Source organism: Mustelus asterias, chromosome 25 (genome assembly GCF_964213995.1).
Source record: "Mustelus asterias chromosome 25, sMusAst1.hap1.1, whole genome shotgun sequence".
In the NCBI taxonomy this organism is placed as follows: domain Eukaryota; kingdom Metazoa; phylum Chordata; class Chondrichthyes; order Carcharhiniformes; family Triakidae; genus Mustelus; species Mustelus asterias.
In genome coordinates this window covers 18,081,446-18,191,410 of record NC_135825.1, presented here as the reverse complement: position 1 = coordinate 18,191,410, position 109,965 = coordinate 18,081,446, and the positions used below count along the sequence as shown (strand labels likewise).

Sequence of the window (109,965 nt, the reverse complement as noted above, 5' to 3'; positions counted from 1 at the left end):
CAAAGTTCGGACATTAAGTTAGTATACAGTGAAATTTAGAATCAGTGCGTTACGTGTTTTTATTGTCACAGCACTGCCAGAGAAAAATGCTCTGATTCTCAAAAGGCAATATATAGATGTAATACTTCCTCTATTTCAATCCTTACCTGTGATGTAGATTTACCAACACAGAAGAGCCTCAACAAGCATACGTCAACTCCATTGTCGCCTTTCTGCGGAAGCACAATTTTGACGGTTTAGACCTGAACTGGACTTTTGCTGCCTTTCGGCGCAGTTTACCAGGCGATATAGAACGCTTCACATCCTTCATCAAGGTAAAAGGTTTAAGGCCATATAATCATTGATGTAACATCCTTTTGATTTGATTTGATTTATTATTGTCACATGTATTAAAGTTTTTAAAGTTTATTTATTAGTCACAAGTAGGCTTACATTCAGACTGCAATGAAGTTACTGTGAAAGTCCCCTAGTTACCTATTTGGGTACACTGAAGGAGAATTTTAGCATGGCCAATGCACCTAACCCACGTCTTTCAGACTGTGGGAAGAAACCAGAGCACCCAGAGGAAACCCACACAGAAATGGGGAGAAAGAGCAAACTCCACACAGACAGTGACCCAAGCCGGGAATCGAACGTGGGTCCCTGGCGCTGTGAGGCAGCAGTGCTAACCACTGTGCCACTGTGCCACCCTGTTATTAGTATACAGTGAGAAGTATTGCATGCTACACAGACAAAGCATACTGTACATATAAAGGGAGAGAGTGCAGAGTGTAGTGTTACAGTGATCGCTAGGGTGTAGAGAAAGATCAGCTCCACATGAGGAAGGTCCATTCAAAAGTCTGATGGCAGCAGGGAAGAAGCTGTTCTTGAGTTGGTTGGTATGTGACCTCAGACTTTTGTATCTTTTTCCAGATGGAAGAAGGTGGAAGATAGTTTGCCTGGGGAGTGTGGGGTTCCGAATTATGGTGGCTGCTTTTGCAAGGCAGCGGGAAGTGTAGACAGTGTCAGTGGGTGGGAGGCTGGTTTGAGTGATGGACTAGGCTTCGTTCATGGGATGATCTAAGACAACTAATACATCACCACTATCAGTGAAGGCCACACCTTCATGAAAATGAAAGCTGGACAAACACTGGAAATAACTCAAACATGTTTTGTTTAAACAGGATCTTAAGGGAAGCACAGTGTCAGATACTATGGGTGGAATTTTACAGTCTCGCTCATCCCAAAACTGTAAAATCCACCCGAGGTCAATGGATCTTTCCATGGTCCTTCCCTTGCCTGCACCGATTCTGATGGCAGGCAGGGCGGTAAAATTCCGGCTAATGAGTGGAATTTTCAATTTTTCAGATTAAATGTGGAGGATGGTGGGATATGTTTTAAGTTTAAAGTTTATTTATTAGTATCACAAGTAGGCTTACATTAACACTACAATGAAGTTGCTGTGAAAATCCTCTGTGGCGCCTATCCGACTGTGTGAACAGGTGGGCTATTGTGCCGGATTTTTATTGTGCTTGGAAACTCATTAATTATGCATCGGGGAGGGCCTCTCTAAATCACATGGCAGGGCGGGTAGGCACTGATTCTTCTGCCCCACTGTCACCTAATGGGGTCAAAGGTACTGGCACCATTTTAAAACATCAGGCGAAAACACACATTCACTCTTGGCAGACCGGCTGTGTTGACCACTGACCCTGAGATAGTGCCCAGGACAAAGTTGAGTATAGTTCCAAGGATTTTTTGCTATTTCTCCCTGGAGGCTTTCATAAGAGGTGTCTGCCAAAACCAAGCAATCCTTCACCTGAGGACTGTTTCCAGTGGTCGTAGTGACTGATTAAAAACCTACCGATCTTAGTCTTGAAAATGTTCAAGGACACGGCCTTCCTGGGGTAAAGAATTCCAAAGGTTTGGAATGTAAATGGGCCGGCTTTAACTGAGGCTAGTAAAGCAGGCAAATCCACATGGTGCCTCCCCCCACTTCTCTCTGGATACTGATGCGCTATCAATTAGGCAAAAGACTATTTGTGTGCCAATACAACTGTAGGCTTTTATTCATTACAGAACTAGGAGCACATCCCAACAGATAACCGACCCGAACTGAACAAAGGGGGAGGAAACAGCCACCTTTATACCAGGTGACAAGGGGAGGAGCCGGCGGGGGTGTGTCCAGGCATGACAAACACACAACGGTGGTCCAGGCAGGACAAAGGCACAACTGAAGTCCACCACATTCACCCCTCCTTTAAAAAAAACACGGGGTGAAGCGGAAACAATGTCACGAGTTCAGACGATCTGGTGGCTTGATCCGCCGTCGCGATCGTCGTAGTGCAGGTTGCAGAGCCGCCCGAGCAGGGAGCAGTGTCAGCCCAGGCTCCAGGCAGTGAGCGTCGAGAGGAGGCGCCATGTGGTGTGAGGCGGACCCATCCGTCGTCCCGTCCAGTAGTCGGGTACTGCGTGGCGACGGCACCGGCAACTCAAGCCAGCTGTACATAGGGGTGAGAGAAGTGAGCAGTGGCCCTGGTGGTGTATGGAGAACAGGGGGAACTGGGGCTGGGGAGTGGAGGGACGTAGTGGGCTCCGGGCGCACAATATAGGAGACTGGGACTGAAGGGGGGAGGGGCATAGCGGTCTCTGGGCGCACAACACAAGGGACTGGGACAGTGGGGCGGAGGGTCGTGGTGGCCTCAGGGGCACCTGCGGATGCCAAGTCACGGACAGAGACTGTGTCCTCCCGCCCATCATGGTATGCTACATCAGCGTATTGAGGATTAGCATGTAGCAATTGGACCTTCGTGATCAAGGGGTCTGCCTTATGGGTCTGGACATGCTTCCGAAGCAGAACGGGCCCAGGGGACATCAGCCAAGCTGGGACCGAGGAGGACTTTCTGGCGAAAGTGTACATCCGCTCGTGAGGGGTCGTATTGGTCATTGTACACAAGAGTGAACCTAATTGAATGGAGTGCGTCTGGGAGGACGTCTTGCCAACGGCTGACTGGAAGGCCCCTAGACTGTAGCGTGAATAGAATAGCCTTCCAGACAGTTGCATTCTCCCGCTCTACTTGACCATTACCCCTGGGGTTATAGCTAGTGGTGCGGCTGGAGGCAATGCCTTTGGCGAGCAGGTTCTGCCTCCGCTCGTCGCTCATGAATGAGGACCCACGGTCGCTATGAACATAGGATGGAAAACCGAACAGGGTGAAGAGCGTGTTCAGGGTTCGAATCACCGTGGCCGAGATCATGTCCGGGCAGGGGAAGGCAAAAGGGAAACACGAATATTCATCGATGACATTCAGAAAATAAATATTGCGCTTAGAGGAAGGGAGGGGGCCTTTAAAATCAATGCTGAGGCACTCAAACGTGCGAGTGGCCTTTATAAGATGCGCCCCACCTGGCCGATAGAACTGCGGCTTGCACTCTGCGCAGACCCTGCATTGCCTGGTAACCGACCGGACTTCCTCGAGGGAGTAGGGCAGGTTACGGGCTTTGACAAAGTGGAAAAATCTGGTGACACCCGGGTGGTAGAGATTGTTATGGAGGGGCTGTAGCTGAACCAGTTGGGCGCTGGCACATGTTCCACGGGACAGGGCGTCTGGGGGCTCATTGAGCTTCCCAGGCCGGTACATGATGTCATATCTATAGCTGGAGAGCTCAATCCTCCACCGCAAGATCTTGTCATTTTTGATCTTGCCCCTCTGCCTGGTGTTGAACAGAAAGGCAACGGACCGCTGGTCCGTAATTAAAGTGAACCGCTGGCCCACAAGGTAATGGCGCCAGTGCCAGACGGCTTCCACGATGGCCTGGGCCTCCTTCTCAACCGAGGAGTGTCGAATCTCAGGGCCTTGTAGGGTCCGGGAAAACAAGGCCACCAGACGGCCCCTTTGGTTAAGGGTGGGGGCTAGGGCAAAATCAGACGCATCACTTTCCACTTGGAATGGGATGGATTCATCCACAGCATGCATCATGGCCTTCGCGATGTCCACTTTGATCTCGTCGAAGGCCAGACGGGCCTCCTCCGCCAGGGGAAAAGAGGTCGATTTGAGAAGCGGACGGGCTTTATCCGCGTAACGGGGAACCCACTGGGCATAGTAGGAGAAGAAGCCCAGGCATCTCCTCAGTGCTTTGAGAGTAGTAGGGAGGGGAAGCTGCATAAGGGGACACATACGGGCTGGATCGGGACCAAGGACACCATTTTCCACCACGTACCCAAGGATAGCGAGACGGCGTGTCCGAAAGACACACTTCGCCTTGTTATATGTCAAATTCAGGAGAGTGGCAGTACGGAGGAATTTTTGCAGGTTGGCATCATGGTCCTTCAGGTCATGGCCGCAGATGGTGACATTATCCAGATACGGGAAAGTGGCCCGTAGCCCGTGCTGGTCCACCATTTGATCCATGGCCCGCTGGAAAATTGAGACCCCATTGGTGACACCAAAAGGGACTCGGAGGAACTGGTAGAGGCGACCATCCGCCTCAAAGGCAGTAGATGGGCAATCCTCCGAGCGGATAGGGAGCTAGTGGTAGACCGATTTAAAATCAATTGTAGAGAAAACCCTATAGTGCGCGATGCAGTTGACTATGTCCGAGATGCGGGGAAGAGGGTACGCATCTAGTTGCGTATACCTGTTTATGGTCTGGCTATAGTCAATCACCATGCGGTGTTTCTCCCCCGATTTAACTACGACCACCTAAATAGAAGATACATCTTCGGTATATCCTTGGTCATGTCCATCACCACTGTGGGATGGGTCTGACCATGTCAGGCTCTGTGTGTTAATGGAGCTTGCGTTGGTTATGCACATCAGACTCGCACACCTCATAAAGCTGTGTTCGACAGTGCCGGGCCTTTCTTCTCCTCTTCAATCTGAGCTCTTGCACCAAGAAGGTAGCACTGAGCTGAGGATTATGTTAATCCTCCTTCTTCATGTGGACAGACATATCCAAGAGGAGAATGTAGAATGGCCAACTGTAGTTGACCTTCCACGTGCAGCCAGAAAGCGCATGTCATGTCCCAGTGCTGCATTTGTGCTACTCGCTTTTCCCTGTTCCAATCTTGTAGCCAGGACGTTCCCTCACAGATCATAGTTGCCTAAGAAGCCAGCCCAACAACGTGACATCTTAATGCCATGAAGGATAGAAGGGACTATGGTCACCTTCATTAAATATGCTTAGAATGACTGGATACGTTTTAGCCCATAATCCATACCAATTGGACAATGCACTTTACAGGGTTTCATTGAGCATCTTGCAGATGTCCACCAGATGCTAGCTTGATGCATCTTTCTGATAAATCTTCCAAATAGATGCTCAATCAGACTATCTGATTGGCATGGTGGTACAGTGGTTAGCACTGTTGTCTTATAGCGCCAGGGATCCGGGTTCGATTCCCAGCTTGGGTCTGTGCGGAGTCTGCAATTCTTTTCGTGTCTGCGTGGATTTCCTCCAGGTGCTCCAGTTTCCTTCCACAGTCCGAAAGACGTGCTGGTTAGGTGCATTGGCCATGCTAAATCCTTACTCAAGGTACCCGAACAGGTACCGGAGTGTGGCAACTAAGGGATTTTCACAGTAACTTCATTGCAGTGTTAATATAAGCCTATTTGTGAAACTAATACATAAACTATAAACACCTCTACGTTGACCATATTGAATATCGCAGTCTTGTAAGTAGAGTGTAAGTTAATGGTTCCAACTCTCACTTCTCGATAAATTTCTAATGAGTTCTATAAGGTGAGCCTTCATATCCATGTTGAAATTCTGATAAGTATGAGATCCTGAACGGGACCCTGGAGTCCAGCCATGGCTCCTCTCAAGCTGCCTCAGACCCCTCCCTTGGAGATTTTATTCCAGTTTCATTTTTAAACAGCATCATTGATTCAGGGTCTTCAGAAGGTGTGCTTTATTTCAAAACCATCTTTGACCCACCTCCCATCACCACTCACATTCTTGTGATCATCCTGGAACCCCAGCATGTGCAGGTAGACCTCCCTCTGGTCACTCTCCAGCTCCGCCAGTAACCCGGGAGCCCATAGCTATTGTCATGGGCATTCCTGCCCTCTCCCGAGCCAATCCGAGTGAATGTTCCCATGCCCCCTGTGAGCCTCACCCCCACCACCGCTCCCTATATTGAGGCTGACTGCATGGTGACATGCAGAGATGACACCCCCCACCCCACCCCCGCACCACATTAGAACATCAAGCATCTCCCTCCCCCCTTTTATTGTGTTTTCCCCATTTACAGGCTGTGGAGTTCTCCCCTGACCGTGACCATCCTGTCTGCAGCCCCAAGTCCTCCACCCCCAGTGTGAGAGAATGACCATGCCTTGCACATCAAGCTGCATTTGACCCTCATTGAGCTCATGGGTCTTGTCCCTATCTGGCATGGGACCACAATGTGTATGCCATGCATCGCCCCATAGTATGACCTGCAGAGTCCCAGGACTGCATTTAATCTCTCATCCAAACCCTTTGGTCTCAGTCCCAGGACCATTTGTTGTTCCGCGTCCCCTGGTTCTTTCAGGACTGGCCACAACACCATTTCCCATGCCCCATCATGTATTCAGGAGGAAGAATGTGATTCTGGCAGCTAAATGTTTTAATGAATACGTGTGACATGTTAATGCATGCAAATTCAATTCCCAACATGGATCGTTGGAAACACCGACCCACCATTGGATGGCCATGAAAATGCCAAGTGAAAGATTCCGTCATATTTTCCAACCAGCGGAGATCTGTCATGTGGTCTCACTCCAAATTTCCAGATCCCATCCACCACAGCCCCTGCCAGATTCTGTCCAGTACATCCCATGCATATGCAATGTTAGCTCTTTAAGGGAGGTGGATCACATCCATTAATTTATCAGATCAATTGGAGCTGTGACTACAAGGGTTATATATTCTTTATTCATTTGTGGGACATGGGCATCGCTGGCTGACCAGCATTTATCGCCCATCCCGAGTTGCCCTTGGACAGAGTGGCTTGCTGGACCATTTCAGAGGACAGTTAAGAGTCAACCACTGGGTCTGGAGTCACATGTAGGCCAGACCAGATAAGGACGGCAGATTTCCTTCTCTAAAGGACATTAGTGAACCAGATGGGTTTTCCCGACAATCGACAATGGTTTCATGGTCATTGTAGATTCTTAATTCCAGCTTTGAAGAATGTTTATCACCATTAACTATTGTTCATCCTTTGTAGAAATTGCGAGAGGCCTTTGACACAGAGGCAAGGGTGACTGGGAAGGACAGACTCTTGCTTACAGCTCTACTGGGTGCTTTTGAATTGCAAATCGATACCAGATATAATGTAGCTACGATTTCACAGTGAGTACCACATATTGAATGATTGAAACTTATGTAAGTAGTTGAGCATAAGAGTCCCTTTTGGACTTACATATAGGTTCAGAGCTGTAATGCGGATGTTAATGTGAATGAATGAATATCACAAGACTTGGCTGGAATTCTACCACTCACCCACCATGGGAATTAGAGCAGGCAAGGGAGGGACAATGGAAATGTCCATTGACTTTCGGGTCAATGATTTCTCAGGTCAAGCGAGGCAGTAAAATCCTGCCCATTGTGTGAAAGCAACAGTTTTCTTGAATATTTAATTATAATTAAAAAACAGTTACATGACAATTAATAAAGTAAAGACCTAAAGAAAAATAAAAAGAAATTTCATTTAAAGGAGAATGCACTTTATATATAGAATCTCTACAGTACAGAAAGAGGCCATTCGGCCCATCAAGTCTGTACTAACCATAATCCCACCCAGGTCCTATTCCCATAACCCCACGCATTTACCCTGCTAATCCCCCTGAAACTAGGATCAATTTAGCATGGCCCATCAACTAACCTGCACATCTTTGGACTGCGGGAGGAAACCACAACACATGGAGGAAACCCTCGCAGACATGGGGGAGAATGTGTAAACGGTACACAGTCACCCGAGGCCAGAATTGAACCTGGGACCCTGGCGCTGTGAGGCAGCAGTGCTAACCACTGTGCCACCATGCCATCCAACCACTGTGCTACCATGTTGCTCAGAGAAAAGAAAGAAAGACAGACATTTTGGGATCTGCGCAGTCCTTTCCAAAACCAAGTCTCAGTTCTTCCCAATTTTCCTCATACACAATGCAATGCCATGCAGACTTCACAATCTCCAAGTTGTTCACACATCTTTTGCTGGTGTCTCTCCATCTGCCATTCTTCAAGCGTTATGTCCATCCATAAAATTCTACCTTCTGATGCCTCACACTAAGTGACCACCCCATATTAGGTTACTCATAATTCTGGCCTCGAGTCCAAGGGTCATTGAATGCAGGGAGAAAAAGAACTTCTGATGAACAAAAGACAACTTATTTCAGTATTCTAGTTTGAAAAATGCAGAACAAAATTGTTGTCTAAATACCAGCTGTGCATGGCCAGTATGAAAAGAAAAACTAGCGTGGGAAAACCTGTCACTACTGATTGCTATTAATTATTTAATCAAAGGACAATCAATGCCAACCAATCAAGATTTAATACAAAATTACTTTAAATATTCACTATGGGCAAAATCATACCAAAAAATGGCAGAGTGTTGGTTTGACAAGAAAACCAATGTCTTTCCTTCTAGCGAAACTGGCCAGTTTTCTCTTACGACACTCTGCCAAAAATAATTCACGTGTAATTCACGCTGTCATAGAGGGGATCAGTTCCTAGACATGCCGGCAAAACCCAGCTGCACAGAGATCAGTGTGCCCTATTTAAAGGGCATCCCGATCAGACCTGATGCAGGCGCATCGCACCGGCTCGTTACTGAGCCAGAACCTGCAGTGGCAGATGACATCTGGCAGCTTGTTTTAGGACATGTCCTGAAAAGCTGGGTACTCCATTTCCTCTGTGCCCTGCTCCCCTCCACCCCCTCAGGCCAATGGGTGCCCACCTTCTGACCATGATTGGCGGCCCCCTGGCCTCAGCTGGCCCTGCAGCGTCTTCTGTATCGTCTTCTCAACAAATACAAATGAACCTAACAACAAATACAAAGTAATCAGGCTCTGATTAGTCCCTAACGACACTGGCCATCGCACGGCCCCCTCCATTCTTCAGGTTCTTGCATGGACAGCAATCCCACCCAGGCCCTATCATCGCATTCCCATGCATTTACCCTGATAATCCCCCTGACAGAACAGTCAATTTAACATGGCCAATCAACCTAACCCACACATCTTTGGAGTGCGGGAGGAAACTGGAGCACCCAGAGGAAACCCACGCAGACATGAGGAGAATGTGCAAACTACACACAGATAGTCACCCAAGGCCGGAATTGAACCCGGGCTCGGTGTGTTTCATTGTAAATCCACCTCTGACCCCACAGTCCCTCTGGTCCACTGTACTTCCTAGCATCCTACCATTCATTATATATTCCCTTGGCTTGTTAGTCATGCCAAAATGCATCACCTCACATGTTCAGGTTTAAATTCCATTTAATACTGTTCTGCCCATCTGACCAGCCCATCTATATCATCCTGTAATCTGAGGCTTTCCTCCTCACTGTTTACCACATCACCAATTTTTGTGACTTAGCAGATAGGATACAAACCTGGAGCTCTGACTGGGAATCAGGGTGGCACAGTGACTAGCACTGCTGCCTCACAGCACCAGGGACCAAGGTTCAATTCCGGCCTCAGGTGACTGTCTGTGTGGAGTTTGCACATTCTCCTCATGTCTGCGTGGGTTTCCTCTGGGTGCTCCGGTTTCCTCCCACATTCCAAAGATGTGTGGGTTACATTAATTGGCCATGCTACATTGACTGTTCTGTCAGAGGGATTATCGGGGTAAATGCATGGGGTTGCGGTGATAGGGCCTGAGTGGGATTGCTGTCCATGCAGCCTCGATGGGCCGAATGGCCTCCTTCTGCACTGCAAGGATTCTGTGAATTAGTGTTCAATGTTGGCAACCAATGACTTAGCAAAACAATAAACAATGGTTTTTAAAATAATTTTGAATGGTAATGGTTCATGTAAATTTTGTTAACAGATTGCTGGACTTGATCTCTGTGATGACATATCATTTTCATGGTGTGTGGCGTAATCATGCTTTACACCATAGTCCCCTGTCTCATGGCTCACCCAAGCACGATACTGGTATCTATAATGTTGTAAGTATTAAAAAAATGACGGGGGCGTTTCCTCCCCCCCCAAAAAAACAAGCGCCCAACAGGTGGGAAAACGGGAGATTCTCATCCCAGTGGAGAGGCCGGAATCAGTGTGCTGAGCGGGCCACTGCACATGCAGCAATCCATCAGTGGTGAGATTGGTGCATGTGCACTGGCTCCCCCATCGCCAGCCTCCCGATCACCAGCCTCCCAATTTCTTTCCAGGCCCCCTCTCCTGATCACCAGCCTATCCAACCCCCCCAAAACCTGATTGTCGGCCTAACTGATAACCCCCCCAAGTATGAGCCCCAAATGCCAGCCCCTCATGGCCAGTCCCGTCCCCCCGATGTGCAGCCTCGATCTCCTTCCAGCCATATGCAGCCCCGGTCCCGCCCCATTGTGCAGCTCCGATTCCCCCTTGCCCCCTCCCTCTCCCCTCCCCATGGATCACATTACAGAATGTGCAGCAGGTCCCCCACCACCACCACTGATAGGTACCCCCAGTAGGCCCCCGCCCCAGTAGGCCCTGCCCCCCTCTGGCCCCATCCCCTTGACACTGCCTGGTGCCCAGTGGACAGTACCAGGGTGCCCAGTGAGTGCTGCCAGGGTTCCAGGCTGGCCGTGCCAGGTTAGCATTGCCCAAGGGGCACCCCAACTGCCCCTGAGCTCCCATGGGGGCCTCAAAGTCCTCTTCCCCACCAGTGGGGTGATCACCTCTGGTCCCCGTTGATGTGGACCAGCTTTAATCCCCGCTGGTGGGAGCAGCTCCCAGCGGGAGACGTGGGGGAAGCACTAGCGAGATCAGAGATTACCATCTTGGGCTCGCTAATCATGTGGAAAAACCTCCATATGGTAATCAGCATTGCGCCTGTTTGCGGTGTTAATCTGATTACATCGAAAAACACTGCCTGGGAGACTCACGATCGGCCGGATACCAGTCGCGAGTCCTGCTACCCGAGTAGCACAGTGGACCGGGAGACTCACCTTCGACCTCTGCATTTTGCTACATTCATTGTCAATGTGATATTTTACCCCTATATAAGAAAATATTTGCAGCTTGTAAAACCTCAGTACAAATATGAAGCTAAATTACCTTGCAGGAATATTACATGAAGCAGTGGACGAGGAGAGGCGCCCCTGCAGAGAAACTACTTGTTGGAATGCCGGCATTCGGAAATAGCTACACCCTTAAAAACTCCGAATCAGCAGGTCTTGAGGCCCCGGTTTCTGGAGGTGGTTCACCTGGTCAGGACACCCACCTACCTGGATTCTTGGCGTACCAGGAGGTAATGAAGCTGCAAATGTTATTCGCATAATAGCATTCTCACATGTGGGGTCAGAAATAGAATGTGATCAGGAGTAAACTGTTTCCTCGATAGTTCAGTTAAGAGATGGGCTTCGTAAAGATATTTTTGTTTTACAACGATTCTTTCCTTTCCAATAACAATTTGACTTACCTCTTCTGTTGCAGTTTTTAAAAAAAATCAATTAATGGTACGGTTTGACTAAATACTGAGTATAAATGGGACTGGAACTATGGGAGAACAGGTCTCATTTCACCAACAATCTGTCCTGGTCCCCCGTGCCGACACTATAGTTAAGAAAGCCCACCAATACCTCTACTTTCTCAGAAGATTAAGGAAATTTGGCATGTCAGCTACGACTCTCATCAACTTTTACAGATGCACCATAGAAAGCATTCTTTCTGGTTGTATCACAGGTTGGCTCGTGCTCTGCCCAAGACCGCAAGAAACTACAAAAGGTCATGAATGTAGCCCAGTCCATCACGCAAACCAGCCTCCCATCCATTGACTCTGTCTACAATTCCCGCTGCCTCGGCAAAGCAGCCAGCATAATTAGGGATCCCACACACCCCGGACATTCTCTCCATCTTCTTCCGTCGGGAAAAAGATACAAAAGTCTGAGGTCACGTACCAACCGACTCAAGAACAGCTTCTTCCCTGCTGCCATCAGACCTTTGAATGGACCTACCTTCCATTAAGTTGATCTTTCTCTACACCCTAGCTATGACTGCAACACTACATTCTGCACTCTCTCATTTCCTTCTCGATGAACAGTATGCTCTCTGTATAGCGCGCGAGAATGAATACTTTTCACTGTATACTAATACATGTGACAATAATATCAAATCAAATCAAATCTAATCAATTGTCTGACGTGTTAACAGTATTTATTGGTGCTGATTGACAGATCTGTCAATTTTGGAAACACGCCAAAATTTATTTTGACGAAGACCAGAGCATCGTTTACATAGTCAAGGGTGATCAATGGGTCGGATTTGATGATCGGAACAACTTTATGAAGAAAGTAAGAACTTTGTTTTTTTCATAATTTCATATAGATACCAGAAGTATTCATAGAATCATAGAATCCCTACAGTGCAGAAGAGGCCATTGAGTCTGCACCAACTCTCTGACAGAGTATCTTATCCAGGCCCTCTCCCCTGCCCTATCTCTGCAACTCCACACATTTACTATGGCTAATTCCATCTAACCTAGACATCCTTGGACACTAAGGGAGAATTTAGCATGGGCAATCCACCTAACCTGAACATCTTTTGGACTGTTGGAGGAAACCGGAGCACCCAGAGGAAACCCACGCAGATACGGGGAGAATGTGCAAACTCCACACAGACAGTCACCCGAGGCCGGAATTGAACCTGGGTCCCTGGAGTTGTGAAGCAGCAGTGTTAACCACTGTGCCACCATGCCTCCCAGTTTAGTTTACAGTTCATTAATAGCAGGGGTCAACACATGTCATCATCAGAATTTTATTGATTGAAACAAACCAATGGAGCTTTTAGCAATCATCAGTGTAGAGACTAGTAGTAGTTACTTAAGAAAAACAGTACGGGTTGTATCATATTAGTTACGTCCTGCAGAATTAAGTGCAATGCTAATATTCCTCTGTTTTGATTGTGTGAAGAAATTGTGTCTTCTCTTGTCGTTATCCACATTCATTTCATGTTGTATGATCTATTCCACACTCCATGTGATGTGATAGGCCGATTCCATATTTAATCTTCTGTGAGAAATCTATTCCATATTGTGGATTGGATACAAAAGTGGATCTTGCGGAGCATTATTGTAACAGGCTGTGGTCGGGGTGACAGATGCAAACACTTGTAACAGCTCAAGAATGTGTAAAGCTGACTCTGGAATTGAGATGAAATAAAATATAATGGAATTGAAGCTTTTTAAGCTTTCCTGAATCTTCTACCTATCTTCTCAGAGCCTCTCCTTTCTGAGGGGTGGCAGATGTGAGGGCCGAACAGCCATCATTCTCAGTACAAACAAGGTAGGAGGTGATCAGCACCCCCCCCCCACCCCGCCCCCCCCCCCCCCCCCCCCCTCCTCACCCCACACACATTTCCATGGTGTTACAATGCTGCATTCAATGTTTCTCTTCCCAAGGAAATGCCTTAACGCAGGGCAATATAAAAATGCCATCGGTCTCCTTTCTGTTACCTTTCTACATGCTTATGAACTGAGCTTTGAAAGAGGAATATCAGAGCCAATATACTTAACATTTTATTTTGTGAAGGGCATCACACCAAATCTTCAATAAATCACTAATTTTATTTAACACACTTTCAAAACATTGAATGTATTCAAGAGGCAGCTAGATATAGCACTTGGGGTGAATGGGATCAAAGGTTATGGGGAGAAAGCAGGATTAGGATATTGAGTTGGACGATCAGCCATGATCATGATGAATGGCGGAGCAGGCTCACAGGGCCAAATGGCCTCCTCCTGCTCCTATCTTCTATGTTCCTATGTATCTATGTTTCATTGTACTTCAGTATATTTTTTACTTATAGGCTCGGTGGCTGCAGAATAACAACTTTGGAGGTGCTACGTTATGGGCTTTGAATTTTGATGATTACAGTGCGACTCAATGCAATCAAGGAAGTTATCCTTTGACCAATACATTGAAGACCATCCTTAACATTAATGCTGCTGGTAAATTATGATGTGTGATCCAACTGAATATGAACTGCATCCTATCGTTGTTGTGTATAATGGGCTTTGATCTCCCCAGCATCTGATTTGGGAGATATCCCAAAGATGCGCTGGTGAATTCCTCCCAGAATTTTACTGGGAAAGGTTTACACGGCAATTGCCAGAAGTACTAACATCCTCTAGCTAATTGCGCTGTGCTGGGAACAATCCAAAAATGTGATTTCAATTGTTAACTTCAGATGGTTCTGCCAGGATTATACCAATAATTAGTCCAAAAATGTTAGAAGAATTAAATCCTCTTTTAACTTCTGAGTAACCATTGTGAAGACCCAGACTGATCATCCCATGGGAAACCTCCATACACCCAACCCTCCGCAGGACCATCCCCACTTACCCAACAACGCCACCCCCCCCCCCCCCCCCCCCCCCAGTGGAACTCCCACCACACACACCTGGTTATCTTCCCCAGGGTTTTCCCATTATTCGACCCCCAAGTATTGCACCCCCACCCGACCCGACCCGAGCACTGATCAGCAGGTTTGACATAACCACATAACCCTTACTCAGACCCAACCCCCACCTGATCCTGATCTGACCTGACCAACACCATAACATCTTCCCCCAAAGCGCCCCCCCCACACCCCCATGATCTCACCCTCTCTGACATCCCACACTCTCCGACGGATCGGACCTCTGATCCACCACCCCCATGACCTCTAACCCCTACCCCCACTCCGACTTCAAATCACTACCCTGACCTCTGACACCAACCCCTGTAACCCCATGACCTTGACCCATTCTTCCTCTATAATCCCCTGTTGTTGAAAGTTTGAAGTTTATTTATTAGAGTCACAAATAGGCTTACATTAACTCTTCAATGAAGTCAATGAAAATCCCTTCATGGCCTATGTGCCAACAGACATGCTGTTCTCTACCAGGTCTGGTTGCTATTTTGTCCCCAAACTCCACTCACTCAACAAAAGCAAAGCCTTCAACTGTCCTGGCCAAACACAGTTCATTTTAGTCCCCCAAAAGAGCCTCTTGAAATCTTTTCTCAATGTCCATGGCTTCAGTCACCTCCCCAGTTTTGCCCCAATTCCTGTTTAATATGCATTTCTGGCTTTGTGTGGTGTTTTTTGAGTTCAAGGTACGAATTGTGAAGGAGAACTTCTTGATATCAGGTCTAAATTTGTATTTTCACACATTTTCCCAATTGTTCTGTCATTCAAATGTTTTTTTATTTTATTTATTAGTATCACAAGTAGGTTTACATTCACACTGTAATGAAGTTATTGTGAAAATCCCCTAGTCGCCACAATCCAATGCCTGTTTGGGTACACTGAGGGAGAATTTAGCATGGCCAATGCACCTAACCTGCACAACTTTGGATTGTGGGAGGAAACCAGTGCACCCGGAGGAAACCCATGCAGGCACAGGGAGAATGTGCAAACTCCACACAGACAGTGACCCAAGCTGGGAATTGAACCTGGGTCCTTGGCGCTGTGACGCAGCAGTGCTAACCACTGTGCCACCCGACAAGGTAATTATCTGTGGAGGCAAATCATGGAATCCCTGCAATATAGAAGGAGGCCATTTGGCCCATCCTGCGCTGACAACAATCCCACCTAGGCCTTATCCCTGTAACCCCACGTATTTACCTTGCTTATTTCCCTGACACTAAGGGGCAATTTAATATGGCCAATCAACCTAACCCATATATCTTTGGAGTGTGGGAGGAAGGTGGAGAACCCAGAGGAAACCCACGCAGTCATGGGGAAGAATGTGCACCCCCATGTGCCTGACAAGCCAATGGAAATCTTTACCAAGATAATGAAATCCAAATCATTAAAGTATTTTTACATTTTTTACAGAACGTGCGGCATAAGACTGATGTCACTGTCATTTATAACATTGCCAAAGGAGGTTGAAATTGGTGCTACGACAAGCTGAAGAGGTTCCAAGTGATCCTCATAAGTTATACAACTACGGCCGTGGAGAAACCAAGATTATGATTTGTCCTGGTGAATTGCTCGATGATGATAATTGTTGCCACTAATGGGACAATAATAAATAGATCAGATTGCAAATATTGCATTGACAATTTAAAGCATGCAAAATGAAAATGAAGTTGATAATGAGCTAGGTTGTCATTGTATTGGCAGAATGCAAGGCAGTCGCTATGTATGATTGCTTAGGAATTAACCACGGATGCATTTTAAATTTGATCAACTGATTGGAATAAAAATGACTTATTACAAGTAAATGTGATTCATAATTAAAATATACAAAGCACAGACTTGCACAAAGAGAATAGACAGTCTTAATGGAAATAGGGGAGGTGATGGGTATTATTGCTAGACTATTAAATCAGCAACTCGGGGGCTGCACAATGGTTAGCACTGCTGCCTCACAGCATTAGGGACCCAGGTTCGATTCCTGACTTGGTCTGAGTGGAGTTTGCACGTTCTCTCCGTGTCTGTGTGGGTTTCCTCCGGATGCTCCGGTTTCCTCCCACAGTCAGAAAGATGTGCTGGTTAGATGCACTAACCATGCTAAATTCTCCCTCAGTGTACTGAACAGGTGCTGGAGTGTGGCGACTAGGGGATTTTCACAGTAACTTCATTGTGGTGTTAATGTAAGCTACTTGTGATACTAATAAATACATTTTAATGTTCTAGGGACCCAGGTTTGAATCCCACCACAGCAGATGGTGGAATTTGAATTCAATGAAAAATATCAGGAATTAAGAATCTACTGATGACCATGAAACCATTGTCGATTGTCAGAAAAATTCATCTGGTTCCTTTTCGGGAGGAAATCTGCCATCCTTACCTGGTCTGGCCTATTTGTGACTCCAGAGCCATAGCAATGTGGTTGACTTTCTACTGCCCTCTGAACAAGGGCAACTAGGGATGGGCAATAAATGCTGCCCAGCCAGCAACACCCATGTGCCACAAATGAATAAAGAGAAACAAGTGTAATGGCGTCAATAATGCATGATAGCTTTGTAATTTTAGAATCAGCCTCTGGACACATTGAACAATGACCTTGCTTGATCTATTAAAGCTGTGTTATTTTCCATGTGTTCCTTCATTCTCCCTTTATGGTTTTTTCTTATTAAGCACAAAAATTATTATCAAATGACAATGTCAGTAAAAAGATCTTGGATGGAACATTTGCCGCTCTTTTGTTTTGGATTTTTTGTCTCCTATTTAGTCGCCCCCACACAGAAAAGTCTAAATACTAGGGTGGATAAATATACAGATGCAATACTCTATTGCGTGGGCTTATATCCTACCCAGACAAGTGGAAAGAACTTTAAAGTAAAACCACTTCACTGGCTGCCAACGTGGAAATAAAATCCAAACCTCTCTCCTTGACCCCTCCCCAGATCAACACATCCAATACCGGTGTCCCAGACAACGGAATATCCCACAATAAAAATGATTAGTCTCATTTTTCTATTGTGGAAATAGGGAGTAGAATTTTATGTGAAAGTGGTGGCCCCACATCCCATGAAGGTTAAGGAAAAGATTAAGGGATTAGTGGGGTAAATATGTGGGGTTATGGGTGGCCAGCCTGGGTTAGATGCTCTTTTGGAGAGTTGGTGCAGACCTGATGGGCCAAGTGGCCTCCCTCTGCTCTGTAGGCATTCTATGATTCCAGCTTTGTTTCTCCGGGTGAGATTTTCCGGCCGCACACTTGCAGCCTCTCTCTGCATCTGCCAAGATCCTAGAGGTAAAAGCCACAGATTGCTCCATTCAATCGCCTATCTTGTGTACAGCACTGCCGTCCTCCTCTCCCCCCACCCCACCAAACGGCAATACAATACATGTTAATACAATCTCTTTTTTCGGGTCAAAATGTACCAACAAGTCTGAAAATTGGATGGAAATTTTAGCTTTTTTCATGGCCTCTGGCAGTCGTTCCAATACCATTGTTGATAGACAGGGACAGACTGCTGCCAGGAGTTTTTTTCTCTTCTGAGGTCAAACAGTGACAGAAGATAAGGTCCAAAAGCTGTATCATTAAAATAGTTCAAACATCTCAAGTTGTGTGAAAGGGTGGTATCAGGTTGCTATTCGGCTGGTTGAAACCCGTTGGGAAGAACTTTCCCATCCGGGTGAGGGGGGGGGGTGGACTATGCAAAGGTCCATTGACCTTGGACAAGATTTTTTGGTCTTTAGGCAGGCGTGGCTGGAAAATCCCACCCATTGTGTTTTGTAGCAGGTAACATTGGGATGTTTTTGGAGCAAGTAACACAATCAATAGCATCATCTTGGAGAGTAGGAATTACAAACAGCTGCCTTTGTCCATAGCTGGCTGGGTCAGACAGTCTAATAATCCATTATTTGGCTTGGTTAGAATGTTTATATGATATAAGGAGCATTCCATTGCAGAGCATTTAATTTGTTAGCTTTTGTTAGCTTTCAAACTGCTCAAAAAATGCCAGAGGTCAGCACGGGACCAGCTACAGCCATTAACTCATACCAACAATTGTCCATTTTGAAGAACAGAGAGAGAGAAATATTCTCAAGTAGCCAGGTTGGCAAGGGTGTATATAAACTTTTCTTCCTGTCTCCTGACCAGGCGTATCTTTCCCCTTGGAGTTCTTTTAATTGAATTCCATGGGCAGCATGGTGGCACAGTGGTTAGCACTGCTGCCTCACAACTCCAGGGATCTGGGTTCGATTCCCAGCTTGGGTCACTGTCTGTGTGGAGTCTGCACGTTCTCCCCGTGTCTGTGTGAGTTTCCCCGGGCACTCCGGTTTCCTCCCACAGTCCAAAGATGTGCGGGTTAGGTGGATTGGCCATGCTAAATTGCCCCTTAGTGTCCCAGGATTTGAAGGTTAGAGGGATTAGTCGGGGAAATATGTGGGCTTACAAGGATAAGGCCTAGGTGGGATTGTTGTTGATGCAGATGTGATGGGCCGAATGGCCTCCTTTTGCACTGTAGGATTTCTATGATTCTATTTTTTTTAATGTAACCTGAGGGAACAAAGAATAGGAAGTGCAAAAGTATCCAGGGGTTCTTTCATTCATGCTGGCACATCGAACACTCAGATAACAAGGCAAGTGGCAGGTCCCTGTGACATTTTGCTCCTTGGATTTGGAATCTTTATGTGGGACTTGTGAGAATGTGAAGTTCATCTGCCTGGGGAAGTTTAAAGTTTATTTATTAGTATCACAAGTCGGCTTACTTACACTGAAATGAAGTTATTATGAAAATACCCCAGTCGGGTACACTGTGTACCCAGCGTTTGGGTACACCGAGGGAGAATTTAGCATGGCCAATGTACCTAACCAGCACATCTTTTGGACTGTGTGAGGAAACCAGAGCACCCGGAGGAAACCCACGCAGACACAGGGAGAACGTGCAGACTCTGCACAGACAGTGACCCAAGCTGGGAATCGTACCCAGGTGCCTGGCGCTGTGGGACGGCATTGCTAATCACTGTGCCACCATGCTGAAGTCTATTCACCGCAAAATTTCTGACTTCACTTCCCTCTGTCGGGATCCCCAACCTCCTGATTAACTATCTTTAAAGGGTCCGGGTCTTTTACAGAGTGGTTAGCACTCAGAGCGGGGGAGGGGGAGGTGGCAGAGCGATGGTCAATCTGCTCTGGGCCTGGGGAAAACACAGGGGAATGCTGGATGAACTGATGCAAAAACTGTATTATTAAAGGAGTTCAGATACTCAAGTCTCAATCATGCGACCGGTTTGTTTCAGATTGTTATTCAGCTAATGAGGTCCCTGGGCTGAAATCATGCGGGAATTGGCACCATATTGGAGGTTAGGAATTGCAAACAGCTACCTTTTCACCATAGCTGTTCAGGGGAAGACGGCTTGTCTGCTAATCCATTGTGTTTGCTTGGCTGGAGTGTTACATTCTCGTATTAGCCTTTGTTCATCTTTCAACTGCTCAGACACATCTAGGTGTCAGCATGTGACCAGTTGCAGCCACTTATTCAGCCAGTGGTTGTCCATTTTGAAAAAACAGAGAGCAAAAATGTATATATATAAATTTGCTAGGTTGACAGGGATATATTAGCAGGGATAATGGTGTTTTATTTATTGAGGGATAAAGCTCTAAGTCTAAGCTAAAATACAAATTTTATTCAACACTTTAAAATTGAATTCTAACACCTTTTTAACCTGTAGGCTCAGTGGCTGAAGGATGACAGCTTTGGAGGTGCCATAGCTTGTGCCTTGAATCTGGATGATTACACTGGAACTCACTGCAACCAAGGAGCTTACCCTTTGATCAATGCATTGAAGTTTGCCCTTAATATTTCTAATGCTGGTAAATTATAGTATGTGACCGGACTGAACTTGACCTGCATCCTCTTGAAATAGTGTATAATATTTTAACAAATAATTTTGTTCGATAATATTTTATAAATAATAATATAATTATTATAATCACTCTATGAAAGAAAGGATATTATTATCCTTTCTATAATAGGATAGAGAAAGAGATCAGAAAAGATTTACTCAGATGCTCATGGGACTTGATGGTTTGAGTTATAAGGAGAGTCTGGATAGACTGGGACTTCTTTCCCTGGATCATAGGAGGCTTAGGGGTGATCTTATAGAAGTCTATAAGATAATGAGGGGCATAGATCAGCTAGATAGTCAACATCTTTTCTCAAAGTTAGGGGAGTTTAAAACTAGAGGGCACAGGTTGAGAGTGGAGAGATACAAAAGGGTCCAGAGGGACAATTTTTTCAGAGGGTGGTGTGTACCTGGAACAAGCTGCAGAGGCAGTAGTAGAGGCGCGTACAATTTTGTCTTTTAAAAAGCATTAGACAGTTACATGGATAAGTTGGGTCACCTCCCCAATTGTTCTCCTGATGTTGCTTAACGTTGGTTTTCACCTCTGTGGGGTGCTTTTTTGACCTCTAGGTGCTCTGTCAGTGCAATTATTTGTGAAGCAGAACTCCCTGATATCAGGTCCAAATTTGTATTTTCATACATTTACCCATTTGAAATGTAATTACATTTTGAGTCAACTGTGTCTGACCATGATAATGAAAATCTGTCTACACCTCCCGCTACCTCGGCAAAGCAGCCAGCATAATTAAGGACCCCACGCACCCCACAAAAGTCTGAGATCATGCACCAACAGACCCAAGAACAGCTTCTTCCCTGCTGCCGTCAGACCTTTGAAGGGATCTACCTTGCATCATGTTGATCTTTCTCTACATCCTAGCTATGGCTGTAACACTGCATTCTGCACTCGTTTTCTTCTCTATGAATGGTATGGTTTGTCTGTATAGCGCGCAAGAAACAATACTTTTCACTGTATGCTAGTACATGTGACAATAATAAATCAAATCAAATCAAAATCAAATCAAATATTGAATCCAAATAATTAAATTACCTTATACAGTTTGTTATACAGGATGTGTCGTTACCATCAAAGGAAGTTGACCACGGAAATTGATGCTATGACCAACCTGATGGGTTCCATCCTTTTCCAAGTGATCCGATAAATTTTTCAATTGTGACTGGGAAGAAACCAGTATTATGAGTTGACCTGGTGATTTGCGCTTTGATGATAATTGTCACTGTTGCAACTATTAATAAATGCAACAATGATAAATACATTAGATTGCAAATATTGGATGAAGAAATGAAATGAATTTGATAATGAGCTAGCTTGGCATGGTATTGTCAGATTTCAATGCATGATCGCTTCGTAGGGACCCGTGGCTATATTTTTTAACTGATTGTTCTAATCAAGGACTTATTTATGAGGAAATATGATTAAAGTATAAATAGCAGAGAATTATGAAAAAGAGAATAGTTTGACATGTGCGAATGATGTGGAGATGCTGGCATTGGACTGGGATGGACACAGTAAGAAGTCTCACAACACCAGGTTAAAGTCCAACGGGTTTATTTGGTAGCATGAGCTTTCGGAATGCTACTCCTTGATGAATGTATGGGGTTACAGGGATAGGATGGAGTTGTGGGTCTGGGTAAGATGCTCTGCCGGAGAGTCGATGCAGACTTGGTGGGTCAAATTGTCTCCTTTTACACTGTAGGGATTCTATGATTTGCCACCGCCCTCCTATCCCTCCAAATCCCAAATTCCACTATAGCAATGATTTGTATATTTTTTTTAATTGTGGAAATTGGCAGTGTGGTTTTATGTAGAGGTGGTGGCTCCACTTCCTGTAGCGTAAATGTCAGGGGCGATTCTGTTTCCATTTGGCCAGAGCCCCAAGCCGATTTTAAGGCTATTGGGTCATTAGTTGACTCAGGTCAAGAATTCTCTGCCTATCTTGGACGAACTCTTGCCTCTGAGAGCTGCCAATTAATCAAATAGCTGGCAGCTCTCCAGTCCCTGCAGCGCCAACAGGAGCAGTGGCCACTTCTAGGACTGCAAGCAGTCTCTAAAGCTGATTGCCATTGGAGATGAAAGAGAAGGCGAATGGTGTTTTCAGCTCGGGGCTGTCCAGCAGGCCATGGAGCGAGAGGGAGGGGATGAGAAGCCAGGATTGGGAGGGAGGACACACTCGTGTATTTAATTCTGAAGTGGAAGGTCTCCAATGGGCACACGTTCTCAAAAAGCAGGGAAGGCCTCCTGATCCTGCAATGGGCTACCAGGTGAGCTCGTGGCGCAGCTGGTGGAGAGCTTTCTCTTAAGTGAGCATTCAAGCAATGAGATTCCCAACTTCCAATCCGGCTGATATCAGAGTGCTATGATTTTAGTCTGAAATGCATGCTTCTATTAGAATTTGCTTTGTGTCAAGTCCCCCATCTGTTATGTTCTTGGTGAAGACTGATAATATTTATATCATTTTTTTGTTTGGAAATCTGAAAATCTAAAAGAATGAAGCCACAAAGTTCATGGTTTAAAACTGAAGAATTTTACTATAAAATATCCAAAGAACACTGTAAGCGGGGTCTTCCGACGAGGTGGCAATTATACTCGGGAAACCAATGTCACAGTATAACGGTAAAGGTTTTATTAAAAAAACCAGTGATCAAAAGGAAAAGTTATATCAATGGTCTCAGATACAGAATACTCGGAGTGCTCGAATAAGTTCTAATGTTATCAGTAAAAACAAGACAGTTATACATTTCCTTAATCTGATTCTCTGCCTTTCATTAGATTAAAAGTAATTTCATTTAATGCCCATACATCAATGTAAATCTTTGTCAGCTACTTCAACCAATTACTTAATACTTCCCAGCATAATGGTTTCTCATTTGTCCATTACTAACTGGATGTTACACCCCTCTTGGCTAAAATTACTTCCCCGTTGCCTGGATATGGTAAGCACCACCGCAAAAGTTAAAATTGAGGTTCCCACCGGCTCACCGCCAAGTTGAGTAGACGTGTGTTGGTGCATCCAGGGTCACGCCTAATCTAAGTCTGGGCTGCGAACCAACTATTCATAAAATTTCAAAATATGTACCCTTATGATAATCTCCCAGATATGAGTCTGCTAACTAAGGATTCTGATACCTTTGGCTCTAAACTATTGAACTTTCCCGTTATGCCTTTCAGTACCTTGCATTGACTGAAATGTTTAACCACAATAAAATACTTTGAAATGCATTTAAAATATCAACTTATATGTCTTAAAATCATATAATTACTTGGTTTAATGCTCTTACTGCATTCACATGTGGGTAAGTTATCATTTCTCTTCCTACTGTTAGCTTTGTCAGTGTCTGTATTCTGTCTAAAACAAGAGAAATCTAAAATAATCGCTTTCAAATACAAATAAGTACACTCAGTCTTAAATAGCCCATTACATTTAATGAACACAGTTACTTAAGCACTAAGCCAAATCTCTTCATGCAACTTCCCTTCTACATCCATTTGACCTCATCCCCAAAAGTTCAAACCGGGTACTGATTAGAAATTGGCAGACTAGTCATTTGATCCAAGTATTGTTTACAGGATTTGTATAAGGGTTGAGATTCCTTGGGACACCCAAATACTTCCGTCAAGATTTTCCCTTCAAATCTCCTCCAACCATCCCCTGGTTGTAGACTTTCCATTCAGCATGGGGGCCATTGGCATCTTAAGCATAGTCACCTCAAGTCAGAGCTCTCTAGATTCCAATGTTTTTTAACTCTGGAGAATTGTATCTAGAACAGTAGACCAGCCAGTAATAGCTGTGATGTTGTATGTTGTCTAATGAAGAGGTTGAGTGGATTGTACATTAGAACAGTAGCCAGACTTGGCCAGACTGGATCCAGACTAGAAATGTTGGCTCTGTTCTCTCTCCACAGACGCTGTAAGACCTGCTGAGATTATATTTTGCATCTTATATTTTGTGGGTGGAATTTTACGGCCTTTCTTGACCTGAGACCAGAAAATCCCACCCAAGATCAGCCGACCTTCCCGTTGTCCGCCCTTCGCCTGCTCCAATTCCCATGGTGGGTGGGGCCGTAGAATTCCAGTGTGTGTCTTTAATACAGACGTCAGTAGCATTTTGTAGTTGTGTCAAGTGTTGGATGTGGTAGATTTTGTTGAGGGCGAAGCCTGTTTCTGCTTTTAGGCTTGCTCTCTGTCTTGGATGTCCTGGTAATCCAGGGTTACCAACTTTGGTATTATTCTCTTTGGTTGGATTAGTGGTTGTGTGGAGTCTTCTGCCCATCAGAGTTCAGATGGGGCTAGATTGCTTTTCAATGGATGTGTAAGTTAACAGTTCTGTGTGAAAATCTTCATTCATTTTTAAGAGGGTCTTTATAATATGGCCACCCTTTTGGCCACCCTGTTTGACCGTATGTATCTTGGGGAGCTGGTACAGTGGTGAAAATAGGATGAGATGGTGAATTGAGCAAAATCCTAATTTGAAAAGTGTGGGCGGTTATTGGGCACAATCATATAAGTTAAAGTTTATTTATTTATTAGTCACAAGTAAGGCATACATTAACATTGCAATGAAGTTGCTGTGAAATTCCCCTAGTCGCCACATTCCGGCATCTGTTCGGGTCAATGCACCTAACCAGTACGTCTTTCAGACTGTGGGAAGAAACCGGAGCACCCGGAGGAAACCCAAGCAGACATGGGCAAATTTCACACAGACAGTGACCCAAGTCGGAAATCAAACCCAGGTCCCTGGCACTGTGAGGCAGCAGTGCTAACCACTGTGCCACCAGGATCCCATGGCTCATGGACATCTTCTTCAGTGTTTTAACTACTGCCTCTGTAGTAGTTGTGTACAGTTATTTCACTTCAATCAATCTAGAAAACAGATCCACCAAGGAACAACTTGCAGTTGATGACAAATAGATCAATGCCCTGCCCTTCCCATAACCTGTGACCTGCTCGGGAACTGTGTGGGTATGAGGGGCTCCCATTGGTCCTGCTTATGCAGCATACACACCTGACAATTCACTCTTATGTCAATTGCCCGAGCAATGCCTGGCCACAAGATGGCAGGTTGAGCCCGTGCCCTGCACTCAGTGAAGCCCAGGTGACTCTGGTGTTTCTGGAGGATCTCCGACCGAAGGGAAATTGGGATGATCAGCCACTCATTGTAGACCAGGAGATCGTCAATCACAGTGTTCTTGATGTTTGAACCAAGCTTGGTCCCTGTTGTGCCTGCCCTTGTTGGCAGTAATAGCGGATGGTGCACACTCCTCATCTCACATTTGTTTCTGGTGAATTAAATGAACTTTACTTGCAGTCTCCAGCAGGTTTCTCCTTATCAATTGGGAGTATGCTTGAAGTTCCTTTGACATTCTATTCTGTTGGAAAGTTCACTGTGGCTTGTGGAAGGTGTGTCTGCTGTAGTTTGTTTTTTGTCCTGGTCTTGTAGGCAAACATCATGAGGGTAGGATGCTGGAAGACACCTTTGCTAGCTCCTTCTTGCCTTGCAATGAGACCAATGGCTTATGGTCTGATTTTTGGCCATTTTCTTGCATGCCCATGTGGCTGCAAGGGCTTCTTTTTGATGATGATTGGCAGCATGGTGGCACAGTGGTTAGAACTGCTGCCTCACAGTGCCAAGGTCACAGATTCAATTCCGACCTCGGGTCACTGTCTGTGTGGAGTTTGCACGTTCTCCCCATGTCTGCGTGGGTTTCCTCCGGGTGCTCCGGTTTCCTCCCACAGTCCAAAGATTGTCCAACCTAAGTTTAGGTTGATTGACCATGCTAAATTGCCCCTTAATGTCAGGGGGATTAGCAGGGTAAATGTGTGGGATTGCGGGAATAGGGCCTAGGTGGGCCTGTGGTCAGTGAAGACTCGATTGGGCGAATGGCCTCCTTCTTTACTGTAGGCATTCTATGATTCTATGGTAGTCTTAGTTCAGCAATAGTTTTTGACTGCTAGAACTATATACTTCTGTATATTAAAGGGTCCAAACTCAGAGTTGTCTCCATTCTTACTTCTACACATGTCTCGGACTACATAAACCTCTAGATGTGGTTATGTGTTATATCACTGTGTGGGCGGAACTATTCTCAGCCCCACGTCAACCCTTTGTTGGAAAGGGTTGACGTGGAGCTTGGGCTCATGCTTGTGGACTGAATGTCAGTGTTCAGCAGGGCAGTTACCCAGTCTGCATTTGGCCTCCCCCATGAAGAGGAGATCACATTATGAACAGTGAATATTGTATACTAAATTGAATAAAGTACAAACAATCACTGTTTCATTTGGAGGGATTGTTCGGAATCTTGGATGGAGGGAAGGGGGGAGGTAAAATTGCAGGTGTCACATCTCCTAAGCTTGCCTGGAAAGGTATTTCAGGAATTTTTTAAATAGTTTATTTATTAGTCACAAGTCAGCTTGCATTAACACTGCAATGAAGTTACTGTGAAAATCCCCTAGTCACCACACTCCGGCACCTGTTTGGGTACAATGAGGGAGAATTTAGCATTGCCAATCCACCTAACCAGCACGTCTTTCAGACTGTGGGAGGAAACCGGAACACCCGGAGGCAACGCACACAGACATGGGGAGAACGGGCAAACCCTGCACAAACAGTGACCCAAACCAGGAATTGAACCCAGGTCCCTGGCGTTATGAGGCAGCAGTGCTAACTACTGTGCCACCATGCTGCCATGGTGTTGGGGAGTGACTGAAGACTGAACAAAGGAAACGGTCTCTTTGGAACACTGAAAGGAGAGAGAAAGATGCGTTCCATGGGAGCATTACACTGGAGGTGGGAGAAATGGGAGAATATGGAGGCTGGTTGCCGAGACAAGGGGAATACTATTGTTCTGGGATGGATAAAAGCAGAAATGTACGAAATGGAATGGATGCAGTTGAGGACTCTTATAAATGGATTGATGTGGTTCAGGTTGTTTGCAATATCTCCCCAGTGGAGATCAAATCAGGTTCTACAAGACTTTACCATCTGGCAGCAATAAACACTTTAAATGGTGAATTCAGAAAGTTCATTAACTATTTAAAAGTGAAAATATAATAAACCAAAAAGATAAAAAGCAAAGTATCAATTGACAGAATGAGGAGACAGCTTAACTTTAACAATTGATCAGACTTCCCACAACTCTCCTTGGTTGATCAGGCCAAGACGTGAAGGGGTAATTCTGAAAATGTGGATAACATGTTAACAAAGGCAGCTTTGTAAGGCCTTTATTTTATACCTTAAAGATGTTGTAAACTCAATTTAGCCAAGTTGTTGGAAATAACTAATCATTTATAATCTGTCAATAATGAAGTAAGAGCTAGCTCATTGGTCTTTGCGAATTACTCCTTGACCTTAAGACAATGAAAATAACAAAGAACAAAGAAAATTACAACACAGGAACAGGCCCTTCGGCCCTCCAAGCCTACACCGACCATGCTGCCCGACTGAATTAAAACCCCCTACCCTTCCGGGGACTGTATCCTGTATGACTTCTCTTATCTTGAATGAACCAAAGTGGAAAACTGTAACAGAGTTGTGTTAATTCAGAATTGTGACAGTCTGAATGAAGCCCCATTCCATTCATTCAGTCAAGGCCAAAAAGGTCTCAAACTCCATGTTATCTTTCCAGAAGGGTACTGAAAGAAATGTCAGAGGTAATAGCGGATGCGTTAGTGGTTATTTATCAAAATTCGTTGGATTCTGGGGTAGTGCCGGTGGATTGGAAAACGGCTAATGTTATGCCGCTGTTTAAAAAAGGAAATAGACAAAAGGCGGGTAACTACTGGCCGGTTAGCTTAACGTCTGTAGTTGGGAAAATGCTGGAATCCATCATTAAAGAAGAAATAGCAGGCCATCTGGATAAGAATGATTCGATTAAGCAGACGCAGCATGGATTCATGAGGGAAAAGTCGTGCTTGACGAACTTGTTGGATTTTTATGAAGATGTGACTAGTGGGGTTGACAGAGGGGAACCGGTGGATGCGGTGTTTTTGGATTTCCAAAAGGCGTTTGATAAGGTGCCTCACAAAAGGTTGCTGAAGAAGATTGGGTCTCACGGAGTTGGGGGTAGGGTATTTGCGTGGATTGGGGATTGGCTGTCTGACAGGAAGCAGAGAGTCGGAATAAATGGGTGCTTTTCTAGTTGGCAGATGGTAACTAGTGGCGTGCCGCAGGGATCGGTACTGGGGCCTCAACTATTTACCATTTATATAGACGATCTGGAGGAGGGGACTGAGTGTAGGGTAACAAAGTTTGCAGACGACACAAAGATAAGTGGAAAAGTGAATCGTGTGGAGGGCGTAGAAGGTCTGCAGAGAGATTTGGACAGGCTGAGTGAGTGGGCGAGGATCTGGCAGATGGAGTATAACGTTAACAAATGCGAGGTTATTCACTTTGGAAGAAATAATAGCAAATTGGATTATTATCTAAATGGAAAGAAATTACAACATGCTGCTGTGCAGAGGGACCTGGGGGTCCTTGTGCATGAGACGCAAAAACCGAGTCTGCAGGTGCAACAGGTGATCAAGAAGGCAAATGGGATGTTGGCCTATATCGCAAGGGGGATAGAATTTAAAAGCAGAGATGTCTTGCTGCATCTGTACAGGGCATTGGTGAGGCCGCAGCTGGAATACTGTGTGCAGTATTGGTCCCCTTATTTGCGGAAGGATATATTGGCCTTGGAGGGAGTGCAGAGAAGGTTCACCAGGTTGATACCAGAGATGAGGGGTGTTGATTATGAGGAGAGACTGAGCAGATTGGGTTTGTACTTTTTGGAATTTAGAAGGCTGAGGGGGGATCTTATAGAGACCTATAAGATAATGAAGGGGTTGGATAGGGTAGAGGTGGAGAGATTCTTTCCACTTAGAAAGGAAACTAGAACTAGAGGGCACAGCCTCAAAATAAAGGGGGTCTGTTTCTCCTCCTCATACGGATCACGGTCTGTTTAGAACAGAGTTGAGGAGAAACTTCTTCTCTCAGAGGGTAGTGAATCTCTGGAATTCTCTGCCCACTGAAGTGGTGGAGGCTACCTCGTTGAATTTGTTTAAATCACAGATAGATGGATTCGTGATTGGTAAGGGAATTAGGGGTTACAGGGATCAGGCGGGTAAGTAGAACTGATCCACTTCAGATCAACCATGATCTTATTGAATGGCGGGGCAGGCTAGAGGGGCTAGATGGCCTACTCCTGCTCCTATTTCTTATGTTCTTTTGTTCTTATGTTCAGACTGGTTGGGAAGACAGCATTTTACAATTCTAATAATTTATGCCCAGTGAACATGAAATCAAGTGTTAATTGCACGTAATAATAAAACATTAAAAAAATTGTGCTGCAGGTTATATTACCAGCCTTACTAATACATATTTTCTCTTTTCAGGTGAAGGGAAGGTAAGGCCTGCAGGTGACCCCTCCCCCTGGGGTCACAACCCCGGGTTGCATTTATCTGCATACCCAAGTCTCCTCTGGTGTCCCCAGAGCATGGAGCGCCTGCAGGGTGATGTCCACCTGAGCGCTCACCTCCAAACTCCCCCTCAGAGGTAAGGGCACCAGATTCACACTTTTAGTGAGCTGTTGTAAATCACGCCGGTGTGAATTCACATTGGTGCCCTGTGAATATTCCATCGGAGTGAAAAATCCCATGAGAGTGGCTGATAATGAGATGCAACGGTATTAAATGACCTTCTCACCCATCCTCAGCATGATCTGCACTGCTCAGCCGGCAAAGGGCTTGATAATCGCTGGCATGAATTCCACTTTTCAAATCTCATGGCATTTTGGCACCAATTTGGAAAACAGGTGCATAAAAAGTGCGGGGTCAAATTCTGCACCTCCCACCCCCATTTTTAAACTGAACAATTGAATTGTTTCAATTGGACAGTGTGACGCCCTGGATGTAGCAAAGGGAAGAGGGAAAAAGACAAGCATCTTCCTTTGCTTGCCTGGAATCGTGCCTCAGGGAGGGAGGGACAGTTGAGGTGACTGAGGACTGAGCAGAGGAAACTGTCCTTCTGGAACGCTGGCAGGAGGGGGGAAGATGTGTTGGTGGGAACCTCACACTGGAGCTGGGAAAAATGGTGGAGGGTGATGTTGTTGGTGACTAAGGCTGGTTGGATAGACAAGAGTGAGAGGGGAAGTGTGTGAGATAGAACAGACATGGTTGAGAACCCTGTCAACTATGTTCGACATAATCCTCAGTTGAGGGAGAAGCAAGACATGTCGGAAGTGTGTTTATAGAAGATTACTTCATCCAAACACACGAAATGGAGATGAGGAAATTAGGAGAATACAACAGGGTCCTAACAGGAAGTGGGGAAATGTATTAAGGTTTGAGATGTAACTAATTTGAAGCAGTACAAAGGCAGAGAGAGATGGGAGGGGAGGTAAGAAGAAAAGGGAATGTCTGTGCTAGAGTGGAAATCAGCAGTAAATAAATAGCAAAAAGACTGAAAGAGCAAGACAACAGAGGATGACAATGGGACACAATAATGATTGGCTGAAGCCAGACAGAGTGGAGCCACAATCAGGATGTGTGTGTACCTTTACAATAGTTAGATGAACTTGGGTGGCCTTAATCCAGTTAACCTTTAACAATTTAATTGTGGATGATTCAATATTTGGTCTGCAGAAGGTTGCACTTCATTCTGGGCAGAACTCATTTCAGATAATATTTGGTTGAAACTAGACAGCTTGGAGCCAATGGTTTTTGGTTGAACCAGGGACTTGTGTGGACAGCAAAGCCATAATGAGAAAGTCATAAATATTTTGAGTATGATCAGTTCTGCTAATGTCACATTAAAGCCTCCTTATTCCTAGTTGAGATGGTGAAGACAAATTATTGACATAGGATCAAGTGGGGTCTGTTACAATGGTGTCCAAGAAAGGACTCAAACATGCACTCTGCTTGAAGATTATCATACTTATCTTCACATTTTAACAGATGTGACAGGTCAGTTGTTGGTCTGATGAAATTACATTGTACTCAATTTTATGTATTGTTCTTCCAAATATCCCCCTCAGACAGTTTATGTCCAATGGTACATTCCTGCAATTTGAGTGTCAATCGTACTGTTATCCAATAAACTTTTCCTCTGTGTCTTGGGTGTAAATATTATAAAGCAATGGAAATATTCAGCAATGCAATCTCAGAGCAACATATTGATAAACAGCTTTAACTCTGCTGTCCTGATAGGTCACATGGATCTTGCTAAACACTATCTAATTTATGAATCTCTCCTCGCCTCCATCACTGAAACACCAAACCGGTAAAGAGCAGCTTGGTCTGAATGTTTACTGGTTTTTAATCTCTTTTTCTCAAGCATGGGAGAACAATCTGTTCCCAAAGTTGTGCAAGTGCAGGGCTTGAAATGTGAATGTTCTAAAAATGTGCAAAATGGTCAATCTTGGTCTGCAGCTTTGAAAGGGTTGCACAACATCTCACCACACTCCCAGCCCACTCATTAATGATTCAAAATCAAATACAAAAACAGATTGTAACATACTAATTGGAACTTAAGCTATAGATATCACACAACTCACTGGTATTGGAGAGAGAAAAAACTAAATACACGAAAGATCGAAGTAAACCCTAATGTTAAAGGCACTAAATTGCCAATGATGTCCTAATGAAGGAGGCCACACCTGGTTAATTTTACAAATTTCTGGTAAATTGCAACCACCTTACTATTTTAATATGCCACAATAGCCTGTATGGCAACAGGTAAGATGAAGGAAAACTAGAAATGTTAACACAAAAATAAAAAATGTGAGCAGTCAAAAGTAACTTGTATCTGGAAAATAAACCTGATTAATAGCTTAATAACAAGACCATCTCATGGAATGTATCTTCGTTGTATCATTGTATCTTCACTGAGCAATATGACTTGTCTGGAACAGCCTGCTCCAGAAGCAGATCACCAAATTTATAACAACGATGTAAATGAACATGACGCAGTCTCAGTCTTTGATGTGCTGTTCACCTCTCTGTCTCCTCTGTCTAACTGATGCAGCTCATCAAATTCAGACAAGTGTCACCCTGCAGTCACGATAAACATTTTCACAGACTTTTAATCTTTGCAACACTTATATCATGGTCTCCAGCACATTCCATATTGTTTTGCAGAGGCCCCTTTTTCTTAAAATCTACATAATCTAAATCTGTGCACAAAATTATATAGAATTTCCTGGGAGCTAAGATCATAAATATTCTGGAGGTTCTGTGGAAATCTTATTCTGTGGGATCTTCCAGCTGATTTATTATCTTAACTGAGCACCAATTACTTGTCAGACACAAAAACTTTGGTCTCAGTTTTCCCATCCTGCCTGCCACGGGGTTCATAGCAGGTGGGACATGGACAATGCAAAGGTCTGTTGACATTGGGCAGGATTTTTCGGCTTTGGGGTGAGCGCCAGACTGGAAAATCCCACCCTTTATCTTTCAATCAAATAACATCTTTATTAGGAAAATATAAGAAGCTTTAAATACTTATGACTGCTGCAAGACTTTCTCTTACACTGTATCTCAAATCAATGCTTCTATTCCATCATCAATCTACTACTACAAGTATACAAACATTGATTTGAATTACTTGTTCTCATGTAATGGACTTGTTGGGATGCCTCTATCCACTCATGCTGGCCAGGCATTGAGAGGGATCAGAATTGATCAAGCTGAAAGCTTGAGGTTCCTTTCTTCTTCTGTGGTTCTTCTCTTCTGATTCTGTTCTTCAAAACTCCAATATTTATTCTTTAGTACTAGCTGGAACACATGCAGTTCTACACACGTAAATATTTATCATCGGCATGTCATCCAGATTGGTTTATTGCAGGCTGCCTGACCTTAGGGAAGTTGTCCTTAAAATCAGCTCCCTGGCTACAGTTGATCAATTGGAACAACTTTATTATCAATGATATATTATTACAGTTTCCCCCTTGAAAACAACCATTGTTCAGTATCCTGCTAACTTTATTACACATCGTAAAACCAAAGTCATTTGTCACATGCAAATAAAGATAATTTCTTTTCGCAACCACACATTCTTAACCTGGAGTTTAAATCCTTCTGTCCTGAAGTTAGCCAGATTTCCCATCAGGCCGTAGTAGTGTCCTTTTCTTGCTTTGCCATTTTTGAATTAGACACTAGCTCGCTGTTGGGGATGGGGGAGGGGTGGTTGGTGCCTGTCAGCATGAAGCCTCAGTCACTTTGGTGAAATTCAATGGTGGTCTACCAGTCCCCCACAGTGCCTCAGAAAGCTGTGGCCTTAAAGAACCACTCTGGCCTTAACATTACTCCTAGTGATGAGAACATTAAAAATAATAGGAACAGGAATGGATGATGCGGCTCATTCAACCTTCATCCTTTAACCAAATCATGGCTGATCCTCTACTCAACTTCACTTTTACTCACTATCACCAGAGCCCTCAAATTCCTCAGTATCCAAACAAGATCTGCAAATTGAATGATTGAGCATCCACAGCCCTCCGGGGTGGAACCTTCCAAGCCATTGAGTGAAGAAATTTCTCCCCATCTCAATTTTAAATTTCCTTCCTTTTATTCTCCTGCTGTGAACGCTAGTTCTGCATACATCAACCAGGGAATGTATACTCCCATATACTGTCAACCTTCATGAGAATTTTATATTTCAAATTGGATCACCTCTTATTCATCTAAACTACAGACAATATAGGCCTGGGGCTGGATTTTTCAGCCCCCCGACTAGGCGTGTTTTTTGCATGGGTAATGTAAATTATACCCAATACACCCAACATATAGGGTGGGAAAGTCACCCACTGGGCTGGCCCCTATTTTAGGCTTATTGAGGTTTTTAACTACCAAATTAATTGGCAATTAGGTGTCTCAATCCCTCAATCCACTTCCACTGCCATAAAATGCTGGGCATTTTCAGGTGGGCCTCAGTTTGAACATTCTGTTTGAAAGGCCTACTGTGAAAAGGTGGAAAGGAAAGGGGGAACAGAACACTCTGGGAATATTTTTTAAATTCATTTGCGGGAAATTGGCGTCCCTGGCTGGCCTGCATTTATTGCCCATCCCTAGTTACCATTTCAGAAGGTAGTTGAGAGTCAACCACATTGCTGTGGCTCTGGAGTCACATGTAGGTCAGTGAGATTGATGGATTTTTGTCACGCAAAGTTTAAGTACTATATGGCAAAGGAAAGCCGATGGGGATGATCACATGATCTAATTGAATAGCTAAATTGTCCACTCCGGTTTCTATGACCTGATGTTCACTTGGTCACCGTTCCCTCAGGCACTGTACCAGACAATTAAGCTTAATTTTTTAACACTTTAAACCTGAGCCCACTCAGGAATGGCAGCAAGTTAGGAAATCTCTTTGAACTTAATTAAATTATTCTTCATGATCAAGACCCAAGTGTTTTGCACAAATCTATTTTATTACCAAGGCATGTGTAGTATTTTAATATTATGTCAGTCAGCATGCCTTCCTGCAGATTCAATGATTTCCAGATTGGCTTCTGTAAGTGTTGGTCTTCCAACTGCCCTGGAATTATTAACTAGAAGTTGGCTGCTACCCATTCTTATGCATCCCTTGTTACTTGGCGGTGGCAAAATATCATTGTTGACCATGTAAGGGCTCAATTGACCAAAGGATGAGCACGTTGCTCATCACTTTCTTCACAGCACTCACCTCCTAAGGGTATAAAACTCCAGACATTTTTTGAAACTGCACGCTTTTTATATTCATCTATGGGATGTAGGTGTCACTGACTAGGCCAGCATTTAAGGTAAAATAATCTTTTAAGACAATTTTATTAGTGTCACAAGTGTCTTACATTAACACTGCAACAAATTTATTGTGAAAATTCCCTGGTTGCCACTCTCTGGTGCCTGTTTGGGTACACTGAGGGAGAATTTAGCACGGCCAATGCACCTAACCAACACATCTTTCAGACTGTGGGAGGAAACTGGAGCACCCGGAGGAAACCCACGCAGACACGGGGAGAATGTGCAAGCTCCACACAGACAGTGACCCAAGCCAGGAATTGAACTTCGGCTCCTGGCGCTGTGAGGCAGCAGTGTTAACCACTGTGCCACTGCGCTGCCCATTTATTGCCCAGCCCTAATTTCCCTCTTCTTGGATGATTGCAGTCCCTGTGGTGCAGACACACCCGGGGTGCTGTTAGGGAGGGAGTACCAGGTTATGTTCACTTGGTCAGTTGAGCCCCCACACACAGCCAACCTCTGAAATGTCAACTGGAGAGGAAGCCAAGGTGCAGCCTGCCTGTCTGAAGCCGAAAGCAAGTGTGGTTGATAGATAGTGGGCGGCACAGTAGCACAGTGGTTAGCACTACTGCTTCACAACTCCAGGGACCTGGGTTCGAATCCTGGTTCGGGTCGCTGTCTGTGTGGAGTTTGCACATTCTCCCTGTGTCTGCGTGGGTTTCCTCCGGGTGCTCCGGTTTCATCCCACAGTCCAAAGATGTGCGAGTTAGGTTGATTAGCCATTCTAAATTGCCCTTAGTGTCCCAGAATGCATAGGTTAGAGGGATTAGTGGGTAAATATGTGGGGATATGGGGATAGGGCCAGGGTGAGATTGTGGTTGGTGCAGACTCGATGGGCCGAATGGCCTCTTTCTGCACTGTAGGATTCTATAGCAAGAACCAGGAAATACATACAAATGGCCTGATTGGAAGCAGCTTAACATATTCCAGGAAAGCTAAGTAACAGGTTCAGGAACAATATGTTTCAGTCAGCACCACTTAAGGCAGTGACTGCAGGCAAGGATGCTCCAATCTTCAGGCTCCAAGAGGAGCAGGAGAGGTCCTCAATCTTGAAAACATTAACTCCCTTTCACTCTCCACAGATTTTGCCTGTTCTGTTGAGTATTTCCAACATTTTCTGTTTTTATTTCAGATTTCCAATAACTGCAGTATTTCTTGTGTTGTTGGAACTGCACTCTTCCAGGTAAGTGGGAAGTATTCCATCACACTGCTGACTGGAAACTTATAGAAGGTGGGCTGGTTTGGGGGGTCAGGTGGTGAGTTACTCATGACAGAATTCCTAGCCTCGGACCTGCTTTTGTAAGCACAGTATTTATATAGCTTTTTCAGTTCAGTTTCTGGTCAATGGTAATCCCAGGGTATTGATAGTGGAGGATTCATTGATAATAATGCCATTGAATGTCAAGGGGTGATGGTTAGATCCTCTCTTGTTGGATTGTCATTGCCTGGCAGTTTTGTGGCACAAATGTTATTTGCCACTTTTCAGCCCAATCCTTGATATTGTTCTGGTCTTGCTGCAATTGGACACTGACTATTTCAATATCTAAGGAGTCATGAATGGTGATGAACATAATGCAATTTTCAGTGAAAGTCTGACCTTATGATGGAAGAGAAGTCAGCTGAAGATGGTCAGGCCTAGGACTCTATGCTGAGGAACTCCTGCACTGATATCCTGGAACTGAGATGATTGACCTACAATCACCACAACCATTTTCTTTGTGCCAGATATGAGTCCAACCAGTGGAGGGTTTTCCCCCTGATTCCCTTTGATTCTAGTTTTGTTGGGGCTCCTTGATGTCATAATTGGTTACATGCCTCAATTATGTCAAGGGTTGTCACTCTCACCTCACCTGAAAAGGTTCAGCTCTTTTGCCCATGTTTGAATTAAGGCTGTAATGAAGTCAGGAGCTGTGGGTCCCTGGCAAAACCCAACTGAGCATCAGTGAGCAAGCTATTGCTAAGCAAATGCTGCTTGATAGCACCGTTGCTGACCACTTCCATCACTTTTATAATAGCGGGATGGTAAAATGCCAGTCTACAGGTTGGAACTGCTCAATCTCTCTTCATAAGACAAACAAAAAAAGAGAGGGGGCTGTGGAGGAGAGTTACCAAATCCTGAATGAGTCTTACTTTAATGTTGATGTCACAGTGATCCACATGAGTTTTATACGTACATCTATTAATATTAAAACTTTAGTTCATATTTACTTTTCTTGCTATGATTGGGAAAAATTATTAGTTATAAATTTCACTCAGTTAAAACCACATTCACATTTTCATATTCAAATCATGTTTAAAATATGTGATTATGTCCTATTTTAGGAGAAATACTATGTTAACATAAGGTGGGACAGGGTGGCACGGTGTCAGCGTGGTCAGCACTGCTCCCTCATAGCGCCAGGGCCACGGGTTCGATTCCAGCCTTAGGTGACTCTGTGTAGAGTTTGCAAGTTCTCCCAGTGTTTGCGTGAGTTTCCTCTGGGTTCTCCAGTTTCCTCCCACAGTCCAAAGATGTAGAGGTTATGTGGATTGGCAATGCTAAAATTGCTCCTTAGTGTCCAAAGATGTTTAGGTGAGGTGGATTAGCCATGGTAAATGTGCAGGTTTACGGGGATAGAGCGGAAGTGGATCAATCATCCTAAAATCAAACCCCAGTCAGCAATCCCAAGGGATCATTTAAAACTTTATTAGCCCAGATTAAAATAAACATGTTGTTCGTTATATTGCTTCAGTAACAATTAGAGGTCACTGTTTACAAACATTGTGATGCACAAAATAAAATGCTAAAAGGTGTTTGGAAAAACCTGTAAAGAAACAAAGAATACATATCATGAAGGCACAGTATCATCACACCTCCCCCTTAAGAAACCATCAATACTCAATGATGGTTTCATTTTTCAAAATGTTTTATTTTCACACTACTAGTACTCTGCAACATCTATATACATTTTATAAAATTAAAACATGCAAACATAACAGTATACAGTCCACTTCAGTCCTTGTCTTTCACCATCAAACATTCCTTCTCTTTTCTTTTCTCGACACATTGCTTCCTCTCCCCTCCAAAATTCTCTTCAGTACTTAATCCTGCTTTGATTTCCAAATTCGAGTTTAACTTTGTCATTCCAATTGTAAATTAGCTCTGGTAATGTCCTCAGAGAGCGAGGCAGGATCAGAACGATAACATTTTACAATGTGTAGTCAAGGCCGTTCAGAAAGGTCACTTTATCTCTGTTCTCTTCTTGTCAATTGGCCTTAGCTCCTCCTCTGTCAGACAGTTCAACTCCTTTGTTTGCTGTGGATCTGCACCATCACTTTCTACACACTCCTTGGCAAAGACACACAGCAGATTGTCTTCCTTGGTGCCAGAACCCTTTGCAACCATGGTTCCAGAGATCACTGTGATAGTTATGCTGTTGCGAAAACCACCATAATTTACATGAACACCAGTTGTGTACAGTGCTGTTTCACTGAGTATCCATGTCTGTGCAGAGTGTACAGATTCATTATCCCAGCAATTCATTTCGAATGATGATACAGTTTCAGCAAACAGTCTCATTTTATGTTTTTGTCCTGGTGAATCTCTGGAATTCTCTGCCTCAAAAGGTAGTGGAGGCTGGATCATTTGGAATATTTAAAATGGAGGTGGATAAATATTTGATAGATCGAGGAATGGAGCATTATGGGGACATGGCACAGAAAAGGAGTTGAGGCCAGCATAGATCAGGCAGGGCAGGCTTGAGGGACCTGGTGGCTACGCCTGCTTCTATTTCTTGTGTTCCTGTGATAGCTATCTGGGGTAAACAATTATTAGTAAGGCATTTGGGCTCATGGCATAGTTCACTGTGAGGTGTTTGAGATTGGGGTGATGCCCATGGACTCTGTGGGAAGGAAGGCCATGGCAGGCTACCAATAAAGTGCTGAATCAGGGCCTCCCTTGTGTCTCTGGCCTCCGAACATTCCTGATGTCAACCTGTTCATTCTCACCGTCTGGCTGCCTAGGATCTGCATCTGAGTCGACTTCAGTGTCCTCTTCTGATCCAGTACATCAGCCACATCGCCCTCTTGGTCCAGAGGTTCATCCCTGGAGAGAGCAAGATTATGAAGGTTGTAGCAGACAACAATGATGAGTGACACTCACTTGGGCAGATACTGCAGGGTGCCCCGAATCAGTCCTGTCATTGGAAATTTATCTTCAGCAACCCAATGGTCCTCTCCATTATTGCCCTTGTGGACAGATGGCAGCGGTTGTATCTCATCTCTGCCTCTGTCCTTGGGTGCCTGACAGGTGTCATCAACCACCTCTTTGCTGCATACCCCTTATCACCAATCAGCTAGCCTTCGAGGAGAGCTGGAGCAGCGAAGAGCCTGGGCAGTTGTGAGTGCCGTAGTATGTAGTCATCGTAACAGCTGATCAAGTACCTTGCAGAGACCAGTAGAATCTGGGTGCTGTGGTCACAGACTATCTGAATGTTCATTGAGTACAATCCCTTCCTGTTCACAAATGCAACTGGTTGGCTTCACCTTGGTAGTCGCATGGAAGCAATTTATGACACCCTGAATCCGAGGAAATCCAGACGGCATGGTGGCACAAAGAGCAGCACGGTGGCACAAGGGTGGCATGGCGGCACAGTGGTTAGTGCTGCTGCCTCAAAGCGCCCTGGATTCTTGTTCAATTTCAGCTTTGGGTCATTGTCGTTGTGGCGTTTATACATTCTCCCTGTGTCCGCGTGGGTTTCCCCCAGGTGCTCCGGTTTCCTCTCACTCTCCAAAGATGTGCGAGTTAGGTGGATTGGCCATGCTCAATTGCCCTTCATGTCAGGGGGACTAGCTAGGGTAAATGCTTGGGGTTATGGGGTTAGGGTTTGGGTGGGATTGTGGTTGGTGCAGACTTGATGGGCCAAATGGCCTCCTTCTGCACTGTATGATTCTATGATTCTATGTGAAATCTACAAATGGTGGCAAAGCCGCTGGCCCACCTCAACGTGACTGATTGGTCCGTCCTGAAATGAGTAAATGTTCTCATATGCCTGAAAAGAGCAACAGTCACCAAGCTGACTGTGAAACTCCGCAAAGATCACTCACTGAGATTTGGAACGATCCGGAGGCATAAAAAGTTAGTGCCACAGTGACCTTCAGATCCATAGGCACTGGGTGTCTGCCTACACAATTGGAGGCAATCTCTGGGTCAATCATCTGGCATATGCTCATCACAGCTTCCCTTGAAAACCGTAACTTCTGTGGCATTGGACCTCTGTTCAGTCCAAGTAGTTTGAATGCTGCCTGTACAGCTGGATAGTGGCATCCACTGAGGGTACGTGTTCCTTGGCCTCCCAGCTGTCCCTCATGATTCAATGCCTGTGCCTCTACCAGAAGAGGATGCCTGCGACTACCAAGCTTCCTCCCTCTTTTTCCCATGTCCTTCTCCTCCTCAGAGTGTGTCTGCACAGTAGACTGATCCATGCAGAGGGAACTACATCTCCAGTGCTAGAGGACAGCAATATCCAGAAAGCTCCACATTGTGTTGAGCCCAACATAGAAACCACTCTCTCAAAAGCAAAAAACACCGACTTAACTCTCTCCCTGAAACTCCCAACTCCTCATGCTGCATTCCCCTTTCTTACCGCACCCATTCTTGAATGGAAAAAGTAAAAAACAAGTTTGATTTGTGTGTGTTTCTTGTGTACCAAGTTTGAAATCTTGAACAATTGGGGGATTTAATCCTCTCAAGAAACAGCACGATAGTCAGCAGGTGTTCATTTGCGCCTGTACCACTGACCGAAATCTCATTTGAGTTCGCAATGCCTAAGGAATATGCATCTGATGTTCTTTTTATTCATTTGTGGGACATGGGCGCTGCCGGCTGGCCAGCATTTATTGCCCATCCCCAGTTGCCCTTGAAACTGAACATCTCACTCGGCCGTTTCAGAGGGCAATTAAGAGTAGCGTGGCTTTGGAGTCACATGTAGGCCAGACCAGGTAAAGACAGCAGATTTCTTCCCCCAAAAGGGCATTAGTGAACCAGATGGGTTTTTCCGACAATGGTTTCATGGTCATCAGTAGATTCTTAATTCCAGGTATTTTTTATTGAATTCAAATTCCCTGATCTGCCGCGCGGGATTCGAACCCGGGTCTCCAGAATATTAGCTGAGTTTCTGGATTAATAGTCCAATATCACTGGAGCATCACCTCCCCTCTCATCACGTGCTATTTAATACACCTCCAGGTCAGACACACGGCCACCTGGCAGGCATAAAATTCTACCCCTGCAGATTGGAAGGAAGCAAATGAAACCCCCCTATTTAGGAAAAGAGAGAGAGAGGGAGAGAGAGAAAATGGGGATCTACCGACCTGTTAGCCTGACATTAGTAACAGGGAAAATGCTGGAATCTACAGTATTATCAAGGATATAATAACTTTAGAAAATAGTGGTAGGATTGGGCAGAGTCAATATAGGTTTGTGAAAGGGAAATTATGTTTGAGAAACTTGGTAAAAGCTGTTTGAGAATGTAACTAACTGAATATGTGAGGGGGAAATCAGTGGATGTGAAGCATTTGTTTTTTCAAAACACTTCCAATAGTCCCACCCAAAAGGTAATAAAGCACAATTAGACCAAATGGGGTTGGGGATAACATACTGACATGGATTGAAAATTGGTTAATTGACAGAAAACAGAGAGCAGGAATAATTTCTCAGGTTGGCAGGCTGTGGCTAGTGGGATACAGCAAGGATCAGTAGTCGCATCCCAGCTATTCACAACCTACATCAATGATTTGCATGTGGGAACCAAATGCAATATTTCCAATTTGCTGATGAATCAAAACTAGTGGGATTGTGAGTTGTAAGGAAGATGCAAAGAAGTTTCAAGACGTTCAGACAGATTAAGTGAGTGCGGAGGAACATGGCATATGGAGTATAATGTGGAAAATGTGAAATCACTGATTTTACTAGGAAAACAAAAATGTGGAGTATTTTTAAAAAGATAATGATTGGAAAGTGGACCTGCGTGTCCTTGTTCATGAGCCACTGAAAGTTCACATGCAGGGGTAACAAGCAGTTAGAAAGGCACATGATATGTAGACCTTTGTTGCAAAAATATTTCAGCACAGGAGTAAAGTAGTCTTGTTGCAATCTTTTGAAGCCTTGGCGAGACTGCATGCAGGGTATTGTGTACAGTTTTGTTCTCTTTACCAAAGGAAAGATGTACTTGCTATGGAAAGGTTCTGAATAATGTTCACCAGGCTGATTGCTAGGATGGTGGGATTGTCCTATGAGGAGAGGTTGAAGAGACTGGGCCTATTCTCCACATAGAGTTTAGAAGGAAGAGAGATCTCATTGAAACTCTAACCCCCTTACATTGCAAATAAATGCTTTGAGTTGTATTTAGTGGCTTCTAATTCTGTGACTTCCATGGTTGTGGTTAATTTCTGTGCTCCTTCACCACAGTCAGTGCTATGTACTTCAGTACTTAGCTGTTAGGATGAGACTGGGATCTCATTCTTTCCAGTGAGGTATTTTGATTTGGGTATTTGGGAGATCCCTTTTCTACCTGTTTTAACATTCTTGGCTTGGCCCCAGCCCTGTTAATACCCAAATGACTTTCCTCAAGCTCTTTGACTAAGTGGAGCACCTTCCTCAGTGTCTCGACTTGTTAGTGGATTTTCTTGGTTTTAATTCTGTGGTCTCCGTTTGAAAGCTCACTCCTAACCTGCCATACAAGAATGATACTGAAAGAGGGCAAGGCAGTGACTACTTACTCCCACGTCCAGGAAGGTGGTTACCTCACCTGGCAGCAATTGGGAGAGGGAGCTTAATTCTGAAGAGCTGGCCACTTAATACCCATGCCTGCCATGCAAATGTTTGCAAAAGGACTTTCTGACATTTCAGACCAGTATTCTTATTTCCCCATTTACTGGCATTCCATTGTAAAGTATACAAGACCAATTCAGACCAATATTCCTATATCCCTGTTTACTGGTGTTCCATTCTAAAGTATAAAAGACCAGTTCAGACCGGTATTCCTATTTCCCCATTTTATTGTTTATTTCCTTCTAGGTTGCCAGTGGGAAGATTGACTTGCACTTGGAGTTCCAGGAACCTAATTGCAAAGTTTTGTCATGGGATTCTTAATTTTGGTGTTGCGTGCAATTAAGCTCCCCCATCCGACTTTTATCCCGCTTCCAGCAGCAGCAGAAGATTCCACTCCCTTCACCAAATTCAGATTTATTTACAATAGTTAGTAATACTCAGATAGGTACTTCCCAGTACAGAGTATACACACTGAGTGCCGATATTCCGGACACTCCATATTATGTACCACTGCAGAGCTCCCGGATTGGACAGATATAACTGTCTCAATCAGGGATCTCATATTCCAACAGGTCCACCTCACGGGCCTCGTTAAAGTCATTACAAGCCCTGACTTCAAAGCCACGGGAAATGGGTCCACTTCCTCCATTTCCTATTTCCACATGAAAACAATCATTTGTGTTGTAGAATAATCAATTGTTTGGAATACTGATAATGCTTGGGGATGGGATGGGTGGAGTTGGGAGCAGTGGTGTTGGAACTTAACCACAGGTTTCCAGTAAGGCAACTTTATTTTGAAGGATCTTTCTCTTGTCTGGGTAGGATATAGGCCTAAACTACAGTGTGTATTTATCCAACCCTGTATTGGAAAGTTTCTGTGTGGGTGTAACAAAATAAGAGACACAAGTCCAAAACAAAGTCGCGGGAAATGTTGAATCCAAGATCATTTTACTTGCTTTCACATTTCATAATTGTCTTTTTTATGCTAAGGAGGATAGAAAGTGAAAGGGACAAGAAAGGAATGAATGCAAAATAAGGCAGTTTAGGCCAGAATTCTCTGACCTCGCCCGAGGCTGGAATTTTCCAGTCCTGCTGCTGTGCATGGAGTATTGGCTGAGCGCCAAATTCTCCTTTCTCGCTGGAAGCGGGGGCGGGGGGGAGGGGGCGGGGGGGAGGAGGGGGGGGGGGGAAGCGAGATCGGAGAATCCTGGCCTTAATGAATCTAGATAACATGTCTAGAGACTGATTCTAAAATCATACAAGTTACATGGCTTGGCTTTTTTGTTGTCATCATTCCATTAATACATAGTCAAACTATTCTTCTTTGCATAATTCTCTGCTATTTATTTTTAGCAATAAATAAGTCATTCAATACAGCAATCATTTTTTTAAAAACTAAATATTGCTGCGGTTACTTACGAAGCAATCATGCATTGAACTCTCCAAATGAAACAGCAAGCTAACATGTCAAAGTCATTCTTATTTCGAGAACTCTAATTCGCTATTCATTTCTGACGGTATCTTTGCAATTGAATCTGTTTTTAACTGTAGCACGGCTTGTTGCAACAGCGACAACCATCACTGTAGAGCAATTTGTCAGGGCAATTCATGATGTAAGTTTGTCCATCACCACAATTGTAAAATTTAGCAGGATCATTTTGGATAGAATAGAACCCATCAGGCCTCTTGGTGCACCAATGTTTTGTGTCATCATTCCCTAGTATCATTTTTGGCATATTACATTCTGCAAAACAAAGCATTAACAGTGTTTTAATGATTTGGATTTCGTTAAAGATATTCATTCTCCATTCAGCCTCAGTTGCCTCCACAAATAAATGCACTGTAACATTAGGATGAGTGGGAAAAAAAATCTATGAAAATACAAATTTTGACCTGATTTCAAGAATTTCTGCTTCTTAAACTATAGCACTAACACTGCATCTTGAATTCAAACAGCATCTCACAGAAATGGCAAGAAGATACTGAGCAGCTATAGTCAAAATTTGAGGAAGTGATTGAAGCTTGGTATGTTTCCTGCTCTGGCCAAGACCGCAAGAAACTACAAAGGGCTGTGAACGTAGCCCAATCCATCATGCAAACAACCCTCCCATCCCTTGACTCCATCTACACCTCTCACTGCTTTGGAAAAAGCAGCCAGAATAATCAAGGACCCCATGCACCCCAGACATTCTCTCTTCCACTTTCTTCCATCGGGAAAACGATACAAAAGTCTGAGATCAGTACCAACCGACTCAGGAGCAGCTTCTTCCCTGCTGCCATTAGACTTTTGAATGGACCTACCATATATTACGCTGATCTTCCTCTACACCCTAACTATGACTGTAACATTACATACTGTACCCTCTCCTTTCCTTCTTCCCTATGTATTCTATGAATTTGTATAGCGCGCAAGAAACAATACTTTTCACTATAAATCAAATCAAAAGCTATGGACAGTGAGGAAGCGTTTGAAGAGTCTCTGCAGGGGGAACCGGGATGAAGAAATATTTAGAGACAGAACTCCAGTACGCATGGCCAGGACAGTGGTAGGTGGAGTGGAGAATGGGATAAAACCTGGTAGAGTACAGCACGACTGTTAGCATGAAGGCCAACAGGGGATTACAGGGGAAGAATGGGTCAGGCCACGGAAAGAGATGAAAGGCTGTTAGAGAAATTTGCTTTTGCCTTTGGCCTATCAGCACCTACTCCCAGGGTAACATAAATCACTTTTTGCAATTTGAAATCTCCACATATTTAGAGAGCTTGACATTGTTATTATTTATGTAACATTTAACTGTTTACAATAATACTACGCAATCTCCCATGGCCTTACACATGAGCAGTCAGGACTAAGTGGAGATTTCAAGCAGGGGCTGGGTTATTGGGAAGGGAATAATTGAACCAGTGGCTGGTGACTTTATACAATCCTCATTGAGAGTCCAACAATATGTCATTACTTTTGGAAAATAATTTTATTTTATGATGTTCTAGTAAAAGTTTGAAACATACAGAAATTTGTGAAGCAGAGAAATAGCGTTGATTCATGGAGAAGTGTTTCTTTCCAGTTGAAGTCAGGCATAGCGAGGTACAGTGCTGCAGTATGACAGTCACCATTGATGGAAATGTGTGATTATAGGGTAAGGAGTAGGAACATAGAAACCGGAGAAGGCCATTCAGCCCACCGAGCCTGCTCCACCATTTAATATGATCATGGCTGATTGAATGCCTTTTACACTTACTATCCCCATAACCCTATCCCCATTATTGAAGTGGTTTGCAGTAGACATGTGGACAGCGGAAGTTAGATTGGAAAATGCAGACAGGACAACAGGAAGTGAGGTTTAATGCATAGGAAATACAGGTAGCAAGAAGACTTGTTAAAAAAAATTATACACAGCAGCATCAGCTGCAGCTCAACATTAATTTGGTAACATATCATAAATTACCAGGACTACTGATGTCAAGGACGGACTTCAGGGTTTTGACCAAAGGATAAGCTCCTTGATTACATTGAGTTCCAGAGTAATCATCGAGATTCAAAGCCCACACCATGGCACCTCCAAACCCTTTTACCTTCAGCCATTGAGCCTTCAAATAACAAGAATTCAGGTGAGTTTACGGAGCACTTTGAATGCATTGTGGTTAGGACAAGGAGCAGGGGAATATTGCTGTCGGGATTTCCAGACTTATTCTTCTATAATCAGCTAGTTTTTTTAAAAGATTATTACAACCTAACTATATTGTACACTGCTGTTTTCCTATCAGAATTCATACAATAGCTGGAAATGAGTTTTTCCCAGTTGACAATATTTATTTTGCTCCAGTAAATAATGGTGGAGGGCATTCTTCTGTTCAACACAAATCCATTTGTTTAATCTCAATTCCATAGTCAGCTCTACACACGTTCTCGAGCTCTTACACCCTCAGTGTTTCCATCTGTCACCCCATATGATATCCTGTTGCTCACAGCCTGTTACAATAATGATCTGCAAAATGTATTTTTTGGATCCAATCCAAAATATCAAATAGATTCATCACAGATTGTGAAATGTGGAATAGGTCTATCACATCACATGGAATGTGGACTGGATCATACAACATGACATGAATGTGGATAACGACAAGAGTTACCAACTCCTGGATGCCTTTACTTGTAATGTTGATGCTGCAGCGACCCCTCTTTTTATGTGTTGCAAGTGTGGGGTGGGGTTTTCTGGCCGTGCTCGCCCTGAAACCGGAAAATCCCACTTGAGGTCAATGGGCCTTTCCATGGTCCGCCCCTCACCCGCTACAATTCCCATGGCGGGCAGAACAAGAGAATTTGCCCCATAGTTTTACTTCCCTTTTCCCACTAGGACCATAGCATTTTCGTAGTTATACATTACACTAAGTTAAAGCTAACGCTCACATTTTCATATTAAGATCTTTTTCCAAGTATGTTATTAAGTCCTCCGTTAGCAGCAAAGTACAGAGTGAGATCTGTCCGAGTTAGACAATATTCAAAGTTATGAGAGTAATCCTTGGACAACATGGGCGGCATGGTGGTACAATGGGCGGCATGGTGGTACAGTGGTTAGCACTGCTGCTTCACAATGCCAGGGATCAGGATTCGATTCCTGGCTTGGGTCACTGTCTGTGTGGAGTTTGCACATTCTCCCTGCGTCTGCGTGGGTTTCCTCCGAGTGCTCTGGTTTCTTCCCACACTCCAAAAATGTGCGGGTTAGGTGGATTGGCCATGTTAAATTGCCCCTCAGTGTCAGGGGACTAACTAGAGTAAATGCATGGGGTTATGGGGATAGGGCTTGGGTGGGATTATGCTCGATGCAGACTCAATGGGTCAAATGGCCTCTTTCTGCACTGTAAGATTCTATGATTCTATGAATCTCTTTCCCAGACAAGACGTAGTTCCTTCAGCCTTTATTACAACTGAGGAATATTAGTCTTTCTCTTTATTTTGTACCTAAATGATATAACACAATCAGTTCCCTTTTTGAAATGTGAACACTATTGCCAGTCTCTAAGCTGATGATTGTGAAAGCTCCATTGATTTGAACTTTATTATTAAAATTGCCCTATTTGAACAAGTGCAATTCTCTGCTACTATTGAACTCTAAAAAGTAATTTGTTTTTGTTCTTTCATGGGATAAGGCAAACCCAACATTTGTTGCCTAACCCGAATTGCCCTTGAACTGAGTGGCTTGTTCGGCCATTTCAGGAGGCAGTTAAAATTCAACGACATTGCGGCAGGTCTGGTGTCACATATAGGCCAGGCAAAGATGGCAGGTTTTTCTGCCCTAAAGGACAGTGGTTGGTTTTTACAACAATAGTTTTGTTTTTTTAAAATAGAAAACCTATAATGCAGAAGGGGGCCATTCGGCCCATTGAGTCTGCACTGACTCTCTGATGGAGTGTCCCACTGAGACCCTATCCACGTAACTCCACATATTGACTCCACTAATCTGCACATGTTGGGACCCCAAGGGGCAATTTTAGCATGGCCAATTAACCTATGCTGCATATTTTTGGACTGAGAGAGGAATCCAGAGCACGCAGAAGAAACCCGCATGGACTCGAGGAAAACATGCAATCTCCAGACGGACAGTTACCCAAGGCCGGAAGTGAACCCGGGTTACTGTGAGGCAGCAATGCCAACCACTGTGCCACCATGCTGCCCATTTTTAAATTCCAAATTTTTATCAAATTCAAATTCCACCATCTGTGATGTGATTCATACCCTGTCCCTCACAGCATTACCCTGAGTCTTGAGATTACTAGCCCAGTCACAACAACGCAACACCATTATTTGGTGTTGCGTTGTTGTTGCGCTGCTCCCTATTTGTGGAGGTAAATAAAAAGCTCCTACTTTGGTTTCAAAGCTCTGTGGATCATCATATCCAACCCATTGATCTCCCTTGAATGCATAAGGAACCTTCTGGTCATGAATAAGTTTAACGGTAGCACCTTTCAAAAATGGACAGACCTGTCAATCAAAACCAATAAGCACTATTAACATGTCAGACCAATGAATCCTGTCCTCCCACAATTTCAATCACATTTATACACAGTATAATCAAATTCTTAATCAGTACTAAATCAAATTCTATTCACCATTGATAAAATATGTTTTCCACTGTGACAGGAGAGGATTGTTGAAGTTTTATCAGAAAGGAAAGAATCTATCTCAAAAGAAAAAAAATATTACAAAAAAGCATAAATAAATATTGACTGTGAAATGGTGGTGGTGTTAACTTCTATTAGCTGACAATTAAGATCAGCGTTAAAGTCCCAGACCAGATCTCCAAAGTATGTTATGAAGCAGAATAGACCCCAACAATTTTTTTATTTTGGCATAAATATGAGGAAATGATGCTTCACTCAAAGAGTAATTTCAATGCCAATTTAGGGATTTTTTTATCAGAAAAAAGTTTATTCATAACACAGTTTCAGCATAACTCTAACAAAATGAAGCAATTTTACTCTTAACTGTTGAATGATCTTTAAATGTGAAAAGAAGCAACTCCAATTCCCAACTTGTCATTATTACTCTTCCAAGTAAGCAACAATCTTCCCATAGACGCAAATCTACTTTAAATATAGTTAGCAAACCTCGGCATACTTGCTATAAATTAGTGAAAGAAGTCCTGAAGCTGTCAGAGAGACTTTACAGAGAAACCTTGTGGAGGTTCTTTGTGGCGTGACTTTGTGGAGAAACTTTATGGAGAGAGCGAGAGACTTCTGTCTTTAAACAGCTTCAGCCAACTCAAAATTAAAAAGAAATTGTGTCTCTGCTACAAAGCTAGCTCCTCCCACTTCTAGTATAGCATGACTCTATAACTTCTAGTATAGCATGACTCTCTAAACCTGCCTTCCAATACTTTAATCAAAAATACAATCCAGGTGCAATTTCCCATTTATAAAACAACAGTCCATAAACCCCTCTGCTAAATAAGCACAGGAGGGAAGAGGGTCTTACTAAAAAATGGCAGAGTGTTGGTTCTGGCGAGAAAATCAGCATGTTCCTCTCTAGGGAACATGTTAGTTTTCCCTTCAGATCTTATGACATTCTGGCAAAAAAAAAACACAGGTGGGCACGTTTCATACTGTCATGCAGGGAGGCGGGGCCTCAACACACTGGCAAAGCCCAGTCGCAATGAGATTGTGCCACCATGTTTAAAGGACGTTCTCAATCGGAACAAGATTGAACCACCCCCCCAGCCCACCTTAGAGGTTTCAGAGGTTCCCCCCACCTTCCCCCCCCAATCATAACCGACACTTCTCTCCCCCTCCCCCACCCCCAGATTGGAGCCAGCGCACATCTCTCTCCGTCCCCCCTGCCAACCCACCACAGCCATTGCTGGCATTGCCCCTCCCCCCGACCCCCTACCCACACAGCTAATGCCAACATCCCCTGACCCCCACCCGCACAGGCATCACTGGCATTCCCTGCTACCATGTCTGCTCCCGATCACCACAACAAAGAAATGAATCCCCCCTCCCCCATGAGGCTGCCACTAGGTTCCGCCCCTGGTGGGTTTGAAAATACAGTGATGGGGTCAATGTACAGTGAAGCGGGTGCGTCACTGAGACCTCCATGGTGACCTGGGGGAGGGGTGGGGGTGATATCATTGTTTGTTCTGTTGCCTTTTAATCATGGCACTCTGATCTCAGTGCAGCCGGGTTTTAACAGCGTGTTGAGGTCCCACAGTCTCCCCCACTCCCTATATTACGGAGTAAAATACACCTCCTTGATATTTTTTGTCAGAGTGTCAGAAGATCTGGAGAGAAAATCAATCATTTTTTCTAGAGAGGAACACACCGATTTTCTCGCCGGAAACAATACTTTGCAAAATTTGGTATGGTGTTGTGGTATATTTCTCTTTTTGTAATGGACATCACATGTGTTTATATATTCTGTATATTATACATTTATACATAGACAGATATCTATTTATTTACCATCTGTGCTGTAAGGTTATGATAACACAATTAATCGATATGGACGCATTGAAATGTGACATTTGCAGTTTATTTGATGGGGTATGGAGATTATTGGGCTACTTTTCTGCTTCCACACATCTGTGTGGGTGGCATGGTAGCATGTGGGTGGTACGGTGGCACAGTGGTTAGCACTGCTGCCTCACAGCACCGGGGAATCAGGTTCAATTCCAGCCTCGGGTCATTGTCTGTGTGGAGTCTGCACTTTCTCCCCATGTCTACTTGGGTTTCCTCCGGGTACTCCGGTTTCCTCCCACAGTCCAAAGATGTGCGGGTTAGATTGATTGGCCGTGCTAAATTGAGCCTAGTGTCAGGGTGACTAGCAGGGTGAATGAGGGTTACGGGAATAAGGCCAGGATTGTGGTCGGTACAGACTCGATAGGCCGAATGGCCTCCTTCTGTACTATAGGGATTCTATGATTCTATTCTATGATCTGGATGCCCATTAGTAGATTGCAAAAAAGTGACCTGCCCCTCATGAGCACCTGTCATACTGTGTTGGCGAGGGACATCTAAGAATTTCGTTTGTGACTTTTTGTACAATCTAGAATACTTCCGGTGTGTGTTTGGCCCCATTGCTGAAAATACAGGGGGTGATTTTCAGGCCATATTCACCATCAGAGAGAATGGCAACACAGGCTGGAAATCCGGAGAGGGTCAGATAATGCAATTCTTCCTGCAGAGATTGCGTTCTGTGATCTTCCCCGCCCCTCACCGGTGACATTGTGAAGTTCACCGCCACTCTGGCAATATAATTAACAGCCCCTCCCCCTCCCCCCAGCATATTATCCCCCCTAACTGTATTTTCAAACCTGTTGGCGACGTTTGCAACAGGTTCACCCAGACCCTATGGCCTCCGGGGGAGAGGGGCATGGCCAGGCACTGCTCCCAGGCACAGGGTGGTACCATGTCAGTCTGGGAGTGTGAACCTGTGCCAGGTGGTGATGCCGGAGGCAGACCCTAGTGGGAGCCTCATGCGGGGGAGAGCGTGTGTGTGTAGCGCAGGGTGGGGAGGGATGAGCAGAGGCAGAGGAAGTGGTGTCGGTAATGGTGTCGGTAAGGGGAGGGGAGGGAGAAAGAGAGAGAGAGGGAGAGGTGGTGATGGCATTGATTGTGGGGGGATGCCAGCGTTGATCGTGGGCTGGGGGGATGCTGGCATCGATTGCATGGGGATGCCGTTTTTGATCGCGGTGTGAGGGATCGGGGGATGCTGGTGTTGATTGCTGGGGATGGTGGAGATGGGAGGGGAACAGTGGGGTAGAGGGATGGGGATGCCAGCATTGATCACACAGGTGGGGATGCCAGCATTGAGAGCAAGTGTGGGAGTGCCTGAGACCTCCGTGGTGGAGTTGCGGAGACCTTTATCCTTGGTCTGATCAAGGCGCTCTTTACAAAAGGCACCGCAGTCTCAATACAGCCAGGCTTTTCTGGTGTGTTTGATCCCCACCCCTCAACATGACGGTGTGAAACACACCCCTCTTAGTGCCAAAGCATCTGGAGAGATAACTTACTGTTTCATCAGTTTTCAGTCAGACTCTGACACTTTGCCATTTTTTGGTAAGATTCATCCCATAATTCCAACTGACTGGAAATGTTGTAATTTGAAATAAGTCCATTTAAAAATGCAAAGCCGTGTCGCAAGGTAAGGATGAGAAGTTAAGCCAACCATCCTCAGGGGAGTGCGAAGAGAGAAACATTTCCTATAATCCATTGATTCATCAATCCTGTCCATTCTATCTCTTCCTCTCATAATTCTGTGCACCTCTATCAAGTCATCCCTCAGCCTTCTTTGTTCCAAGGGACATAACCCTAACCTATCCAATTTCTCTTCATAGCTACACTTTTCTAGCCCTGGCAACTTGTTGTAAACCTCCTTTGTCCTCTCTCCAGAGCAATTACGTCTGTCCAGAAATATGGTGACCAGAACTGCACACAATACTCCAGTTGTTGCCTCACCAGTGTTTTATACAATTCCAACATTGATCCTTGCTTTTATATTCTATACCTCTGCCAGTGAAGGAGGACATTCCATATGCCTTCTTTATAACTTTGTCTACTTGCACTGCTGCCTTTAGGGACTTGTGTACTTGTATACCAAGATCCTTCACTTTATCTGCTCTTCTCTTCTGTCTAAGAAAGATACCTACATACATGTGTATGTCCATATATAAAATATATATTTATATATACTTATTTATATACTATATATGATATAAAACATATTTGGAATTTCTAACAGAAACACCATGATAATTCTACCACAATGTTTTGAAACAATTTATTGACTTTCTACTTAAGAATTTACAGAATTTATTATGTAATAAACTAATAACATTTGCAGCATAATTACCTCAGAGTATGCAAGGAGTCCAGGTCTGTCAGTGTATGGACCAGGTTCACCAGCTCCAGAAACTGGAGCACGAAAACCTGTTTCAGAAGTTTTAAGGGTGTAGCTATTTCCATAGGTTGGAAATGTAACAAGTAGTTTCTCTGCTGGTGCACCTTTGTCTGTCCAGTATTTCAACACAGAATGCTGCAAGATAATACAGCCAGATATCTTAATTAAGGTTTAACAAATTAAAAATAATTTCCTGTAATATTTTAAGATGACAATATAAATAATTGAATACAGATGTCAATTTTTAGCAGATAGAGGTGGCATGGTGACGAAGTGGTTAGCACTGCTGCTTCACAGTGCCAGAGGCCCGGGTTCGATTCCCGACTTCGGTCATTGTCTGTGTGTAGTCTGCATGTTTTCCCCATGTCTGCGTGGGTTTCCTCCGGGTGCTCTGGTTTCCTCCCACAGTCCAAAGATGAGCGGGTTAGGTGGATTAGCCATGCTAAATTGACCATAATTTCAGGGGGATTATCAGGGTGAATATGTGGGGCTGAGGGGGTAGGGTGGGATTGTTGTCAATGCAGACTTGAGGGCCAAATGGTCTCCTTCTGTAATGTAGGGATTCTATGATTTTATGATATACTTACAGCATTCAAGTCACTTTGATGATCAAGGTCCACAAAGCCACGATACAGGGGGCTGTTGTGTCCAGTGAATTTATTCCAGTTCCCATGAAAATTAAGTGTCATCACAGAGATAAAGTCTAGATATCTGTTTAAAAAATACCAAATACAATTCAAATTTTTATCGAATAGTTATTAGATATCATTGTAACTTTTACTCTGCCAATATTTTCAGTAGTCAAACAATGATTCCCCATTAGAGTTCCTTCAATTGGTTTATCTCTAACTTTTTAAATGATTCAGAATGAGGACTTTATCCTATACTCACTTTGACACCTTCGCTATCTCATATCCCTTCTTGATAACGTTTATGTTGGCGGCTACTGGAGCTGTAAGCAGGAGTCTGACCTTCCCAGAGGTCTGAGCCTCAGCTGTAAAGGCCTCGAACAATTCCTATGAAGGATGAGCAATTGTTAATGGTGATAAAAACTTCTTCAGAACATAATTCTTGCAGCCCAAGTGATAGTCGACATTCATGGGCATTCTGTCTCTCCTGAGGAATTATAATTGGTTATGCATCGGACGTTGGCAAAGCACTTTTTACAAGTTCCTTCATGGGACATGGGCGTCGCTGTCTGGCCAGCATTTATTGCCCATCCCTAGTTGCCCTTGAGAAGGTGGTGGTGAGCTGCCTTCTTGAATCGCTGCAGTCCACATGCTGTGGGTTGACCCACAATGCCGTTAAGGAGGGAATTCCAGGATTTTGACCGAGTGACTGCAAAGGAACAGCAATATATTTAAAAGTCAGGATGATGGGTGGCTTGGAGGGGAACTTGCAGGTGTTGGTGTTCCTGTGTATCTTCTGCCCTTGTCCTTCTAGATGGAAGTGGTCATGGGTTTGGAAGGTGCCATCTAAGGATGTGTGGTGCATTGCTGCAGTGCATTCTTGTAGATAGTACGCACTGCGGCTATTGAGTGTTGGTGGTGGAAGGAATGGATGTTGTGGGCTGCTTTGTCCTGGATGGTGTTGAGCTTCTTGAGTGTTGTTGAAGCTGCACTCATCCAGGCAAGTGGGAAGTATTCCTCACACTCCTGACTTGTGCCTTGTGGGCAGGCTTTGGGGAGTCAGGAGTTCCAGCGTGAAGTGGCAAAGGAGCACAACAAAGGAGAACAAATCTCTTTCTGCAACACCAGCTGCCATAAAGCAGGTGAGTTCAAAGGGAAGGTAGAAAGGAAGAAGATAAGTTTCAAAGATAAGTGAATATAATGTGGAGATAGAATTCAGGCATCGGTGTGGGCGGGTCCAGACCTGGGAACTGTGGGGGGGTGGGGTGGGCGTGCTGTGGGGAGGGGGGATGGGTGTTGGGCTGTGGAGTCAGGTGGAGGGTGGGGAGGGATGAGTTGGGCCAAGTCAGACCGGGGCAGGGGGGTGTCTGGTGTTAGGTCAGGCTGGGAAGTTGGGACACAAGTGTTGGCCTGGATTGGATCAGGAGAGCGGAGTGCCTGGTGTGTCGGATCGAGTCGGTTTGGTCGGGGAGAAGGTGCTGGGCTGTGTCAGGCTGGGGAAGGGATGTGTCCAGTGTTGGATCGGGCCATAGCGAAGGTGGGGAGGGGTTGGTCATACGACAGGTCAGGCTGGGCAGGTGGGGTCAGAGTTTCAGGGGTGGTGCTGGGTGGGGAGGGCTGTCGGATTGTGGGCAGGGGGTGCAGGGCGTGGGAGAGTGTTTGGGTCGTGAGGCAGGGTCTGAGCCTGGTCTGGACAAGGAGTGTGCTTGTTTGGGATAAGGTGTGGGGGGGATCGTGGGGGTGGGAGGTGTCCTGTGCAGGGCTCGGTCTGGGTATTTAAAAATGTTATGCAGAATTTAGAAGCCCATTTTTTTCTTCTAAATCTTTCACAGTAACTATTTAGGTAAAACTGGCAGGACCATGCAAATTTAGCAATTTCATTCACTCTGTTGGATGGTTCACAACACAATGCAATTGCCCAGGGGAAGTTAGCACTTTTGGATAATTACCATTTAAACCTGACCTGGGACCATCCAAGAACGTCTATTTAAAGAAGATTAGGCTATTGTGTTGGATGATCAGCCGTGATCGTAATGAATGGTGGAGCAGGCTGGAAGGGCCAAATGGCCTCCTCCTGCTCCTATCTTCTATATATCTATGTATCTAAGAGGGTTTCCCCAGTGCATCTTTGGGGTATTCCCCCAAATCTGACACTGGAGATCCAGAAAGTTATGGCCCAATATTCTGATACTGTGTGTATTTCCCTGATATCCTGGTTAAACCAAAAATGTTTGTGTCATTTTCAGTGTTTGTCCAAAAGTTATTTTCTATAGGTTGGTCCTCCCCTGATGGTGATGTATTGTTGGTTTTAGATAATCTCCGAATATATTTTAGAAGATGCCACATTAAATATAATTGCCGTTGACCTTTCACCTTGGCCAAGAATGTGAAGTGTTTTTTATCTTCCTTTGGACTGCCGCGAGCAGCAGGATACCTCCAGTCCAGATCTAAACCATCAAATCCGTGTTTCCGTAGAAAGGTAATCACAGCCTTGATAAATTTTGAACGAGATTCCTCTGTAGCTGCTATGCTGGTGAATCTAATTACCAGAAGAGATTGAAAAGAGAGAAAGCATTAAATGTTAAATCCATAAATCTTCTTTTGAAAATTACGCTATTATTTCTGGCCAGCACTGTTTTGTGTAACATGCTTATGTTAATCTACACTCAATAAAGGATTAACACTTGGGATATGTTAATGTGTCATGTAGTGGCTGATGTTTCATTAAACTAGTCAGCTATGTGTCAGACTCAAGAGAGAGAGAGAGGGAGAGGCTGGAATCATGTCTAAGAAGTGTCTCTGTAACTTGTTTAGCAGTAGTAGTAATGCGGTACTATAGGGATCTATGCTAGGACTCCAAATGTTCACATTATGGGGGCAATTCTCCCCCAAAAATTCTAAGTGTCGAATTCACGTAAAAACTGAAATAAACTCTGTCGCTTTTTCAGTGGGAGTTTCAAAATGAATCTCCCACATTCCATACACTGCAGAGTGCACGAGCGTGAAATTTCATTAAAAATCAGTGGGCGGGACCTGTTCCCACTGGCGAGGTGGCAGCATAGCGCTGAGAGGGCTACTGCGCATGCGCCGATCTGTCAGAGTTGAGATCGGCGCGCATGCAGTAGCTCCGCACTGCCGGCCTCCCAGTTGCTGGCAAGATCGATCGCTCGTCAGCACGGCAACTCCACATTGCTGCTCCTCCTGACCCCTCCAGGCCCGATTGCTGGCCCACCAAAGCCCCGATCTCCCAATTACCCACCCACTCCCACATCGGCAGCCCTGATGCCCCCCTCTCCCGCAGTCCTGACTAGCCCCCGGCAGTCCCCACCACCTGCCCCCCACCCCCCCCACCCCCCACCCCCCCCCCACCCCCCACCCCACCCCAATGCCCAGCCCTGATTGCTGGCCTGCCTCCCTCTACCTGCGATCCCTTTGCAAAGTGGCAGGGGGACCCCCACCACAATCCATACCCCCTGAGGCCCCGCCCCCATTAGGCCCACCCCCTCTGATCGTACCCTCTTGGCTTTGCCTGATGCCCGGTGGGCAGTGCCAAAGGCCCCTGGGCATTAGCATTTTGCCCCTTGGGCAGTGCCAGGGAGCCAGGCTGGCATTGCCATGCTGGCAATGCCCAGGGGGCACTCCCCTCATCTCGACCTCCTGGGGGGCCTTGATGGCCTCCCCTTGACTCCAGGGGGTTGGGCTACTAGCTCCTCGGAAGTGCGGAGATGTTGTGAACCCTGCTGTAGTGAAACACTCTTGGCAGTGGGAGGGGGGGGGGGGGGGAGGCTAATTAATTATATGTGAAAGACATTTTAATTAGGATCATACTAATTTACACAGCTCCGCATGTAGTTGACGGTGCCGGAAATCCAGCTGCAGGAGACAAACAGAGGCCGTGGCACCCAGCAGAGAGCCTGCATAATGGCCTCCACTTGAGTCTCCCAGCCTGCTACGCAGATTTCGAAGTGCAGCAGGCTGGGAGAATCGCACCCTATATATTAATGATTTGAAAGAGGGAACTGAATGTATTACATCCAAATTTGCAGATGATACAAAGTTGGGTGGGAGGATGAGCTGTAAGGAGGATGCAGAGATGCTCCAGCATGATTTGGACAGGTTGAGTGTGAGGGCGTGTGCATGGCAGATGCAGTATATGTGGATAAATATGAGGTTATCCACTTTGGTAGCAAAAATAAGAACATAGATTATTACTTGAATGGGTATAAATTGAGAGAGATGGATACTCAATGAGACCTAGGTGCCTTCATGCATCAGTCACTGAAAATAAGTGCACAGGTACAGCAGGCAGTAAAGAAGGCAAATGGAATGTTGGCCTTCACAGCGAGAGGATTTGAGTATAGGGATAGGGATGTTTTGCTGCAATTGTATAGGTCGTTGGTGAGGTCACACCTGGAGCATGCAGTTTTGGTGTCCTTATCTGAGGAAGGATGTCCTTGCTGTAGAGGGAGTACAGCAAAGGTTTACCAGGCTGATTCCTGGGATGGCAGGTCTGTCATATGATGAGAGACTGAATCGGTTAGGATTGTATTCACTGGAGTTTAGAAGAGCGAGAGGGGATGTCATAGAAACTTATAAAATTCTAACAGGATTAGACAGGGTAGATTCAGAAAGAATGTTCCCAATGATGGGGGAGTCCAGAACTAGGGGGCCATAGTTTGAGAATAAGGGGCAAACTATTTAGGACTGAGGTGAGGAGAACTTTCTTCACTCAGTGAGTGGTGAATGATGTGCGGAATTCACTACCACAGAAATAGCTGCAGCCAAAACATTATGTGATCTTAAGAAAAAATTGGATGTAGCTCTTGGGGAGAAAGGGATCAAGGGATATGGGGGAAGAGGGGAATCAGGATATTGAATTCGATTATCAGCCCTGATCATAATGAATGGTGCAGCAGGCTTGAAGGGCTGAATGGCATACCAGAGGATGTCTACAATCTGTCAAAGAGCCAAATCCCATGTCTAGAGTCCAACCACAGAGTGAAGAAACCTATGATAGCAATTTAAGAAATTTTAGCTGTTGAATGAAGCAGACTGGAAAGAGATAACAATGACCATTGGCCAGATTTTGCGGCCTTTCCCATGGACGGGATCTTCAGGTCCCCAAAAAAACTTCGACAAGGTTAGAAGATCCCGCCAGTGGCCAATGGCGAGCCGGCTCCACCAATGGAAAACAAGCCTTGGTTGGTGGGGGGCAGAAAATGCCCCTCATATCTAGTAAGCAGACCCTGTTCTTGCCTTTCCTGTTTGACTGTCTCGGGGGCCTGAAGAGAGGTCAAAGCTGCAAGTTATTTCCTTTCTACATAGAATAGATCCTGCAGCAGACAATGTTCTCCTAGGTGTGCAGGAATCGACCATGCATTTTGATTCCATTAGTAAATGCTTTGACATTTTCTCATCCACCATGCAACCCCATTATCAAGTAAAAAACATATTGAAACATAGAAGATAGGAGCAGGAGGAGGCCATTTGGCCCTTCGAGTCTGCTCCGCCATTCATCACGATCATGGCTGATCATCCAACTCAATAGCCTAATCCTGCTTTCTCCCCATAACCTTTGATTCCATTCGCCCCAAGTGTTATACCTAGCCACCTCTTGAATACATTCAATGTTTTGGCATCAACTGCTTCCTGTGGTAATGAACTCCACAGTCTCACCACTCCTTGGGTGAAGAAATGTCTCCTCATCTCCTTCCTAAATGGTCTACCCCAAATCCTCAGACTATAACCCTAGTTCTGGACACACCTATTATCGGAAACAGCCTCCCTGCATCTATCTTGTCTAGCTCTGTTAAGATTTTATAAGTCTCTATGAGATTCCTCCCCCTCATTCATCTGAACTCCAGCAAAAACAATCCTAACCTAGTCAATCTGTCCTCATACATCAGCCCCGCCATCCCCGGAATCAGCCTGGTAAACCTTTGCTGCACTCCCTCGAGAGCAAGAACATCCTTCCTCAGAAAAGGAGACCAACACTGCCCACAATATTCTAGGTGTGACCTCACCAAGGCCCTGTATAGTTACAACAACACATCCCTGCTCCTGTACTCAAAATCTCTCGCAATGAAAGCAACATACCATTTGCTTTCTTTATCGCCTGCTGCACCTACATGCTTACCTTCAGAGACTGGTGCACAAGGACAGCCAGGTCCCACTGCACCCTTCCCTTTCCCAATTTACAGCCATTCAGGTAGTAATCTGCCTTCTTTTTTTTGCTTCCAAAGTGAATAAGTGTTTCAGTGCACATGTGGCAGCAAGAGATTTGATCTGAGCATTGATCTGGCTAAAATTTGAGACCATTCTGAGACTTCATTGACTGTGTTGCCTCCCGGGCAGCCACCCCACCCACAGGAATCCTGCCAAATTATGCAAAAAAGCATGAAAACATGATGGTGCAAAAAAACAAGCATAGACCCCAAGTCTGTCCAGCAAGGGGAAGTCGAATGCTGACAGTGTGGTAAAATTGGAAATTTCTCGCATTTCTGCAAATTCAGTCACTATCATTTAAGTCGCAAACACATTGCTCCAAAAAATGGAATGTCCAGAAAATGATGACCCGACAGAGTTCCTACGGGAAGTTGATGGTTGCTGGCCCCTTTAAGGCCCATTGGGAGAGTCTTTTAATCTTTTCATCCAATGGGGAATGAGCATGGGGATCTTGCTGCAGAGTGCAGGCTTTTGCAGCCAGAGTAGATCCTCGAGCTGGAAGCATTAATATTGTGAAAGTGTTCTGTATTGTGTATCTGCTTGTAAATAAACTGTGCTAGTTCATTATATACTAACTATCTGTCACCAATCCTACCAATTACTACATTGGCGATGAGGTAAATCAGAGCGACTCTATTTGCAGTGAGGAATTCAAATAGAATGTTGCTGCAAAACTACAGAGTGAATCAGATCAACGCAAGGCTGAAAAAGAGGGAGCAGACAGGCCTCTCTTTGGGAAGCTAGAGGCTTTCGATGTGACAGCTGAGAACCAGTTACAGTATGTGGAATGGTTGGAGTAATTTTTCAGGGCAAAAGGAATAGAGGGGAGGGATAAGAGGAAAGTCATTTTAGTTATTGCATGTGGGACCCAGACATATATCTTGATCCCAAGTTTAACGTCGCCAAAATCTCCCGACATGAAAATATTTGCAGAGCTCATTGAGCTAGCAAAGGGGCATTACCATCTTAAAGACTTGGGAACACTGCAAAAGATATAAGTGTAACTCAATGGGGAGAGCCTAGGGGAGACCAATACAGCTTTTGTAGTAAGATTAAAACAGATTCCAGAACACTGTGACTTGGGTCAGCTTTAAACGAGATGTTAAGGAATCGATTGGTAATGCAGATAAGGAAAATCCAGTCACTTTGCAGTTGGTTGAATCTGAGTTGACTTCTAAGAAGGTGCAGGAAATGATAGCAGAGCTAAAGAGTGTCAAGAAGGGCGCCCAGGAGTTACAAAATGAACAGAGCATCGAGGTCCACCAGTTAGAACAGGAAACTGCGAGTAGTAATAGCATCACCAGCAGGATCAAACTCAAAGTTTAAAGTTCATTTATTAGTGTCACAAGCAGGCTTACATTAACACTGCAATGAAATTGCTTGAAAATACCTGGTGCCTGTTCGGGTACACTGAGGGAGAATTTAGCATGGCCGATGCACCTAACCAGCACTCACAAACAGTGAGTTGAATGCAAAAGTAGGAAGAATCACTAGATGCCGAAGATTTAAGCAGCCTAAGAGTAACATATAGTGCTTTTGTTATGGGGGAACACTCCATAGAATCCCAACAGTGCAGAAGGAGGCCATTCAGCCCATTGAGTCCGCACCGACTCACCGAAAGAGAATCTGACACAGCCATTCTCCACCACCCTATCCCTGTAAACCTATGCATTTACCACAGCTAATCTACTTAACCTACACATCTTGGGACATCAAGGGGCAATTTAGCATGACCAATCCACCTAACCTACACATCTTTGGAGCATGGAAGGAAACTGGAGCACCTGGAGGAAACACACAGAGACACAGAGAGAACATGCAAACTCCACATGTCATCCAACGTGGAAACCTGGCCCACTGTCATTGTCAGGCAGCAGCACTGACCATGTCAGTGACATCCCCAGAAGTGTGTAGATTTAAAGGAACAGAGAATTTTGGGTGCAGAAAAGCAGGCCATTTAAGTCAGAAATGTAAAAGCAAGCAGGGCCAGCCCAGTACAAACAGAGTAAATAATTCATCCCCATTACATAGTATGGAGGATTGTCCAGCAGGGCACAAAATGTAATGACATTAAACAATGTGGAAGCAGACAAGGTAGCCCTTATCACAGTAGTGTTGTTAGTAAATGGCCGGCCACTGAAGATTGAGGTAGACACAGGGGTGACAGCTACTGTTGTAAGGAAGATGAGATTAGTTGAGAGGATGGTGTCATCCTTTGGAGAGCTAGAGTGGAACTTCCCAAAGTAGAAAGAGTTTCTGCTAGAAGAATTGCATCATGTCTATCTAGGCATATTGAAGATGAAAATGTTAGTAAGAAGCTACATTTGGTGGCCTGGCATTGATGCTGTTATAGATAGGATGGTAAAACAAAGTGACCAGTGCCAGCTGCAGTAAAAGTTACCTGCCACTGCTCCCTCACACCTTGGAAATGGCCAGGTCATCCATGGGTGAGTGTTCACATTGATTACGTTGGACCATCAATGGGCACCCTGTTCCTTTTGTTAGTGGTTGCCCATTTGAAATGGATGATGGGGTGGCATGGTGGCACACTGGTTAGCATTGCTGCCTCATAGCGCCAGGGACCCAGTTCGATATCCGGCTTGGGTGACTGTCTGTGTGGAGTTTGCACATTCTCCCCGTATCTACGTGGGTTTCCTCCAGGTGTTCTGGTTTCCTCCCACAGTCCAAAGACGGCTCACCACACCGATCATCAGTGGGCCAAGCAGGTAAGATCACCCCCATGTTCTTTTAAGCTAGGATTCCAGTCTGGGATCTTCTTGTTCAGTAGTAATATCAACTATGATCGTGTATTATTGTAGTTCAGTGTATGTTTATAAATTGACTTTCTTGTGGTGTGTTTTATTGTTTAGTAAGCATTTATCTTGTTGAATTATTACAAGACTGCAACCATCCTCAATAATCTTCACATCTTTCCTCACATTACATCACACAGCAAAAAATACAGTTAGTAACCAGCATTCCAAGTTTCTCTTCTGGCAACACCAGCTAGATTCTTAACAAACTGAAAGAAGAAATTACTGTCTCAGTAAAAGACTTTTCAATTGTCCCAGCCAATAAAATTAAAGGTTTGTAAGGTAATAAAAGATGCTGGTTAGGTGCATTGGCCATGCTAAATTCTCCCTCAGTGTACCTGAACAGGCACTGGTAGTGTGACGACTATGGGATTTTCACAATACCTTTATTGCAGTGTTAATGTCAGCCGACTTGTGACACTAATAAATAAACTTTAAACTTTAAAAATGGAGGTGCCAACTTGTAAATGGCAAATCATTGGATTGATATGGGAGTTCTACTTCTTATGAAGGGAAATCAAGTTATGGATAATGTTTTGGGGTAGAGTAAAAGCAACTGAATTCATATACAGAATTTCACATTCACAGCGTTTCATAAAGCACTTTTGTTAAAATCGAGACATTTTACAGTGTAAGGCAACGTAATGTCATAGTATCATAGTAATATCATAATAGTATCATTCTGATATCATCGCAATATCATAGTACGTATCATAGTAATATATCATAGTATCCCTACAGTGCAGAAGGAGGCCATGTGGCCCATTGAGACTGCAACAACAATCCCACCCATAACCCATGCATTTAGAAGAATCAGAATCACAGATTACTACAGAGCAGAAGAGGCCCTTCAGCCCATCGAGTCTGCCCCAACACATGAAATGCCCTGACCTGCCCACCTAATCCCACTTGCCAGCACTTAGCCCATAGCCTTGAATGTTATGGTGTGCCAAGTACTCATCCAGGTACTTTTTAAAGGATGTGAGGCATTTACCCTGCTAATCCCCCCTGACATTAAGGGGTAAGTTAGCATGACCAATCCATCTAACCTGCACAACTTTGGAGGATGGGAGGAAACCAGAGCACATGTTCTCCCTGTGTCTCCCCACGCAGACACAGGGAGAACATACAAATTCCCCATGGACAGTGACCCAAGGCTGGAATTGAACCCGGGTCCCTGGTGCTGTGAGGCAGCAGTGCTAACCATCTTGCCACCGTGCTGCCCAAGAAAACGTAGGCATGAAGTACTGAAATCTTTTCAGAAACAATCATATATTGTAATGGGAAAATTTAAGGTCCTTTCTCAATGATTATGTGAAGAATGTCCTTCTTCCTCTTTAATGATCTTGTGCTGTTGTGAATTACAAAGAAAGAGTTAGGGAGAAATTTTCAATTTACTAACTGGTCAGGACAAATTATTCTCCCTGTCCCATCCACATGGTCAATGACAGATGGTGTACATAGATCCCCAGTGACAGAAAATGTGTAATAATTCATAATGCCCCTTTGGAGTCCACAAACATCCTCATTCAGTAGATGGTAACCAATAACTTAGAGTTGCATTCCTAATGCAGTCACCATATTTGTGGATTGTGTCTGACAGGGCAATCTACACTTCTCAGCATCTAATGGGGAATCTAACAAGAAGCCTGGAATGCTACCAGCTAAGTGCCTGTTGCCAGCGTTCTTTTGCACAATTTAAAATGGCCAATTTAATCTTACCAAATAACCAAGAAATGCTGACATTGATATTTAAAAACACTCGACTCATTAAACTTTGAGACATTATACCTATCTGGAGAATTATAAATTTTACCTGCTGGTTCCAAACTTCCAACCTCCGAACCCAATAAGTGTTTTCAGATTCTTATTTCTATTAATCAAAATGAGAAACACCATGGATGTCAGTATTACAGTGAATAAGGTAGGAGCGTACAACACCAATACTGAATTTTTCTACCTATATAAAAGATGCACACCAATTATGTCAATGACCCCTTGATTACAAAATTATTTCAATTGAGAATAATTGTAAAATGGATCGGAAATGTATAACTAATGCAGTTTGGAGAGAAGGATAAGACTTACGAATGTTTCAGACTATTAAATCTCTTGTAGTTAGGTTCATCTTTCCACTGGGAGATGTCAGCTGTCATATTGACATGGGAATAAACCAGGTGGGTGCACAGGCAAGGGTCAATATTTTCTGGGCAGAACTTGATTCCTTTAAATCTTTCTGGGGATAATTCCAAGTAGTAGCAAAGAAGTGTGTAGGAGAAGACTAAAGTATGAAGAAAATATAATAGTTATTTGAAATTTTAAAGACAATAAGGTGACAAAACTAAAAGAAGGAAATATATGAGGGACTTTCCTGAATCCTTGGGCCTGCTTGGAATAAACATTTGCGGGGCTTCTAAGCAAGCTTTTACTTTTATTCAGAAGGAATATTTTGCAGTTGCCCTCATAGTAAATTGTTTGCCTTCTGTGCTCTGTTTTTATTGTGTGTTCCATGAGAGCTCTTATCTTAAGATGTCTGCCTCCAGAAACCCACACAGACATGGGGAGAACATGCAAACTCCCCACAGACAGTGACCGGAGGTCGGAATTGAATAGCAGAATCACATTCAGGTTGTCACACAGTACAAGATTACATTTCCAAAACCCAAACATCCCTTTTTCCCATCGGAATCTCAAAATCAAGATCTGTGTGAAGCGGCTTAACATGGCAATCTGAAAATGAAGCACTTGAAAGTAAGATTGTGATTATAGGAAGACATGGACTGGAACTCTACCACCTCGCCCGCCATGGAATCGGCACGGGCAAGGGTCCGACAGCGGAAATCTCCACTGACCTCGGGTGGGAATTTCCAGTCTTGCCCGAGCGAGGCCGTAAAATCCCGTTCATGATATTCAGATCAAGAGGACAAGTTAGTCTAACAGCCCAACGCAATGGAAAGAAGGAAGGTCAAGATTTCCAGATCATAGATGGGACAAAATGACCACTCATTTCAACTGAAGCAAGTCTAAAGCTTCGGCTAGTAACCTTGAATGTGATAGCAGATATTCACAATATGTCACAGCATACAAAACCATTGACGGCAGAACAGATCTGGGAGGAATACAAAGATGTGTTTACAGGGTTTCGATGTCTACCAGGATCATAATGTCTAGAAATAGATGAGACTATACGACCAATTTAGCATCTACAGAGAAGACCTCCATTGCCCTAAAGTCCACTGCCCTAAAAGACAAAATCGAAGTCCTGGGAAAGTGGGGGGTAATCATAAAGTGACAACTCCGACAGATTGGATTGGCAGCATGGTAGAAGTGAAACAACTTGGTAAGCTGTGAGTATTCTTAGACCCAAAAGATCTAACTAAAGCACTGAAGAGATCTCACTATCCCATGCCAACCATTGAAGAAATGATGCTGTAACTTGTCAAGGCAAGCATATTCACTACCCTAGATGCGAAGGATCGTTTTAGCATGTGAAGCTGGGTGAAAAGAACAGATGAGTGGTGGCACGGTGGCACAGTGGTTAGCACTGCTGCGTCACAGCGCCAGGGACTCGAGTTCGATTCCCGGCTTGGGTTACTGTCTATGAGGAGTCTGCACGTTCTCCCCGTGTCTGCGTGGGTTTCCTCTGGGTGCTCCAGTTTCCTCCCACAGTCCAAAGATGTGCGGGTTAGATGAATTAGCCATGCTGAATTGCCCCTTAGTGTCAGGTGGAGTAGCAGGGTAAATACGTGGGGTTACGGGGATAGGGCCTGGGTGGGATTATTGTCAGTGCAGGCTTGATGGGCCAAATGGCCTCCTTCTGCACTGTAGGAATTCTATGATTCTATAATTCTAACAGCTTTCTAATGACACTCTGGACACTGTTTGGGGGGTACAGATTGTTTCATGTGCTGTTTTGTATTTCCACAGCTCCAGAAGAGCATCAACGCAGACAGAATAGGATATTCAGTGATCTTCCAGTTGTGGAAGCCAGTGGATGATATACTAGTCGATGGGTGTGGAGACACAAAGGAAGAAGCCATAACTGATCATGATCAGAATTTAATCTGAGAAAGCCTGACAGATTAATCTGAAGTTGAACAATAAAAGGTTGCTACTGAAGATGCCTGAAGTCAAGTAGACAGCTCATGTATTGACAGCAAAATGTCTTCACCTAGATTCTGACAAGGTGAAAGCCATAGCAACGATGCAGTGAACAACAGATGTGAAAGCAGTGCAATAATTCACTAGATTCATGAACTATTTAGCCACATCTTTGCCTAGTTTGTTAGCTGAATGTGAATTGTAGTGCAAGCAGACTGTCAAGGAGATGCTGTGGTATTAAGGGACAGAACAGGAAGTAGCGTTCACTAAAATCAAGCGTCCAGTGATGGCAATGCCAGTGCGGGAGTACAATGATATCAATGAGGAAGTCAACTTGCAATGTGACGACAGTGAGATGAATCTGGGAACAATTCTGATGCAGCAAGGACAACCAGTCATATTTGCATTCAGGACATTAACGCAAATGGAACAACACTGTGCTTAGTTTGAAGGGCGCCCGGCCATTGTTTTTGTCTGTGAACATTTTCATCAGTGTCTGCCTGGGAGAGAGAAAATAACAGTGGAGTCTGACCACAAGCCTCTTCAAAACATTTTCTGCAGCCCCTACCAACTGCTCCAAAAGGACATTGCTTGTTTTATAAAAATATCATCTGGACATGACATGCAAGCAATGGAAACAGATGCACATTGCAGATATGCTGTTGACAGCAATCCCCCCCCCCCCCCCCTCCCTCCCCAACACCTCTGTCAGGAAAGCTAAGCAGGCTTCAAGAGAGTGCAACATCTTCCAGATCCAACGTGCAACAGCAGCTCAACATGATCTGGAAGACATTAACCCAGCAGAGACATGGAGTCGGTAATGAGTGTCTTGCTCCAGTCGAGTGAACTACCCAACAGGATGCAGCTCCACAAGCGTTACAAGAAGTAGTGATGTAAAGATGATTTGAGAACATTATGGACACACCTGTGGTCGCAAGAACATAGCAGGCATACCAAATTGAATTGTCACTCCAAAATGGCATTTTGTGCAAAGGTAATGGAGTCATCATCCCTAAGGAGATGGGAGGAGAGATGCTGAAAGATATCCATGAAAGCCATCAAGGGATTGAATTTACTCTGAGGAAGGCAAGAGATGTCTTTTACTAGCTAAACATGAGCAATGAAATCAAAGACCACATTGGCCAATGTGGTGCATGCAATGAGTGCCAAGTTAAATTAGCTAGAGAGCCATTGACGCATGACATTCCAGACAGACCATGAATTAAATTAGGAGTACATCTCTTCGCTTTGGTAGGAATTTATTATCTCATCACTGTAGACCATTATTCTAACCACTGGGAGTTAGACCAGCTGAATTCAATGATAAAGAGAAACAGAATATCTGAAAGCACTTTTCAGTTGGAAAGGCATTCCACACATTATGATGAGTGACAATGGCACTCAGTTCACGAGTTAAGAATTCAGTAGATTCAGAAGGGATTGGGAAATTCAGCACCATGCATCATCTCTGCACTGTCCCCAGTCAAATGAGAAGGCTAAGGTGACAGTGGAAATCACCAACAGATTCATCAAAAAATCAAGCACAGACGTGTACAATATAATCCTTGAGTGGAGAGACACAACGACTAAAAGTATGGACATTGATCCTGTCTAGAAACTGATGTCATGCTGCATGCAAAATACTCAGCCACGCTGGGTTGCATATGCAAATATGTTCAAAGATGTGCAGGTTAGGTCGATTGGCCATGCTAAATTGTCCTTTAGTGTCAGGTAACACGCGGGGTTACGGGGATAGGGCCTGGGTGAGATTGTAGTCGGTGCAGACTCGATGGGCCTAATGGCCTCTTTCTGCACTGTAAGGATTCTATGATTCTATGTCCATCTCAGGGCTGAATACTCATTACATGAAGGTGAGGAATCAAACCACAGAAACTCATTTTGGACTCTAATGAAGGAATGTGAAATCTCAGCAACTGAGATTTGCTAAGAGCAGATGAATATGATTTGCTGACGATGATGATTGATTTGACCAGAACACACAATAGTTCCAGTCTGCTCACTCACAGGACTTTGACAAAGTGGAGTGAACTATGGGGAAGATTATCTACTTTAGATGCATTAGCGATATTGCAAATTTGGCCCAAAGTTGTGTTTATGTTGAAAAAATATTGTTTGCCCTCAAATCTTTGCTTGAACTTATTTGCAGATTTCCAGATACAAACTGTGCCATGAACCAACACATTCAGAGAGATGTGAAGATGTGAATGTCTTATTAAAAGCAGATTTTCGTTTATACTAATATTCCTCAATACATTAAAAAATGGTAAGGTTATGGAATTTAATTAATGTGGCTTATCATTTCAAAATTCATATTTTCAATCACAGTGACAACCCAGCACCTACGAGTAAGCCTATTATAAAATACTGCAAATGTTTTGTTGATCATTTTGAACAATATTGAACAATTGTAGCATTGAACAATTTTCCAATTGTATTTGGGATATAGTGATCAGTTTCCTAGTCAATTAAAAGGATATTCAAATGCTCTCCACTTCCTGATAAAGTCTCTCCATCAGGCACTGAGTGCCTTTGAAAGAGGGAAGATTAGAGTTTCCCACTTAATAATATTCCTGCCTGTCACTGTTTGAATACCAGTGATGAAGCAGTGAAGCGGACATTAATGGACCATTTATAGACCTCAATGAGCCTTCTCACCCGGACATCATCAGACAGCGATGAGAATGTACAAGGTCCAACCCCACACCCTGCTGCCCAATTCAATGCCCTCTGCCTCCAAATTCACTATCACTTGAGGAATTCAATTCCATTCCCATTCCCTGGACCAATGAAACCAATGTCTTGATAGAAGCTAGAAATGTACAATGACTTACCCAATGCAATGTGATGCAAGAAGACCAAACTCACTAAAGTAAAAATAAAAACACATTTTTATTTCATGTAGCACTTGGCAAAATTGTGATAAATACCTACAGAACTTTACTGTTAAAAATCCATTACAAATTAAACTAAATTAATATTTTAGTTTGATTATGCTCTGGTTGTGAAAGTACATTTTAACATCAATGTTGTAGGTTAATTGTTATTCTCCAGAACCTAATGTAGCCTGACCTTTTTTGAAAATTTAATTGATTTGGATATATGAGTATAATTGTGAAAAGAGAAACATGTTACTGAAGCTTTTCATCCTGCACTCATCAGCACAAACACAAGAATACCAAATTTCAAATGATCACAACAGTCTATACTACAGGAGAAAATGGTACTGATTGATTGGCAAGTCGACACTAAATGGCTGAGGTGTTGCCATGGGGAGAGCAACAGGGAACTATCAGCTTCCTGAACTTCTAGGTGATTCAAAAAAAGTTGCAATTAAGGCTACCTGCGTATGCACGTTCGTGAATTCTAACAAATGTTGATGAGCCACACGAACTGAACTGATTATCTTAAATTTGTTAGTGTCACTATCAGTGCATTCAGGTCTGCTCAGGCAATGCTGTCCAAATGTGGAATAATATCCAACAGGAGGCATCTTATTTCAGGTTTTGTCAGCATGAGTGGGCTGTGTATGGTCTGTAATCTGCTGATTCCAAACAACCAATGGAATATGCTATTTGAATCAGTTGGCCAATTGCTGAGATGTACTGTTAATATGATTCTGTAATTGGGCAGCAGTTGAGACACTAATAACCAATTTAAGATAATTAATCGAGCATGTAACATTTCCACTTGTTAGAAGTGACACATTCATACATAAGAATTCTCTGAAAAAAATGTAACATGTCCAAGAATTGTTGGTTTCATTATATTTTCCAGAAACTCAGGAGCCTATAGTTCCCCATTGATTTCTCCATGGAAACACCTTGGCCAATCAGAGTCAGTTTCCCAACCAATTAGTTTCCTTTCCTTCTGTAGCATAAACTGTTGTGGTCATTTGAAATTTGGTACTTTTGCATTTGTCCTGATGAGTGCAGGATGAAAGGCTTCAGTAACATGTCTCTCTTTTCATCAATATTCAAGCTGTCTGAGACCCCAAGCATCAACATAAGGATAATTTCCTGAGTAGGTGCTGGCATTGAGGAAACCCATCTAGTCCCAGCACACACTGGGCAATCACAGGGATGATGCCCGCACAGACGGTGGTGCCACATTCTGGATGAGATGCTAAATTGTTCCAGTGTCTGCCTGTTACTGTGAGTGTACACAATAAGAAGTCTCACAACACCAGGTTAAAGTCCAACAGGTTTATTTGGTAGCAAATACCATAAGCTTTCGGAGCACTGCTCCCAGTCCAATGCCAGTGTACACAATCCCAGGGCACTATGTGAACAATACCCACATGAATGGACAGAACGTGAGAAATGCGGGACCTTCTGATGAAATCAATCTGGTTATGTGGCCATATTTACCACTTCAGATAGTCTATACTATAGGAGAAAATAAAAATAATCCAACACAAAATAGCCAACACTGACCAGTCAAGAAAAGTGCCTTCCCCATCCGAGAGCTTTGAAGCTGTCCAGTCACTGGTTTTCCTTTCAGTGGTGCCTTTGATAGTGTCTGCACAAGACTGAATAAAGGATCTGTAGAAGAAATCATCAACAAGTAAAGAATTTGCAAAGAGACAATGGGCAGAATTTTACTGGTTTGCCCCGCCCATCGGTGGGCAGAGCGAGCCAGTAAAATAGCACAAGACCAAGAAATCAAGATCACGCCTGATTTCTCGGCTTTCGCACTTTTACAAGAGTTGGATTTCTGGCGCGGTCAACTTCTCAGTGGAAATGGGCAGAGGCTGAATAAATTATTTAAATATGTTGCAATGTTGATTTGCATGGTTGCAAGGTATTAGCGAACCTGGCGCTCAATCGTCTGGGCTCACTTTCCTTTATGGCCTTGTTGGGAGAGGTTCTCTCCGGTGAGGAAAACACTTGCACCCATGAACGGGGAACAATCGTGTGAGCATCACCAGTAGAACCGGAGACAATTGAGACCCCCTGGGGAAGTCAAGTGCAAGAGGGAGGTGCCCCTTGTGCAGTGCCATCCTGACAGTGTCAGCCTGGCACCTCGGTAATGTCCACTGGGCACCTTGGCACTGGCCACTGGGGGCAGGCCTATAGGTGGAAGGGCCTGTGGGGGATGGGAATTATAGAAGGTGGGGCCTATGGGGGATAGGGCATTTGAGGGATGGGGTCTAAGAGGGTGGGGCTTATAGGAGGTGGGGTCTATGTGGCAGGACTTATAGGGGTGGGGCCTATGGTGGCGTGGCCAGGCCAGGGTCTGACAGCTCTCTGTCTGTCAGACCTCCACTGCTGCTATTGCGCATGTGCAGAATCAGAGGTCTGCACATGCGCAACAGTTTCCTTTGCAGGCTGGCTGGTGAATTAAGCCCAGCCCATTGCCTACTGCAGCTAGAAATGGTCTAGACCATTTTCCATGCACTATGTGCACAAGATTGGGCATGAAAACGCGCTCAAAAGTTGGATCTGCAACTCTCCCATTTTCACATTAGCTAAACACTTAGAATCATTCTTGTAAAATTCCACCCTATGGGTGGAGTTTAATGGAGGCCACTGGAATGGGACTTGGTGTGGGCGGAGCTGTGGAATTGTGCAGGAGTTGGATCATCAAATTCCCTCTATCAACAGCCTGGGAGATATCATTGGCCAGAAACCAGAGGGGTCAGTGCCTGTCAGCGTGACGCCTCAGGCATGATGTCAGACAAGGCACAAAGGCACAGAAATTCAATGAATGTCTACCAGTCTCCCCTCAATATCTCCAAAAACTGGCACTGCATTTATTGGCCAAGAAGGATCACTCTGGCCTTAACGTTTCTGTTAGAAATTAGAACATAAGAAATAGAGGCCGGATGGGCTAGGACTGATAGTGGGTTCATCAAAAGGCAGAAGATCTGGCGAAACTGCCAAAGGTTGCTGGCCCCTTACTATGGGTCTCTGAAGAAGTGCTGTTCTGTTGGCACAAATGAGTATCTGAGAGATTGCGTAGAAGGTATAGCTTGAAAGCAAGTGGTGACCCAGGGGAGAGAAACATCAGGCAGAGAGGTTGAAAACCTGTAGATGGATCCTTGATGAAGACACCTGAGAGAAAACATTGTTTAAGAGGAGATTCCATGGCTTGCTCTTCAAGAGCAGAAATTGGAAACCCTCATGTGAAAGACAAAGTTCCAGTGAGACCAGTTGGCTCAGAGTTTGGCAAGTGTCTGGGGAATTGATGAGAAATCTGCAGAAGTTGTTTTAGGCAGCATTAATGGGAGCTAGTGGCATAGTGGTATTATCACCGATTGGTTTACATGGACTGTGTACTTACTGTGATCAGTAGAGTACACAATAGAGTTTGTAACTTGGTTATCCTTACAAAACTGTATATATTTGTAAAGGTACAGTTGGAGTGAAGAAGTAATGCATTATAGTTAATCTTTTCTTTAATAAAATGTTTTATTCTTCTGTTCAAAGATCATCGGAATACTCCTGTGACTCTGGTCAGTAGCCACCCTCCATTTATCTAAACAAAAAGAGAAGTTAGGATTTGTCAAGCCAGTCCCATCCTGGAATCAGATTTATCCATTAGTAACATCAGCTGGATTGTAGTTACTTGATCGGCCTGCAACCTATTCCATTTAGCACGGTGATAATGCCACACAGCATGACGGAGTGCATCCTCAATGTGGAGATGGATCTTTGTCTCTACAAGGATTGTGTGATGGTCACTCCTACTGATACTGTCATGGACAGAAGCATCTGCAGCCGGCACGTTGGTGAGGATGAGGTCAGGTATGTTTTTTTACTCTCTTATTAGTTTCCTCACCACCTGCCACAGACCCAGGATAGCTGTTACGTCCTTTAGCATTCAGCCAGCTCAGTCAGTAGTGGTACTACCAAGACATTGAAGATCCCCACCCAGAGTACATTCTGCACCTTACCACCCTTAGTGCTTCCTCCAAATGGTGTTCAACATGGTAGAGAGCTTGTTCATCAGCTAAGGATGTTGTGAGGTGTGGTGGGGTGGAGAGGTGCGTGGTGGTGCGATAGAGGGAGGGGGCGCAGCACATGGTACCAGCAGGATGCTTCCTTGCCCAAGTTTGACCTAATGCCATGAGTCTTCATGGGGTCCGAAATCCAAAGTCGATGTTGAGGACTCTCAGGACAACTCCATCCTGACTGTACACTACTGCCCTGCCACATTAGGTGGGATGATGATGGTGGCGTGTGGGACATTATCCCTAAAGTATGATTCTGTGAGTATGACTGTCAAGTTGTTTCTTGACTACTCTGTGGGACAGTTCTCCAAATTTTGGCACAAGTCCGCAGATGTCAGTACTGAGGAGTTTGCAGCGTTGACAGGGCTGAGTTTGTCACTGCTGTTTCTGGTGTCTCGATCCGTTGGGCTTTATTCCTTACAAATTTTCTTGTGGTTAGGCACTATCGAGTGACTTCCAAAACCATTTCAGAGAGCAGTTCAAGGTCAACCATGTTGTTGTGGCTCTGGAGTCACATAAAGGCCAGACCAGGTAAGGACAGTAGATTTTGCTCTCAAAAGGACATGAGTGAATCCGATGGATTTTTATGGCAATAAAACATTTTCATGGTCATCACTGAACATTTAATTTCAGATTTAATTGTATTGATTGAATACAAATTCCACCATATTTTGAGAGAAAGAAAAGCATTCGTGTGATCCAAAAATAAATATCCTGAAATCCAATTTTCTAAAACAAAGTACTCAATCATATCATGCCATGTTCAGGGTTTCTTTACCCAGGTACGAGTTGCTTTTTGAGTTGACACTTTTTTTGAGGGTTGTGTCATCATCTTTGCCACTCTAAACTTTTCTGCAATCTTGGTGGTGATAACAAACAATGTGAAATGTCAAGTTGGTTAAAGTTAACCAGAACATTTAACACATTTGTAAAAATTCAACCTTAGTCAGAAGTGGTCTCTTTGGCCCACTGGAACAGCATTGTTAATTTTGTGAATTTGTGCACTGTTATTCTCCCATGTTCAAGAAAGAGAGAAACTAGAGCCCACAAAAGATGCATTTGGATCAGCTGCTCTTTAAAGGTTTGCCATGTTTCATTGGTGGGGACTCGGCGATTTTCATAGATTAAACAGTTGGAAGCATTTTCATAGAATCATAGAATTCCTACAGCACAGAAGGAGGCCATTTGGTCCATTGAACCTACACCGACAACAACCCCACCCAGGCCTTATCCCCATAACCCCAGGTATTTACCCTGCTAGACCCCCTGACACTAAGGGCAATTTAGCGTGGTCAATCAACCGAACCCACACATCTTTGGACTGCGGGAGGAAACCCACACAGACACAGGGAGAACGTGCAAACTCCACACAGACAGTGACCTGAGGCTGGAATTGAACCCAGGTCCCTGGTGCTGGGAGGCAGTAGTGCTAACCACTGTGCCACCATGCTGCCCCAATGATGGGTCACATGAGATCCACGTGATCCATCAATCAGCAGAGTTAAAGCTGTTTATCAATAGGCTGCAGCCGAGAATACACTGGAAAATATTTCTACTGCATTATAATATTTATACACAAGACACAGAAGTTTAATTGAGAACAGTGCAATTGACATTCAGATTGCAGGAATGTACCACTCGAGCGAGGCCGTAAAATCTCGTCCAAACTGTCTGAAGTGAAGTTTTGCATAAATTTGAGTAACAAAGTACATAATTTCATTCGACCAACAATTAAAATGTTAAAATAGATGTGCTCATCTGTTTACAGTAAGAAGTTTAACAACACCAGGTTAAAGTCCAACAGGTTTATTTGGTAGCAAAAGCCACACAATGGACTTTAACCTGGTGTTGTTAAACTTCTTACTGTGTTTACCCCAGTCCAACGCCGGCATCTCCACCTCATCTGTTTAAGCAGAATATAGGTTTGAGTCATGCCCAGGTCATCAATGTAGCAGAATCCCTATCATGGTACCACATGACTCAAAGTTATTTTGTCAATGATTTGGTTTGGCAATCCCAATTGGGAATAATAAGCCTTTAGTGTAATATTAGCAGAATCAATCATACTCACGGTACTTAATCAACAATTCACCGAATCATGGTTGATGTTACCTGGTCTGAATCTCTGGACAGCAATGCAGTGTTAGAGCTCTTGTACAAGTCAGCAGTGTTTGGTTCTGTTCATTTATAACCCTATCCTTATGGCTCACATGGTTCACTTGTCCACGTATGTTGCTGCACCAGCCAAAATCAGTTGTCTCCAACCTGTCTCATTTCTACCAACAATTATGTTACGTGACCACTGCCCAGAATGAGGTGAACCCTTCCATCAACCAAATGTTGAATCATCCAAATATACGTTGTTAAAGATTAACAAGATTATGGCCATCCGGTTCCATCTAACCATTGTAAAGGTACACAAACATCCTGATTGTGGTTCCACTCTGTCTAGCCTCAACCAATCATTATCTTGTCCCATTGTCACCCTCTTTTGTCTTGCTCCATTCTTTTTATCGTTTATTCACTCCTGCTTTCCACCTGAGCTCAGACATTCCCTTTTCTTCATACCTTCTCTTCCCTCCCCTCTTTCTCTGCCTCTGCACTGCTTAAAATCAGTTACACCTCTAACCTTGACTACACTTCCTCACTCCCCACCTGCTGTAAGGACTTTATGTATTCTTCCAGTTTCCTCATCTGAATTGCATTTGGTTGGATGATCCAAGATGTTTTATTTGTGTTTCTGACATGTCTTTCCTTTCCCTCAGTGTCCTCAACTGCGTCATTCTATTTCATGCACTTCTGCTCTCCCAGAATCATGAGTGCAGTCCCTTTATCTATCCAATCAATCTCCATATTGAAAAGTCCACCCCCTCCATTTCCTCCACTCCAGCATGATGGTTCCATCAAACACATCCTCCCCTCCACCAAAATCCCATATTCCGTGGAGGATTGGGTGAGAATGCTACTCTTAACTGAGGGATTAGACATGGCATCAACCATAATTCGCACTAAACTGGCAAAAGTGGCTTGCTTTAAACATTCACTCTTTTAGCTGAGGGCCTTGGTGTTTCCATTTTCCTGGATCTTCTCAAGGACAGTTGGGGTTTGTCACTTTTAATTCTGTTTCATCCCTCACTACTTCAGCTTGGTGACTTTTCAACTTCATGTCCTAGGTTGATCCAAAGGAAGGATCCAGGAGGACAATGTAGTCAACTTCACCAACTCTAGGGATCTGGAGGCCAGTTCCTCTCCTTCAGCTTGCTTGAATTCAATAAACCTCTGCTGCATCTGTGAAAGGCTACTGCTGTTCCCCCAAAACCCAAGTCTGGACCTCAGATTTCCAATGCAGAATTATTTGAACATCTGTCCCTGTCCCCAGTATTTCCAGGCAAAGCTTCCTGCACAGATGTTCCACCACATGCTCTGCCTGCTCTTCCTCATTGAGGATCCTGGATGTTATGACCAGTTGCATGTCCTCAGTCAGGTCCTCAGCTGCCAGATCATTGGACGTGTCTGGTTTCCCCCCCAAATCTGTCCAGCTTTCTATTCATTGGCAGGTAGGGTATGCCCTGCTTCTCCCCAATATTGGAGGAGGCCCACTGGGAGCCATCATCTGCTCACTGTCTCTCAGATTCATCCTATGAAACCGGCACCTCTGCTCCAGCTGCAGCTACTAAATCCTCCCTTGCTGTCAGAGCCAGTCCCAGAACTTTCACCACCTCCATCTTGGCCAAGCACATTTCTGTTTTGTCTGCTATGGCCTGACATATCCATCATGGAACCCCACTCCTGACACCAAAATATAACGCGGGAATGAAGGATTGCACAAAACGAGGGTTGTTTATTCCGCTGACATCGAAGTGATATCACCCTCAAGTGAAAGTGTAATTCCTAGAAGCAAACTATTTGCAGAGAATGTTCATTGTTGATGTTCCAGATCTCTGTCCTATACAGAGCCCGGCACTTCAGTGGAATTGCTCACCAAACACATTGAGGCTTGTTTTGCTGCCCAGCTCTGGGCTGCAAGCCTGTTCTTTCTCTCTTTCTTTCTCCCTGTCTCTTTCATGAGGTGTTTTAGACTCTGGGATGTGCCAGTAAGTTTGACAAGTTACCTCATTGCATTACTGGCTCCTTAGTCACAGTAAGAAGTCTCACAACACTAGGTTAAAGTCCAACAGGTTTATTTCGTAGCAAAAGCCACGAGCTTTCGGAGCGCTGCTCCTTCATCAGGTTTGTTATTTTTCGTCACTACCTCGCCGAGTCGGGAGTGGGTAATTTGTGTGCCTGCTGCCTTCCTTGGATGTGGTAGCCGTTTCTCAAACTCCCTCTCCGGAATCGAACCCTGATTCCCCGTTACCCGTGGTCACCATGGTAGGCACAGATAGTACCATCGAAAGTTGATAGGGGTAGCTGACGAAGGAGCAGCGCTCCGAAAGCCAGTGGCTTTTGCTACCAAATAAACCTGTTGGACTTTAACCTGGTGTTGTTAAACTTCTTACTGTGTTTACCCCAGTCCAACGCTGGCATCTCCACATCTTAATTTGCTAGCCAGCCTGCAGAGGGAGCTATTGCACATGCGCTGACCTCAGTGTCTGCGCATGTGCAATAGCAACTGTAGAGGGAGCTATTGCACATACGCAGACCTCTGATTCTGCACGTTTGCAATTTCAATAACAGGGGACTGACAGGCAGAGAGAGAGCTGTTAGGCCCCTGCTGTTGTAGGCAGCCTTACAATCCCTTCCCCCTCTGCAGTCGCGGGGGCCAGTGGCCGATCACGAGCCCCACACTGCACAGACATGTAGCCCCCGCTGCCCCCCTGCTGCCCAGACTGATTGTGCCCCCACCCCCCCCGTCTGATCACAATCAGAGTGGCAGCCTATCCCCACCCTCCGCGATCGGGCTTCCCCTTTAGGCCCCATCCTTTAAGGCCCATCCCATAGGTGTCACCCCATAGGCCCCACCCCCTCTATGGTCCCCACCCCCATTGGCCCCAGTGGGCATTGCCAAGGTGCCAGGCTGATCGTGCCAAGATGCCAGGGCAATGCCCAAGCAGCACCCTCCCTTGCCCTCTAGTAGGCCAAATGTTCTCCTTCCACACTGTAGGGATTCTATGAAGAATTCTTTAGGAATGGAGCTCTAGTCTGCCTTTCTCCATTTTGTTCAATGTGTCCTCAATGCAGATCCTGCACTTATATGGTGGATGAATTGATGGACTTGCATTCCCCTGCAAGTGTAATGTTGCAGCTCCCTTGAAACTGCCAATCTTGTTTAAACATTCTGTATATTACAATGTTAGGTTCTGGACTGAGACAATAAGATCATTTTGCAGATTGATCTGCCTGGTTATGTTTGACTTATTCCATGGATTGTCACTAGTACAAGGTCACGGCATGCTAGTGGACCTGCAGATTGCCTTTAGTCATCACGATCTCACCTCGAACATCTTTGTCCTGCGGCACATTTTACGCTACTCTGCTGGCGAGCGGCTTGAAAGATCAGAACTCGAAAACTCGCCAGCGCAAATTATGCTTTCCATATCTTGAACATGCCGTCATTCCCACAGATGAATGTGGGCTCAAAGTTGCCCCCTAAGTCTAGATCGCATGACTCACTGCCCTTCTAGTGATACCATGCTGCTCTCCCTAAAAGGCATATTAAATCAGAATTTGCAATGGAAATTGCTAGGGTCTTGTAGTCAGAGAAAGTTGTTCATGGCAATATCATCATTGCAGATGTGTCTGGCCAATGTAGTGATCCATGGACACATGTTTGCCCATTTTACCAGCCTCTGTATGTCCTGTTGCAGTGAATTTGTACCATCCTCACTGTCTGCCAATCCTCCACCTTTCTGCTAGTTTCAGTTACCTACCTTTGATAAAGCAAATTGACATTATATTGATGCTCCTCTTTGCCTGTATACTACTGTGCTTGTGTAGATTTCTACTGGACCTCAAAACTTCTGTGTGGGTTCAAGTTAATATAAGAGAAAGGGAATTAAAAATCCAAAGCAAAATAACAGAAACTGTTCAATCCATGAAATTGAATTTTATTTTTGTGCTCCAGGAGAAAACTTGAAGAACAAAGGAATACAGCGAAAATAAGACAGCTTTAACTAATCATGCATGATCATTATTTAGCCTGTTCTGAGCTGATTCTAAAATCACACACTTTTCATTCACAAGTTGCTCATTGGTGCCATTGTATCTGTTTCCACTGACAAATAGTCAAAACATTCTTTTTTGTGTGATTCTCTGCCATTTAATTTTCAGCCATAAAGTATCTTTCCTCATAAACAACTAAGCGCATCACAACAATCAGTTTAATGAAATTAAACTACGGCTATCGTTATTTCTGGGACAAGCTTGCATTATCACTTGGAATTCTGGTAAACACAATGACAAATTAGCACAACATCAAACTCATTTTCATTTTTCATGCTTTAAGCTTTCATTCAGTTTCATTTTAGAGCAATACTTCACAATCAAATCTATGCAGTATCATTACCTTAATTAAGGCCAATTGCAACAAAGACAATTTTCACTGAAGACCAAATCGGCAGGACAAGACTGATGGAAGGTTCGATTATTGCTGCAAACATAATACTTATGGCGATCATTTGGGTCAACATATAACCCTTGCACTTTGCCCTGGCACCAGTTGTCTACATTGGTGTCAGGAACAGCAGTTGTAGCAATGGAGTTTGGATCAGTTGGCTCGACTGGTACGGTTACGGGTGAAGTTCTGGTTTGGGGTGCTGGACTTTCCTCTGTGAAAAAATAATCAAATGAGTTGTTAATCAAACTACCAGGATCTAAATCATCGAGATCTTCATTATCTTGTCAGGTTCCATTTCCTCCACACATCATTTCGTTACAACAGCAAAACGAGTGAGCATAATGTATTCAACGACCAATTTAGACCTGACATTAGAATGCTCACAACAACTTACACCTTCATAATGCTTAGCATTCTAAACAGTGTGGAACAGAGGTGGAAAAGGATATTGAGCAACAATGGGAGATAAATTGGGGAGGTGATTGAAACTGGACAGTGATTGAAACTGGACAGTGAGGAAGGATTTGCGAAGGCTCTGTGGGGAGAATGGGATAAAGGATGTTTTAGGACTAGCTCTAGGCAAGACAGTTGAAGGTTTTGCCATTGTAGATGGAGCAGAAGAAGGAATGAAACAGAGATGTGAGCTGGAGAAGTGGATTATGCATGTTAGGACATAGACCTGAAGGAATTTGCAGAGGAAGTGTGGGTTGAAGCTATGAAAGGAATAAGAAAATGAGTTTGAGAAGGTTGCTTTGGCATTTGACCTACTTACACATTCTTCTAAGGTAATTTAAACCATCACTTATACTTTGATATTTCTGCAAAATTACAGTTTGACATTGCCGTGACCTGTTTCAGGCTTCAGCATGTACCATTACACAACTCAATCGCTAAGGGACTTGAAGAGTCGAGTCCATTTAAGCAAGAACTGGATTCCTGTCTAGGGCATAGTTGAACCAGAGGCTGGTGATGTTGTGCAGTCCTCACTGAAAGATCAATATTTTGTTATTATTTTTATATAATTTGCAGAATAGTTCAGGCACAAGGGGTGCAATGCTGGGGCATGACAGTGTCTTGTTTAAAATTTATATCAAGGGAACACAATGAAGAAAAAATGAAATGTTTGTTGGTCCCGGTTTTGTTTTCTCCCCATTCTACCTCACTTTTCTTGCTTTCTTCTGTTCTACCCCACTCTCCCTTACTCTCCACTGCTCCATCCATCTCCCCCTCTCGCTCTTGCTCTACCCCACTCTCCCTTACTCTCCACTGCTCCATCCATCTCCCCCTCTCGCTCTTGCTCTACCCCACTCTCCCCTGCTCTACCTCACTCTTCCCTGCTCTACTGCACTCTCCGCTGTTCTCCTGTTTTACCCCACACTCTCCCACTCTGCCCCCATCCCCTGTTTTACCCCACTTTGCACTGCCCTACCCCACCATCCTCCACTGGTCTGCTCCACTCTCCCCCTCTCTTCCCCACTGTCCCCATCTTTCTCTCATTTTCTGCCACTTTACATCACTTCCCTGCTTCACCCCTGCTCCACTCGCACTTCCCATTCGCAGTGCACCCATATTTTGGGTGTCACCAGATCTCAGGCATGTGAGTGAATGAGTGAGTGAGAGAGGTTGAGTACTTCTTTTTATTCATTCGTGGGACATGGGCTTGCTTCATGGCCAGAATTAATTGACCATCCCTCGTTGTCCGAGGGCAGTTGAAAGTCAAGCACATTGCTGTTGCTCTGGAATCACATGTAGGCCAGACCAGGTAAGGATAACAGATTTCCTTCCCTAAAGGACATTAGTGAACCAGGTGGGTTTTTCCAGCAATTGACAATGGTTCCATGGTCATCAGTAGATTCTTAATTCCAGATATTTTTTGTTGAATTCAAATTCCACCATCTGCGATGATGGGATTTAAACCCGGGTCCCCAGAACATTACCTGAGTTTCTGGATTAATAGTATAGCGATAATACCACTAGGCCATTGCCTCACCATAATGAGAGTGAATGAATGAGTGTGGACATGAGTGAATGTGAATGAGGGTGCGTGAGTGAGGGTTGGTGAGGGTGAGTGAGTGAGGGTAAGTGTGTGAGTGAGGGCAAGTGGGTGAAAGTGGGTGGGTGAGAGAGAGTGAGGGTACGTAAGGATAAATGTGAGTGACTGAGGGTGAGTGGGTGAAGGTGGGGGAATGAGTGAGAGTGAGTGAGTGATGGTTGAATGAATGAGGGTCAATTGACAGCAAGGGTGAAGTTTGAGTAAAGATTGAATGTGTGAGGTTGAGTGTGTGAGGGCGAGTGAGTGGGTGACGGTTCTCAGCTGCAGCACACTCATCAGGGTGATATTTCCTGAATGCTGGGATATCCTCCATTTGGCTCCACCACCTCCAGATCCTCCTCTTCCTCTCCGTCACCTCCACCTTCTCCTCTTCGGCAATACCATGATTGGCCACGCAAGCATCGCGTGCCACGTGTGCACCAGGTATGGTGGTTTCAGCCACAGCCCTCCCTATTTTTCTATTCTTTCATAGGATGTGGGTGTCATTGGCAAGGCCAGTATTTGTTGTCCATCTCTAATTGGCCTTGAACTGAATGGTTTTCTTGGCCATTTCAGAGGGCAGTTAAGAGTCAATCACATTGCCATGGGTCTGGAGTCACATGCAGGCCTTGCCAGCATTTTCTGTGTACTTGTGTATGATTCAACATGTGGAAATTTCTACATATTACCATGATGCCTATATTACAAGTGTACTGTCTGTAAACAAAAAAAATCGAAAGCAAAACAATGAGCAAACATGCGCATGATAGATTTTCATTTTGGGTATTTTTCCAGGTAGCAGATTAAACACCAGTCGCATTCCGATAGATGTGAGGCTGGCAATTGTTCAGCTGCTGAACACCCACGTTTCATTCAGAGGTATGGGGACTCATTGGAATCTTAATGTCGCCCTATCAGGCCAAGGGGGCATGCTTGATTTCAGCATATCCTGGCACAGTGGTTAGCACTGCTGCCTCACAGCGCCAGAGACCCGGGTTCGATTCCCGGCTTGGGTCACTGTCTTTGTGGAGTTTGCACATTCTCCCCGTGTCTGCGTGGGTTTCCTCTGGGTGCTCTGGTTTCCTCCCTTGGTCTGAAAGACGTGCTGGTTAGGTACATTGACTCGAATAGGCGCCGACCTGTGGCGACTAGGGGAATTTCACAATCACTTCATTGCAGTGTTAATGTAAACCTTACTTGTGACTAATAAATGAACTTTTAACTTTAGCTGTATGTCACAACTGAACATAGGGGCAAATTTTCTCATTCCGCCCGCCACGGGAATTGTAGCGGGTGAGAGGCAGACCATGGAAAGGTCTGTTGACCTCAGGTGGGATTTTCGGTTTCGGAGCGAATGCGGCTCGAAAATTCCGCCCATAGTCTAAAGTCATCAGGGACGAAACGCTTTCTGGATGGTTTTTGGTTTTTCCAGCTGACCCCAGGTGCATACCAGTTATTCCAATAGGGTGTATTCTGGTTTCAGCTGCTTTTTCTAAGTGTGTCACCACTGATGGGAGCATGTGATTAGAGTGAGAAGTTTAAGAGCTGGTTTGCATTACAAACGAGGGCATCAGTACTAAAATCAAAAATGTAGATGCAACATAGCAAGAGTTTGTACACAGCAAGTACACATAGACACAAATCTGTTAACCAATTATTCAATAGGATGGAGTTTAGGATTAGTTGGGTTACGTATAAAAACTTACCAGAGTCACGAATATGAAGGAGGGACTTCAATGTGTTGATCAAAGGGTAAACTCCTTGACTGCATTTAGTTCCACTGAAATCATCCAGATCTAAAGCCCAAACCATGGCACCTCCGAAGTTGTTATCCTTCAACCATTGAACCTACAAGTAAAAAGATATAAGATGCAATTCAAAAGCACATTTGGTTAAATGAACTTGGCATTTCATCTGATACCTAAATATTCTGCTAGATATTCTGATTCTGGTATTCCTCTTTCGTAGCTCTGAGGATTATTCATTCCCAAACATGTAGGACAGGGAAAAGGAAGAAGACCCAGGGAACATTGCTTTGAGATTTCTAGGGGTATTCCTGGGAAGCGGAACAACCAATGCAGCATTGTAATGCCATGAAAATGAGAGGGGAGGGGCTGATCAATGCTTCCCACTTCAGTTTCCCTTGGGAATGATGGTTGTTTGGTGGGATACCTGTAGAACTTGTTATTGCCTGCCCCCCGCCCCCGCCCCCCCACCGGTCCCCACCCCCAGTCGCCCACATCTGTATCACCCTCAGACAGGAGGGTCTGAGAGGATAGGCGAGGCAGTAAGATGAGGAAAGCCTAAAAAGATAAGATAACTTTCAGCCTAACATGGGTCATCGATGTGTTGTGACTGATTGCAGGTCCGGGGAGGCATGCAGGATAGCAATGAGGGGAGGAATAAATTTAGCAAGAACAGAAAATGCTGGAAAATCTCAGCAGGTCTAACAGCATCTGTGGAGAGAGAATAGAGCCAACGTTTCGAGTCTGGATGACCCTTCGCCAGAGCTGTATTGTCAGACTTTATTTTTGTACCAGTAGTTTTTTTCCAAGTTTATTCCACACCACCACCATTGTGCTGTGATCTTTTTTCTATCAGAATTCGCATAATAGCTTGAAATAAGGTTTTTACCACTTGTCTATGTTCATTGTTGTTCCAGTGAATATTAGCATGAGCCATGCTTCTGTTCCTTTCTAAAGTGCTTAATCTGATTTACAAAACCTTCTTTACACATTCTCAGTGATGCTGCCAGTCACTCTGTATGAAAATCAGTTGTTCATAGCTTATTACTGTAAAGTCATTTTCATATCTAATGCAAAATATAAAATAGATTAATCATAGAATATGAACTAGTCATTGGATATATTATATCACATAAGATGTGGAATGGATCCCACAGCATTGAAATGCATGTATATAACTACAGGAGTTACCAACACTTTGATGTTCCTTACTTGTTATATTGATACTACATTTTTATCAGCTTAACTGTGAGTATTGTAATTTTAAATTGAATTTACCTTTCTTGCCACGATCAGATTAAATCATTAGATATCAATTATGGTGACTGAAATTAAAACCAACCGTCATATTTAAATCTTCTTTAAAATTAGTGGTCGCTTATTATCACAGCCCTGTCAGAATTTTAAACGTTTTAAAGAAATCCTCAATTATTCGTCTAAACTCCAGTGAATACAAATCTATTTGACCCAATCTCTTCTCATGTAATAACCCTGCCATTGCAGGAATCAACCCAGTGAGCTTTCACTGCACTCCCTCAATGGCAAGTATATCCATCCTTAGTAAAGGAGACCAAAACTGCACACAGTGCTCCAGGTGTGGTCTCATCAAGGCCCTGTACAGCTGTAGTAAGACATCCTTGTTCCTGTACTCAAGTCCTCTTGCAATGAAGGCCAACATACCATTTGTCTTCCTAACTGCGTGTTGAACCCGCATGCTTGCTTTCAGTGATTGCTGTACAAGGACACCCTAGACCCCTTGTGCATCAACATTTCCCAAGTTATCATATCTAAGTAATACTCTGCCATTCGGCTTTTGCTACCAAAGTGGATAAGTTCACACTTATTCACATTATACTGCCCGCTCACCCAACTTATCAAAATTGCCTCAAAGACTCATCCTCCTCACCACTCATATTCCCGCCTAGCTTTGTGCCATCAGCAAACGTGGAAATATTACATTTCTTTCCCTCCTCCAAATCATTGACATATATATAATTAATAGCTAGGGCCCAAGCATTGATCTTTACAGTACCCCACTCATTACTGAAAAAGACCTATTTATTCTTACTCTGTTTCCTGTATGCTACCCCTAATCCCATGCGCTTTAATTTTGCACACGAACCTCTTATGTGGGACTTTATCGAAAGCTTTCTGAAAATTCAAATACATCATATCCACTGGTTCACCCTTATCTATTCTGTTAGTTACGGCTTCCAAAAACTCCAGCAGGTTTGTCAAACATGATTTCCCTTTCATAAATTCACATTGACTTTGTCTAATCCCATTGAAATTTTCAAAGTCTCCTGTTATCACATCCTTTTTAATAGACTCTAACATGTTCCCTCCTGCTGATGTTAGTCTAACCAATCAGTAATTCCCTGTTATCAACCTCCCTCCTTTTTTAAATAGTGCAATCACATTTGCCATATTCTAGTCTGATATAACGCAATCATCGTGATTTTCATTAAAAAGTGAACACCATTAATTAGCTGGTTTCTGATCTGTTAATTGCAGAGGTTGGTTCACCTTTATTGATAAAATTATCTTATTGTGACATGTGTAGACCTCTAATGCTACTGGTAAACTGGAAAATGAATACTTAGAGTGCATGCGTGAAATTATGGAGGTAAATTCAAAGCTCCTACTTTGGTTGTAAAGCTCCTCTGATCATCATATCCAACCCACTGTCCACGCTTGAATGCATAAGGAACCTTCTGGTCTTCAATAAATTTAATGGTGGCACCATTCAGAAATGAACAGACCTGTCAAACAAAACCAATAAGTACTGTTAACATGTCTGACAAATGAATCCTGTTTCTCTTATTTTGTTCCCATTTATTCTTGGTTAGCTCTCATTGTTAATTAATCAAAGATATTCAACAGTAAAATATTATTAGCAGTTATCTTCTAAAAAGAAATCTGTTTTTACAAAAACACATTTCAAAGGCACGTGGAATATTTAATAGGTGTGGTATTTTCTTTTAAATGCTAACACCGCAAGGTGACAGGGGATTTATCAACACATAGGGCCCGATCTTACCATTTTTATTCGAAGTGCCAAATCTGGGTGTAATACAGATCCGACTTAGAAATCCGCTTTCAGACGCCCCCATACGCTCTCAGCCATCTCCAGTCCGATTCGCACTGTGGGTGGGGCTTAGCGCTGCCGGAACAATCGGAGCTCTGAACTGCGCATGCGCAGTTTAAAATAAATTGGAAAAAGCACGCCCATGTCGGATCGCTCCTGATCCGCAGAAAGCAGAGAAAGCGGCCTGGCAGTGACAAGCGGGAGTGAGGGTGTATCTCGGGGTGGGGCGCAGATGGATCTCTGGTGGTGGGGGCAGATGGATCTCTGGTGGGGTGCGGGGGGTTCAGGGGGGTCCGCTGCCACTCTGCGGGTGATTGGTGAGGGGTATGGGGGGCAGGGGTGGCGATTGGTCTGGGTAGCGGGGAGTGGTGGATAAGGGGGATAGTGATATGTATGTGTCCCCCTTATTCACCCCACCCACTGCCCAGACCGATCGCCACCCCTGCCCTCCTCCTCCCCGCCGATCGCCCGCAGAGCGGCAGCGGACCCCCCTGCCCCCCCTACCAGAGACCCATCTGCCCCCCCCACCAGAGATCCATCTGCACCCCCCCCACCAGAGATCCATCTGCCCGCCTCCCCAAGATACATCTTACCCGCCTCCCTGCTCCCCTCCCCCCCAAGACAATGATCTGGCCTCACTCTCTCCCCCCCCCCCCGTACAACGATCTGGTTCACTCCCCCCGCCCCCCCAGATGACGATCTGGCCTCACTCTCCCCCCCCTCACTCCAGACAAGGATCTGGCCTCACTTCCCACCCCCCCCGGCAACAAACTTGCCTCACTCCCCCGCCAGAGAATGGTCTGGCCTCACTCCCCCTTCCCTCCAGAGGAACATCTGACCCGCCTCCCCCCCCACCACCAGACAACAATCAGCCCTTCCCCCCACCACCAGACAACGATGAGCCCTCCCCCCCACCACCAGACAACGATCAGCCCTCCCCCCCCACCAGAGATACATCTGTCCCGCCTCCTCTTCTCCCCCTCAACCAGACAACGATCCGACCTCACTCCCCTCCTCCCCCCTCCAACCAAAGAATGATCTGACCTACCTCCCTCCTCCCCCCCACCACTGATCTGAGTCAGAGAGCCGTTGGAAGCTCTGAACGCGCTCTTCAGAGGCTGGAGCGCCCAACTCAGACTTTTATTTAGCAGGTCCCTAAAAGCGCGGTTCCGGATATGCAAACGCGGTGGTAAAGGGGGAAATGCTGATAGAGTTGGGCGGGCAGTTCATGAAGTCAATTTAAATGCATGCAAATACATTTAAATCATCGTTGCGCCCAATTTGGGCGCGGAACGGATCCACGCCATTCGCGGGTCTCGGTAAAGTGACCAACTGTGCGTTCGCGGGTGCAGATCGCGATAAAGGCCTCACGCCCGACTTTACCGTGATTTCGCACCCGAAAGCGGGCGCAAATTGTTGGTAAAATCAGGCCCATAGAATCATGGAATCCCTACAGTGCAGAAGGAGGTCATTCAGTCCATCGTGCCTGCACCGACAACAATCCCACCCAGGCCCTATGCCGGTAAACAAATGTCTTTACCCTGCTAATCGTCCTGACACTGAGGAGCAATTTAGTATGGCCAATCCACCTAACCCGCATATCTTTGGAGTGTGGGAGGAAACCAGAGCACCTGGAGGAAACCCATGCGGACATGGGGAGAATGTACAAAGTCTACACAAAAAGTTACCCGAAGCCGGAACTGAACCGGGTCTGGCTCTGTCTGGCAGCAGTGCTAACCACTGTGCTACCATGTTGCCCTTTCAGCAAATCTTTTTCAGTGGCCTTTTGTATGGACCCCTTTGACTGATCGTAGCTTTGGATGATGCAGATAATGTTTTCTCATTTTATAATACATATTATGCAGACATATATAGCAATTTGATATTAGCTTAAAAATCATGTGTTCTGTCCAGCGTAAAAGTAAAGGAAAAGTACCAAAATGCAACATTTGCTGTTAGTTAGATTCTATGGCGCAATGTGGGCCAAGTTTCTGATTTTGCATATATTCAAGATGATCTGGAGAGTTTATCATGTGATAAATGAAAATTATTTGCGCATAATTACCTCATAGTAAGCCCAGAATCCAGCCTCCCTGGTGAATTGTCCAGCTTGACCAGCTCCGGATACTGGGGCACCAACACCAGTTTGAGAGGTGCGAAGGGTGAAGGTACGTCCATAGGTTGGAAATCCAACAATCAGTTTCTCTGCTGGGGCACCTTTTGCTCTCCAGTAGTTCATAGTATAGTTCTGCAAGATAATTTACTTCGACATGTTTATTGAAATTTTACTAAATTGTCAAAGCACATTACCTGTTGGTAAAATGTTACTGCAAGAACGAAAATATCACTTTTTGCAGACATACTTACAACGTTAAAGTAAATAAACTGGCCTTGGTCAACAGAGCCACGATACAGAGGGCTATTGTGCCCAGTGATTGTCTCCCAGGATCCATGAAAATCATACGCCATCACAGAGATAAAGTCTAGATATCTGTTAAAAAAGTTACTTCATGAAGCATTACAATTTGAAATTCTTTTTAATTGTTAATTATAATAATCATTGTGAGTTATCACCGAGTCAGTGATTCCAATACTGGAACAATCATTCCCAGTCAAAGTACCAGGTTTGCAACTAATTGACTATTGGGACTATAGCAACTCTTGATAATGTAAGTTTCATTTTTTTTTTCTCAGCTAAGCCACTGGGTGGCCTTTGTCACATTCACATAATACAAACTTATGAACTATAAATGAGAAATTGACATATTCCTGCAACAAAAGTGGAGTTGAGAGGTCAGGTGACCTTTTCTTTCCCCTGCTAATTCATATGCAATTGTAAGAACATTGATCTAATTTTCATGTTTGAACAAGACCTGGAAAAGTAATTAATGACCCTTCCAGTGATAAGGGTTGCATGTCTTCAACTAATTAAAAAGACTGGGTTCACAGTAGCCTTGGCAACTCCAGACTTAAAATCTACAAAAATGTGTGAAGAAAATTCTTTGTTATCAAGATGGAAAATGCATGAGTAATATCTGGACTTCATTGTCTGACATTGGCCTTAACATCCAAAACTATTTATAATGACAATGGGAAGAGACGTTCTCATCACGTGACAGAGACAAAGACTGACATTTTCTGGCCGTTCACGTCCTGCCACTGCTGCAAGCAAGGACAGAGAATTTGGTACTCATCCAAATCTCCGTTCACTGCAGCGGGACCAGAAAATCCCACTGGCATGAATGGCAGGAGAATTCCGGCCAGATTTTCTGTTAATAGTACTAATAGTGCATATTCTGGTCAGGTAGACAGAAACACCTACGCTTACAAAAGGAAACAAGCCAAATTAAGTCTGCTTTTAACTCATGGGGCAGCATGGTGGCACAGTGGTTGGCACTGCTGCCTCACAGCACCAGGGACCCGGGTTCAATTCTAGCCTCGGGTGACTGTGAGGAGTTTATATGTTCTCCCCGTGTCTGCGAAGTTTTCCTCCGGGTGCTCTGGTTTCCTCCCAAAGTCCAAAGGTGTGCAGGTTAGTTGATTTGCCATGCTAAATTGGCACTTACTGTGAGGGAGATTGGCATGGTAAATACGTGGGGTTACGGGGAGACGGCCTGGGTGGGATTGGTGTCAGTGCAGGGTCGATGGGCCGAATGGCTTCCTTCTGCACTGTAGTGATTCTATGATCCTACTTAAGTTGGTCTTGAAGTCTCTAACTGAGGAGCCATACCAAGGCTCCACTGCACCCTGACTGGAAAGTAATAAGAGAAACTTGCTACTGCAAACATGAAAAAACTCTTTCCTTCTAAACTAACTCGTGCTTTTCTTTAGTTGGCTAAAACGATTACTATCCTGCATTGGTTCAAATCCTCACCCTGGGGAAAAGTAAGTGCAACAAAGAATTCTTGGAATCATAAAATGTAAATGCACACTACTTTTAATCATTTCATTTCCTCAGAGTGTGTGTAACTGTGTGCGAGTGAGCGTAGGAGTAGCTGTGTATGTTGAGTGTTGATCAGCATACCTTATCTTTTTTTTAAAAGTCTGACACTTGGTCTGTTCCAGACAAAAACACTCATGAGCTGAAACAACTGTTTTTAAACAAACCGTCTTTGGTAGGTGAAAAAAAGAAAGGGAGTCAGCACAATCATCTCTCCCTTATCATTGAAACCCTACAGTGAAGAAGGAGGCCATTCACCCTATCGAGTCTGCACCAACAACAAAATCACCCCAGGCCCTATCCCCACAAACCCACATATTTACCCCCCTAATCCTTCTAGCCTGCACATCCCGGGACACTAAGGGGCAATTTAGCATGGCCAATCAACCTAACCCGCACATCTTTGGACTGTGGGAGGAAACTGGAGCACCCAGACAAAACCCACGCAGACATAGGGAGAATGTGCAGACTCCGCACAGACAGTGACCCAAGCCAGGAACCAAACCCAGGTCCCTGGAGCTGTGAGGCAGCAGTGTTAACCACTGTGCCACCGTGCTGCCATAGCGCTCACGAATTTGGAGAATAGTCTCTCAGACGTATCAAATAGTCTCAATCTCCTCGGAATCAATCCCAGGCTGTCTCAAGGCAAAATATTGCTGAAATCTGAAACAAAAACAGAAAATGCTGGAAAATCTCAGCAAGTCTGACAGCATCTGTGGAGAGAGAATGGAGCCGACCTTTCGATGAAACGTTGGCTCTATTCTCTCTCCACTGGTGCTGTCAGATCTGCTGCGATTTTCCAGCATTTTCTGTTTTTGCCCCAGGCTGTTTAATGTAACTGCCCAGCAGTTACAGCTAAAGTTGAGGTCTGTAAAATTGGGAAGCTGTGAGGAAAGAATAAACCAAAAGCAAAACACAAATAACCAATATCATTCTGTGTAGCAGAGACAATGTTGTGGCATTTCCACAGTTGCTTTGGAGGAATTTTATTGAACAAGTCCTTTTTGCAACTGAAGGGGCTGGACCTGTTAGCTTCAGTAGCAGCTTTGATGCAGCAGTTTAACTCAGCTACGGCCTTCGCATACCATTCCCAAGATTGCCAATCAATGACAGAGTGCAGTGGGATCATGACTCATACTCGCTTAAAGGGATTGATTGAAGCGGATTCAGTCAGAGGTTAGAATGACTGCAGTCAACAGTGCTGCTGAAGGCAGAAGAAAGAAAACTGATGGCAGAAAGACCAGGGAAGGCTGACCCCGGTTCTCTGAATTTTCCTTGGAAGTCACACTGGAGGTGGTAAGGGACCGAGGGAAATTTTTGTTTCCTGTGGATGGAGGAGGAAGTCCAACTCAAGCAGATGTACAAGTCCCTCATAGCTGGATCAAGTACCGCAAGAGGGTTAATGACCCAGTAAGAGCAGTCAAGCAAAGCTAACGTAGCACTTTTAGGTGACAACTTCTTCCTCCCCCATCCCCACATACAACATCTCAGAACACAGGCCTTGCAGCTGCAAGTATTTATCTCACTCTAGCGTCTCCTCACACCCCCATCTGGCCAATCAAGATTCGCATTTGTCCACACCTTATTGACCTCTCACACTCATCCCTCATTGTAAACCTCCTCAAATTTTTCTTTTCTTCCTCTCCATATGTTTCACTTCTTACGCTTATAGCTCTCTGCTTCACTACGGGAGAAGAGAGTAAGGAGAGAGCGGGATTGTCTGAAAGAAGGAAAGTGAGGTGAAGAGGTGGGGAGGGGAGCAAATTGTTTGGGGCCCAGGCAACTGAAGTCACTGCCACCAATGACGGAGCGATTAAAATCTGAGTTGCTCAAAAGGTCAGAGTTGATCGAGCAGAGGGTTTTTGGGGCTGAAGAAGAATTCAGAAATAGGGAGTGCTGAGGCTCTGGAGTAATTTGAAAACAAGGATTCAAATATTAATGTACATGTGGACTAAGAAACCTCTCCCCACATCATCAATAAATTATGGGCGGAATTTTTCGGCTCTTCACGCCGGCGGGAATTTTTGCCGCTGCAATGAGTAGAGATTTGGCTAAGCACCAAATTCTCCATCCTCGCTTGCAGTGGGAGCGTGGTGTGAAAATTCCAGTCCATATATTTTATCTCCCACAAATCCTACAAGATTGACAGAGGAGCAACAGAGGAAGGCAGAGTCCTCAGGTGAGGGTGAGAGCTCTGATGGTGTACCATTACGTGACTGATTCTCACCCTTCTCAAGCACAGATGCACACAATTTAGTGGGTGACTGAGGGTGCAGTGGACTCCAAACAAACAAATTAACATCCTTCAAAATCTTTAATAAGGCAACTTAAACATCAACTAGCTTATTTGCAACATATTTAATGAAAGCATTTTCCAAAGGGTGTAAAATTACTGGTTTATACACAATGAACTTACTTTGAAATCTCAGCTACCTCATATCCAGCATCAATGGTTTGTTTCCCAGCAGCGACTGCAGCGGTGAGCAGGAGTCTGTTCTTCCCAGAAGAACGTCTCTCTGCTTCAAAAGCCTCTAGCAATTCCTATAAAGAATTAGCACATTTTGATGTTAAATGATGATAAACATTCTGCGTAACATATAGTCACAGCTCATATTGGTCGTGTCCAATTCTGTCTCTCTTAAAATGTTATCATTTGGTTTGTACGTGAAGGATTTATTTCATATGATGCTGTATGTACTTTCCTGAGGAAACTGAGTAAACTTGCTAGGGTCATCTTCATTGACCATCCTTCAGCCATTTTCATGAGGATGTGCCGCACGGTGGCACAGTGGTTAGCACTGCCGGGTTCGATTCCAGCCTTGGGTGTGTGGAGTTTGCACATTCTCCCCATGTCTGCGTGTGTTTCCTCCAGGTGCTCCGGTTTCCTCCCACACTCCAAAGGTGTGCAGGTTAAGTAGGTTGGCCATGCTAAATTACCACTTAGTATCCAAAGATGTCTAGGTTAGGGGGATTGGGGTAAATACATCAGGTTACGGAGATAGGGACTGGGTAAACTGTTCTGTCGGAGAGTCGACGCAGACTCTATGGGCCTAATGGCCTCCTTCTGCATTATGGGGATTCTATATGTAGCCTTTGCTGATATTTGGGAAGCATTCTTGGTTGTCTAAAATTCATTTTGCTCTTGTTTCGTTGCCCCACGGTGTGTACAGCTATTAGCAGAATTAAAATATTGTCCTCAAAGAATGAAACACAATTTGAGCTGGATTAGTTACAAAGCTGTTTTTTTTTGTAATGTTAGATTAAAGATGATATTCTTAGAATGTTCACCTTGGCTAAGATTGTGAAACGGTTTTTATCAACGGGTGGACTGCCTCGAGATCCAGGATACTCCCAGTCCAGATCTAATCCATCAAATCCGTACTTCCGCAGAAAGATAATTGCAGAACTGATGAACGTTGCTCGGGTTAACTGTGTAGCCACCATGTTGGTAAATCTACTCACAGGGAAAGGTTGAAAATAGAGAAAATATTCACGCATCTACACTTGAAATCCAATGGAGTACTTCTGACCAGTATTGTTCCTTTGAATACTTAGCATGCTCATTCTAAACTCCACTGTTTAATAAATTAATGACTAAATTCTTTTAAAAAAAAGTGTTTCACAAAATTTAATACAAGACTCAAGAACAGCTTCTTTCCTGCTACCATGAACGGACCTATCTTATATTATGTTGATCTTTCTCCACACCCTACCTATGACTGTAACACCATGGCCGGTATTTTCCTGCTCCGCCCGCCACAGGAATCGGAGCAGGCGAGGGGCGGACAATGGAAAGGTCTGCTGACCTCGGGCGGGATTTTACAGTTTCGGGGCAAGCGAAGCCAGAAAATCCTGCCCTATATGCTGCACCCCCTCCTTTCCTTCTCCCCTATGTACTCTATGAACAGTATGTTTTGTCTGTATAGCGCTCAAGAAGCATTACTTTTCACTGTACTCCAATACATGTGACAATAATAAATCAAAAGAAATCAAATCAAAGTTGTGACATCTTCAAGCATCTTCTGCCCCTTTAGTTTGACATTTCTAGCACTGTCCCAAAAATTTTCACCCAAATTAATTTTCCACTTAAGTGTACAGAATTTTATTTATTAGCCTAATGATAAATTTGTATCAGGGATTTATTTTACATACCTATGCTTTGGAGCTAGATTTCTGGTAGAGATTGAAACGCAAGGTATCTCACACACCCAAGTACCAATGAGAAGTGATACAATGGAATCTGCATTTTTGAATTTGAACTTGTTAAAACTTCTGTTTATGGGACATGAGAGTCGTCAGCTGGGACTGCATTTATTGCCCATTCCTAATTGCTCCTGAGGAGGCAGTTAAAATTCAACCACATTGCTGTGGCTCTGGAGTCATGTGGAGGCCAGACCAGGTAAGGATGGCAGATTTCCTTCCCTAAAGGATGTTAGTGAACCAGATGGGGTTTTACAAAAATTGACAACAAAATTGACAAAAATCATTAAACTTTTAATTCCAGAATTTTATTGAATTCAAATTTCGCCATCTGCTGTGGTGGGATTGGAATCCAGATCCCCGGAGCTGGGTCTCTGGATTACTCATGCAGTGACAATGCCGCTAGAGCAGTACCTTCCCTTAACTGGGTTCAGTAATGATCTTTTACTCTTCAATTTTGCAATCATTTGTTTACTACTTCTGAATGCTTTTGAAACCCCTTGGGGCTTGTTAGAATATCTTTGGGGTGGCATGGTGACACAGTAGATAGCACTGCTGCCTAACAGCACCAGGGACCAGGTTCAATTCCAACCCTGAGTGACTGCCTCTGTGGACTTTGCACGTTCTTCCCTTGTCTGCGTGGGTTTCCTCCAGGTGCTCTAGTTTCATCCCACAGTCCAAAGATGTGCCAGTTAGGTGGATTGGCCATGTTAAATTGCCCCTTAGTGTCCCAAGATGTGTAGATTAGGGGGATTAGTGGGGTAAATATGTGGGGATACGGTGATAGGCATGGGGGTGTGTCTGGGTAAGAAGTTCTGTCAGAGGGTTGTTGCACACCCAATGGGCTAAATGGCTCCTTCTGCATCATAAGGGTTCTAGGATTCTACAAAGGACAACATGAACTAGTGACTAGAAGGAAAGAAAATTATACCACAGGAACAGGCCTTTCAGCCCTCCAAGCCCATTCCAATCATGATGCCCTAACTAAACTAAAAAAAAGCTTTCTACCCTTACTCAGTCCACATCCCTCTATTCCCTCCGTAATCATGTAAATGTTGCTAATATGCCTGCTTCCACCACCTCCTATGGCAAAGCGTTCCAGGCACCCACCATTTGTTGTGTGAAAAACGTCTCTCGCACTTTCCCCCTCTCACCTTGAACCTGTGCCCCCTTGTAAATGACACTTCCACCCTTGGAAAAAGCCTCTAACTATCCACCCTGCCTATGCCTTTTATAATTTTGTAGAGCTCTATCAGGTCTCCTGTCAGCCTCCGTCTTTCCAGTGAAAACAACCCTAATTTATCCAACCTCTCCTCATAGCCAATGCCCTCGAGACCAGGCAACATCCTGGTGAATCTTCTTTGCACTCTCCCCAAAGCCTCCACGTACTTCTGTGGTCTGGTGACCAGAACTGCATACAATACTCCAAATGCAGCCCAATTAAAGTTTTATACAGCTGCAACATGATTTGCCAACTGTTATACTCAATGCCCTGGCCAATGAAGGCAAGCATGCCATATGCCTTCTTAGTCACTTTGGCCACCTGTGTTGCCTCTTTCAGGGAACTGTGGACCTCCATGCCCAGATCCCTCTGTATGTTAATGCTCCCAAGGGCTCTGCCATTTATAGTGTAATTCACACCTAAATTTGATCCTCCAAAATGCATCACCTCACATTTGTTGCATTGTGATGATTTGTATAGAAGGGTATTTTTACGCAAAATTCAATAGGTGACAATTTCATGTTGATTTTATACTTTAGGATTATATTAAGACATAGCTATAATTTATATAAAGAACTTGCCTCTATGTCAGAATGTTGTGGGTTCAAGTCTGACCCTAGACATTTGAACACATACTATACAGAATGATGTCTCAGGAGAGTACTGAGGGAGTACTGCACTATTGGAAATGTCAACGTTCAGTTAAGACTTTAAACTGAGGCCCCAAGTGACGTCTCGGTTGGAAGATGAGATCCAATGTCACTATTTCGAATAATAGTAGCAGAGTTCTCCCACCTATGTTTTGGTCATTATTTATCCCTCCAGCAACAACATGGCCACATGATGGCACAGTGGTTAGCACTGCTGCCTCCGAGGGCCAGGGGCCCAAGTTCGATTCCCGGCTTGGGTCACTGTTCATGACAAATCTGCACATTCTCCCCATATCTGCGTGGGTTTTCTCCGGGTGCTCCAATTTCCTCCCACAGCCTGAAAGATGTGTTGGTTAGGTGCATTGACCCGAACACGTACCGGAGTGTGACGACTTGGGGATTTTCGCAGCAACTTCATTGCAGTGTTAATATCGTCAGAAGTCTCACAACACCAGGTTAAAGTCCAACAAGTTTATTTGGAATCACAAGCTGACTCACCTGATGAAGGAGCAGCGCTCCAAAAGCTCGTAATTCCAAATAAACCTGTTTAAGTTTAACCTGGTGTTGTGAGACTTCTTACTGTGCCCACCCAGTCCAATGCCGGCATCTCCACCATAGCGTTATGAAAATCTGACATACTTCCCCATTCTGCAAATCATAACTGGAGAACCATTAGTTTAGAGTTAAGTTCCTGTTAAAGCGGCCCCAGTCTGTCTGACTGGATAAAAGATAAAGTCCTCATCGTCCCACATGACCACAGGATGCTGACCCTTTTATTTTAAAGTTTATTTATTAGTGTCACAAGTAGATTTACATTAACACTGCAACAAAATTAGTGTGAAAATCCCCTCGTCGCCACGCTCTGATGCCTGTTCAGGTACACTGAGGGAGAATTTAGCTTGGTCAATGCACTTAGCCAGCACATATTTCAGACTGTGGGAGGAAACCAGAGCACCCAGAGGAAACCCACGCAGACATGGGGAGAATATGCAAACTCCAACAGACAGCGACCCAAGCTGGGAATCAAATTACTGGGTCCCTGGCGCTCTGAGGCAGCAGTGCTAACCACCATGCCACCCATGGAGGAGAGCTGACAGATGGTGATTTAACCTGAGGATTACCAACCTCAAGTGAGAGGCAAGGTTGAGAAGGTGAGCCTTTCATGAATAACCTCAGCCAGTCTGGGAATTGAACCTGTGCTGTTGGCATCATGAACCAGCCATCCAACCAACTGAGAAAACCAACTCCCCAAACTGGATATTCTATAATTCTCAGCATTTATACCAACAATTTAAGAAGATGCCTGGAACTCGTTTCACTTGATGTTTGTTACCATATTTATCATTCAAAATTGAGAACTGCCAACTTAATTTTACTAGTTAATCACAAGGAATGCCAACATTGAAATTTCTTGACTCTCTGGACATTGTGACATTTACTATTTTGTAGAAACAAAACGATTCCAGATATTACCTGGTGGTACCAAAGTTCCAACCTCCAATGGCCAGAAGTGTTTTCAGGTTACTGTTTCTGTTAAGAAAAGGACATATGATATTCAATGTTGAAGTAATTTCAGGGCATGTTACAGGAACATCTACTTTACCATATAAAGGATGCACGATTATGACATTGATTAAAAGCAAATTACTGCGGATACTGGAATCTGAAACCAAAAAAGAAAATGCTGGAAAATCTCAGCAGGTCTGGAAGCTTCTGTAAGGAGAGAAAAAAGAGCTGATGTTTTGAGTCCAGCTGACCTTTTGTCAAAGCTAAAAGGCATAGACAAAGGCAATGACGTTGAATACTCACTTGCAGAGTTTCTATGCAAATTAATATGAGGTTAATTGTAAATTACAAAAAGGGATTTTAAATTTGGAACTAGCAGAGCTCAGAGGGAATGATATGACTTACTTTTTCTTCAGATTATTGATTTTCCCATACATAGTTTCATCATTCCATTCGAAGGTGGCTAGTTTATTCTCCTTCATGCTGGCAAAAGCATAAATCAGGTGGGTACACAGGTGGGGGTCAACATTTTCTGGGAAGAATTTACCACCAATCGGTCTGTACTGAGCCCAGTTTGTGTAATAACAAACCAGTTTGTAGGAGGAGACTGAAGAGTGAAGAAAAAGGACAATAAGGTGGCAAAACTCCAGAAGAATTCCAGGCTATCAGCAAATCCCGGTCAACCGCAGTGTTTTTTAAAAACTTTATTTATCAGTGTCACAAGTAGGCTTGCATTAACACTGCAATGAAGTTACTGTAAAAATCCCCTAGTCGCCTGTTCAGGCACACTGAGAGAGAATTTAGCATAGCCAATGCACCTAACCAATACGTCTTTTGGACACTGAGAGGAAACCGGAGCACCCAGAGGAAACACATGCAGACATTGGGAGAATGTGCAAACTCCACACAGACAGTATCCCAAGCCGGGAATCGTACCTGAGTCTCTGGTGTTGTCAGGCAGCAGTGCTAAAGGTACTACTGGGTCTAATTGTTTTAATGTTTGTATGTTGAGGAAACCTAAGGGGTTAATTCTGACACTGGACAATAATATAAAGCAAGTGGTGTACCACAGGGATCCGTGCTGGGCCCCCTATTTTTTGTCATTTATATAAATGACATAGATGACTATATGGGGGGTAGGATCAGTAAGTTTGCCGATGACACGAAGAGTGGCCGGGTGGTTAACAGTGAGGTTGAGTGTCTTGGGTTACAGGAAGATATGGACGAGGTGGTCAAATAGACGAATAAGTGGCAGATGGAATTTAACCTTGAAAAGTGTGAGGTGTTGCATTTTGGAAGGAGTAATTTGACAAGGGGGCCACAGCTGGAATACTGTGTGCAGTTCTGGTCACCACATTTTAGCAAGGACATGAACGCATTGGAGGAGGTGCAGAGGAGATTCACCAAGATGCTGCCTGGGAGTTATGAAGAGAATTTTGATAGGCTTGCGTTGTTTTCGTTGGAGTGGAGAAGACTGAGGGGGGCGACCTGATTGATGTGTTCAAGATTATGAGGGACATGGACAGCATGGATAGGGAGCAACTGTTCCCCTTAGTTGAAGAGTCAGTTACGAGGGAACACAAGTTAAAAGTGAGGGGTGGGAGTTTTACGGGGGATTTGAGGGAAAACGTTTTTGCTCAGAGGGTTGTGACAGTCTGGAATGCATTGCCTGGGAGGGTGGTGGAGGCGGGATGCCTCACATCCTTTAAAAAGTACCTGGATGAGTACTTGGCATGCCATAACATTCAAGGCTATGGGCCAAGTGCAGGCAAGTGGGATTAGGTGGGCAGATTAGGGCATTTCTGCATCGATGCAGACTCGATGGGCCGAAGGGCCTCTTCTGCACACCGTGGTGATCTGTGATTCTGTGATATTAATTCAGCTGTACATTACAAACCTTTCCCTGATTTTCATTAACCTCAGTTTTTAAACCTAATCCAAATTCTCAAATTGCCCTTCTGGGATTTGAGCACATGTTCGATTGCATTAACCCTCCTGTAAAATAACCACAATGTTACCATTCCCAGGACCAATGAAATGTACCACTTTATATCAAGTGGAAATGTGCAGTGACTTACCCAGTGATATGTGCAGTAAGACCAAACTCACTAAAATAAAAAAGAAATGCATGATGTAATTTCATGTCAAGAAATACCTGCAGATGTCTAGTGTTAAAGGATATAATACAAAGGAATTTAAATTAATATTTCAACTTTATTATTGTGAGATAAACTAATTTTCTAACATTCAATTCTTAAGTCAATTGCTTTACTGTAGAACCTATTTTTTATGTCTTTGATATTTATTTTTTATCTTTATGTAGGTTCACTTCATATAGGTTAACAGTTTGTGAAAATCTAACCGAACTGGATATGAAAGAATAATTTCCTGAGTAGGTACTGGCATTGAGGAAACCCACCCAGTCTCAGCACACACTGGGCAATCACAGGGATGATGCCCGCACGGTCTGTGGTGCCACATTCTGGATGAGATGTTAAGCTGTTCCAGCGTTTGCCTGTTACTGTGGATATAAACCATCCCATGGCACTATGTGAACAACCCCCACAGGAACAGACAGAAGGTGAGAAACGAGTGATGAAAACAATCATCTGGTTATGTGGCCATATTTACTACTTCAGATAGTCCGAAATGAAAATAATCCAACACAAAATACCCAATACTGACCAGTCAAGAGAAGTACCTTCCCCATCCTCGAGCTTTGAAGCTGTTCAGTCACTGGTTTTCTATTCAGAGGTGCCCTTTGATAACGTCTGCACGATGCTAAAGGAAGGACCTGTAAAAAAAAATGTTGTTAAGTGAGTGATTTGCAAAGAAATTCCATCTGAAATCAATAAAATCCATTAAATTCAGGTGAATCTTTCTCAGGTTATTCTGCCTTCTATGTAAGTGCCAGTGTAAAGTAACTTATGTTTACCTAAGCATGGAGCAGCTTACGTTTGTACTGAGTTGTAAATTTCATATCCTTTTGTAGGCTGTTTCAATATGCATATTTTTTATGGAAGTTAGTATTAAGCAAGAGTTGTGTTGAAAGGCAAACACATCTGACTTCTGTGTGATAATGTGTGTTCTGAGGTATTGCACAACTTAATGTGATATTTTGTTAACCCATCCAAGGTTTAGCTAGGTTTCATTGCAGAAGAGATGCACATTTGATTTTGATTTTATTATTGCCACATCTATTGGTATACAGTGAAAGTATTGTTTCTTGCATGCTATACAGCCAAAGCATACCCTTCATAGAGAAGGAAAGGAGACAGTGCACAATGTAGCGATACAGTTATAGCTAGGGCAAGCCTGCTAACACTGCAGGTGACTCAAGCAAACTTGAGGGTGGGGCTGAACAGAGCTGTCACATGCAATGGCAATGTGTTTTTAAGTCAAACTGTTGAGTATTCTTCAGGCGACACAATTTTGCATCTGGCTTCAAGTTGAACTTGGTTCTAAGAGCACGATTGTTCCTTGTGCGGCAACCAGCAGCATCTCATGCATCGGAGACATGTGCCTCACAGTGCAAGGGACCCGGGTTCAATTCTTGGCTCGGGTCACTGTCTGTCTGGAGTTTGCATGTTCTCCCCGTGCCTGCGTGGGTTTCCTCCAGGTGCTCTGATTTCCTCTCTCACTCCGAAGTTGCACTGGTTAGGTTCATTGGCTATGCTAAATTCTCCCTCAGTGTACCCGAACAGGCGCCGGAGTGTGGTGGCTAGGAATTTTCACGTAACTTCATTGCAGTATTAATGTAAGCCTGCTTGTGACACTAATAAATAAACTTTCAAAAAAACTTTAAAACGTGTGCCGAAATTTTGCTGCCATTCACGCCAGTGGGGTCTTAAGTTCCTGCCGATGGTGCACTCCCAGTTTTCTGGTGGCAAGGGATGCTTTCATTGGGACTCTGGAACAGTTCCTATGGATTGGAGGGTAGCTAATGTAACCCCACTATTTAAAAAGGGAGATAGAGAGAAAACAGGGGGAATTAATAGACCAATAAGCCTGACATCGGTAGTGGGGAAAATTCTAGAATCCATTATCAAAGACTTTATAGCAAAACACCTGGAAAGCAGTAGCAAGGTCAAATCAAGGCAGCATGCATTTAGGAAAGGGAAATCATGCTTGACAAATCTACTGGAATTCTTTGAGGATGTACCTAGTAGAGTTGATGAGGGGATGCCAGTTGATGTGGCTTATTTGGATTGTCAGAAGGCTTTCGACAAAGTCTCACATAAGAAAATAGTGTGTAAAGTTAAAGCACATGGGATTGGAGGTAGTGTATTGAGATGGATAGAAAACTGGTTGGCGGACAGGAAACAAGGGATAGGAATGAATGGGTCTTTTTCCAAATGGCAGGCAGTTACGAGTGGGGTAGATCAGTGATGGGACCCCAACTCTTCACCATATGTATTCATGATTGAGGGAACCAAATGTAATATCTCCAAATGTGCAAATGGCACAAAGATGTGTGGGAGGGTGAGCTGTGAGGAGGATACAGAGATCCTTCAGTGTGACTTGGACAAGTTGAGTGAGTGGGCAAATGAATGGCAAATGAACTATAATTTGGGTTGTGAGGTTCTCCAATTTGGTGGCAAAAACAGGACACATTACTATCTGAATGGCCAAAAATTAGGAAAGGCGAAATTGCAGTGAGACCTGGGTGAACTCATACCCAGTCACTAAAGGTAAGCATGCAGGTACAGCAGGCACTAAAAAAGTCAAGTGGTATGTTACATAGAACATAGACATAGAACATAGAACAGTACAGCACAGAACAGGCCCTTCGGCCCACGATGTTGTGCCGAGCTTTATCTGAAACCAAGATCAAGCTATCCCACTCCCTATCATCCTGGTGTGCTCCATGTGCCTATCCAATAACCGCTTAAATGTTTCTAAAGTGTCTGACTCCACCATCACTGCAGGCAGTCCATTCCACACCCCAACCACTCTCTGCGTAAAGAACCTACCTCTGATATCCGTCCTGTATCTCCCACCACGAACCCTATAGTTATGCCCCCTTGTAATAGCTCCATCCACCCGAGGAAATAGTCTTTGAACGTTCACTCTATCTATCCCCTTCATCATTTTATACACCTCTATTAAGTCTCCCCTCAGCCTCCTCCGCTCCAGAGAGAATAGCCCTAGCTCCCTCAACCTTTCCTCATATGACCTACCCTCCAAACCAGGCAGCATCCTGGTAAATCTCCTCTGCACTCCTTCCAGCGCTTCCACATCCTTCCTATAGTGAGGTGACCAGAACTGCACACAATATTCCAAATGTGGTCTCACCAAGGTCCTGTACAGTTGCAGCATAACCCCACGGCTCTTAAACTCCAACCCCCTGTTAATAAAAGCTAACACACTACAGGCCTTCTTCACAGCTCTATCCACTTGAGTGGCAACCTTTAGAGATCTGTGGATATGGACCCCAAGATCTCTCTGTTCCTCCACAGTCTTCAGAACCCTACCTTTGACCCTGTAATCCACATTTAAATTTGTCCTACCAAAATGAATCACCTCACATTTATCAGGGTTAAACTCCATTTGCCATTTTTCAGCCCAGCTTTGCATCCTATCTATGTCTCTTTGCAGCCTACAACAGCCCTCCACCTCATCCACTACTCCACCAATCTTGGTGTCATCAGCAAATTTACTGATCCACCCTTCAGCCCCCTCCTCTAAGTCATTAATAAAAATCACAAAGAGCAGAGGACCAAGCACTGATCCCTGCGGCACACCGCTAGCAACCTGCCTCCAATCCGAAAATTTTCCATCGACCACCACCCTCTGTCTTCGGTCAGACAGCCAGTTGCCTATCCAATCGGCCAACTTTCCCTCTACCCCACACCTCCTCACTTTCATCATAAGCCGACCATGGGGGACCTTATCAAATGTTGACCTTCATAGTGAGAGGATTCAAGTACAGGAGCAAGGATGAATTGTCACAAATATACGGGGTCTTGGTGAGGCCACACCTGGAGTATGGTGTGCAGTTTTGGTCTCCTTATCTGAAGAAGGATGTTCTTGCCCTAGAGGAAGCATAGAGAAGGTTTATCAGACTGATTCTTGGATGGCAGGGATGATGTATGAGGAGAGATTGAACCGATTAGGGTTATATTGCTGGAGCTCTGAAGAATGAGGGGGGACCTCATAGAAACTTATAAAATTCCAACAGGACTAGACAGGGTAGATGCAAGAAGGATGTTCCCGATGGTGGGGGGGTCCAGAACCAGTGGTCACAGTCTGAGGATACAGGGTAAACTGTTAAGGACAGAGATGAAAAGAAATGTCTTCACTCAAAGTGGTCAGCCAATGGAATTCGCTACCACAGAAAGTGAGGTTAAAGCACTGAATATTTTCAAGAAGGAGTCAGATATAGCACTTGGGGCAAAGGGGATCAAAGGATATGGGGGTAAGGCAGGATCAGGCCATTGAGTTGGATTATCAGCCATGATCATAATGAATGGTGGAGCAGGCTTGAAGGAATGAATGTTCTCCTCTTGCTCCTATTTTCTGCGTTCTATGACCTGGCAGGTCAGTCTGTGATGGTACTACTAAACTGAGTGCTCCAGTTGCCTCCCACAGTCCAAATATGTGCAATTTAGGAGGATTGGCCATGCTAACTTGCCCCTTAATGTCAGGGGGACTAGCAAAGTAATACATGAGGTTACTGAAATAGGACCTGGTGAGATTGTTGTTGGTGCAGGCTTGATGGGCCAAACGGCCTCCATCTGCATTGTCGGGATTCTATGACTCTATGATTCACGGGGTCTGAAGTCGATATTGAGGATTTCTAGGGCAACATCCTCCCAACTGTATACCACTGTGTCATGCCATCTGTGTGGCATGACCATGTCAGGCTGTTGCTTGACTAGTCCGTGAGACAGCTCTCTCAATTTTAGCACAAGCTCCAGGTGTTAGTGAGGAGGACTTTGCAGGAACCATAGGGCTGTGTTTGTCATTGCCGTTTCTGGTGCCATGGTTGATGCTGGATTGTCAGTCCGGCTTCATTGCTTTTTATTGACTGTGCAGTAGTTTGGTACAACTAAGTGGATTTCTGGGCCATTTAAGGAGACATTTAATAATCAACCACAGTGGTGAGGGTCAGGAGTCTCTTTTAGGTCACACCAGGAGAGGACGGCAGATTTCCTTCCCAGCCGGACACTAGTGAACCAGATAGGACTTTTACAACAATGGTCACCATTAGACTGTAAGATTGCCCCCTAGAACTTTATTCAATTCAAATTCCACCTTCTCCTATGATGAGATTCGAAAATGGGTCCAACAGGCATTACCTTGCCTATTTGGATTACTAGTGACAATACCACATGATATGGAATATCACCGTTATCCAGTGAAACGTACTTTGTGCACTCGATAGACCAGATGAAGCTTTCACAGTTTTAAAACAGTCTTTATTCACACTATAGCAAGGAAGTCGCAAAGTGGTGTACAGACTTATTGAGTGATACATGGCATGGACAGATACATTTTTCTGATGAAAGATCATCCTGACTCGAAAAGTTGGCTCTATTCTCTCTCCACAGATGCTGTCAGAACTGCTGAGATTTTCCAGCATTTTCTGTTTTTGTTTCAGATTCCAGCACTCGCAATATTTTGCTTTTCTATGTTTGCTAATCTTACAAGTGATTTGCATATATCGATTACAAGTGTACATTTGTTCTGAAGTCATCGATATCCAATTACAACTAATAGTTCTGCTTAATTCATGAAAATAGTAATTCAGTTACAGTCCTTAAACACTTGTCTATCAATAATGATTGATCACGAATGAAACACAGCTACATCACCCAAATATGACACCGACTGTTGTGGCTGTGGCAACCAGCTGTCCTAGGTCAGCTTCTTTGTGTAGTTCAGTGTGAAAACATATTCATAGCAACTTTCCAAGGAACTCTGCACTATACTCTGCATTCCATGATTTTAACGCTTTTAACCCTTTTGCCGCATTAACACTTCCCGGTGTGTAATGTTATTAAGCTGCATATATAAGGTTAAAAATACAGTGTTTGACAAATGTAAATATTGAAAAGAAATGCTGAAACCAAAATAAATCATACAGCATTATCTCTTTAAAAAGCATGTGTCTTTCTGCAGATTTTAAACTGCAGCAGCAGGTTTGCAACGTCTGTATCCAAAGCAGCAGTCAGGGTTCCAACATAGCAAAACAGGCTTTAGAATTGAACAAAAGCTAGCACGCAAAGTCACAGGACCAATGGAATTCAAATGTGAGGTTTGTTGACAGTTTAAAGCCATTCAGATTGCCGGAATACTGTGAGATAATTCCAAGTATTTAAACCCGGACAAGGGAAAATAACCATTAGAGTAAGCTTGCCACCTCTTTAGTCGGAAAGAGGGAGAGGCGAGGCTCTCATATTGAATCGTGCAGTTCAATATATATCTTCAGAAAATCACCATCTAAAGAGAAAGAGATACCAACTCAGGAAGTGTTCCAGGTGAAAGTTCATACTTCCAAAGGATGCCTGGTATTATATTATTTGACAGTGACTATATTCGAAAGGATTTATTTCATTATTCCTGAATGAGTCTTGTAATATTCAAATAGCATTCTATTGGGAGTTTATTTAGCTTGTTAATTGTTTTAATAAGGTTGTCATCGGGTTTAGAATAAAGACCTATTAATTGTTCATGATAGAGAGTGTCAGATCCCGCTTTAATTTACCAAAACCAGTAGCGTCCTATTACCTCACGCACATTCATGTAAGATTACAAAGAAAAAAAATTACAGCACAGGAACAGGCCCTTCGGCCCTCCAAGCCTGCACCAACTATGCTGCCTGACTTAACTAAAACCCCCTACCCTTCTGGGGACCATTTTCCTTTATTCCCATCCTATTCATGTATTTGTCAAGACGCTCCTTAAAAGTCACTACCGTATCCGCTTCCACTACCTTCTCAGGCAACGAGTTCCAGGCACCCACCACCCTCTGTGTAAAAAATCTGCCTCGTTCATCTCCTTTAAACCTTGCCCCTCGCACCTTAAACCTGTTCCCCCTAGTAATTGACTCTTCCACCCTGGGAAAAAGCTTCTGACTATCCACTCTGCCCATGCCTCTCATAATCTTGTAGACTTCTCTCAGGTCGCCACTCAACCTCCGTCATTCCAGTGAGAACAAACCAAGTTTCTCCAACCTCTCCTCAGAGCTAATGCCCTCAATACCAGACAACATTCTGGTAAATCTTTTCTGTACCCTCTCCAAAGCTCCACATCCTTCTGGTAGTGTGGCGACCAGAATTGAACACTATATTTCAAGTGCAGCCTAACTAAGGTTCTATAAAGCTGCAACATGACTTGCCAATTTTTAAACTCAATGCCCCGGCCGATGAAGGCAAGCATGCTGTATGCCTTCTTGACTACCTTCTCCACCTGCATTGCCACTTTCAGTGACCTGAGTACCTGTATACCCAGATCCCTTTGCCTATCAATAATCTTAAGGGTTCTGCCATTCACTGTATATTTCCTATCTGTATTAGACCTTCCAAAATGCATTACCTCACATTTGTCCAGATTAAACTCCATCTGCCATCTCTCCGCCCAAGTCTCCAACCGATCTATATCCTGCTGTATCCTCTGATGGTCCCCATCGCTATCCGCAAATCCACCAACCTTTGTGTCATCTGCAAACTTACTAATCAAACCAGTTACATTTTCCTCCAAATCATTTTTATATATTACAAACAGCAAAGGTCCCAGCACTGATCCCTGAGGAATGCCACTTGTCACAGACCTCCATTCAGAAATACACCCTTCCGCTGCTACCCTCTGTCTTCTTTGACCAAGTTTTGTATCCACCTTGCCAGCTCACTTCTGATCTCATGCAACTTCACCTTCTGCACCAGTCTGCCATGACGGACTTTGTCAAAGGCCTTATTGAAGTCCATGTCGACAACATCCACTGCCCTACACTCATCAATCATCTTTGTCACTTCCTATAAAAACTCGATCAAGTTAGTGAGACACGACCTCCCCTTCACAATCTAATACGTCCACTTATTTCCAAGTGGGAATAAATCCTGTCTCAAAGAATCCTCTCCAATGATTTCCCTACTACTGATGTAAGGCTCACCGGCCTGTAATTACCTGGATTATTCTTGCTACCCTTCTTAAACAAAGGAACAACATTGGCTATTCTTCAATCCTCTGGGACCTCCCCTGTTGATGGTAGTCATAGAACATAGAACAGTACAGCACAGAACAGGCCCTTCGGCCCACGATGTTGTGCCGAGCTTTATCTGAAACCAAGATCAAGCTATCCCACTCCCTATCATCCTGGTGTGCTCCATGTGCCTATCCAATAACCGCTTAAATGTTTCTAAAGTGTCTGACTCCACTATCACTGCAGGCAGTCCATTCCACACCCCAACCACTCTCTGCGTAAAGAACCTACCTCTGATATCCTTCCTATATCTCCCACCATGAACCCTATAGTTATGCCTCCTTGTAATAGCTCCATCAACCTGAGGAAATAGTCTTTGAACGTTCACTCTATCTATCCCCTTCATCATTTTATAAACCTCTATTAAGTCTCCCCTCAGCCTCCTCAGCTCCAGAGAGAACAGCCCTAGCTCCCTCAACCTTTCCTCATAAGACCTACCCTCCAAACCAGGCATCCTGGTAAATCTCCTCTGCACTCTTTCCAGCGCTTCCACATCCTTCTGATAGTGAGGTGACCAGAACTGCACACAATATTCCAAATGTGGTCTCACCAAGGTCCTGTACAGTTGCAGCATAACCCCACAGCTCTTAAACTCCAACCCCTTGTTAATAAAAGCTAACACTCTATAGGCCTTCTTCACAGCTCTATCCACTTGAGT

The 109,965-nt window shown here is 44.2% G+C and overlaps 2 protein-coding genes across 2 annotated transcripts; both read right to left on the bottom strand.

The window, feature by feature from the left end:
• Positions 1–43,575: 43,575 nt before the first annotated feature.
• Positions 43,576–72,517, bottom strand: LOC144511726 (chitinase-3-like protein 1). Its single transcript, XM_078241949.1, has 13 exons — positions 72,472–72,517; positions 71,646–71,753; positions 70,044–70,076; positions 65,179–65,371; positions 64,907–64,963; positions 56,426–56,591; positions 54,315–54,439; positions 54,011–54,134; positions 53,376–53,558; positions 48,894–49,010; positions 46,477–46,618; positions 44,661–44,774; positions 43,576–43,682 (listed from the first exon to the last, which is right to left on the bottom strand). The coding sequence occupies exons 1-13, from the start codon at positions 72,515–72,517 to the stop codon at positions 43,576–43,578; spliced, it is 1,515 nt and encodes a 504-aa protein (XP_078098075.1).
• Positions 72,518–80,194: 7,677 nt separating this feature from the next.
• On the bottom strand, positions 80,195–102,196 carry LOC144511832 (acidic mammalian chitinase-like). Its single transcript, XM_078242195.1, has 12 exons — positions 102,039–102,196; positions 101,789–101,897; positions 101,182–101,211; positions 99,509–99,710; positions 99,071–99,127; positions 94,814–94,979; positions 93,942–94,066; positions 89,953–90,076; positions 89,651–89,833; positions 87,143–87,259; positions 84,459–84,600; positions 80,195–80,931 (listed from the first exon to the last, which is right to left on the bottom strand). Exons 2-12 carry the CDS (start codon positions 101,811–101,813, stop codon positions 80,675–80,677), a joined length of 1,428 nt encoding a protein of 475 aa, XP_078098321.1. The 5' UTR covers positions 101,814–101,897; positions 102,039–102,196; the 3' UTR covers positions 80,195–80,674.
• Positions 102,197–109,965: the final 7,769 nt, after the last annotated feature.

What these genes read in the sequence shown, in the direction of transcription:
- LOC144511832 (XM_078242195.1), bottom strand. Translation starts at nt 101,813, where the DNA reads ATGGGGAAGGTACTTCTCTTGACTG. An exon ending in GAGGTAGCTGAGATTTCAAA is followed by an intron (nt 90,077 to 93,941) that starts GTAAGTTCATTG and finishes CTTTTTTAACAG; the next exon opens with ATATCTAGACTTTATCTCTG. An exon ending in AGTTTATTTACTTTAACGTT is followed by an intron (nt 89,834 to 89,952) that starts GTAAGTATGTCT and finishes ATTATCTTGCAG; the next exon opens with AACTATACTATGAACTACTG.
- LOC144511726 (XM_078241949.1), bottom strand. Translation starts at nt 72,517, where the DNA reads ATGTGCAGACCTCTGATTCTGCACATGCGCAATAGCAGCAGTGGAG. An exon ending in GAAGGCACTTTTCTTGACTG is followed by an intron (nt 70,077 to 71,645) that starts GTCAGTGTTGGC and finishes TTTTTACTTTAG; the next exon opens with TGAGTTTGGTCTTCTTGCAT. An exon ending in CCTTGACATCAGTAGTCCTG is followed by an intron (nt 44,775 to 46,476) that starts GTAATTTATGAT and finishes TTTGTTTTGCAG; the next exon opens with AATGTAATATGCCAAAAATG.